The 114441-nt window shown below is 37.1% G+C and overlaps 2 protein-coding genes across 5 annotated transcripts; both read left to right on the top strand.

Annotated features, from left to right (window-relative positions):
• The first annotated feature begins 10138 nt into the window (after positions 1 to 10138).
• On the top strand, positions 10139 to 105594 carry RAD54B (RAD54 homolog B). 4 transcript variants are annotated; one of them, XM_033438284.2, is made up of 15 exons: positions 10139 to 10272; positions 16622 to 16772; positions 27247 to 27415; positions 68631 to 68825; positions 72181 to 72462; positions 75486 to 75648; positions 78827 to 79052; positions 79320 to 79527; positions 85322 to 85461; positions 89245 to 89535; positions 92494 to 92669; positions 99171 to 99432; positions 100952 to 101018; positions 101208 to 101405; positions 104567 to 105594. In XM_033438284.2, exons 2-15 carry the CDS (start codon positions 16638 to 16640, stop codon positions 104782 to 104784), a joined length of 2730 nt encoding a protein of 909 aa, XP_033294175.2. In that variant the 5' UTR covers positions 10139 to 10272; positions 16622 to 16637; the 3' UTR covers positions 104785 to 105594. The 4 variants fall into 4 exon arrangements, with proteins under 4 accessions (XP_033294175.2, XP_033294176.2, XP_049556192.1 ...); XM_049700235.1 differs by lacking the exons at positions 10139 to 10272; positions 16622 to 16772; positions 27247 to 27415 and adding exons at positions 48046 to 48139; positions 52108 to 52153; XM_033438285.2 differs by lacking the exons at positions 10139 to 10272; positions 16622 to 16772; positions 27247 to 27415 and adding an exon at positions 48000 to 48139.
• On the top strand, positions 47072 to 57990 carry FSBP (fibrinogen silencer binding protein). Its single transcript, XM_004275383.3, has 2 exons — positions 47072 to 48139; positions 52108 to 57990. Exons 1-2 carry the CDS (start codon positions 47766 to 47768, stop codon positions 52631 to 52633), a joined length of 900 nt encoding a protein of 299 aa, XP_004275431.1. The 5' UTR covers positions 47072 to 47765; the 3' UTR covers positions 52634 to 57990.
• Positions 105595 to 114441: the final 8847 nt, after the last annotated feature.

The raw sequence follows: 114441 nt of genomic DNA, 5'->3' as shown, positions 1-114441 counted from the left end.
CACTGAAAATGTAAACTACCTCAAGCTAGCATTTTGTGTTGTGTCCAACAGATGTGTTCTCAAAAATTTAAAATGTCATGTGGCACTCATGTTAATTTACTAGGGTGACCTAGTGCAATTTTGGGAACCTTTTAGCTGTTCAGAAAGAAACATGACACTCTTCTCCTTTACACTAGAAAGAAATACATACGTGCTTTGTGTTTTAGCTTTATACCTACTTACACTATTTTATTATGCAGTTTTTTAAAGCCTAAAATGAGGCATATCCTAATACTGTTATTTTGGAAATCAGAAACATCTAATAAAATCTGTACTTTATATACAGAAATGAAGTTTATACTTTGAGAAAATAGTCATATTTTCCTCAAGAGATATCACACTGAGCCTATATAATCTGGCATAAAATATAGAGTTCTCTGGGCTCCCCTGGTGGCGCAGTGGTTGAGAGTCCGCCTGCCAATGCAGGGGACACGGGTTCGTGCCCCGGTCCGGGAAGATCCCATATGCCGCAGAGCGGCTGGGCCCGTGAGCCATGGCCGCTGAGCCTGCGCATCTGGAGCCTGTGCTCCGCAACGGGAGAGGCCACAACAGTGAGAGGCCCGTGTACTGCAAAAAACAAACAAACAAACAAAGAAAATATAGACTTTTCTTAAACAACAAAGGAGTATATGAGTCTCATTCCATCCCTTTATAATGCTGTTTTGTCGAGCTATTTGTGAGTGAATGGAAAGTTTGTTTGCTAGGAAAACCTTGAAGAAAAGCTCAGTTCTAAAGATTCTGTTATTTAAGTGAAAGGTAATGGAAATTTTTTCATAACTAATGGCCTCAAAAACCCAAGGTAACCTAAACCCCTTTTAATCCTGAAACTAATAAGCTCATTTTCTCTAAATATGCATTTTTCACACTAGATAGAATTTGAAGTTTGTCCTTAATGTCTGACACAATATATGTAAAAATAATTGTTTAAATAATTATGTTTCTTAATAAGAATATATGGCCATATATAGATATGTTTCTTGAGTTTCTTTTTTAAGCTTTAGGTTGAATATAAACTCAGAAATATCAGAGAGCCGTTGCTGCTTGTTTATTAGGTTAGTACCCAGTAATTCAGGCCAGCCGAAGTAATAAATTATTAATGTAGAAGCAAATTAATACCAGGCATATATCACTCAGTCCAGCAAAGGAGGTATTATCCTAACTTCACAGATGGAGAAAGTTGAGGAACTTTACTCGAAAGCGATAGAAACAGGATTTAAAACCAGGTTGGCTGGCTCCTAATTCTTTACTTCTCCTTTGCGTCATGGAGAGCTAAGAAGCTACTTTTTAGGTTGAATGGTATTAGAGATCCTATTAATTTATTCCATGGAAGTGGAGTTCCAAAGACCTACCAGTCTGTTTTAGTCATTTCAGAAGTGAGCCAGATAGGTACTGGGGGATGTGTATGTAAGACCACGTACCTTCAAAAATAAACATCAGTTTTATGAGTACTTTGGTAGAATAGGTATATGTATTATTTGCAAAATTTTTTTACGTTAAGAGATTTCAGGAAAAGTTTCAAGTGGTGTTTAGAAATTAATGTAAAACTCAGAATACCTTTGCAAATAAAACATTTAATCTATAACACAAGGAGTTGATAGAATGATCTGTATTTGTTGTTTTCTTTTAAATGATTGCTTTTATTTATTTATTTATTTAATTTTTGGCTGTGTTGGGTCTTCCTTGCTGTGCACGGGCTTTCTCTAGTTGCATTGAGTGGGGGCTAGTCTTCGTTGCGGTGCATGGGCTTCTCATTGCGGTGGCTTCTCGTTGCGGAGTATGGGCTCTAGGCACACGGGCTACAGTAGTTGCGGCATGCGGGCTCTAGAGCACAGGCTCAGTAGTTGTGGCGCACGGGCTTAGTTGCTCCGCGGCATGTGGGATCTTCCCGGACCAGGGATTGAACCCGTGTCCCCTGCATTGGCAGACGGACTCTTAACCCCTGCGCCACCAGGGAAGTCCCAAAGAAAAAAATGCTCTGAAATATTGCTATGCTTCATTTAAGAGCAATGGTAGTAATCAGGGTGTGTGAAGCAGTACCAGTTCCAGTTTAGTTTTATTGCTTAGTGCAAAGAAATTGCAAAAACAGAGACAGAGAATGTAGGAACGAGAGTAAGTCTTCTAAGTATCGTGTTCCATATACCGTAGTACAGCCTTGGGAATATAAGGATGAATAAGATGCAATTTCTGCCCTCAAGAAGCTCATATCTAATAGAGAAAACAATCATGTAAACAAGTTTTTTTTTAAAGTAGGTGAGTGTATGAATACTGAACAACTTGGAGTTCTTGACTAATCCAACTAGTACCTTTCAAACTGATTTTATTGTGGAGTTTTTAAAGTAAGTGTATATTTAAAATAACCAAAGGAAAAAAAGAAAAGACTTGACATTACAATTATATTGTTAGACCATAAATAACATCTTTGAAATGGTTTTTGTATAAAGGGTAGTTAGGATGGAAAAAAATATGCATGTGATTTGTATTTTTAAATTCAAAGGACAGGTTGGGAAGTAATGAGCAAGATCTTATAAACATTCTGTAAATTCATGAGCCAGAGAAGAGGATGCAAACTCAAGTACTAGCAATGGTCTTGAAAGTAACAAATGAGAGAAGAGAACCAGGTGAAGAATAGGCAGTGAAAACTGTGGAAGAGTTGGCCGTTGACACTTTGGCCTTGGTATGAGGGAGAAAACTTGGAGAGTTGGAGCTGGTGGCCCTGGAGAGGGCTTACAGTGTTAAACTACTCTGCTTCAGCTGATTGATATGTTGGAAAACTGACAGATACAATGCTGATGCATCTTCTAAAAAAATTTGTTTTTAATGTTTTAAGTTTTAAAATTAAAAAAAATTTATTTGTGGTTAAAAAAACAAAATTTACCATCTTAACCGTTTTTTAGTCTACAGTTCAGTAGTGTTAAGTATATTTACATTGTTGTGCAACCAACCTCCAGAACCTTTTCATCTTGCACATCTGAAACTATACCCATTAAGCAACAACTTCCCCATCCCCTCTTCCTCCAGTCACTGGCACCCACCATTCTACTTTCTGTCTCTGAATTTGACTACATAACTTATTTAAGTGGCATTTGCCTTTTTGTCACTGGCTTATTTAATTTAGCATGATGTCCTCAAGATTCATCTATTCTGTAACATGTCAAAATTTCCTTCCTTATAAGGCTGAATAATATTCCATTGTATGTATATACCACATTTTGTTTGTTCATCTGTCAATAGACATTTGAGTTGCTTCTACTTTTTGGCTATTATGAATAGTGCTGTTATGAGCATGGATATACAAATATCTGCTCTTCGAATTCTTTGGGAATTCTTTGAATTCTTTTGGGAACATACACAGAAACAGGAATGCTGGATCATATGGTAGTTCCTGTTTTTTAGGAATGGCCATACTGTTTTCCATAGTGCCTGCACCATTTTGCATTTCTACCAGTAAGAATTCTAATTTCTCCGCATCCTCACCAACACTGATTTTCTTTTTATTTTAATAATATCCATCCTAATGGATGTGCTTTTGACTCTTAAAAAGAAGCAAAAAATCTGGATTGTTGATGTGTAATCAGTTTTCAAGTATGGCAATTGAAATTAAATAATTTAAAACATGATATGAGCAAGCAAATGTGCAGGGCAAAATGTGGCCAGAGGGTTCCAGCCCGAAGATAAGATCAGTTTTAGAAATTGGAACTTGATTACTATAAAAACTTACTTTCATTTGAGATGGTAAAATTTACCGAGTAAGTTTGTGATAGGACGTGATACTGTAGAGAAGTGCTTTGGAGCCAAATCTCTGCTATGCCTACCTCACTGAATTTTGGAGATTAAAGTCTATATTTGATTTTTAAAAAAATATGTAGAGCAATATTCGTTCAAACGTTTGCCTGGAAAAAAGTATACCATATATGACGTACTTGATAAATTATTTCTGAAGTCATTGGAATTAATGCCTGCTTGAGAAATAACATGTAAGTTAGTAGAATTATACTAATTTATAGCTCTACCAGACGAGTTAGATGTGTTTGTTTTAGGGAGGTTTTTAGTTTGGGGGCACTATTTTATAATGGTCTTAAAGACATAGATTGTAAGTGAAAATAGTCTACTTTCTAAGAATTTCCAGGATACTTTGGGGCATGTGGTAGTATTTTTAAAATATAGTATTTATACTTTAAAATATAAAAGGTTGTAGACGGTATGAAAATGCAGAGAACAGTGAGTAGTCTACTTTGGCCAGTGTAGAATGCAGGGGTGCAAGTAGAGGAAATGGAGGAAAGGTGTACTTGGAGATTAGGCCTAAATTATGAAAATTATTAAAGGTCTTATTATTTGCTATATAAGCCATAGGGAGTAACTAAAGTTTGGTTGTTGTTAATTTGAATGACTTTTTTTTTTTTGAAGTACGCGGGCCTCTCACTGCTGTGGCCTCTCCCGTTTTGGAGCACAGGCTCCAGACGTGCAGACTCAGCGGCCATGGCTCACGGGCTCAGCTGCTCCGTGGCATGTGGGATCTTCCCGGACCGGGGCATGAACCCGTGTCCCCTGCATCGGCAGGCGGACTCTCAACCACTGCGCCACCAGGAAAGCCCGACATTTTTAAATTTGGTACATTTTTATGAGTATCTACTATTAGCCAGTCACTATAAAAGGCGTTTTCCATAAATTAATTCGTAATCATCTGCTTTAGAAAGACTCTTCCTCTGGTGCAGCAGGGAGGACGGATTAGAGAGGGAAGAGACTGAGTCAGGAAGAGCAGTTAATCAATTACAGCAAAGATCTGTTGATAAATCAGTGATCCTCAAACAATGGTTCTCAGCCCAGCAGCCCAGCATCAGCTGGGAATCTATTAGATGTTCATATTCTTAAGCACCACCCCAGACGTAAGAAACTGGAGGTGGGGCCTAGCAATGTGTGCTTTGACAAGTCCTGCAAGTGATTGTGCTAAAGTTTGATGGCCCCCAAAGTTTGTATATCAATGGATTTCAAATTTAGGAATCATCTGGGGAGGTCATTAAAAATTCAGGTTCCAGACAGAGGAATGGATAAAGAAGATGTGATACATATATACAGTGGAATATTACTCAGCCGTTAAAAGAATGAAATAACGCCATTTTCAGCAACATGGATGGACCCTAGAGATTGTGATACTGAGTGAAGTAAGTCAGAGAGCAGTATCATATGATATTGCTTATATGCAAAAAAGAAATGATACAAATGAACTTATTTACAAAACAGAAAGAGGCATAGAGAATGAACTTATGGGGGTGGGGGTGGGGGTGGGAGGAATAGTTAGGGAGTTTGGGATTGATATGTACACACTGCTATATTTAAAATGGATAACCAACAAGGCTCACTGTATAACACAGGGAACTCTGCTCAAAATTACATAGCAACCTAAATGGGAAAAGATTTTGAAAAAGAATAGATACATGTGTATGTATAACTGAATCACTTTGCTGTACACCTGAAACTAACACAACATTGTTAATCAGCTATACTCCAATATAGAATAAAAAGTTTAAAAAAATCCAAGTTCCGGGGGCTACAAATCTATTTTTAAAAACTTCTCAGGAGATTCATCAGCCAGGTTTGGATCCAGTGACCTAGATGAAAAGTAATGTCCTCAGCTAAGATAGTGGTAATGGAAATGGAAGGATCACATAGAAAAGATATTTCTAAGATACTCTAATACCTCTAGAATTATATTAGGCCATGATGGCATAAAATTATACGAAGCAGTTACTGGTTTGAAAGTACTTTCTAGTGGGAAAAGAGACGGGCAGTTGCTTGAACAGGTTGAGGAATAAGTTAGCATGTCAGTAAAGCAGAACTGAAACAGCTGAAGAGACCTGAGGTTTAGGGGTGGTAAGTATGTGCCACATGCTCCAATGATCACAAAAGGTGAAGATGAAAAGATGGCCTAGATTTGGCAATTTGAAAGATTTTATAACTTTTGTCATGGCAATTATATTGGAGTGTGAATTTGTGGGAAGGTACGCAGAATTCATAATGCTATTTGTAGCATGATTGAGAAGTAAGAAAGTATATGTTCAATTTGTGGGGAACAAAGAAGAGATTGCTAAAAGCTATGTGCGCCAAAGCCCTCCTCTTTCCAATAGTTTACATATAAAGATTGCCTTTGGGTTTATTGTCCTAGATTGTAACTGCAGAATCTAGTTGTACTTTTTGTGATTACCGACTGCTTTGGAAATTCCATTTCTGATTGTTGTGTTCTAGGTTCTTATATCTGCTTCTTTCATATTTAAGATGTTCTTAAATATGCTGCATTGTTTCATGCTGCCTAAGTATCCTCGGAGTGTAGTTTTTTTTTGTTTGTTTGTTTTCTTAATTTTTGGCTGTGTTGGGTCTTACTTTCTGTGCGAGGGCTTTCTCTAGTCACGGCGAGCGGGGGCCACTCTTCATCGCAGTGCGCAGGCCTCTCACTGTGGCGGCCTCTCTTGTTGGGGAGCACAGGCTCCAGACGCGCAGGCTCAGTAGTTGCGGCTCACGGGCCTAGTTGCTCCGCGGCATGTGGGATCTTCCCAGACCAGGGCTCGAACCCGTGTCCCCTGCATTGGCAGGCAGATTCTCAACCACTGCACCACCAGGGAAGCCCCGAAGTGTAGTTTTTTAATGACCCTATTCTGGTTAGTATGTTTATCATATTATGTATTCTTGGGGTTTTGTTTTATTTTGTTTTGTTTTGTTTTTGGCCAAGCCACACGCGGGATCTTAGTTCCCTGACCAGAGAGATTGAACCCCATGCCACGGCAGTGAAAGCACCAAGTCCTAAACACTGGACCACCAGGGAATTCCCTAAGGGTTTTTTTTTTTTTTGGCGATATGCGGGCCTCTCACTGTTGGGGCCTCTCCCGTTGCGGGGCACAGGCTCCGGACGCGCAGGCTCAGCGGCCATGGCTCATGGGCCCAGTCGCTCTGCGGTATGTGGGATCTTCCTGAACTGGGGCACGAACCCGTGTCCCCTGCATCGGCAGGCGGACTCTCAACCACTGCGCCACCAGGGAAGCCCTCCCTAAGGGTTTTAAATGGAATAATGTTTGGAGGTGTTAATTTGGAAAAATATAATGCTGAATTGCAAGGTTTTCATTTTAAAGCAAAGGAGAAGACTAAAATAGCCAAAGAAAATTCTTAAAAAATTTTCAAGTTAGTAAATCTTTTTTTAATATTTATTTATTTATTCTTTTGGCTGTGCTGGGTCTTAGTTGTGGCACACAGGATCTTCAGTTGTGGCATGCAAATTCTTAGTTGTGGCATGTGAACTTTTAGTTGCAGCATGTGGGATCTAGTTCCCTGACCAGGGATTGAACCCGGGCCACCTGCATTGAGAGCATGGAGTCTTAGGCACTGGACCACCAGGGAAGTCCTTCAAGTTAATAAATCTTAAAAAATGATTTGTGTTGACAAACTGTATATTATTCCTCAGTGAAGTTCTCTTTGCTAAAGAGAGGCTTTGGGAGTATTTTGGTAAAGGTTTGAACTAAAGCAGGCCTAATGGACCCCCTTAAGTCTGCAGCTGCTTTAAGTTGTTTAGGGATGAAGCTTTTCAATGTTCTGGTAAACCTGGAACAGTACAATTGCTACTTACTCTGACTAAACATTTCACCTGGCTCTGCTAGAACAATTTAGGGTCCTCTGGAATCATTGTTTCCTTTAAGTTAAATAAGGAATCAGAAAGAATTCACTTGTAAGCCAAAGTCATGTAAAACAAATATCCAAAGCTGCTCCATAAACATGTGAAATTTTAAAAAGCTGTTCAATAACTGTATCTCCAAAACTCATTTTGATGAAAAAGCATAAAAATTAGGAATGAAAAAGGCTAGGCACTAGTCCTGACTTTCCTATTCGTTAACTTGCTGTGTGATATGAACAAATTAAATTACCAGTGGACCTCTTTTCTCATATATTCTTAAGTATAAAATAGGATTCAGGTGATAAACCATAATGGAAAATAATATGAAAAATTATTTTAAAAAATATAACTGAGTCACTTTGCTGTACAGCAGTAACTAACACATAGTTGTAATTCAACTATACTTCAGTAAAAAATAAATTAAAAAAATAGGATTCAGAATGTGTGTAGAGTATGAATCATAAGAGATGTTATTACAGATATTTATTGAACAGTTGAAGTAAAAAGTAGCAGTCCAAAATTGATGAAATGTAGTGGCTAAGAAATAAGTGGAATAAACACAACTGAAAAAAGAAGGGTAATCTCACGAAAAGGAGGAATTCAAATTCTTTTTCTCCTCTCCATTCCCCCTAGGAGAAACATTCAGCTCTGATGTTGGTGTTGGTTAATCAATTAGCCAACATTATCAAAACCCAATTAACAAATGTTAATTCAGAATTTAAAGTTACAGAAACTTTTACTTTCAGTAGTTCTAAAGTTAACTGAACCTGAGGACACAGTATAATGTCCTTATAAAAAGTATTTAATTGTGATAACACTTTAGTATTTAATTAATGATTAAAGAAGGAAAGGAACTAAAGTTTACCAAAATGTTTTTTTTCCAAAGATATCTGTATCCATAGAATTACCTGGATGAAGATTTTTTATTTATTTTTATTTATTTTTGGCTGCGCCTCACGGCTTGAGGTATCTTAGTTCCCCAGACAGGGTTTGAACCCAGGACACGGCAGTGAACGCGCTGAGTCCCAACCACTGGACCGCTAGGGAATTCCCCCGGATGAAGATTTTTTTTTTTTTTTTTTCTAAACTATATTCGCTATCTTGTCCTCATTCAGAGTCATGGCTTTATTTTATTTGTCTGTTTTTTAAATTTTTTGTTCTTGGGGTCACAGCTTTAAATAGCACCTATACATGCTGATTCCTCTAAATTTCCAACCTAGACTTCTCCTGTGATGCCCCAGATTTGCATCTTGACATCTCCACCATTGCCTAGTAAGCACCCAGCAGGAACCACCTCACGCCAAAGGGCCCACATCACAAAGGGGATGAGGAACCCATTCCCTCCATGGTAACTACTCCTCTGATATTTTCTTTTTCTCAATAAATGGAAACTCCATGTTTCTAGTTTCTCAGGCCAAAAACCTTAGTCATTCTTATCTACTCTTTTTCTCTCACACTCTACCTCTGATCTGGCTTCTACCTTCAAAACATATCTTGACTCCAAATGTTACCCTCTCTGCTGCAGCCACCTGGGCTAAGCCACCATTGTTTCTTGTCTCAATTATGTAAATAGTCTTCTAACTCAGCTCAAAACCCTCCCATTTCAGAATAAAAGCCAGAGTTCTTATAATGGTCCTCAAGTTTCTACATGATTTTCCCCCTCCTTGTTATCTCTTTGACCTCATCTACTACTCCCTGAACTCACTCTGCTTCAGCTACCACTTCCTGATTTTACCAAAATAAAGTCCAAAAAATTGTAACAATTTATTATATAAAAAAGATAGCTACTCTACTACAATTTGGTAAGATTTAATACTGTAATTCTTCACGTATTTTTAGAGTTAATGTCTTTTGAAAATCATGCTAAATAATGAAAATTATTGTATTCACATGTTTTAAAGTGTTTTGTTCAAACCGGAATATTTTTCTACATATTAACAGACGGTGACCTGGTTTGGGGATACTTTTACATTAAAGGGCCCACGACCTCTGTATTTCTAACTAGTCACCATATTAAAAGGTGTTGGACCAACTTTAAAACGTCAGTTCACTTATTTCAGCTGGGTACCTAAAAGGAACATATTAACAAAGTCGTTGAAATTCCCTCATTCCTAAAATGCGGCATAATTTAGGAGCTATATGGTAAAAATCTATTATATTTGTATATTTTTACAATGCAGACAGACCATCAAACTGCACGAACATATCCATGTAGATGTTCTCAGATTTAAGAAATATGCCTCATCTGTCCTGGGATGTGGTCTGTAGCCTCAGCATGAACATCATGTCTGACCGTAGGCAGCAAATAAATACTTTTCTAATTGAACCATAATCCCGAATCAAACTTGGCAGAGGTCAAGGAGAAAGGCAAAAACACTTGCTCAGTGATGCGAAAAGGTCGTCCAATCAGAGTCGAGCTGGACTGGGATCTGCGGAAGTAAGGTAGTGCGCACGCGCGATGGGCTCGTCCGCAATTGGCAGCGCCGAGGCGGGAACCTTGAGCCGCTCTGTCGTTGAGGGAGCGCTGTCTCCTCCGGTTCCTCCTGGCTGGTGGCGCAGCGTCCTTCGGATCCTCTCTGGTGCGTCCCTGGAGGGGAGGCTTGTGAGGCTGCGACAGCCTGTAGGCTTGTGTGGGACAAAGAGGGGAGAGGCGCCGGAGTAGGCCTCCGACGGAGGAGGGAAGGAAGGCGGCGGAGCGCCTGTGGCCGCCTCCTGCGGGTCTGGGAGCGCGGAGGGGTCTCAAGTGTGAGGGGCGCCTTCGCTGCTGGCCGTGGGGTGGCTGGTGGCGGAGGGCGCGCCGTGGGGGTGTGTTTGTGGTGGGGAGGCCGACGCTAGAGGCGACTCCGGACGGTGGTGCTTCCGCGCCCACACTGCGGTCAGCCCGCTCGGCTTCTGTGGCGCTTGGGTTTCTTTCCCCAGGACTAATCTCCACTCTCCTGCACGGTATTAATTAATAGTAAGTAACGGAAGATTTTTGTAGGCCGGTTTAGCGGGGCCACAAAATCAAAGGAGCGATTTAAGCCACGAAGTGAAATAACTACTACCTAATGTAGTTAGAAGGCGAAAAGCAGAAACAGCAGGGGAGGTGCGTTGCTGGTTCTTGACTGTTTTATTTGCATTCTTGCGTCCTAGAGGTTTTTTTTTTTCATCCTAGAGGTTTGATGGTTGCACCCCATCCCCCCTTCAAAGCCAAACCGAATCCACAGATTCTGGTCATAATCCCCTTTGTCGAACTTCATCCTTTGCTACCCCCCTCGCGGAAACTTTGTTATCTCTGCTCTTATAGGACCTTATGTATTAAACATCTAATAATGATTATCATAGATAGTAATATTACAGGTAACATTGAGTGCGTACTGTGTGTCAGACTTTGTACTTTAAGTATTTCATTTAATCCTCCCAACAATCTTATAAGTAATTATTGTTGTACCGCCTGTCATAGATAAGGAAAGGGAGACACAAAGAGGTTATGTAAACTGTGCAAGATCACATGCTTGGAAGTGTCAGTCCAGATTTATATTCAGGCATTTGCCTCCAAAACTGTATTCTTAATTATTACACAGTACAGTGTATTAAATTGCCAAGTACTGTAGGCCTTGTGATGTATCATCAGCCTGGATTTGCCATTTTACTTGGGAGAACAGAAGCAGTAGGTGTTAAGAGTGTAACAGATGTTGGAGCATCACAGTAGGGCTGCCAAATGGGCGTTATTTTTAGGGCCTGGGAAGAGGGCTCAAATAGCACTAATTTAAGAAGTAATAAGGATCCAGAAGCATTTAGGGGGAAATATACTGATGTCTGCAGTTTACTTTGAAATGCATCAACAAGTTAAATGGCTTGATGGATGCCTAAGGTCACATATAAATGGCAGAGCTAGAAATCAAGCCAGGGCAGGCTGACTCCAGAGTGTTTTCTTAACCACTGCCCTGTGCTGCTTCTCACATGCCTGCATACTCAAATTCATTATTATTTTCTTTAGTTTACTGGTTAAATGAAAAATTAGACATTGTGTATTAGGTGTAGAAAAGTTTAAGGGTTTAAGGTAGTGATTCTTAGGATTGAGTGTTGAAAGAAGTTTTAGCAGCTAGTCTGTTCTCTTTATTTTATAAATGAGGAAGTTGATATACAGAGCATTTAAATAGCTTGCCCAAAGTTTCTAGTTACTGTATTTTTCTAGTGTTCCTCTTAAAAAGGTGTCAGTCTGCAGGCGGGTCTGACTAAATGTAGAGAATGGAACCTATTAAATTTCATGATGTGGACATCATGTTTTTTTAAAATTTTAATTAAGTAATTAATATATTTTTATTTTTGGCTGTTTTGGGTCTTTGTTGCTGTGCGTGTTGCTAGGCACGCGGGCTTCAGTAGTTGTGACACGCAGACTCAGTAGTTGTGGCTCGCGGGCTCTAGAGCACAGGCTCAGTAGTTGTGGTGCACGGGCTTAGTTGCTCTGCAGCATGTGGGATCTTCCCGGACCAGGGCTTGAACCTGTGTACCCTGCATTGGCAGGCAGATTCTTAACCACTGCGCCACCAGGGAAGCCCTCTGGTCTGTATTTTAATTGAGGTTTCTGTTTATTAATTCTTACACCACTACTAATCCCTCAAACTATATAAAGCCTGGTTATTTATCGAATACTCATGTATGTCATCATTTTTAAGTTGCTGTAATTGGGAAATGTCTAACCATCAGTGATGGCATGTCACAGCTTAATTGGCTGCAGTTCTTTTTTTTTTTTTGTAGAAAATTGGAAATATGTAGGAAAGAACTCAGAAGAAAATAAAAAAATTACTGGTAATTCTAACATCTAGACATAGTGTTAATGTTGTGGCATGTGTTTTTCTAGTCTTTTAAAAATCTTTTTAGATGTGTAATTTACAGTTTATAATTCAATGCGTATACTTAGATGAGTTTTTTTTTTTTTTAAAGACTTTTTTGACGTCGACGATTTTTAAAGTCTTTATTGAATTTGTTACAGTATCGCTCCTGTTTTATGTTTTGGTTTTTTTGGCTGCGAGGCATGTGGGATCTTAGCTCCCCGACCAGGGATCGAACCCGCACCCCCTATATTGGAAGGCGAAGTCTTAACCACTGGACCTCCAGGGAGGTCCCCTTAGATGAGTTTTGACAAACTTGTAATCATACTACAATCTGATGCAGGTTATCTCAGTCACCCCGAAAAGTTCCTCATGCCCCTTTGCTTTCTAGTCTTTTAAAAAGTACAAACACACATACTATTTTTTTTTTTATAAAATTGGAATGATGCTGAACATGTTTGGTAGCCATTTGTGAAATTAAAACTTATTATTTTTAGAGCAGTTTTAGGTTTACAGCAAAGTTGAGAGGAAAGTGGAGATTTCCCATATATCCCTGCCTTCCCTCATTATCAGCATCCTTCACCAGAATGGTACATTTTTTACAGTTGACACACATAAGCACCCAAAGTCCATAGTTTACAATAGTATTCATTCTTGGCATTCTACATTCTGTGGATTTGGACAAATATATAATGACATGTATCCATCATTAGGGCATTATACAGAATATTTTCATTGCCTTAAAAAATTCTGTGCTCTGCCTTTGCATCCCTGCCCCTCCCCTAACCCTTGGCAACCACTGATCTTTTTAATGTCTCCATAGTTTTGCCTCCATAGTTTTTCAGGATGTCACATTGTTGGAATCATACAGTATGTAGCCTTTTCAGATTGCTTCTTTCATTTAGTAATATACATTTTTGGTTCCTCCATGTCTTTTCATGGCTTGACAGCTTTTTTTTTTTTAAAGTGTGGAATAACATTCCATGGTCTGGATACACCACAGTTTATTTATCCATTCACCTACTGAATGCTTGGTTGCTTTCAAGTTTGGCAATTACTATTCGTAATTGTAATTATAGTTGCTATAACTATTTGTATGCAAGTTTTTGTGTGGACATAAATTTTCAACTCTTTGTTGAAAGGAGTTATCTTATGTTAAAAGTATGTTCAGTTTTGCAAGAAAGTGCTAAAATGTGCTAAAATGTTTTCCAGAGTGGCTGCACCATTTTGCATTCCCACCAGCAATGAACAAAAATTCCTACTGCTCCACATCCTCACCAGCATTTGGTGTTGTCAGTGTTCTGGATTTTCTTCATTCTTGATGACATATGATGTGGAGCATCTTTCCATGTACTTATTTGTTATCTGTATATCTTTTGTGATATGTCTTTTAAGGTCTTTGGCCCACTTTTTAACTGGGTTTTCTTATTGTTGAGTTTTAAGATTTCTTTGTACGTTTTGGATAATAGTCCTTTATCAGATGCACCTTTTGCAAATATTTTTTCCCAGTCTGTGGCTTGTCTTTTCATTCCCTTGACATTGCCTTTTTTCAGAGCAGAAGTTTTTAATTTTAATCAGGTCCAGATTATCAATTATCGTCTTTCATGGATTGTGCCTTTGGTGTTGTAGTTAAAAAGTCATCACCATACCCAAGGTCATCTGGCTTTTCTTCTATATTATCTTCTAGGAGTTCTATAGCTTTGCGTTTTACATGTAAGCCTCTGATTCATTTTAAGTTAATTTTTGTGAAGGGTGTAAAGTCTGTTTCTAGATTCATTTTCTTTGATGTGAATGTCCAGTTGTCTTAGCACCATTTGTGGAAGACACTATCTTTGCTCCATTTTATTGCCTTTGCTCCTTTGTCAAAGACTGTCTTTATGTGGGTCTATTTCTGGCTCTCTATTCTATTCTGTTGATTCATTTGTCTATTTCACCAATACCACACTGTCTTGATTACTGTAGCTATATGTTAAGTCTTAAAGTCAGGTATTATCAGTTCTCTTTGTTCTCTTCTTTCCATATTGTGTTGGCTATTCTGGGTCATTTGTCTCTCCATATAAACTTTAGAATCAGTGTTTTGATATCCACAAAATAAATTGCTGGGATTTTAGTTGGGATGGTATTAATCTATAAAGTTGAGAAGAACTGACATCTTAACAATATTTAGTCTTTCTATCCATGAACATGGAATCTCTCCATTTATTTAGTTCTTTGATTTCACTCAGCAGAGTTTTATAGTTTTTCCCCACATAGATCTTATACATGTTTTGTTAGATTACACTTAAGTGTTTCATTTTTATGGGGTGCTGATGTAAATGGTATTGTGTTTTTAATTTCAAATTCCACTTATTCATTGCTGGTATGTTGGAAGACAATTGACTTTTGGGTATTAACCTGGTATCTTGCAGCCTTGCTAAAATTGCTTTCTATAGCCATTTTTTATTTGATATATAAAAAACATTTCACATCATTAAACATTCTTTTATTTTTTTAAATTTAAGGACTTATTTTTATTACTAACTTGGAAGTATTTTTGATACCAGTTTTTATTATTTTTTAAATATTTATTTATTTGGTTGCACTGGGTCTTAGTTGCGGCAGGTGGGCTCCTTAGTTGTGGCATGCAAACTCTTAGTTGCGGCATGATGTGGGATCTGGTTCCCTGACCATTGATCGAACCTGGGCCCCCTGCATTGGGACCGCAGAGTCTTATCCACTGCGCCACCAGGGAAGTCCCTAAACATTCTTTTAAAATGTGATTTTTTTTCCCCATTAATGGCTGTAGAATTATTTATATAACAAATACTGAATGCCTTCTTGTGTTGGTACTGGCAATATAGTGATGAATGGAATGTAAGACTTCATGCCTGATCCAGGAGTTTACAGCTTGGGTGAATTAATAGGTAGTTTCATTACAGTGTGAAAAGTGTTTGGGTAGTGCACATGTAGGAAGGGTCTCTAATCCAGTCTTTGAGCAGAGATGAAGAGGGCTCATAGTTAAGAGTCCTAAAGGATAAATTGGAATCAATCAGGCAAAGGAAAATGCTAAAGGCATTCCCAACACTGTATAGGGGAAAGTTTGTTCAAAGGCCTAGAGGAAAAGAGAACATGGCTTGCTTGGGAAACTGCAGTACTACTCACCACTTTAGTGGTGTATGAAGAGAGTGTGTTCCATTTTGTGGATGTGATGTAACTTATTTGTCTAGTACCTTGTTATGGATATTCAAATTTCCTTTTTTTTCTCTTACTATAAGTAATATTGGCATGATTACCCTTATACATAATTCTTTGAGTATATCTTTGGTAATTCCTTAGAGTAAATTCCCAGAAGTGGAATTTCTGGATTAAACAAATAATTTTGGTAGCCATGTACATCCTTGTTGATGCCATATCTTGTGTAGTGTTTTGTGAGATTACTTTGAATAAGAGTGCTTACTGCCGTCCATTGCAGAAGCATGATGTGTGCATGTAATGTTCTTGGCTTTTATCTGTCTCACCTGTCCTGTCCTGGTGGAAATAATATTGAGCAAAAGTTTGGAAACCTGGTTCTAGTCTCTTGATTTATATATTTAAAATATCCCATGGTTTTAAAAGGAAATTGAACTGTAAATGTGTTCTTTTAATTGCCAGGATTTTATTCATTCATTCAAAAATATTCTTCAGTGATTATAATGTATCTGGCTTTGTGGTCGAAGCTGCTTACAGAGTGGTGAAGAAAACAAGAATGATTGCTACCCTCATGCAGTTTATGGATTAATGGAATAGAAAAAAAGCAACATGTTGGATGTATGTCTGTGAATAATTATGTTTCTTTTGAAACTACTATGTAAATTGAGTTTAAGGCTATAGAATCATTATCTAATCTATAGTTTTATCAAAACTGATACAATATATGCTCAGGTTTACACCATGTAATTTAAATCTTAAATATTTTCAGAAGCCTTTTATGATGGAAAATAAAATGTTACCAGCTGTTGAATTTGTTTCCTAAGGCTTTTTACAGGTTTATTCTCTTATATTTTTTAAGATGTCATGATTGTAGTGATGATATATACTTGGAGGTGATTCTAATCTGACTTATGACTAGATCATTTTTGTTTTGGGTATTTTTCAGGTTAATACTGCTGAATATGAGACGATCGGCAGCACCAAGTCAGTTGCAAGGGAATCCCTTCAAAAAGCCAAAATTTATACCGCCAGCAAGAAGTAATCCAAGTCCTAATGAAGAGGTTACAAAGCTGAATTCAGATATAAAATTATCTGAGGTAAAAAGACAAAACAAAACAGTAAAGGAAGTATAATCTAGAGAAGCATGTATTTTTTAAAAAGTGCCATTTAAACAGGTAGTAATACTTAATGCCTATAGGAATTTTCAGTATCTCTGATAAATTCTTCTAAAAACCTTAGAAATAATGACTAAATATATATATTTTAAAGGAACGACATAAAATAAACTTGGGTTAGGTCTGTAAAATAAACTTTTCTTAACAGTGAAAAATACCTCTGCAAAGGAACGGGTGGAGATTCTTGTTAAAAAAAAAAAGTTGTTCTGATCAGTGTTCTTTTTAAAGGTAACACATAAATAAGTGAAAACTTTAAGGCAACTTAAAGAGAAAACATATAAATAATGCTTTATATCAGTGTTCTGGACACTTCCTTTCATTTATGCTTGTAAAAAGTAAGTGCTCGAAACAGTCTGTTTTTTTAAACAAATCTACATTATTTATTTATTTGTTTATTTATTTGGTTGCGTCAGGTCCTAGTTGCGGCATGCGGGATCTTCTTTGTGGCCTGTGGGGTTCTTTTGCTGCGGCAAGCGGGCGTCTCTCTAGTTGTGGCATGAGGGCTCCAGGGTGCGCAGGCCCAGTAGTTGCAGCATGTGGGATCCCAGTTCCCCAACCAGGGATCGAACCCACGCCCCCTGCATTGGAAGGCGGACTCCCAGCCACTGGACCACCAGGGAAGTCCCGAAGCAGTCTTTTTTGTTTTTTAGTTTTATTAATTTTTATAAATTTATTTGTTTATTTTTGACTGCGTTGGGTCTTCGTTGCTGCGCGCGGGCTTTCTCTAGTTGCGGTGAGCAGGGGCTACTCTTCATTGTGGTGTGCAGTCTTCTCATTGCGGTGGCTTGTTGTTGCGGAGCGTAGGCTCTAGCCACACAGGCTTCAGTAGTTGTGGCTCGTGGGCTCTAGAGTGCAGGCTCAGTAGTTGTGGCACATGGGCTTAGTTGCTCCACAGCATGTGGGATCTTCCCAGACCAGGGATCAAACCCGCGTCCTCTGCACTGGTAGGTGGATTCTTAACCACTGTGCCACCAGGGAAGCCCCCGAAACAGTCTTAATATATATTCTTTACTACTAATATGAAGGATTGTTTTAGTCTTAGGTATATAGAAGTTATATAAAGGTTATATAGAGCATATATAAAATGGGCAGTCCACACTTCTGCTACTCTACAGTTCTCTGATTCATTTATGTTATGGAGATTAAAGTCTACTAATATTTCTTCTATTTTTTTTATTATGGTAAGATATGTATAACATAAAATTTGCCATTTTACCATTTTTAAGCATGCAGGTAGGTGGCATTAATTTCGTTCACACTGTTGTGCAAAAATCACCACTGTCTGTGTTCAAAACTTTTTCATTACTCTAAACAGAAACTTTGTAACCATTAGGGAATAATTCCCTGCTCTCCCCTCCGGTCATCACTATTCTACTTTCTGTCTCCATGGATTTGATTACCCTAGGTACCTCATATAAATGGAATCATAAATATTTGCCCTGTTGTCTCTGGCTTATTTCATTTAGCCTGACGTTTTCAGGATCATTCATGTTGTAGCAGGTATCAGAACATCAGTGCTTTGTATGGTTAAGTAGTATTCAGTTGTATATGTATATACTGTATTTTGTTTATTCACTCATTTATTGATAGATACTTGAGTTGTTTCCAGTTTTTGGCTATTATGAATAATGCTGATGTGAACACTGGCATACAAGTTTCTGTTTGGGTACCTGTTTTCAGTTCTCTTGTGTATATACTTAGGAGTGGAATTGCTAGATCATATGGTGATTCTGTGTTTATTTTTTGAGGAACTACCAAATTGTTTCCATAGCTACTGAACCATTTTACATTCCCACCAGCCATGTATGAGGGTTCCAGTTTCTCCACATCCTCAGCAACACTGGTTATTTTCTGTTTCCATTGCTGTTGTTTTTTTTGTTTTGTTTTGATTATGGCCATTCTTGTTGGTGTGAAGTGGCATTTCATTGTGGTCTTGATTTGCATTTTCCTAATGACTAGTAATGCTGAGCATCTTTTCGTGTGCTTATTGACCATTTGCTTATCTTCTTTGGAGAAATATCTGTTCAAGTCCTTGGCTTTTAACTGGTGTTTTGTCTTTTTGTTGTTGAAAACATCTATTGATTTTTGACTCTGTTTTTTGGCCTGCCTCTGTTTGTTTTATCCTACACTCCTTTAGAATTCTGGCCACAATATAAGGAGAAAACTATGTAAGCATAGTTTTTAATTTTAAATAAGGTTTCTTTTTGTACAAGCAGCTTTATTTAAATACAATTCACATACCTGTAGTCTACCTACTACAATTCAGTTGTCTTTAGTATGTTCAGAGTTGTGCAATGCTCACCAAAAGAACATTTTTATCATTCCAGAAAGAGACCTCATACACATCAGCCCATCAAAATCCCCCAGCCCTTAGCAACCACTAATCTACTTTCTGTTTCTATATATTTACCTATTATGAACATTTCATATAAATGAAATCACACATGTGGCCTTTTGTGACTCAGTTTTTTCAGTTAGCGTAGTGTTTTTCAAAAGGCTCATCTACATTGTAGCATGTATCAGTAATTCATTTCTTTTTATTGCTGAATGTATTAGTTTTCTATTGCTGCTGTAACAGATTACCAGAAATTTAGTGACTTAATACAATGCAAATGTGGGACTTCCCTGGTGGTCCAGTGGTTAAGATTCTGCCTTCCAATGCAAGAGACGTGGATTCGATCCCTGGTCAGAGAACTAAGATCCCACATGCTTCAGGGCAACTAAGCTCACACACCACAACTACACAACTACTGAGTCCGCGCTCTCTTGAACCCACGCACCACAACTAGAGAGAAGCCCACGCGCTGCAACGAAGAGCCTGTGCACCGCAACGAAAGATTCCATGTGCCGCAACTAAGAACCGATGCAGCCAAATAAATAAATACTTTAAAAAAAGGAAAATAATGCAGATGTATTATCTTACAGATCTGTAGGTCAGAAGCCCAACGTGGGTCTCACTGGGCTAAGATCAAGGTGTTGGCAGGGTTGCATTTATTTCTGGAGGTTTTAAGAATGTTTCCTGGGCTTCCCTGGTGGTGCAGTGGTTGAGAGTCTGCCTGCCGATGCAGGGGACATAGGTTCGTGCCCCGGTCCGGGAAGATCCCACATGCCGCGGAGCGGCTGGGCCTGTGAGCCATGGCTGCTGAGCCTGCGCGTCCAGAGCCTGTGCTCCGCAACAGGAGAGGCCACAACAGTGAAAGGCCCACGTACCGCAAAAAAAAAAAGAATGTTTCCTTTGCCTTTTCTAGATTCTACAGACCACCTACATTCCTTTGCTCGTGGTCCCCTTCCTACGTTTTCAAAATTGGTAATGGCGGTTTGAGTTCTTATATTGCCATCTTTTTGGTTCTCTGAAACTGGAACTCATTTGGTTAGATTGGGCCTGCCTGGATAATTCAGGACAATCTCTCTATTTCAAGGTCCTTAACCTTAATTGCATCTGCAAAGAGTCTTCTGCCACATAAGGTAACATATCCACAGGTTCTGGGAATTAGGGTGTAGACACCTTCGGGAGGCATTATTCTGCTTGCCACACTGAATAATATTTCATTTTATTAATATACCGTATTTTATTTTTCCATCTGTCGGTTGATGGGTGTTTGGTTTGTTTCCATTTTTAAAATTTTTTAGGTATTATGAATAATGCTGATGAATATTAGTGTATAAATTGTTGTGTAGACGTATGTTTTTTTTGTTTCTGTTTTTGTTGTTTTTGCGGTATGCGGGCCTCTCACTGTTGTGGCCTCTCCCGTCGCGGAGCACAGGCTCCGGACGTGCAGGCCCAGCGGCCACGGCTCACAGGCCCAGCCGCTCCGCAGCATGTGGGATCCTCCCGGACCGGGGCATGAACCCGTGTCCCCTGCATCGGCAGGCGGACTCTCAACCACTGCGCCACCGGGGAAGCCCTGTCCTTTTTTTAAGTTGGATTATTTGCTTTTTATTATAGAGTTGTAAGGGTTCTTTGTATATTCTAAACATAGGTCGCTTATCAGATATATGATTTGCAAATATTTTCACCCATTCTGTTTTTGCCTTTCACTTTCTTGATGGTTTTATTTGTAGCACAAAATTTCTGTTACTCTAGGAGGTGGGTCAAAAAAGATCTTGCTGTGATTTATGTCAAAGAGTGGTTTTCCTTGTTTTCATCTAAAAGTTTTATAGTGCCTGGTCTTACATTTAGGTCTTTAATCCATTTTGAGTTTATTTTTGTTTATGGTGTTAGGTAGTGTTCTAATTTCATTCTTCTACATGTAGCTGTCCAGTTTTCCCAGCACCACTTATTGAAGAGGCTGTCTTTTCTCCATTGTAGGTTCTTGCCTCCTTTGCCGTAAATTAGGTGCCCATATGTACCTGGGTTTATCTCTGGGCATTCTATCCTGTACCATTGATCTATATTTCTTTTTTTGTGCCAGTACCATACTGACTTGATTACTGTAGCTTTGTGGTATAGTTTGAAGTTGGGGAGCCTGATTCCTCCAACTCCGTTTTTCTTTCTCAAGATTGCTTTGGCTATTTGGGGTCTTTTGTGTTTCCATACAAATTGTAAGATTTTTTGTTCTAATTCTGTGAAGAATGCCATTGGTAGTTTGATAGGAATTGCACTGAATCTGTAGCTTGCTTTGGGTAGGATAGTCATTTTCACAATATTGATTCTTCCAATCCAAGAACATGGTATATTTCTCCGCCTGTTTATGTAATCTTTGAGTTCTTTTCATCCGTGTTTTATAGTTTTCTGAGTACAAGTCTTTCACCTCCTTAGGGAGGTTTATTCCTAGGAATTTTATTCTTTTTGTTGCAGTGGTAAATGGGATTGTTTCCTTAATTTCTTTTTCTGATTTTTTGTTGTTGGTGTATAGGAATGCCAGAGATTTCTGTGCATTAATTTTGTATCCTGCAACCTTACCAAATTCATTGATTAGTTCTAGTAGTTTTCTGGTCGCATCTTTAGGATTTTCTATGTATGGGGTCATGTCATCTGCAAACAGTGACAGTTTCACTTTTTCCTTTCCAATTTGGATTCCTTGTATTTCTTTTTCTTCTTAGATTGCTGTGGCTAGGACTTCTAAACTATGTTGAATAATAGTGGCGAGAGTGAACATACTGTTCTTCTTCCTGATCTGAGAGGAAATGCTTTCAGTTTTTCACCATTGAGAATGATGTTAGCTGTGGGTTTGTTGCATATGGGCTTTATTATGTTGAGGTATGTTCCCTCTATGCCCACTTTCTGGAGAGTTTTTATCATACATGGGTGTTGAATTTTGTCAAATGCTTTCTCTGCATGTATTGAGATGATCATATGGTTTTTATTCTTCAGTTTGTTAATGTGGTGTGTCACATTGATTGATTTACGTATATTGAAGAATCTTTGCATCCCTGGGATAAATCCCACTTGATCATGGTGTATGATCCTTTTAATGTGCTGTTGGATTCTGTTTGCTAGTATTTTGTTCAGGATTTTTGCATCTATGTTCATCAGTGATATTGGCCTGTAGTTTTCTTTTTTTGTGGCGTCTTTGCCTGGTTTTGGTATCAGGGTGATGGTGGCTTCATAAAATGAATTTGGGAGTTTCTCCCTCTGCAGTTTTTTGGAAGAGTTTGAGGAGGATCGGTGTTAGCTCTTCTCTAAACGTTTGATAGAATTTGCCTGTGAAGCCATCTGGTCCTAGACTTCTGTTTGTTGGAAGATTTTTAATCACAGTTTCAATTTCATTACTTGTGATGGGTCTGTTTATATTTTCTAATTTTTCTTGGTTCAGTCTTGGAAAATTGTACCTTTCCAAGAATTTGTCCATTTCTTCTTGGTTGTCCATTTTATTGGCATATAATTGTTTGTAGTAGTCTCTTATAATCCTTTGTATTTCTGCAGTGTCAGTTGTGATTTCTCCTTTTTCATTTCTAATTTTATTGATTTGCATCCTCTCCCTTTTTTTCTTGATGAGTCTGGCTAAAGGTTTATCAATTTTATCTTCTCAAAGAATCAACTTTTAGTTTTATTGATCTTTGCTATTGTTTTCTTCGTTTCTATTTCATTTATTTCTGTTCTGATCTTTATAATTTCTTTCCTTCTACTGTCTTTGTGTTTTCTTTGTTCTTCCTTCTCTAGTTGCTTTAGGTGTAAGGTTACATTGTTTATTTGAGATTTTTCTTGTTTCTTGAGGTGAGATTAAATTTCTGTAATCTTCCCTCTTAGAACTGCTTTGGCTGCATCCCATAGCTTTTGGGTCATCGTGTTTTTGTTGTCATTTGTTTCTGTGTATTTTTTGATTTCCTCAGTGATCTCTTGGTTATTTAGTAGCGCACTGTTTAGCACCCATGTATTTGTGTTTTTTACAGTTTTTTTTCCTGTAATTGATTTCTAATCTCATAGCGTTGTGGTCAGAAAAGATGCTTGATACGATTTCAATTTTCTTAAATTTTCTGAGGCTTGATTTGTGACCCAAGATGTGATCTATCCTGGAGAATGTTCCATGTGCACTTGAGAAGAAAGTGTATTCTGCCACTTTTGGGTGGAATGTCCTATAAATATCAATTAGATCTATCTGGTCTATTGTGTCATTTAAAGCTTGTGTCTCCTTATTTATTTTCTGTTTGGATGATTTGTCCATTGGTGTAAGTGGGGTGTTAATGTCCCCTACTATTATGGTGTTATAGTAGATTTCTCCTTTCATGGTTGTTAGCATTTGCCTTATGTATTAGAGTGCACCTATGTTGGGTGCATAAACATTTATAATTGTTATATCTTCTTAGATTGATCCTTTGATCATTATGTAGGGTCCCTGCTTATCTCCTGTAATAGTCTTTATTTTAAAGTCTATTTTATCTGATGTGAGCATTGCTACTCCAGCTTGCTTTTGATTTCTATTTGCATGGAATATCATTTTCCATCCCTTCAGTTTCAGTCTGTATGTGTCCCTAGGTCTGAAGTGGGTCTCTTATAGACAGCATATATATGGGTCTTGTTTTTGTATCCATTCAGCCAGTCTGTGTCTTTTGGTTGGGGCATTTAATCCATTTACCTTCAGGGTTATTATTGATACATATGTTGCAATTACCATTTTCTTAATTGTTTTGGGTTTGTTTTTGTGGGTGTTTTTCTTCTCTTTTGTTTCCCACTTAGAAAAGTTTCTTTAGTGTTTGTTTTAAAGCTGGTTTGGTGGTGCCGAATTCTCTTTGCTTTTGTTTGTCTGAAAAGCTTTTGACTTCTCCATCGAATCTGAATGAGATCTTTGCTGGGGAGAGTAATCTTGGTTGTAGATTTTTTCTCTTTCATCACTTTAAGTATATCCTGCCATTTCCTTCTGGCCTGCAGAGTTTCCACTGAAAAATTAGCTGGTAACCTTATGGGGATTCCTTTGTATGTTATTTTTGTATTTTTCCTTGCTGCTTTTAATATTTTTTCTTTGAATTTAATTTTTGTTAGTTTGATTAATATGTCTCTTGGTGTGTTTTTCATAAGGTTTATCCTGTATGGGACTCTCTTTGCTTCCTGGACTCAGGTGACTATTTCCTTTCCCACATTAGGGAAGTTTTCGACTATAATCTCTTCAAATATTTTCTCAGACCTTTCTTTTTCTCTTCTTCTTCTGGGACCCCTATAATTCGAATGTTGGTGCGTTTAGTGTTGTCCGAGTGGTTTCTGAGATTGTCTTCAATTCTTTTCATTCTTTTTCTTTATTCTGCTCCTCGACAGTTATTTCCACCAGTTTGTCTTCCCACTCACTTATTCGTTCTTCTGCCTCCATTATTCTGTTATTGCTTCCTTCTAGTGTATTTTTCATTTCAGTTATTGTGTTGTTCATCTCTCTTTGTTTGTTCTTTAGTTCTTCTAGATCTTTGTTAAACATTTCTTGTATTTTCTCAATCTGTGCTTCCATTCTATTTCTGAGATTCTGGATCACCTTTGCTATCATTACTGTGAATTCTTTTTCAGGTAGACTGCCTATTTCCTCTTCATTTATTTGGTCTTGTAGGTTTTTACCTTGCTTCTTCATCTGTGACATTCTTTTTTGCCATCTCTCTCTCTCTCTCTCTTTTTTTTTTTTTTAATGAGTGGGATTGTGTTCCTGTTTTACTCGTTGTTCGGCCTGAGGCTTCCAACACTGGAGTTTGTAGACTCTTGGGTAGAGCTGGGTCTTGGTGCTGAGATGAGGAACGTTGTGAGACCTCACGCCAATGAATATGCCCTGGGGTCAGAGGTTCTCTGTTAGTCCAGTGGTTCGGACTCGGAGCTCCCACTGAAGGAGCTTCCCCCAGCCCCAGGCTCATGAATCAAGATCCTGCAAGCCGTGCGTGGTGGCAAAAAACTAAAAGAGAGAAAAATAACAAAGTAGAAAATAAAATTAGACTAGGAGACTAACAGATATGTTAGAAAGAACGTAAAAATAAAAATATAGATGAATCAACAACCAGAAGGTACATCAGTACCACAAGAGTAAAAAAGAGGAGGAGGGAAAGGAAGAAAAAAGGGTGGGCGAGGCCTTGGCTGTGGAGAGCAGGGCCTAAGCAAGGGCGAAGTTTGGGTGGTGGGCCTGGCCCATGATCCAGACTCACAGGGCTGGAAAAGGCCCTGGCAGTGCGGATTAGGCTCAAGGAACAGAAGGGGCCCAGTTGTGCTCCCAACCCCGGTCTCAGAGGGCAGGGAACCGCACCTGGGAGCCTAGCAGGCTTCCTGGGGTTGAGTGGGTGGGGCAAACACCCTCCTCTTCTCTCCTGGTCCTCCGGTCTGGGAGGGCCCTTCCTGCCTGCCTCTCCTGATCTCCCTAGTCTCCCTCCTATGCCCCAGGACCAATGCAGCCGGTGCTGGGGGGAGGACAGGAGAAGGGGGGGCCTTGGAGGGCAGGGGACCGGCCTGGGAGCTCAGCAGCCTCCCCTGCCCAAGAGGGCCATACAATTGCCCTCTGCTCCTCACCCGCTCTCCCGGAGAGTCCGTCCTACCTGCCTCTCCTGATCTCCCTGGCCTCAGAGGTGCTGATCTTGTCTGGCCTCCACTTCTCCCCCCTCGGTACCCCTCTGTCCTACTGGTTCACCTTGGGGTTCCTCCCGTCTCCTTGGGGGTCAAAATCCCCCACCAGCGGCCAGCAGGCACCCTAGTTGTGGGGAGACACTAACTCTGCATCTTCCCACACCGCCATCTTGACTCCTCCCTCACCTGACTTACTTTAAAATCTTATCAGATAGGTTTTTGAATGTCTCTGAAATTTATTATAATGAATATTTATAGAGATATGATGACTGTGTCTGTTACTGTGAGTTGTTATTTAAAAAACATTTCAAACATACTATGGTAAGCAGAAAAATGGCCTTGCAAAAATGTCCATGTCCTAATCCCTGGAACCTGTGAGTATGTTACCTCACGTGGCAAAAGGGACTTTGACTGGGTGATTAATGTTAAGGACCTTGAGATGGGGTGGGGGGTGGTCATCCTGGATTATCCAGATGGGCCCAGTATAATCACAGAGGTCCTTAAAAGTAGAAGAGGGAGACAGATGAGAGGGTTAGAGAAAGAGATGTGATTAAGGAAGCAGGGGCAGAGAGATGCAGAGGAACTGGCTTTGAAGTAGAGGAATGGGGCCACAAGCCAAGGAATGTGGGTAGCTTTTAGAAGTTTGAAAAGTCAAGGAAATGTTTTCTCCCTTAGAACCTCCTGAAAGAAATGCTGCCCTGCTGATTACCTTGATTTTAGTCCATTAAGAGCCAAGTGAGAGTTCAAACTTACAAAATTATAAAATAAATTTGTGTTGCTTTAAGCCACTAAGTTTCTTGTAATTTGTTACAGCAGCAACAGAAAGCTAATACATATACAAAAATAGAGAAAAGAGTATATGAAGGACCCCCATGTACCCATCATCCAGCTTCAACAATTGTCAGTTTATGACAATTGTTCTTGCTTCATTTTTTCCTCTCCAGCTCCCTCCCCCCTTCTTCCCCTCTCATTATTTTGATGCAGATTCCAGGAATATCTTTTCATTTGTAAATATTTTAGTATTTGCCTTTAAAACATAAGGTACTGTTAAAACAACAATACAGTGCAGGTATCATTATCACACTTAAATGAACAATATTTAAGTGTTTCTTTTAATATTGAGAAATTCAGCAAGAATAAAAGCAGTTGACTGAGAATGGCATATTGTGACTTGTTTAAAACCTCATTTGATATGTTGCTTAAAATACACTATAATTGTAAGCATAATTTTCATTCTGTGATGTCTTTCAGCTTTTATTATGTAATAAAAGTAGCTTAAAAAACAAACAATAAAAATTATAATTTTTATTTTTAAATATTCCCCATTTAGGTATGAGAAACTAGTAGCTCACATTTTAAATTAGGAATCTATTATGTAAAAATATGGGAAATTAAGTTTAATATCAGCATAAAATACATATTTTGTTCTTTTAGGTTGCTGCAAATAAGAATACTTTTTTGCAGTCACAAAATGATCCCAGAATAGGCAGTTTTAATCTGCCTACTGAAGAAAGTTCTAGAGGAATTAATCATGAGGATAATTACAGGGAAAAATATTGTTTGGAAGCATCTGCAAAGACAACATCAGACCCACATCATACAGGTAAGACTGTTCAGGTTTATACTTGACCAGGCTTATTACAGTATTATTTAAATTGATTATTTACAAGAATGAATATGTTATATTTGAAAATAGTTGATGTAATACCACTAGGTCGCTGGCAATTCAGATTTTTTGTTGTCGTAATTTATCTTTAATGATGGATTAATAACCACATCATTCAAATCTTGCATTTTGTAGTAGGCATATGTCTAAGGTTATTCATTGTAAACTTATTGGTCAAATAATGGTCTTTACCTCAAGTAGCAAAATAAATTGTGTTTAAAGATTTTCTTTTAAATTTACTTATTTTTACTTATTTATTTTTGGCTGCATTGGGTCTTCGTTGCTGCATGTGGGCTTTCTCTAGTTGCGGTGAGTGGGGGCTACTGTTTGTTGCAGTGCACGGGCATCTCATTACGGTGGCTTCTTGTTGCAGAGCACAGGCTCTAGGCGTGTGGGCTTCAGTAGTTGTGACACGTGGGCTCAGTAGTTGTGGCTTGCGGGTTCTAGTGCATGGGCTCAGTAATTGTGGCGCATAGGCTTAATTGCTCCGTGGCATGTGAGATCTTCCTGGACCAGGGCTTGAACCCATGTCCCCTATATTGGCAGGTGGATTCTTAACCACTGAGCCACCAGGGAAGTTCTAAAGATTTGATTTTTTAAAAAAGTTTTAAAATGCATTATCAGCACTAAAAGGAGTGGTGAACTTTAAATGAGTAAAACTGTTGATTCATTTTAGTCCATTGGAGTAAGTTAAAATCAGTTAGATTTGAATTATGAAAGTATATAATTGCAGGAAAACCAAGCATTTAACAAGTTGAATTGAGTTAAAATAATGGCTATGGTTCTTTTTGCATCTGTAAGAGATTAGTATTTTTCAGGTAATTAAAATTTATCTAGGATGTTCATGGATGTTTATTTGGCCTGTGAAAGGCACCATTAAGACTACATTTTTCTAAATAACATTTTATTTTTTGGTTGAATAAGGAGTGTCAGGGAGAGAGCCTCATTTGCTGGTCTATAGAATATAACTACTATTTTAAGATACCAGTGCAAATCAACGAAGTGCCTTAAACGCTTAACCCTTTTGAAGGAAGTTTTGGAGCTTTGTGATAATTAATACGTTTTACATATAAATGGGTTCATTTCTTGTGGGGCAGAAGGGACTTCTGATTTTTCCCAACTGGCCAGGATCCTTAGTACCATTTACGTGCTCTCAAATTTGTAACAAGTGTCAGGATGAAGTTGAGAAGGGCTTTTGGTGGTATCAATTTAGGGAGATCCCTAGAGACAGCTCTGGGTATGGCAGTTTAGCTTCTGCCCTGTTTCACGGATTTGCTCTCTCTTTATTACTTTCCTCCTTACCTCCCTCCTTTTCTCTTTTCTTCCTTCCATCTTCGTTAGGTGAATATCCTATTTTCCCAGACTTTTTTCTCTACTGTCAAGCCTGTGATGGATAATGATCCATCTATGCCTGTTTCTTTTCTATCTTGGTAGCTAATCTCTTCACCAGAGAATGATATTTAGCCTCTAGAATATAATACATTTCATGTTACTGATTTGGGGCTTTTTTTGCATTCTACTATAGTTTCTCATTCTGTTCCCTGTTAAATATGAGAAGGGAGTTAAGAGTTAAAATAAATTGAAGAGAGAGTTAATTTACTCAACCTTTAATCCCTTAATCCCTTCTCTTTTTTAGTACATTCACTGGACTGGGGAACCTGTGCCAACCTCCTGATACCCTCCTGCCTCTCATTTAGAAAGAGGTTAACTGGGGAAAAGAGCATTGTGAGAAACATCTTGCTTTCCATGGTGATTGCTGGAGAGGAATGTTGTATATAGAAAAGTATGGAGATGAAAGACCTGTATAGTAGATATTCACCTTTTGACATTCTTTCAATTCCAGGTCTAATCCACCTTGAAGTCAGGTCCAAGCCTGCATGTCCCAGTTAAAATATGTCCTCATTTCCGGTTACCTTTTTATTTTGAAAAATTTCCTACATATAGAGAGGTTGAAAGAATAATCCAGTTATCATCATAAATTCAATAGTTGTTAACATTCTGCCTCATTTGTCCCTCCCCACCCAGCCCCGCCCCGTGTATGCAATTTTTTTTTTTCTGGACCATTTGAAAATAAGTTGCAGATACCATGCCACTTCACCTCTAAATACTTCAGCATGTATATCTTAAAATAAATGTTTTCTCCTATATAACCACATTATTACACCAAACAAGATTAACAGTAATTCATAATATTTAATATCTAGTTCATCAGGAAAACCATTTTTACTTAAGCTAGTTTAAGTTTGGTTTCTTAACAACCAAAAGAGCCCTAATAAGTACATTTTCACTCTATTGAATTTTACTGCGCACTTCAAGTCTCATCAAGTCTGTTGAGGTCATACTGGATTAGGGTGGACCCTAAATCTGTTGCAGGAAGGGGGACCGCTTCCAAGGGCCCGAGAGTGGGCTTCTGTCTAACACTTGGAAATGAAATGTCCGAGGAGACACACGTGCTGACAAAGCAAGAGACTTTAGTGTGAAGGAGCACCTGCGTGGAGAGCAGGAGGGAAAGGGAACCCAGGAGGACTGCTGTGCCACGTGGCTCACAGTCCCGGGTTTTATGCTGATGGGATTAGTTTCTGGATTAGTCTCTGGCCAATCATTCTGACTCAGGGTCCTTCCTGGTGGTGCACGCATGGCTCAGCCAAGAAGGAGTCCAGCGAGGAGGATTCTGGGAGGTTGGTAGGACATATGGGCTGGCGTCTCCTTTTGACCTTTCCCGAATTCTTTTGGTTGGTGGTGGCTTGTTAGTTCCATGTTCCTTACCAGGACCTCCTTTTGGAAAACAGCTCATGCAGATGGTTACTGTGGTGCCTGGCCAGGGTGGGCAGTTTTTGGTCAGTGGTTCCCCTAACAAATCCAATGGCTGGTTATGAGGAGAGAGACATAGAAATACAGAGGGAAAAAGGCCTTGTGACAGTGGAGACAGAGATCAGAGTAATCCAGCTGCAAGCCTAGGAGCACCAAGGATTGCTGGCAACCACCAGAAGCTAGAAAGGGGCACGGAATAATTCTCCCACAGATCCTTCAGAGAGAGCATGGCCCTGCTGACGTCTTGATTTTGAACTTCTGGTCTCCAGGTTGTGAGACAATAAATTCTGTTGTTTTAAGTGTTTGTGGTACTTTGTTATAGCAGTCCTTGGAAATTAATAAAGGGAGCCCTAGACCTTCTGACCGGCTATACTTACATTCTTTAGAAAAACAAAGAAATTTTTTCATTCTTTCTGCTTCCTTTTCATTGTGATGAAGTGTAAGATGAGACCATTAATTCTCCCTCAGGCTGTTCAGCTATACTCTTTATATTTTATCTATTTACCTGAGTCTCCTTCACTAAACTGTGGCATACAAAGGCAGGAACTTTCTCTTGTTTGGGTTTTAAGTCAAACAGTATGAATTCAAAAACATTTTATGACTGATGGAAGGGATCTTGAAAAACTTGTAGTTGAGTCCCTTGGCTAAGCCCTTTGGCCCTGAAGTACTTCAGATAAGTCAGGAAGTCAAGAAGAAGCTGCTGGAACATTATAGTTTGCAAGTATTGGTAATACTTAAAAGAGAATAGTTTCAGAAAGTGTTTGGAACAAAAGCCATATTGTAATGGATATGTGATGAGTGGAGACAGGCAAATGGAGGCAGTGAATGTAAATAAATAATGTATGTAAATCAATAAAGAAATTTGGTTTTGAAGGGAAGGAGTAGTATCTTGAGGGATAGCAGGAAACCATAGAAGTTTTTTGGTTGTTGTTTTTAAAGGTAGTATGTTGTCGGTTGAGAGGAAAGAGATATTGAAGAGGGGAAGATTAAAGGTATAAAAAGGGAGTGATAAAACCTCTGTTGGAGAGATAAGTGTTTTTCTAATGATTTTTAGGTCCCTGGAGATGTTCGGACATATTTTCAGGGGTTTATAAATTCTCAGAGAAGCTTAGAATTCTGTGTTTTCTTTTAAATAATATGAATAAAAGTATATAAGCCTATGTTGGATCTTTCGGTTGGCCACCATATAATTGAGTTTTTTTTTTAAGTGCTGCTTGATTTTTTTTTTTTTTAAAATAAATTTATTTATTTATTTTTGGCTATGTTGGGTCTTCGTTGCTGCACGCGGGCTTTCTTTAGTTGCGGTAAGCGGGGGCTACTCGTTGTGGTGTGCACGCTTCTCATTGTGGTTTCTCTTGTTGCGGAGCACGGGCTCTAGGCGTGTGGGCTTCAGTAGTTGTGGCACATGGGCTCAGTAGTTGTGGCTTGTGGGCTCGAGAGCGCAGGCTCAGTAGTTGTGGCACAAGGGCATAGCTGCTCTGTGGCACATGGGATCTTCGTGGACCAGGGCTTGAACCCGTGTCCCCTGCATTGGCAGGTGGATTGTTAACCACAATTGAGTATTATTACAAGATTTCATGTCAGCAGATGAGAACAGAGGTAGACAGAATGGGGTATACTCCTACCAAATGAGGTTTCGTATATTCAGATTAAGGACAGTCAAAGAATTGAGCCTTCATATGCTGTATTGGAGAAGAGGCTTGTTGGACACAAAAGGACTTGTATGTGCCAAATCTTTTGGTACCATACTTATATTGTGATTAGCAGTTTAATTTCAGTAAAATAACATTGTCATTAAATTAATGTGATTTTTGAATTTTATTGGTTTATAATTAATTTATAAATGTTTGATTTATCTTTGAAATCTTTTTTCAGTACATTTAGAACTCCTACATTCTTTTTTTTTCCTTTTTCTTTCTTTTTTTTTTTGGCCCTGCCACATGGCTTGCGGGATCTCACAGTTCTGTGACCAAGGATTGAACCCAGGCCATGGCAGTGAAAGCCCGAAATCCTAACACTAGGCCACCAGGGAACTCCCCTACCTCATTCTTTTTAAAAACTACATAATATTCCATTGTGTGGATTTGCCAGATGTACCTAACCAGTGCCATATTAATGGATATTTAGGTTGCTTGGTATCTTTTCTTATTACAAACAAAGCTACAATGAATAGCTGTATGTTATAATCATATGTGAGAATGTATTCATAGGATACCTTTGAGTATCAAAGGTCTCAAGGTATGTGCATTTACCTAAGTGTCCATTGACAGATGAATGGGTAAAGACGATGTGGCGCATATATACAATGGAATATTACTCAGCCATAAAAAGAAACGAAATTGAGTTATTTGTAGTGAGGTGGATGGACCTAGAGTCTGTCATACAGAGTGAAGTAAGTCAGAAAGAGAAAAACAAATACTGTATGCTAACACATATATATGGAATCTAAAAAAAAAATGGTTCTGATGAACCTAGGGGTAGGACAGGAATAAAGACGCAGATGTAGAGAATGGACTTGAGGACACGGGGAGAGGAAAGTGTAAGCTGGGATGAAGTGAAAGAGCAGCCTTGACATATATACACTACCAAATGTAAAATAGATAGCTAGTGGGAAGCAACTGCATAGCACAGGGAGATCAGCTCTGTGCTTTGTGACCACCTAGAGGGGTGGGGTAGAGAGGGTGGGAGGGAGACGCAAGAGGGAGGGGATATGGGCATATATGTATACATATAGCGAATTCACTTTGTTATACAGCAGAAACTAACACAACATTGTAAACCAATTATGCTTCAATAAAGATGTTAAAAAATAAAATAAAAACAAAGTGTGAAGTTGTGATTTAAGCAGGATAAAATAGGCAAACAGGATAAGCACAATGGAAAGAAAGGAAACAATTTTTTAAATATCAGTTAATATGCTTTTGGTTCAAGTATTGTTAAAAATACTGGATTATAAAATTGAATTTTATTAGCATGTATATTTGGAAATTGCAGGCTTTAGGATTGACTGATGTAGCAGTTTAAAGGATGTCATTATGATCCCAATTTCTGTCTACTCCTGTCATCCACAAGATTGGCTTCATTCTTAGACTGGTTCTCTCATGTTAAATTATAGATACCAGCAACCACTGGGACCACATACTTCCTTTTTCTCGTCAATCTGATGATATGTAGATGGTCCCTACTCATAATCGTTAAATAAGGTTTCTTAACTTTGTGCTGATATAGAGTTACTTTCCTGTGTCCAGAGGGATTCCTAACTTTAGACCTATGGTACCTCAGTGAAGAAGAAGCCTAAGTGGCTTCTGAGAATCATCAGATACACACTCTCCATCCCTTCCTTGGACGTGGGAGCTATCTCACCAAAATTTCCTTGCCGCTACCTGCAGGGGGAACACCCATGTTAACTATACTGAAAAATGATTAAGTGAAAAATGTTAAGTTAAAATAAAGATGAAAGGCTTTAGCAACATTTTTAGTATACAAAATTTAACAAAAGGCTAGTTCCCTTTAGCTTACAATGTTTTTACCCCAAAGATAAGACTTGGTCAAATTGAGTTCCTTAATAGGTGGCTGGGAGCTATTTAAAGAAAATGTATGTAAATTTAGATTGTATAGAGTAGGTCTGTGATTCACATAGCATGGCTGGATTAAGTTTACATAATTTGACTCTGTGGGATAATAGAAAATGTCTGTATTGGTCTCTACCCCCAGTTCCTGGCACAGAGGTCCTAAAACCCTTGTAATTTCCTCAGTGATAAGAGCTTTAGGAGCATCTTTTTTTCTTCTAATACTTGGTCTTTGACCTTAGTTCCTGACACAGAGTTCCTAAATCCCTTGGAATTTCCTGGGTGATAGAAATGTCTTTTGTTCTAATGAGGTGACTCTGGGTGGGCTCCTGGTTGAGGGCTGGTCACCAGAAAGACTAAGCCACGATTAGAAGCTTGGAATTTTCAGCCCCATTCCCATTCTCCAGAGAGGGGAGATGAGTTGGAAATGGAGTTGATGGTTGATCATGCCAATGTGATGAAACCTCTGTAAAAATCCCCAAAGTACGGGGTTTGGAGACCTTCCGCGTTGGTGAACATATGGAGGTGCTGAGAGAGTGGTGGTGCCCAGAGAGGGCATAGACACTCCGAGCCTTTTACCTGTGCCTTGCCTATGCATCTCTTCTGTCTGAATGTTCATCTTTTATCATATACTTTTTGTTTTTTAATTTAATTTTATTTATTTTTTTATACAGCAGGTTCTTATTAGTTATCTGTTTTATACATATTAGTGTATATATGTCAATCCCAATCTCCCAATTTTATCATATACTTTTATAATTAACTCGTAAAAGTAAGTAAACTGTTTTCCTGAGTTTTGTGAGCTGCTCTAGCAAATTAATTGATCCTGAGGAGGGGGTCCTAGGAACCTCTGATTTATAGCCGATTGGTCAGAAGCACAGCTGACAACCTGGACTTGTGATTGGCATCTGAAGTGGTGTGGGAGCAGTCTGTGGGACTGAGCCCTTAACCTGTGGGATGTGATGCTATCTCCAGATAGATGGTGTCAGAATTGAGTTGAATTGTAGAACACCCAGCTGGTGTCGGAGTGGTATGAAAGTAAAGGAGAAACATGGCAGGAGCACTGAGTTTTTCCTTCTTAGACTTCTTTCAGTTCTGTAAGGGTTTTCAAGATCCCTGTTAACCTAGGTTTTGATTGTCTTTTTTTGGCTGCACTGCGTGGCTTGCAGGATCTTAGTTCCCTGACCAGGGAATTGAACCCAGTCCCGTGGCAGTGAAAGTGCTGAGTTCTAACCACTGGACCGCCAGGGAATTCATGGTTTTGATTGTCTTGAGTGCTTAACATTACAGGGTATCATCACCAAAGCACAGTGCTGAAGTGTGAGATATAAATGCTATAACTCAGAATGATTCTTAGGGTTTGGATTCACCCTGGCTTTTAACCCTGTTTTTATGTGGCAGATTTTTAAAGTGTCATCTTCCTCACATATTGCAGTGTGATATATGCCTTCTCAGATTCTCTTGCCACTGTGTGCTTCCTAGACTGACTGCTTCACTGTACCGCACTGTGCTGCCTCACTTGAGCCACCACCTCACGGTGGCCACCACCCCACCGGGCCGATGAACCACACTCTGAGAGGGTCTGGTGGATGACACACCACACCAGGGCTTGGGGGTAGCACCCTGTGCCCCTGTGGAGGCTGGATGACACAGGCTGAAAGTGCGGTAGAGTTTACTCCTAGTGGGGTGAGCTTGGCCACTGGGAAATGGGAGACAGGAGGGAACCTGCCTGATAAATTCCACATTTTCCTCCATGAACTACTCTGAGGAATGGTTTCTTTTTGTAGTCTATCAGGAGATGTTCCAAAGAGTACCAAGTGGATGCATTTGCCAAGTGACCTACTCTGTGTTTTCATAGCTTGTTGTAAAGACGTAGCCAGCACTTTTAAAAATAGTATTTATTTATTTACTTATATTTTGACCTCGTGGCCTTCCCGACCAGAGATCGAACCCATGCCCCCTGCAGTGGAAGCACGGAGTCTTAACCACTGGACTGCCAGAGAAGTCCCCCAGCCACCATTTCACATAGTTCCTTGCTTCAGTTTATTTTTTTTTCACTCTTGATACCCTGTATATGCAACGCCCAAGTAAAGCCTCAGCGTTCTAGTCATTGCTTCAGGCCCTGTTTGCCAGAGAACCTGGGCTAAGACAAAGATTAATAAGGCGTAATATCCTTACCTTCGTGTTGTTTTTTTTTTTTTATCTCCTAAAATATAGAAATAATCTCAGTAGTCATGGTGAGCTTTTTGCCTAACAAGTAATTCATAGGAAAAAAAAAATCACTCCTACCCACAGTTATTCCTTATTTATTAAATTTAATAGATCTAATTATCAAAATTCTATTTTAGAAATTTAGCTTTGTTCAAACTTCTCACATTTTTAATAGCTAAAGAGTTAAAATATATTAGCTGCTATTATTTTATTTTTAAGGATACTTTTTTGAACATATTAGAATTTTCAGACGTTAAGAAAAGTTGATCATTTTACATTGACTACCCATATACCAACGACCTAGATTCCAGAATTAAAATTTTACTGTATTTGCTTTATTGCATATCTATTCATCCATCAGTCTATCTCACTTTTATTTTTTATTTATTTATTTTAAAATATTTACTTATTTACCTTGGCTGCACCAGGTCTTAGTTGCGGCATGCGGGATCTTTAGTTGTGGCATGTGGGCTTCTTAGTTGCAGCATGCATGTGGGATCCAGTTCCCCGACCAGGGATCGAACCTGGGCCCCTTGGATTAGGAGCGCGGAGTGTTACCCACTGGACTACCAGGGAAGTCCCTATCTTACTTTTAAAAAATGAATTTTAAAGTTGCAGACATCAGTACATTTTCCTCAGAATACTTAATGCATTCATTAAGATTAATGTACCTAGGGGTGTCCCTGGTGGCACAGTGGTTGAGAGAGTCCGCCTGCCGATGCAGGGGACACGGGTTCGTGCCCCGGTCCGGGAGGATTCCACATGCCGCGGAGCGGCTGGGCCCGTGAGCCATGGCCGCTGAGCCTGCGCGTCTGGAGCCTGTGCTCCGCAACGGGAGAGGCCACAGCAGCGAGAGGCCCGCGTACGAAAAAAAAAAAAAAAAAAAAAAAAAGATTAATGTACCTAAATACGTTTCTCCCCATAAAATTATCTAAAATACTACAGGTAAAGCTAGGCTCTTATATATTTTACCTGTAGAAATTGGTATTATTATTATTATTATTTTTTATTTTTTTCATTTTAACATCTTTATTGGAGTATAATTGCTTTACAATGGTATGTTAGTTTCAGCTTCACAACAAAATGAATCAGTTATATATATACATATGTTCCCATATCTCTTCCCGCTTGCGTCTCCTTCCCTCCCACCCTCCCTATCCCACCCCTCCAGGCGGTCACAAAGCACCGAGCTGATTTCCCTGTGCTATGCGGCTGCTTCCCACTAGCTATCTACCTTACGTTTGGTAGTGTATATATGTCCATGCCTCTCTCTCGCTTTGTCACCGTTTACCCTTCCCCCTCCCCATAGCCTGAAGTCCATTCTCTAGTAAGTCTGTGTCTTTATTCCTGTTTCACCCCTAGGTTTTCCATGACATTTTTTTTTTCTTAAATTCCATATATATGTGTTAGCATACGGTATTTGTCTCTCTCTTTCTGACTTACTTCACTCTGTATGACAGACTCTAGGTCTATCTGCCTCATTACAAATAGCTCAATTTTGTTTCTTTTTATGGCTGAGTAATATTCCATTGTATATATGTGCCACATCTTCTTTATCCATTCATCCGATGATGGGCACTTAGGTTGTTTCCATCTCTGGGCTATTGTAAATAGAGCTGCAATGAACATTTTGGTACATGACTCTTTTTGAATTATGGTTTTCTCAGGGTGTATGCCCAGTAGTGGGATTGCTGGGTCATATGGTAGTTCTATTTGTAGTTTTTTAAGGAACCTCCATACTGTTCTCCACAGTGGCTGTATCAATTTACATTCCCACCAACAGTGTAAGAGGGTTCCCTTTTCTCCACACCCTCTCCAGCATTTATTGTTTGTAGATTTTTTGATGATGGCCATTCTGACTGGTGTGAGATGATATCTCATTGTAGTTTTGATTTGCATTTCTCTAATGATTAGTGATGTTGAGCATTCTTTCATGTGTTTGTTGGCACTCTGTATATCTTCTTTGGAGAAATGTCTATTTAGGTCTTCTGCCCATTTTTGGATTGGGTTGTTTGTTTTTTTGTTATTAAGCTGCATGAGCTGCTTATAAATTTTGGAGATTAATCCTTTGTCAGTTGCTTCATTTGCAAATATTTTCTCCCATTCTGAGGGTTGTCTTTTGGTCTTCTTTATGGTTTCCGTTGCTGCGCAAAAGCTTTTAAGTTTCATTAGGTCCCATTTGTTTACTTTTGTTTTTATTTCCATTTCTCTAGGAGGTGGGTCAAAAAGGACCTTGCTGTGATTTATGTCATAGAATGTCCTGCCTATGTTTTCCTGTAAGAGTTTGATAGTTTCTGGCCTTACATTTAGGTCTTTAATCCATTTTGAGCTTATTTTTGTGTATGGTGTTAGGGAGTGATCTAATCTCATACTTTTACATGTAGCTGTCCAGTTTTCCCAGCAGCACTTATTGAAGAGGCTGTCCTTTCTCCACTGTACATTCCTGCCTCCTTTATCAAAGATAAGGTGACCATATGTGCGTGGGTTTATCTCTGGGCTTTCTATCCTGTTCCATTGATCTATATTTTTGTTTTTGTGCCAGTACCATTCTGTCTTGATTACTGTAGCTTTGTAGTATAGTCTGAAGTCAGGAAGCCTGATTCCTCCAGCTCCGTTTTTCGTTTTCAAGATTGCTTTGGCTATTCGGGGTCTTTTGTGTTTCCATACAAATTGTGAAATTTTTTGTTCTAGTTCTGTGAAAAATGCCAGTGGTAGTTTGATAGGGATTGCATTGAATCTGTAGATGGCTTTGGGTAGTAGAGTCATTTTCACAATGTTGATTCTTCCAATCCAAGAACATGGTATATCTCTCCATCTATTTGTATCATCTTTAATTTCTTTCATCAGTGTCTTATAATTTTCTGCATACAGGTCTTTTGTCTCCTTAGGTAGGTTTATTCCTAGATATTTTATTCTTTTTGTTGCAATGGTAAATGGGAGTGTTTTCTTGATTTCACTTTCAGATTTTTCATCCTTAGTGTATAGGAATGCCAGAGATTTCTGTGCATTAATTTTGTATCCTGCTACTTTACCAGATTCATTGATTAGCTCTAGTAGTTTTCTGGTAGCATCTTTAGGATTCTCTATGTATAGTATCATGTCATCTGCAAAGAGTGACAGCTTTACTTCTTCTTTTCCGATTTGGATTCCTTTTATTTCCTTTTCTTCTCTGATTGCTGTGGCTAAAACTTTCAAAACTATGTTGAATAAGAGTGGTGAGAGTGGGCAACCTTGTCTTGTTCCTGATCTTAGTGGAAATGCTTTCAGTTTTTCACCATTGAGGACGATGTTGGCTGTGGGTTTGTCATATATGACCTGTATTATGTTGAGGAAAGTTCCCTCTATGCCTACTTTCTGCAGGGTTTTTATCATAAATGGGTGTTGAATTTTGTCAAAAGCTTTTTCTGCATCTATTGAGATGATCATATGGTTTTTCTCCTTCAATTTGTTAATATGGTGTATCTAAATTACTACAGGTAATTATCTACAGGTAAATTATGTAAAATACTACAGGTAAAGCTAGGCTCTTATATATTTTACCTGTAGAAATTGGTATTATTATTTTTTGCGATAATAATAATTATTGCCCCAGGGAAGCCCCTAGAAATTGGTATTATTGATGTGGATGGTGTGTTTCAAATAAATGATACCATACAGTATACATATATCTACCTACAACTTGATTTTTTCATTTGCTAATGTCAAAGATAAACAAAGCCAGACATTAGTTAAAGCAGTGGAAGCAGATTTTATTCATTAACTCCTGACAGTGGGGTAAAGACCTGAGCTCCATTCTGATTTGTGCAGCTTTTGAAGGGAGGATGAGGGAGTCAAAGAGGGAGCTCAAGTAGAGTCAGGGAAGTGAAAAATTACAAAAGGTAGGTCTGTGTAAATGAGATTAGGGCAGCTCTGTCTGCTAGCTAGCAGTTATCAAAGTTAGGATTCTACCTTCTCACTAAGACTGGGAGGCCTTGGCTCTGTTCTTCCTGATAATTACATTTCAAAGGAATGACTTTCAGGTCCTTGAGACACTCCTGAGTTGTGGGAGATTTAGTAAATGCCCTACCAAAGGGAGGTCAGGGGCCTAGGGTCAGGTGTTAGCTAGAACAAACAGTAAATTCTTTTGATAGCTCTGAGCTTTTCCAGAATGGAGCTCACGAGGAGGCTAGGTTGGGGCCTTTAGGCTGCTAGAGGCCATCCTAGGGTTGGTCAAGTCTCTTAGTGCAGGGGTTTGGATGGAGTTGTTCCATGCTGAGAGTACTTTGCAGCTCTCACTAGTATGCTTTGGAGACTTGTTTTCATTTTAGAACATATAGATGAACCTATTCTTTTAATTGCTGCAGGATATACCATGGTATGAATATAACATGATTTATTTAGGGTTTTTATTAAAAACAATCCTGCAGAGAACATCCTTGTACATGTGGTCTTATGAACTTATGCAAATATTTCTCAGTTGTCAGATCATAATGTGTTTATATTATATTTTAATATGGTTTGCTAATTGCCTTCTGAAGTGGCTCTGCCATCATTACTGTATGAGAGAATTTATTCCCCCAAATTCCTTAACACATGCTATTAAACTTTTTAACTTTTGCCAGTTGAATGGGTAAAAACAACTATGGTCTTTTACTTTCCATCTCCCTGATTACTTGTTGAGCTCTTTATATATTGGACGTTTATATTTTATTCTTTAAATTCTGTTTGTATTCTATATTTGTTTTTCTGTTGCATTGTTTTTCTTAGTTTGTAAGAATTATTTATAATTTAATTTTGATTAAGTAATATGAATATATTTTTATAAATTTCATAATAATACAGTTAAGTTAAAGGTTCTTAACTGTCCCTGTCAATCTTAGTCTCCTTCCAGTAATAGCTGCTGTCATTAGTTTGGTGCCTATCCTTCTATACCAAAGCTGTCGAATAGAAATATAATATAAATCATATATAAATATTAAAAAATTTTCTAGTAACCATGTTACAAAAGTAAAAAGAAGCAGGTGAAATTAATTTTAATTATACATTTTAATTAACTCAATATGTATATCATCTCAGCATGTGATTAAAAGTTATTAATTATTATTATTCATAGTAAGTCTTTGAAAGCTGGTGTATATTATACATTTACGGCATATCTCAATTTGGATGCTGTATTTTTATTTTGAATTCTTGATTAGTATTTAGATTTCATAATATTTATGAAATAAATAAGTTCTAAACATACATAAAAGTTGTCCATTAGCTGAATTGAGTTTTAAAAAATTTCTGTTTATATTTGTATCTACATCAACAAAACTAGTTCATCTTTTTTAGAAGAATTGATATGACTTGGAAACAAAAGCATGTCAGTTTCAAAAAAAAATGTCTGTCCAAATTTACTAATTTACTAATTCTTGTGTCAACTCAGTATTATTAACATTGAATTCAAAAGAGCAGTGTATAAATTTAAAAGCAGCTCTAAATTTATCAGTATCAACAAAGTGTTTTTCAAATTCTTCTTGTAGTTTTTTCATGCAATTTACATAAAACTTAATTATAATTAAAATTTTCTGTCGATTCATGTTAGAGGGATATATACGGTTAGTTACTGAGTTGTATGTTTATGGAAATTTTTACATTAAACATGTATTCTTCTACCTATCTAACCAGGTCACAAATATGCCTTTTCCTTGGATTTTCAAATTTAGCTCACTCATATACAGTGTGATATTGATGAGAAAACGTAAATCACATTGCCACTGTTTTGTCTTTGATTATTGAATGTTTAGCAAGTATTCTTTTTGTTTTAAAAAAAATCTTGAGTTGGAGTTAACAGTACAATAATTATAAACAATAATAATTATAAATTTTATAGACAGTACAATAATTTATAAAACTCTCCATGACTCAACCAATGAGCACTGGCAAAGAACAAAAAGAATCATTAGTGTTCTTTTTTTTTTTTTTTTGCGGTACGTGGGCCCCTCACTGCCGCGGCCTTTCCCATTGCGGAGCACAGGCTCTGGACGCGCAGGCCCAGCGGCCACGGCTCACGGGCCCAGCCGCTCCACGGCATGCGGGATCCTCCCAGACCGGGGCACGAACCTGCGTCCCCTGCACTGGCAGGCGGACTCCCAACCACTGTGCCACCAGGGAAGCCCTATTTTTTTCTTTTTTAACCAGTTCCATAAACTGGTATTTGCATATGTATTCCAAATGGTTTTAACAACTATATTCTTGACATTTTTTTAAAAAATTAATTTATTTTTTGTCTGTGTTGGGTCTTCGTTTCTGTGCGAGGGCTTTCTCTAGTTGCGGCAAGCAGGGGCCACTCTTCATTGCGGTGTGCGGGCCTCTCACTGTTGCGGCCTCTCGTTGCGGAGCATGTGCAGGCTCAGTAGTTGTGGCTCACGGGCCTAGTTGCTCCGTGGCATGTGGGATCTTCCCAGACCAGGGCTCGAACCCGTGTCCCCTGCATCGGCAGGCAGATTCTCAACCACTGCGCCACTAGGGAAGCCCCTATTCTTGACACTTTTCATAGAGTCTGCTCTAGAAAGTTGAGCACAATATTTTCATAATGTGTGTGGAACAGAGTAATAAATGAAATATTAATTTCTTGTTTTAAAATTGCAATAAATCCAGATTTTTGAACTTAACCTAACAGAGCATCATCTATTGCAGTAGAACTATTATTTTTCCATGTCTAGCTAAAATTCTTTGACAGATATAGATTAAAAAATATCTGTGTTATGAGTTCATATATCTATTTGGTCATGAATTGATAACATTCCTTTCTAAATTTTGAAGTCCTTTGAGATAAAATGTGACCCATGTGTTAATAGGGCAGTATCTCTTTTATTGTATAACTTTTATTATATAACTTTTATTGTATAACTCATTTAAATCTAAAGAGAAGTACTTGCAATTTAAAAAATATTGAATCAATTGATGTTTGATATGTTAGGTCTTGTGTTCTACAGGCAATTATTGGCTGCTTAATTGAAGCTCTTTCGTTTTTAAAATATCGTTTAAAATCCTTTCCCAATAATTTTCTGACAAAATTTCCATAACTGAAATAGTATATATGTATTTTTACCATCTCTTTACTAACAATGGTTTTCTTTTTTTGTGTGTGCAAGAAACCAAACCATTTTATAGCTGGCCAAAGTTACAAGGTCAGACGTTGTTACATATTATTTAAAAATATTTCTGGATATTTAATTCTGATTTGAGGTGCCTAAACTTCATCAGTTCTTGTTTGTTGAGAGGAAACTGCTTGTCAAATTTACTGTGTGTCTGTTGACAGTGTCTCTTAACGTTGTCTATTTTATTTTCTTTACCTTTTTAAAATGCATTAAACAGCTTATTCCTGTTGTTCTGCTTTAGCAAATTGCATTTGGTATTCAGTATGAAATATGTAATATGCTTTAGTTCGGTCTCTCATTTTTTTCTTTATTATTCCAGTAAGAGTACTAGCTTCTGCATCTGCACTTGATTCTGCATCAGTAGTATACTTTTTTATATTAAAAAGTTTGCCCATTATTTTTTTAGCTAGAAAAATAATTTAATTATAATTAAGACAGAATAAGTAATTCAGATTAATAATCAATTACAGTTTATACAGGGTATCACTATAATTTGTGCTGTCTGCATAAAATATTCAAACAAATCCATTAAATGTTATATCAGTGCATAGAAAAAATTCATTCAAGCAGAATTTATGTACACTAACACAATGTACCTAGCATTTTCATGAAATGAGGTTTCCACAAAAGTAAATTTCCAGATAACTAAAGCTTAGTCAAGTGCTTTGTAAAATAGATTTCAGAAGTTAACAATAAACATTCTTCTTGTATGTATTATGTACTTATTAGACAGAATATTTGAATAATGAATTAAATAATGAATTAATTAATTCTTTCAAAAAAAAAACAGAATCAATTTAAGATTGACTACACTGCTGATGTGATTATGTGTAATGTCAAGAAAAATTCTACCGGACAAGTTAAACAGGCAAGAAGACTTTATTCAAGACTACTGTGGACTTCCCTGGTGGCACAGTAGTTGAGAATCCGCCTGCCAATGCAGGGGAGCCCTGGTCTGGGAAGATCCCACATGCCATGGAGCAACTAAGCCCATGCGCCACAACTACTGAGCCTACACTCTAGAGCCCGTGAGCCACAACTACTGAAGTGCGTGTGCTCTAGGGCCCGTGTGCTGCAACTACTGAGCCCATGTGCTGCAACTACTACTGAAGCCCATGCGCCTAGAGCCTGTGCTCTGCAACAAGAGAAACCACTGCAATGAGATGCCCATGCACCGCAATGAAGACCCAATGCAGCCAAAAATAAATAAATTAAATAAATAAATTAAAAGAATCCGCCTGCCAGTGCAGGGTACATGGGTTCGATCGCTGCTCCAGGAAGATCCCACATGTTGTGGAGCAACTAAGCTTGTGCGCCACAACTCCTGAGCCTGTGCTCTAGAGCCTGCGAGCCACAGCTACTGAGGCTGCATGCCACAAATACTGAAGCCCGCGTGCCTAGAGCCCTTGCTCCGCAACAAGAGAAGCCACCGCAATGAGAAGCCCACGCACCACAGCAAAGAGTAGCCCCTGTTCACTGCAAGTAAAAAAAGCCCATGTGCAGCAACAAAGACCCAATGCAGCCAAAATAAATAAATAAATAATTTATTAAAAAAAAAAAAGACTGTTGCAACAGGGGAGAGAGACTGAACTCAACTGCTACTACAACAGGGATTTACAGCCAATAGGCAGGGTAAGGGGGTCAGTGGGTGGAAAATTACTGAGAGGAACTTGGTTAGGTATTAACGGTGGGAGTATGAAGAATTTGGTTAGGTATCAAGGGTAGGGGGATTCTCTATAAACTGGTTTAGCAGGATCCTTGCTAAAGTCCTAGTTGAGAAGAAGGCTCAGAGGAGCCTTACTAACGTTTGGTCCAGGAGGGAGTTCTTGTCCGTAATACTAGAAACAATAGTATCATTTGTGACAAAAGGGTTAAGTAAAATGTAATCCTACCCAAACAATAAAGTTGTGTTTAATGGAAAAATATGCTGCCTCAGGTAAAAAATTTTGTTTAATTAAAATTCAATAAAGTAAAAAATTCAGTCCCATTAACCACATTTAAAATGCTCAATAGCTGGACTTCCCTGGTGGTCCAGTGGGGCCAAAAAAAGAAAAAAGAAAAATGCTCCATAGCTACCTGCCAGTCATGGCTCCTGTAATTAGGCAGAAGAGTTCCAGACCTTCTTGGAGTACATTTTCATACCTATGTATGGACCTGCATTCTATACCTACACATATATTTTCTGTACCTACAGAAATATTTAGCTTTGGGTGTTTTGGGTAAGCATAATGGGATTATAATTGTCTGTATTTTTGTTTTACTTGCTTTTTTCGCTTACCATATATTTTGGATCTTGTTCTGTGTCAATACACAGAAATCTAACTTTTGCATTTTAGTGCTGCCCAGAGTAGACCATAGTATGGATATACTTTAGTGACTTTAACTTGTCCCCAACTGATGTGCTCTTAGATTGCTTCCAATACTATGCAACTACTAAGAAGGCTCTGCTGCTCCTTGTGTGTTTGAGTATTTTTCAAGGTAGATTCTGAGAAGTAAAATTACTGCAAGTTTAGAAGTTTTTACACATGTAAACTATTAATACGTACTCTGAGATTGCCATCACAAATGCCATTTCACACTCTCATGAACGGTACAGAAGAGTACTCTGCCCTGCACCCTCATCCACTCCTGACATTTTCATTCTTTAAGAATTTTGCCAGTCTTGTGGATGAAAATCATTTTTCGTATACATTTCCTTGATAGTGAGATTGAACGTTTTTTCACATTTCCTCATGGATGTCTTATGGATGAAAATCGTTTTTGGTATACATTTCCTTTATGGTGAGATTGAACGTTTTTTCACATCCTTATGGATGTCTTATGGATGAAAATCATTTTTGGTATACATTTCCTTGATAGTGAGATTGAACGTTTTTTCACATTTCCATTAGCACATCATTTCTTAACACAATGCCTGTATTTCTTCCAAAAATAATAATATTGTTTAAAGACAGTGTATATCCTGTGTTCTTGCTTTCCAGTAACTGTGGTCAGGTTGTTGGAGCAGGTCAATTTTCAGTTTGCATCTCTAGGGGCAAGAATCATTTGCATTACTATTTTCTACAACTTTACTCAGCAATAAAACTGCTCAAAGACGGTGAAAGGCTAGGACTGCTAAAAATCAGATTACCCAGTAGAGTATGCCAGAAAACACCTAGCATCCTATAGTGTACCCAGCAATCTTTCACTTTTTTTCCTGACAAATAACACATTTCCTGACAAATAACACAGTCTAGCACACTGTCTGGTTCAAAGTGAGAACTTAACAAATTTAATTTAATTCTCTTCTATTGAAAGAATGAAAAACAAAGTAATTGAAAATTGATGGCATTTCTGTAGAGCTATAGTTCTTTGGATAGGGGCTGTATATAGATTTACCTTTGTTTTCTTTGGGCCTTTCTCAGTGCTTGGGAACATTTTTACAGGTGTTCAGCAATTGATTGAATGGAACTGTGTTCAAGTATGTTCTAATTCATTCTCCTATCTGGAGAAACATGTATATCAGGAGAAAATAGGCTTATTTGTTTACATTGTTATTTATCATGTTTCAGACAGAGATTAGAAAATATATCCTAAACACGCAAATTGGTGGCCTTGCAAATGACTAGACTAGCTGTTTCCTTTCATAGCTCAAATTGTGTGAAAATGGCTAAATAAAGATCGTACTCTAATAATAGCAAATGCGATTTTGTTGTGTGCAGTCTTAAGGTGTTATTATGCTGTTCTTACTGTGAATGGTGTGTTTTACACATGCTAAAGCGGGCTAGCATATTCATGTACGTTACAGCTGGAATAATGCATTGCTTTAAAAACATAATTTTTATCTGCTTTTTAGATTTCGTGTTCAACAAAAATTTCTTCTTAAGTAACTGAAAAAAAAAAAAAACACGGTGTTTACTGTAGACTGTAAAATGAAGGAGAAGCTTAGCTTTACCGTGGAGTCTGAGCTGGGTGTAACCTAACTAGCTAGAGGATATGCAATTCCTGATTGACAGCAGGACCAGCATTATGCAGATTTTGTAAGAGAGAACAGCAGCTCAGAAACAGTGATTAGGGGCTCTGTTAGGAATCACTACATTCACCACTCATATCTTTAGTTTTTCATTTTTCTGTCTACTGGATTTGTAAACAAATAGTACAAAACAGTTCCTCTTTTGTTTTTATTAAAGTGATACTGCAGTGCATTTTCAATCTATCAGTTAGGCAAACGTGTTGGAATTCGATATTCTCCCTAAATTAGCTAATTTTTAGCTGTGTTCCATGCTTATCTCTAGACCTTTGTGTATTAAATCCTACCTCGAGCTGTTCTCTTTATACACAAGTGTGTTTTGCTTGTGCCTTCCTGTCTTCTTCAGTGAGAAGCTTTATGTAGGTCAGGCTTGGCTTAAGCAGATTTCCTGAACCTGCGTCAGCTTAAGCTGGAGGAATTTTAATAAACCCTCCCCTGTAGGCGTGGGCCTAAATGAGGCTAGCCTAGTTAAGCCTGATCTTTTTCTGTTTGTGAAAAGAGCTGAGCAGAGCTGAAGGCTGCATGGTGGTTTCAGAAACTGCCTACTTAATTTGAAAAGAACAATGGTAGGAAAAGCTAGATCTTCCAATTTTACCTTATCTGAAAAGCTTGATTTGTTAAAGCTTGTGAAGCCATATGTTAAAATTCTGGAAGAACACACTAACAAACATTCAGTAATAGTGGAAAAGAATAGATGTTGGGATATCATAGCAGTTAACTATAATGCAAGTGGAGTAGACCGCCCTCCTCGAACAGCGCAGGGCCTACGCACTCTTTACAAAAGGCTCAAAGAATATGCCAAACAGGAGCTATTGCAGCAAAAAGAGACCCAATCAGATTTTAAAAGCAATATTTCTGAGCCAACCAAGAAAGTTATGGAGATGATTCCCCAGATTTCCAGTTTTTGCCTGATAAGAGACAGGAACCACATACAAAGGTAAGCTTTATTTTATTTTGTTGTGAAAATTATGGCGCCTCCTATCTATTGGGCTCTGGCTTAGTTGTGATAAAGATATGCATAGTAAGCATCCCCACTACGGGAGCAGTGAATAGTGTCTTTGTTTTGTATTCTTAAAAAAGAAAAGTGAGGCTATAAGGAATTTTTCTGCTGCACTGGATTTAAGCCACTTTTTATTGTCTTCCCCTCCCCCTTCCCTCCTTCTGTAGTTTCTAAAAAGTAAAGGTTAGGGAGGAATAAATGGGATGTAATTTGTGACATTACCTCATAAACTTTTAAAGCTTTAAAATTAAATTGTTTAATTAGCTTCTGAGAGATACCTTTTTCTTATTTCATTTAAGATTACATTTCATTAGAATTTTCAATTTTGTATAAAGTTAGCAGTTTCAGGAAAAATGGAACCCTTGCTTTTTTTTAATGAATTATCAGTGTCTACACTTACTGAATATTAATTGAGCTAAAAGCCTAAAATGAACAATTAAGTAAACTTGTTAATGGCATCATAGTATATATTAAAGTTTAAAGTATTTTTAAATGTACAGTTTAAAGTATTTTTCTAACTTAACATTCAAAATAAAAAAGACAAGAACACAAGAAAAGGAGTTAATGCCTAATTAGGGATTCAGATTACTTAATAAAACTAAAAACTTTTGTTGTTTTTACACAATAATGGTCTAGTTTCACTTTGATTTGGGGTCATACAGGAAAGGGTAAGCTCTCCCATACTATTCTGCAAGGGTATCAAATTATGAATTTTAATATATCAATAAGAGCAGCTGGATTAGAAACAGTTTTTTTGGTTGAATTTGTGCTCTACATAAGTACTTGCCTGGAAATCTTCAAAAACTATTATCCTGCTGCTGATTCAGATTTTAACCTCTGGCAAAAGATAAAAATGGCAGCTACAGGCTTCTTCTGAATCATTTAGGGTAATTTAAGCAAACTGTAAACTCCTTGTTAGTTGAGGAACCTTCAAACAAAACTTTACAAGGTACTTTCCTATTGATGGAAGAGTCATTATATAAGCAAAATTATTAATTACCTATGAAATCCCTTTGAAGTTAGGGAAGAAATGGAAAAACCTTTTTAGCCAAACATATTTGTTATTTTGATAATTTACTAGGATAATATTTTTGAGCCCAGCTTCTTACCATATACTTCTTATTTCTAGTTGATAGCATAGTAAAAAAAATAGCACCAGTGGGAATCCAAGCTGTGGATACACAGTATATTAATTCATGGGGTCACTGCTTAAACTGTTCACTGTGATGACAGATGATTAAATCCTAGTATGCTGAATGTCCAAAAAAAAAAAAACTCCACAGTAAGACTGTTTTATACTCATTAAAATTTTTTCCCTCTTTGAATCATAAAGAACAGTGGCTTTGTATTATAGGTATAAAACTACCTTTGGGGTATAGGTTTTTATAATTTGAAAACTACACGTAGAAACTGTAGTTTTATCAAGTTGTGTATTTTAAAAATACACTGATATAGAAGAAAAATAATATATAAGATACAAAGATATATTTACATTTTGACCGCTTGTGTGTGTGTGTATGTATGTATGGTATATATACACGTACATACATAGAATATATATACCTACACAGTCAATCTTTGGGACACCAACATTTCTCTGATTAAATGCATTGATTTACACATTTCTATACCTACCGTTTAAACAGTCAGTTTTTCAGATTTTAAAGGTAAGAATATCAGAAATATGCCAATTAAATGCTTATTTTTGTTAGTGTGTCTGCTCTGCCACTTTCTCTATACTAGCATTTTAATTTATAATATATTTATGTACTTAATATACTTATACTTGTTTGACATCATCTTGAATCTTAATTATCTCAGAAGTTTATAATTCACTATCTTAATTATACTTCTATATAAATATGACAGTTAATCTCATCAAACTCTCTATACTTAATAAGGAAAATATTACTGCTTATATAATTTAACGTATTTAAGTATATACAGGTATTTTGTAAGGCTATTTATTTCTACAACTGACATTGATTTATGTCTTTATATTTACCTCTCTTTAACATCAGATTATATTTTGTGTTTTTATAACCAATTTTATCCTCAGAGTTCATATTCATACATTTTAGAAGTTCTTTTCTGTTTTATCATTTTTTTTGTGACCTCTAAATCATTTTTAGGCTTTGTTATGCCTTATTTGTAATGTTTTAACTAAAGTGGAATGGAATATTCCAGATATAAGGTGTATTTTTAATTTACATGGGAGTATATTGTCTATGTTTAATTGTGAGTCTTATAGTCTATTATACATACTAATTTGGAAAAGTAATTATGTGGATTTAAAAAATTTAATTTATATCTGTTGTTTTAACTTTTTCCCAATCTAGGATTTAGAGATGTTAATAAAAGCAAATCTTACTAATTTGAATTACATTTATATTCCATTGTTTTGCTTTTGAAAATCATAAAATGACAAAAAAAGACAAGAATGAAAATGAAGGAATTTACATAATCTACAAATAGGTTTTTTATAACATACTAAATATCTTATTATTTCATTTGTGCCTCTTAGACAAATATCTGATATTTCTGGCAATTTAATGTTATTAGTAAGTGACATATGGGGAGTTTAAATTCTTTTCCTTATGTTCTACTTAAACTTGTTCCAGCATTTTAATCATCCATGTAGAATGTATTCTAACCTATATTACTTATTTATAATTTATAAAATGTTATTTAAATAATGTGAAGTGTAGCATTTCCATTAATGTTCCAATAATCTCTTTCACCTCGATAACTTTTATTTTTAAGTTAAGCAGAAACATAAATTAAAAAAAAAAACCCTCAAGAAACATTATGTATTCTTAATTCACAACTTCATGTTATACATGAAATTATTTAAAAACCAACAGAATTTTCAGGAACATTGTGTTTATGTCATAACAAATATTGTAATGTCAAAGTTTAAATTATGCTAAAACTGTAGTCGCCTCTAATAGGAATGCATATTTTATGGAAATTTCATGTAAATTTAATAAATTTTCAATATATCATATATAGGCCATTAAAAAAACATTGCATTGAAAAAACCCATTTCATTTATTCAATCATTCAACATATGATGAGCACCTGTGAGGTTCCAAGTATAGTATTATACTGGGTACTGATGATCCAGTGGTAGATCTAAACCCTTGCCCTTGTACACTTCACCTGACCACTGGTTAAAAGACTTAAAGATCACCTGAGTCATGTAGTTTAGGATAGGTAAAGGGGAAACACCATTGCATCTGAAATTGGATAGTTAGGAGAACCCCCTGATAGTTGGGCATACCCAAAATCATACACAATCTTGTTTTTCCTCTGTGTGTGTGTGTGTGTGTGTGTGTGTGTGTGTGTGTGTGTGTGTGTGAGTGACTACTGAGAAATCAATACGTCTCAGAGATTGCCTTCCACTGTCCTGCTGGAAGTCATAGACTCTGGTGATTTTTAGATCAGGACAGGAGAGGAGAAGCAGGAGGTCTAGGACTAAGGTGTCGGGATAGCAAGGCCCAGAATGAATTAAATGACACTTTACACCATTTAAGAACCTCAGGCTTATAGGGACAATTGGTATCTCTTTGAGAGTATCAAAAATGCCTTTTCTTTTGTATTTACCTTGATAGCCTTGTGTAGTATTTGTAAGTTCCTGTTCTTTTAAGAGGCCAATTTTAAAGTTAAGGATGGAGATATATATATGTGTGTATATATATATATATATATATATATATATATATAAAATTAAAATCCCAACCATAGTCACTTTAATTTATTATTGCAAGGGTTAAAAATATTTTTTGTTTCATAATTTTCTTTATAGCTTGATAATTTAATGTATATTAAATATGAAATTATGCTTTAAAATGCTCTTATATTCATTTGATTTACATTTTATAATGCTTTTTTGTGTGCTGTAGTGCAAACTTGGATGAGGAAGCACAGGCTGGTACAAGTTCACTACAGGTAATGTTGGACCACCATCCAGTTGCTATTACAGTGGAGGTGAAGCAAGAAGAAGACATTAAGCCCCCTCCTCCACTGGTTTTAAATTCTCAACAGAGTGATACTTTAGAGCAAAGAGAAGAACATGAATTAGTACATGTTATGGAAAGATCTTTGTCACCGTCACTTTCCTCTGTTGATATGAGAATGACATCGTCTCCATCTTCTATCCCAAGGAGAGATGATTTTTTCCGGCATGAAAGTGGAGAAAATTTTAGGTCACAGTTAGGGTATGATCCTCAGATTCTGCAAATGCTGAAAGAGGAGCATCAGATAATTTTAGAAAATCAAAAAAATTTTGGATTATATGTTCAGGAGAAGAGGGATGGATTGAAAAGAAGGCAGCAGCTAGAGGAAGAGCTGCTAAGAGCAAAAATTGAAGTGGAGAAGCTGAAAGCAATTCGCTTACGGCATGATCTATCTGAATATAATAGTCTCTAAGATTTTTTTTGCAGTCTTGCAATTTGATAATTTTAATTTTGGCCAAATTACTTTCATTTGGGAATATCCTGAAGCAGAGTACATATTCTTTTTTTTTTTTTGTGGCCACGCCGCATGGCATGTTATGATCTTAGTTCCCTGACCAGGGATCGAACCCACACCCCCTGCAGTGGAAGCACAGAGTCTTAACCACTGGACCACCGGGGAAGTCCCAGAGTACATATTCTTAAAAAATATTGTTAATCTCTATTATGAAAAAGGCTTTTTTGACAGGATTTTCTAATTAATTAATTTTCCTTTGATATATATTAAAACGCTGATTGGTATGGTTATAAATTTTTTTGTCTTCCTCTAATTTTTTTCCTAAGATGTTTTAATTGTTGGCCTTACAAAAGATGTTTTATTTTGGTTATTAACATATATATAAATAACATATATAAATACATAAGTATTCTTTCAAAGTTCTGAATCTTCAGCATTTTTAATTAGCACTTTGAAAGCTGTATGTAGTTCAAAGTTTTTAAGTCAATCTAATTTAGAAGCAATACTAGCCTAATAGAAGCTTGTCTGTATGACATTGATTTTTATGCTTTCATTCTTTGACAGAGTAAGTCCTAGGATTTTAGGGATGGAAGGTATTTGGAGAACACTTTTTCCCACCTCAGTTTTGAGGTAATGAAACCGAAGTCCAGGGAGAACTCAATGATTTACTTGATGTAACAAAGCTCTTTATGGCAGAGCAATGACCAGCACTCAGTTTTTGTTTCTCTGTAATTTTTTTCCCCCTGCCATTCCACAGAAGTAAAAATCCACAAAAATATCCTACATGTTAAAAAATTAGAAACATTTATTTCATTAAAATTGCTTTTAAAAATTGGTGGGTTATGAAATCAGGGGAATTGTGTCAATTACCCCCTTCCTCCTCCTCCTTTTTTTGTCCAGCAAAATAAGATATTCTATTGGAGCTGTTATATATTTTGACTACAGGATTTAATACGTCAATTCATTTGCAATGTCTTAGTCTGAAAAAGATTTCTTTCACAGTAAAATCACAGTAAAAACTTTAATGAACAAAATTAAAATTTTATTTAGAATAAAAATAGCAAAAATTATATGTTTATAATTTATGATATCTATAGTCCTTTATGTTTTTGTAAATATTGCTATTTTAGTATTTGTGGAAATAAAACCTTGATTCTTAAAGCACACATAGACATTTATGTTAAATCTTTAATATGTTTATTACTTAAGGATTTCTATTTTTGCTGGGACTGTGTTGAGGAAGGATATTCAAGCCAAGCTTTAGAATGGGGTAGGTAGGATTTCAGCCGTATTGGGGAGAAAGGATGTTTATGCCAGAGTGAGCAGCATGAAAAAGGCATAGAGAATGAGAAAAAGTGGGTCAGAGTGTATAAGCACAAATACAGTGCTAAGCCAGGTGATTTTTAAGTGATTTTAAGTGAGCATAGGGCCAATTAGGGCTGTGATAATCTGGACAAGGACATATACCTTGACTAACTGGTGTAGCTACCCTTGAGCTCCAGCAGAATTTTTACATGCAGAAATGAGCCAGAAATCTGCATTTTTATGAGAAATTTTTATTTGTAAAACATTTGCAAATAATTAAAATTATTTAAAATAATAAATAGACGAAACATGTGAATGGGCCTCATTCAGCCAGTGGGCTTTCGGCTCATGGCCTGTGGTGTAGAGCAGTGGTTCACCAAGAGTAGACCCTGACCAGCAGCATCAACATCTCTTGAGAACTTGTGAGATATGTAAATCCATTCCTTTCGGATCAGCAACTTGAGGGGTAGAGTACAGCAATCTGTTTTAATAAGTTCTCTAGAGATTCTGATGCAAACTAAAAAACCACTCAAAGAACCACTGGAATAGAGTATTTTGAAACCTAACATGGTGCCTAAATCATATTAGATTTTCAGAAATTTTTGTTGAAGAGTGGGTGAAGGTAAATTGAGGGATATCAATTTGGAAGTTGGAAGCTGGTTGGTGCCACATTATGGATTACATTAAATGCTGTTTTTAAGGAATCGAAAGTGAATATATAATGGCAAGCCATGGAAGGCTTTTGACTAGGGACATATGACTAGAGCTCTGACTTAATGTCATAATAGCAGCATTTCAGGGTGGGCATTGTAGTGAGGGGAAATTAAATCTGAAATTTAGGTTATGGCTATAGGAATAGAAAGAATAAAAATAAAACGGACTCTTACAGTACTGTTTTAGCTTGTTGACTGCTTAATTTCATTGGTGTTTTGTATCTGCTGTTAGAGTTAAGTATTTTATTATAAAAATGCCTTGAATGTATGATATATCCTTTTGACAATTTCATCTTTAATCTGTGCTTTGACTTTTCTTTCAGTCTAATGAATCTTATAATTCTTATTTGAGGTAATGTTTTTACAATATTATTCCAGTAAATCTTTAAGGTAGTAAGCTTTAACTTTTTGAAATGATTGAAAGCAAATTACCATACAAAATGTAATTCATGTTATAATCTTAGCATGGTACTACTCAGAATTGTTAATGAATGTTCAATTTGAATGCTGACTTTGTACAGCTAAATCAGTTTTCCAGGTGTGTTCTGTGGAACATTAATTCTGTGAAATGTTTTTAGCCAAGTTATGTGTTCAGAAAAGTGCAATATACATCTTTTTTGGTGGTTAGATTCTAATATAAGTGTGGAAGCTAAAAATGTATACTATATAAAATTGCCCTTGAAAATTTTTTTGCTGCCCAGAAAATAGTGTAAACATAGTCTGCTACAGTCTATTTTTCTCCAGCAGTGTTCAAGATTGTTGTTTCGTTGCTTATGTCATGTGACAGACTTGTTAGCATGTAGGGACCGAGTAGAATAAAAACCTTATTTTACATATTTTTAAACAACAGAATTACACTCATTGCAGTGAGTTTACTGCAGCAGTTTTTCTGAGTCAATCTTGTTTAATTTTAATCTGCAAAAATTAAAGTGAATGTGGTTCTGCTCCATTTTCATTGCTCCATCTCCCCACCTATGCAATTATAATTAGCATAGTATAGTTTATGGGAATTTCTGTGTAAAGAAGACTTGTTTGATGACTGAACTCTTTTTAGAGGCTGTTTATTATTATCTTGCAGAGTATCTTAGGGAAATTATGAGCTAAAGCTTTTTTCTTTTTCTTTCTATATTGAGACTTTTTTGAGTTTTTGACTACTTACCAACTTACATTAGCAGTTTTTGCTGAGGACAAGTTTCACTAAGGGGAATATATAAGGGCAAATTCTATTAGTACCAATGGAATACAATTGAAGCCACCAGACATCCTACTATAGAGAACTGTTTGGGGCTGTGAGTTTACTTACGAAATGTAATGCTGGAAAAACATAGGAAAGAGTGTTTTTATTTTTAAAATGTAGACTTGGTTCTGTAGAAATACTATTTCATCCAATATATTAGAAATTTAGATAGTGCCTAGTTATTCTTGCCACCTTCTTGTCTTTTCTTATCCATTTGAACTTAAATGGATGTTTGTTTTTTTACAAGTTATGATTTTATAAACCTAGGTATGATTTATAGTGACATTCTGAAAAAGTTAATGAAGCTCTTTCATTTCTAACAAATGCCAGATTTCTTAAAATATTCAAATTAAATATTTTCCTTTTTTGTATAATGCGACATCAACTTGGTGTTATTTTATTTTTGAAAGATTCACTCTACCCTATTGCCTCTTTACTTACATGAAAATGTTTGAAATATGAATTATTTTCCATGTGCCTTCTTTTAGAGTAATGTCAAGTTTTAAATAGATATGTTTAAATAATTAAGTGTGGTAAATTGTAATTAATATATACTGTAGATGATAGTGGTTAAATGTGTTGTTAATACATGTTCTTTTAAATACATGGTAATACATTGTACTACTCTGTGTGTGTGCCATGAAACAAAGAATTCAGTACTATAGAGGTAAATTTTTTTGATGAGGCATAATTGAAATATATTTCTTTAGGTGATATAATAGATGCCAAATGTACCATGTCTAAATTTCATAATATATTTATTTTTTTCAAATGTTAAGATTCACAAATTCTCAAAATCAATTAAATATTTGATGGTGACTTTGATTGTAAATAGTTAAAAATAATTAGATGAAATATGGTTGCAGTACTTAACAAATACAAAAGAGTAAATTCTTAAAATATGCAACCTAATTAAACATTAGCAGTCATGCTAGATCTTGTATATAATTTTGAGAAATTGGTTCCGTATTTTTTAATGTATCTTCTTAAAGTTGTTTCATTAAAAGTAGCAGCTATAATGTGAATTTATATAATTTATTTTTAGTTTTCAATTCCTTTGTAAATAGTAGAAAGCAAAGTAAATAAATAAATAAAAATACCACCCAAGTTAGCCCAAACAATTTAAACTAAAATGGATGTATCATTAGACTTACACTTTGTTAGTAGATCTTTTCATGAGTGTAAATTCACCTCTGTTACAAAGATTAAGAAATCCTTCAAATGTATAGAAACGAAAAAATTTATAGTAAACATTCATATGCCTACCACCTACATTCTACAATTAATGTTTTGCTGTATTTGCTTTATCACATGTTTATCTGTCTATCCATCCATACATTTTTTATTTTTTAAGAAAACTTATTTTAAAACAAGTTGCAGAATTAGAATACTTTACCCATAAACACTTCAGCATGAGTATTATGAACTGGAGTTCAATATTTATTTGTGTGTTTATGATTTTTTAGGTAAGATTTACAAACAGTGAAATGCACAAATCTTAAATGCACCATTTGATGAGTTTTGACAAATGACTACATCTGTGTAGCTTAAACCCCCATCAAGATTTTAAAAGTTATCACCCCAGAAAGTTCTCTCCTGCCCTTTCCTAACCAGTACCCTGGTACCTCAGGCAACCACTGTTTTTAAAAAAACAGATAAGTTTTGCTTGTTCTATGACACAGTATAATTGAGATCATATACAGTATAGATCCTTTGTTTCTGTTTTTTTCACCCGTCTTAATGTTTTTAATATTCATCCATCCTCTAATCAGTAGTTCATTGTTTTTTGTGGCTGAGTAGTATCCATTTTATAAATATACCACAGTTTGTTTATCCATTATCTTTTGACGGACTTCTGGGCTATTTCCGGATTTTGGCTGTTATGTATATTATTGTATAAATGTGTTATGGACTTAATGCTGGATTAAGGAAGATATATGTTTAACTTTTTAAGAAACTGCCAGACCTTTTCTCAAAGTGATTGTACCATTTTACACTTCCCTCCATAGTGTATGGATTACTATTTTTTTAAATAAAGCTTTGCGTGTTCATTGATTGGACTGTCAGAATTGAAATTGATGAATAACTTTTTTTGATATTTAAATGAATTTAAAATGCTGGGCAGATAGTTTAGATATCTGGGAATATTATAGTTTTACTGATTTTTTTTCTATTTTAGCACTTTTTGCCACTTATTGCATATATGCTTTGACATGAAGTACTGAGAAATATGATAAAATGTATATATAGTCCCTGCCATGCTCATGAAGTATCATTCTGAAAATGATCTTTAATGCAAAGAAATAACTTCTAGGTTTATTTTGTACGTAATGATACTTGTACTTAGTTGACCTTCATTCTGTTTTGTTAAAGAAAACTGGATGATTAGCAGTTTGAAGTAATTTGTATATTAATGTTTGTATATTTTTTAGTGTAATAAAAACTATGTTTTAAATCTTATATTTATATTGCAGTTATATGTTAATGCATATTAAAAGTTCTGGTAGCTTTTGGTAATTTTGAAACTCAAAAAATACAGTCTGCAAGAGTATTTACATTTTTTATTGAATTTGATGGTATATGAGATTTTAAATTTTATTTGCTCCGTTGAAAACAGTGTGTGTATTTAGAATTGTTAAAAAAAAAGAATATTAAAGGCTTGGGTTTATGGAATGCATAATTAAACCATGCAACCCTAGAGTTACTATGCTTAGGACTCATTCATTAAGATGATAATGTCCGGGCTTCCCTGGTGGCACAGTGGTTGAGGGTCCGCCTGCCGATGCAGGGGACACGGGTTCGTGCCCCGGTCCGGGAGGATCCCACATGCTGCGGAGCGGCTGAGCCTGTGAGCCATGGCCGCTGAGCCTGCCTGTCTGGAGCCTGTGCTCCACAACGGGAGAGGCCACAGCAGTGAGAGGCCTGTGTACCGCAAAAAAAAAAAAAAAAAAAAAAAAAAAGATGATAATGTCCACTATTAATATTAAAATGACAGTGTCTCCCCCTTCCTCTTTTATCAAAGCATGGTTTTAAGCACTCTTACCTTGTGAATCTTGCTGTAGGCATTCAAGCCTCTTGTTTATGAAGACCATTTTTGGTGTTTATTTGGGAAGTAAATTACAGGGTCAAGGGGGAAATAGATCAGAACCAAGTTCAGAAACAAAAATTACAGGTAGAGTGGAATTGTTAGTGATGGTTAGTCTGGGGTATAGCAAATTAGTCATTATTTTATACATTACAAATAGTCTAGATGAAGGCAGTTATGTTCCATATATGTTTAATTCCCAGTTATCTTCATTCGACTTTTTTGCAGTCATTCACCCTCTCCCTTCCCTGCCCTATAGCCTACATTTAAAATGGGGCTAAATGGGAAGGGACTAGTGCAAGATGATGATGATAATGGTAGTTAACATTTAGAGAGCACTTACTGCATGGCAAGTACTGTTCTAAGTATCTTATATATATTAGCTAATTAGATGAAATATGGTTGCAGCAAGTCTGTGAGGTAGGTATTAGTATTACATTCATTTGGCAATTCATAAACTGGCAGAGGGGTGAGTAACTTGTCCAGGGTCACATAGCTAGTAAGGGACAGACTCAAGATTCATACTCAACCAGTCTTGGCTTCCGAGTTCATGCTTTTATCTTTCTTCTGTTCTGCAAAAGAAAGGATATATCTAATTCTGAGAATCTTATGGTATTTCAAAGTGATTATAAGAAATTCTGGATTCTTAGAATTTAACTACTGTCTTTTGTTCTAGTCAGCTTTTTTTTTTCTTTTGCAGGGGAAAGTTTGGACATAACAGCATAACAGTCAGCTCCTGAGAATATAACAGGATATTTGACTCTAGGAATGTTTTTCCCAGCCATTTTTGATGAAGACACGCTTTTTATCCCCTCTTTAACAGCAATCCTGAAGAATTTCACTTTTCTGTTAGATAACCAAGTAAAAAATGGGAACAAATTTGAAAAACGCAGAAAGATATTGTCAGTTTTTTTTTGTTTTGTTTTTGTTTTTGCCGTACGCGGGCCTCTCACTGTTGGGGCCTCTCCCGTTGCAGAGCACAGGCTCCGGATGCGCAGGCTCAGCGGCCATGGCTCACGGGCCCAGCCGCTCCGCAGCATGTGGGATCTTCCCGGACCGGGGCACGAACCCGTGTCCCCTGCATCGGCAAGGTGGACTCTCAACCACTGCGCCACCAGGGAAGCCCTGTCAGTCTTTTATTTAGTGTACAGAGACTGCTACTGGTAGAAATAGTGTAAAAAGGAAACTAATTGAAATTGTCCAAAATTGCACATCACAGATTTTTTTAGAATTAAAAAACTGATCAAAGCATCTCATCTTTTTCGTTAATGCTAAAACCCTCAAAACTTTATCTGGAAAAATCAAGGTTCGTGAAACAACAAAACTAACACATGACAACTAACTTACCTAAAAACTGGTGACTTTTTTTTGACTAAAAACTAATGGAGTAATACAGTCTTCATAATATTTAGGCAAAATATGATTTAGCAAAACTGTATTTGGTAGAAATTATAGTTAGAAAAGAAAATTCATGTTGGCAAAAGCTATAATCAGGAAAATACTATATATAAAGAAGTGACCGATGAATCAAATCTTTGTAATAACATTTACTTGGAAAATAATCCTGACTGTACAGTATGTACAATAATGCAGCTGGGTTCAAAGTTAATTTCTCAGGCTACTTTCTCAATGAAGATTAATTTTAAAATTAATTAAGTAAAAAAATTAATTTTTTACCATCTTTATTGGAGTATAATTGCTTTACAATGTTGTGTTAGTTTCTGCTGTATAACAAAGTGAATCAGCTATATGCATACATATATCCCCATATCCCCTTCCCTCTTGCATCTCCCTCCCACCCTCACTATCTCACCCCTCTAGGTGGTCACAAAGCACTGAGCTGATCTCCCTGTGCTATGCAGCTGCTTCCCACTAGCTAGCTATTTTTTTTTTTTTTTTAGCTATCTATTTTACATTTGGTAGTGTGTGTGTCAATGCTACTCTCTCACTTCGTCCCAGCTTACCCTTCCCCCTCCCCGTGTCCTCAAGTCCATTTTCTACGTCTGCATCTTTATTCCTGTCCTGCCCCTAGGTTCATCAGAACCACTTTTATTTTTTAGATTCCATATGTATGTGTTAGCATATAGTATTTATTTTTCTCTTTCTGACTTACTTCAATCTGTATGACAGACTCTCGGTCCATCCACCTCACTACAAATAACTCAATTTCTTTTTATGGCTGAGTAATATTCCATTATATATATGTGCCATATCTTCTTCATCCATTCATCTGTCAGTGGACACTTAGGTTGCTTCCATGTCCTGGCTGTCGTAAATAGAGCTGCAGTAAATATTCTGATACATGACTCTTTTTGAATTATGGTTTTCTCAGGATATATGCCCAGTAGTGGGATTGCTGGATCGTATGGTAGTTCTATTTTTAGTTTTTTAAGGAACCTCCATACTGTTCTCCATAGTGGCTGTATCAATTTACATTCCCACCAACAGTGCAAGAGGGTTCCCTTTTCTCCACACCCTCTCCAGCATTTATTGTTTGTAGATTTTTTGATGCTGGCCATTCTGATCGGTGTGAGTTTTGATTTGTAATTTTGATTTGCATTTCTCTAATGAGGTAATTCTGCTTTCATTTAATATTTTTATAATCATGAAGGAAAAATGTGCCTAGAATCAAAATGGCAGTTTTGAAAACTACCTGTTGTTATGGGAATATGATGATGCCCAAGATCAAAAGAGACCCTCCTCTCAACACTTTATAGTTTAGTGGGGAAGGTTTACATTAAATCATTTGTCACATAATTAATTGCTGAGTTAATGATGAGATAATAACGCAACTTGACGTAGTTTGGCAGTCAGGGAAATTTAAACTATGGAAAGCTGAGTAGAAGTTAATTTAGATCAGTGTGTTGGAGGAAGAGAGGTAGAAGGCCCTTTGGCTGGAAGTAGTGTTTTCTTCAATACCTTTAAGACAAATGCATGATCAGATTTACATTTAAAAATAGATATAGTAAGTATGGAAAATGGCTTTAGGGAGTAGAGGTGGCAAGAGAAGACTTCAACAGAACTGTTTGGAAGACCCAACAGTAATGGTACAGTAGTCCAGACCAGAGATGATGACTTGGAAAGAGTAGAGATAATGCAGAAGGCAAACAGTACACAGCTTTGAGAACCATGGAGGGGATAGAATCATCTGGGTTTTGTGGTTGATTGGCTCTGGAACTGAGAAAATGAAGAATGTCGTGGATGATTTCCAATTTTTGGCTTGAATAAGGGTGGTAGTACTTTCACTGAGAAATGGGAAAACTGAAGGAGGAGCAGTTTTTGGAGAGAAGAGAGGTGGACCTGGTGAGTTGGAGATGTTTATGAGACATTCATGTGGATCCAATGGATATACTGGTATACTTACAGATCTAGAATCATGATCTGGGCTAGAGAAAAAATTTTAAGTTAGTACAGGGAAGGTATTGAACCCATGGGAGTAGATGAGCTAATTTTAAGGAGAAGTGGTGCACAGTGAGGGGAGGAGGGCCTAGAACTCAGGAAGAACTCCAATAAACAAAGGTTAGACAAAAAAGTAAGAACTGGCAAAGATGTTTAAGACACAGCAACCAAAGGAGGAGGAAAATTTGAAGTGTGTTAGAAGCTATAAAAATGGAGTTCAGTATTTCAAGGTAGAAGTGGTCAACATTGTCCAATGCTTTTTGAGAACTGTGGTCAGGACTAAAAAGTAACCTGTGGATTTATTGACAAAGAGCTCCTTAGTGGCTTTTAACCAGGCAGCTTTGGGGGAGGATCAGACTGGAAGCCAGATTGGAGAAGTTGAGGAGTGACTGGGAATTTGAAGAAACGGAGGGAGTTAAGTGGGTGTTTGGGTGCTTGAAGTGGAAACATGGGGGCAGGCAGCTTTTTCAGGCAGTATAAGTTCCCTTTTTATGCATGTGTTCTAGTTTATCCCTGAACATAACGCATCACAGAATAACTTTATTTTTCCATGCTGTGGCCTTTTTCTGTGATTTATTGTGGGGAAAGGAGTTTAGCAAGTGGGAAGTCAAGAGTGATCTTTTTAAGAGCTCTTTATTACCCCTAAAATAATGCACTAATTATCCCTCATTGTTTCTCTCATTAAGTTTCTCTTAATGAGAAACTAATTCTCATTAAGAAATAAAAAGAATCAACCTTTGGACCTGTTGCTAAAACATAATCATTTATTGAGTTACAGAATGATGTTTAATAATTTCTAGTGAGTGGGCTTATTTCAACCTGGCACATTTTAATCTGTTAAATGCTACATGTTGCCAAAACATAATAGTTTTCTTTTTTTAGGGGGGAGGGATAGAGAGGAGTGTTTAAATGACGTGGACTTATTTAAAATTCCACAAGTTATGTAAAATTTTATTACAATAGAAGGTATAGTGAATTCCTTATATTAAAGAAGATGTAAATGGATTCTTGATTCTTCCAGCAACAGTCAACACTTTTTAAGTGTTAGCCTTTTACATACTAAAATTTAATAGTGTTTTATATTTTAATTTTGACATAATTTCTTATAATTCAGGTTCTCTTTAATGCCTGTTTTCTGCTCATAGACTTCACTGAAATTTTGTAATAAGATAAGAGTTTGGGTTTAGAGTACATTTTGGGCAATCTATAAGTTGTTGGATGAATGAATGTTGAGGGTTTTCAGATCAGATTGAAAATTCAGTTTAAAGAAATGAAACTTATTTTAGGTGCATCCTTTATAGTGTGAAATTAGAGGAGTCAAGCAAAGAAGAGATGTATATATATATAAAAACCACTAATAATGAAATTCAAATTATAATGTTAAGTAAATGCCATTTCTGTCTATTAAATTGGTAAAGATGAATGTTTACACAAAAATCTGTACATAAATGTTCATAGCAGCTTGATTTGTGATAGTTAAGAGCTAGAAACACTTCAACTGTCTGTCAGTATTCCGTACAATAATAAGGAACAAACTTGATACAGGCAGCAACTTGGGATGAATCTCAGAGACATTATGCTGAGTGGGAGAAACCAGCTTGAAAGGTTGTATACTGTATGATTTCCATTTATTCGACATTCTCAAAAAGACAAAACTATGTTGGTAGAAAACAGATTAGTAACTGATTAGGGTTAGGGTCTGACTAAAAAGGAATAGCCTGAGGGAGACTTTTGGAGTGATAGAACTCTTCTATATCCTGATTGTGGTAGTGGGTAAATAAATTTATACCTGTGTTAAAATTTGTAAAACTGTACACCAAGAGAAAAAGTCAGTTTTACTGTATGATAATTGTAACAAAAAATAACTACAGTTAGAGAAAAATTGGTAAGGTAATATATTATGCTGATATATAGTAGTGAAGTGGATCCTCTCCGTTGGTGGGAATATCATTGGTAATATCATTATGCAGATATTAAACACCATTTTACTTTTTAATTTAATGATATGGGAAATGTATTCACAATAATATATCAAAAGAGGAGGCTAAAAAACTCTACATCATAATTCCTGGTATATTAGAAGCATGTTTTCCCCCAAAGAAGTATATAAAATTACCCTTTGTTCAAACACCCTCATTATGAGAGGAAAGCCGGAAACTGGGGCCACTGCACTTAAGTCCTTTGCCTGCTTGACTGTTCTGTTCAGGATTATAGCAGCCAGAGTCCTTTCAGGGACTGATAAAAGGTCATTGGGCCAAGCATTCTGAACACAGCTGTTTCAGCTGCATATCAATCATTTGTTTTCTTAGAAAAAAGCTTTGATGGTTCTGAGGATAATTTATTGTTTGGAGAGAGTCAAGATTCACTTTCTAAATCCATGAATACCAATGATGAACATATGCATTAACTGAATTCTAGTAGTGACTGGTTTTTCAGGCTTTCAGGAGATTGGTTTACCTGGCTTGAAGTTGTACAAGTTTTTTTTTTTTTGTCATATGTTTTCTCTTTGGTAAATACCTTCCAGTGGAATGATTGGTTATAGGAGGTGTATGTTTAACTTTCTAGGAGTCTGCCAAACTGTTTTCCAAAGTGATTGTACTACTTTACATTCCTTCCAGTAGTGTGTGATATTTCTAGGTGCTCAACATCTTTTTTTTTTTTTAAGTTATTATTGACTCTACATCTTTGTTAACACTTAATATAGTCAGTTTAAAAAATTTTAGTCAATTTAGTGAGTGTGTGGTGTTATGTCATGTTTTGAAACAACTTTATTGATTTATAATTCACATACCATATAATTCACCCACATAAAACATATAATTAATAATTTTTAGTAGTATATTCACAGTTATGTGCAACTATCACTACTATTGTAAGATGTTTTCAACACTTCAAAAAGAAATCCTGGGGACTTCCCTGGTGGCACAGTGGTTAAGAATCCACCTGCCAGGGCTTCCCTGGTGGCGCAGTGGTTGAGAGTCCGCCTGCCGATGCAGGGGACACGGGTTCATGCCCCGGTCCGGGAAGATCCCACATGCCGCGGAGCGGCTGGGCCTGTGAGCCATGGCCGCTGAGCCTGCGCGTCCGGAGCCTGTGCTCCGCAACGGGAGAAGCCACAACAGTGAGAGGCCTGTGTACCGCAAAAAACAAAACCAAAACAAACAAACAAACAAAAAAAGAATCCACCTGCTAATGCAGGGGACACGGGTTCGAGCCCTGGTCCAGGAAGATCCCACATGCTGCAGAGCAGCTAAGTCCATGCACCACAACTACTGAGCCTGCGCTCTAGAGCCTGTGAGCCACAACTGCTGAGCCCACGAGCCACAACTACTGAAGACCTTGCGCCTAGAGCCTGTGGTCCGTAACAAGAGAAACCACTGCAATGAGAAGCCTGTGCACCATAACGAAGAGTAACCCCCGCTCGCCGCAACTAGAAAAAGCCTGCGCACAACAAGACCCAACACAGCCATAAATAAACAAACAAACAAATAAATAAATTTATTAAAAAAAAAAGAAATCCTGTACTCTTTAGCTTTCAACCCGCCCCCACCATGTGCCCCACCCCCACCCCAACTCACCCTCACCTCCCAGCCCTAAGTAACCACTAAACTAAACTACTTTCTGTCTGTATAGATTTACCTGTTCTGGACATTTCATATAAATGGAATCATGTAATGTGTAGTCCTTTGGTGACTGGCTTCTCTCACTTAGCATAATGTTTTCAAGGTTTATACATGTTGTAGCATGTATCGGTATTTTAATCCTTTTAATGGCTGAATAATATTACATTGTAGTGATGTACCACAATTTGTTTATTCATTTGTCAGTTGAATGGATATTTGGGATGTTTCTACCTTTGGGCTATTATGAATAATCCTGGTATAAACATTCATGTACAAGTTTTTTGTGTGGATGTGTTTTTCTCTCTCTTGAGCATATACCTAGGAGTGGAATTGCTGGGTCATATGGTAACTCTAACCTTTTGAAGAACTGCAAATCTGTTTTCTAAAGTGGCGGTACTATTTTACATTGCACCAGCAGTGTGTGAGGATTCCAATTTCTCCACGTCTGCACCACACTTTTTATTATCTATTTGATACTTATCATCCTAGTGGATGTGAAGTGTATCTTGTAAATTCATTTATTTATTTATTTTTGGCTGCATTGGATCTTTGCTACACACAGGCTTTCTCTAGTTGTGGCGAGTGGGGACTACTCTTCATTGCAGTGCACGGGCTTCTCGTTGCGGAGCATTGGCTCTAGGCGCGTGAGCTTCAGTAGTTGTGGCACGTGGGCTCAGTAGTTGTGGCTTGCGGGCTCTAGAGTGCAGGCTCAGTAGTTGTGGCACACTGGCTTAGTTGCTCCGTGGCATGTGAGATCTTCCTGGACCAGAGATCAAACCGGTGTCCCCTGCATTGGGAGGTGGATTCTTAACCAGTGTGCCATCAGGGAAGTCCCATTAAGTAGGTGGTGTATTTTAAAAGATAAAGTAATCATTTGGTTTTTGTTTTGTAAATTATATTGTTTTGATAGCTTCCTGGGGTCAAGTGTGTATTTGGTAAAAGACATAATGAATAGCTCTTCAGTGATGGGGGAATGAGATTTCCCTCTCTTCAGCTGGAATAACTTTTATCTAGCCATTGAAAATATAGTGTACAAGTTAGGTGAGAAGTAAGAGCTAGGGCTCGGTATGAGGGTGGTCTGTATTCCTCAAGGAGTGCTCATGTTTTAACTATAACTGCCAAGGGGAAAAGAGAAAATAAGACAGAAATAAGGGGAGATTTTGTCTCTAGTGTCAAGTGTACTTTGAATTAATAGATAACTTTTAGTGTTTTTGCTTCAAAACACTAAAAGATATCATTATATAGAATATCATATACATACCTTTCAACCTATTCTGCTGTTATTCTTTGTCTTATTTTATTATGTTTTATCTATTTTAAGTTGAACTATAATTTACATGCAATAAAATGTATAGCTCTTAAATGATCAGTGATGATTTTTGTTAAATGTATATACACGTGTACCTGTCACTCAGAACAAATTCTTGTATTTATTTTTTTAAAATTTGTATTGGAGTATAGTTGATTTACAATGTTGTGTTAGTTTCAGGTGTACAGCAAAGTGAATCAGTTATACATATACATATATCCACTCTTTTTTAGATTCTTTTCCCATATAGGTCATTACAGAGTATTGAGTAGAGTTCCCTGTGCTATACAGTAAGTGCTTATTAGTTATCTGTCTTATATATAGTAGTGTGTATGTGTTGATCCAATCTCCCAATTTATCCCTCCCCCTCTCCACCCCCGCCTTACCCCTGGTAACGGTAAGTTTGTTTTCTACATCTGTAACTCTGTTTCTGTTTTGTAGATAAGTTCATTTGTACCCCTTTTTTAGATTCCACATATAAGTGATATCATATGATATTTGTCTTTCTCTGACTTACTTCACTCAGTATGACAATAGAACAAATTCTTCTCTCCTGCCTCTTTCCAGTCAATTTCCCAACTGTAGAGGCAGCGACCACTTTCTGGTTTCTATCACCATAAATTAGTTTCCCCATTGCTGGAGAATTTTCTGTGTTAGACTGTTTGGATATGTTTTTGTAAGGTGATATTGGAAATGTTTTCAAGAGGAGTATAGACTTTTGTAAGAAACTTTTGATTTCCTGATTATATACTACTGAATTCTCAGAATCAGTGGTCCAACCTGATTGCTCCCTAACTAGGAGACAAGAGTATATTAATGAAATTTAGTCTGATTGCTACTTTACTGTTTTACTTTGTTCTTATTTGAAAAAACTACTGGTGTTTCTTTGAGAGAGAACTCTGTGATCTTATATTACTTTTCCTTGATTTTGTCATGTCACTGTTAATTAAATCAGTTGTTTATTCAGAATGTGATGATAGATCTTTTTCCATGGATGCTGAAATTTTATCTTTAATTAGTAGAGTTTAAAATGTTGCCAGTGATTATTATGTTATTTTATTTCAACATAGTTTGTATGATGATAAGAAATTTACATTCATTGTACTCATGGTAATGTTAACATGTGACATTTGCAATTTCCCAGTTTATAAAATGCTAACATGTGCATGAAATAATACTTAATACAATCTAATTCACCTGTGCTTTTATTTGTTGAATGATCTTACTATTTAAATATTAAAGTCGTCTTTAATAATGTGGTTTTTATTTTATTTTTTATTCTAGTTCATTTAGCCCCTAAAGAAATAACAGTGTCTAAGGGACAAGAAGAGGAGCCTGATAGCCTAGTTAAATATTTCAGTGTTGTTTGGTGTAAGCCTTCAAAGAAAAAACACAAAAAGTGGGAAGGCGATGCTATTCTTATTGTAAAAGGAAAGTCATTCACATTAAAGGATTTGGAAGGCAAAGACATTGGAAGAGGTATTGTGATATTACCTGATGTTTATGATTTGGTCTAAAATTAATATATATCTCTGGCTACAAAATTGAAATGTAATTGGGTTTTACAAAGTTGTTCCTTAATTGACTTTCATGTCTAAATTATCTCATAAACATAAAATTATCTCTTAATCGTGAGTCGGACAGTCTTATGTATACTCAGTGAGATGAATCTCATCCCATGGTTTCATTTTCTCCAAAAATAAAATGGCCATCCAGGTATATACAGTTACATTGGCATTTTTGTGAGATTAAGCAGTTTGTCTTGGTGTGTTTTACATCTTTTTTTTTTTTTCCCAGAATGCTGAGTGATTAAAAGTTAAAAAAATGTTGGTATTAGGAGTGGAATGATATTTAACTTCAATGATACCTAAAAAAATTTGAAAAATAGCAAGGAGATAATGACTAGACATGACCTAGATTAATACATACAAATTGGAGGTTACCATTATTTCCATTATAAAATGTTGCCAGCATGATTTGTACAAATTAGCCCACAAATTCAGAATACCTAAAACCATTATGGTTGTTTTGCATTGTCTCTTACTGTTCAGTTCTGAGCGTGGCCCATAATTATAAAATCTGTTCTACAAGTTCACTCATTCATTTGAAAACACCATAGTTTATAGCTTTCAGTAACTGTTATGTGCTAAGCAGTATGCTAGGAGTAAGCATTCAAAGATGGATATAGTTTACAGTTTAGTGGGGACAGGGCAATGTAATTAATAATTAGGAAGCACTAAGGTAATTGTTTCAATGAGAATTTTTGCTAAGCACAATACGAGCATATATAGAAGGACCATTTAAGTTGACCTTCGAGGCTAACGGAAAGCTTCATAGGAGTTATTGTTTAAGGTAATATTTGAAGGATGGATAATTTTGTAGGGGATGAGAAAGGGGCAAGGCATATGTACAGTTTCAAAGGCAAAACTACTTCAGTGTTTCAGGAATATAGTATATGAAGGGCAGTGGAAAAGAGGCAAGAGTTGAGGCTGTATGGAATTATCTGCAATAGAATTTTTTATTATAAAAATATTGAACAAATGCTATATATTCACTATTATTCTTAGTGTTTAGAGAAATTTAAAAAGAAAAATTGCAGTACACATTCCACGTTGTTGGTTAGGGTAGATTGAGGCAAAATTTTTGGAGAACTTGTTTATAACTATTTAGTGAAATTATATTCTAAAGCCACGTAGAGAGGTAAAAATTATCAAAATTACTCTGGAACATGTTACCCATAAGGTATAGTATATATGGTTTTGAGTATGTATAGTTTGTAATAAAATGCTCTTTCAGTTGCAAGTAGTGATAAATGCAGATTAGTTTATAAACAGTGGGTTTTTGCTCTGACTACCCAAGTACAATCACCTGTGGTGCTTTTAAAAAATGCCAGTGCTTAGGCCTTGACCTCTGAGGCTCTGATTATTTGGTCTGGATGGTGGGGAGAGGGGCTGGACATCCGTATGTTTTAGATTTCCAGATGATTCTCATATCCAGCAGGAGTTGAATCCACTGGTTTAAACATTAATGGAGGTTTTAATTGGCTTTCAAAGTGAAAACATGCAAACATAAGACTTGGTTGCTTAATTATAACATTAATAAATATATCAACCTGGAGTTAATCTTGCAAGTTATTGCCTATAATGCAAGCGGTTTTTCTTTTAAATAAATTGGATATACAGCATTTAAATATTGTTAATGTAGGAATAAACACTCTTAAGAAAACTGAAGGCTGTAATGCTGAAGTTGCTAATAGCTTGTGATAATGTAGTCAGATTCATTTGACTGTCATTACACAATACCCAGAAAAGAACAGGTGTGGGAAACAGAGTTCAAGAGTTTAAAGAAAGTCTTCTGGAGACTTAGAGATGTTTGAGACAGTCATCACTATGGATCAAAGTGAAATGAGAGATCTTGGAATTAGAGACTTTTGAAGATGCCTCAAAATTATGTTTATTCTTATCTCCCATTTTCATGTGATTAACAGGAATTGGATTAATAGTGTTGGATTCTATATGAAGATAAAACTATTCTCTTCCTTAGTGTGGAGAGATCAAGACTGTTGTTGAATTGAGATAGTCTGGGAAATGGAGGGATGGGTCTTTAGCATTGAGGAGCTCCAGCCAAATAACTTCTTCCTATGTCAGACCTCTGTCATAAATAATTGAAGAATGTATATTATGTAGTTACCAATTGGCATGGATTATAATGATTAGCCCAGTTTTAATAGGGAATTGTAGCAATTTCCAGCTAGTTTTAAAAGGGTCATGTCATGTTTTCTGAAATGTGATGATCTTTTATTTTTTGTTTTTAGAGACTTTAAAAAGTTTTTGTTGTACACAGTTTTTGCCCCTCCTAGTGGCACAAAAACCATGCATTTAATGTAGACAAGCATAGGAATCTAAAATTCCCTCACTCTATCTGGTTAATGAGTTCATTTTAAACAGACTCTGGCTAACTTACTCATATTTATATTGCATCAGCACCTTACACCTGGCAGCACTTAATAAATGTCTGTTGAATTAATAATAACTCAAGTTTGTTATTATAAAATATGCCACTTTTTTTTTTTTTTTTTGCGGTACGCGGGCCTCTCACTGTTGTGGCCTCTCCTGTTGCGGAGCAGAGGCTCCGGACGCACAGGCCCAGTGGCCATGGCCCACGGGCCCAGCCGCTCCGCGGCATGTGGGATCCTCCCGGACCGGGGCATGAACCCGTGTCCCCTGCATCGGCAGGCGGACTCTCAACCACTGCGCCACCAGGGAAGCCCTATGCCACTTTTTATTCAGGAGCTAGAACTTGGTCTATCAGTGGCCTCTATGACAAATATATTTTTACTATGCTATCTCAGGTGGAACAGTAGAGTACTAGTTGTGGTAGAAATTGTTTTTATTGCTAGTTCTGCACATTTACAGCTGTTTCCAAGTGGAAATAGAGCTGCCCTGGTATTTCTCTAGTTTGTTCACAAGAAAGGAGGGTCCATATAGTCTATCAAACTCTTTTCTTGGCTTGATTTTCTACAGACAGCAGGTGGCAAAACTATGAATACAATAGGCTGTATTTTCAGTAATTAAGAAAAGCCTTGCCTCTCTAAAACTTGCCTAATTTTTATAACTATATAATTATTTATGCCTTCTGATTTTGCATGTATGTGTGTGTGTTTTTACTAAAATGATAAATTATATTTTTGGTCTGGCTAATGGTTATATGAGGCTATTTGCATTCCAAGTAGTTTTTATTCTGTACAGTTATAGGAAGAAGACTCTGGTTACACTAATCAAGTCATTTTAGAGTGTCAATAAATTAAATTAATTTTTTTCTTCTCAATTTAAAGGCATTGGATATAAATTCAAAGAGCTTGAAAAGATTGAAGAGGGCCAAACAATGACGATTGGTGGAAAAGAAATAGAAGTCATGGGTATAATCTCTCCAGATGATTTCAACAGTGGCAGATGTTTTCAGCTTGGAGGAGGAAGTTCTGCTGCCTTATGTTCTTTTCAGGCTGTCAAGAAGTGTTTCTCTAACCCTTTCAAAAGTGTCTGTAAACTAAGTTCAAAGGAAAATAGACAGAAAAGTTTCCAAAATTGTAAACCACGCCATGACCCATATGCACCAAGTAAGATTTCAAAATTAATTTGATTATTACGTTTTTACTGTCTAAAGATGTTTTGGTATGTGAATTTAAAGTTTAAATTTTGTATTAAAGCTTTCAGGTAAAAGTAAATATTATTTTTCAGACATACAGTCTGATGTAAGGGATAATGTTGAAGTTGAGTAACAATATAGTGTGAGAATTATTTCATAAGTATATGTACAATTGCAAGAATAATCAAAATACTATACATGTGTTAAAGGAAAGTTGTGTAAATTGTAGATGTATACACACATACATACATGTATATGATTTTGAGTAAAATCTGATATCTTTAATTGGGAGAAAAATTAGTAAATTCATGAGTTAGGAATATTTTTGAGCTTCCGTTTTGAATCCCATATGCTTTGATCACGTATATTAGTGATTTAATTCAGTATTAAAATATTGAAAGGTCAGATGTCATGTAAAGAATTCAAATTTTATTCATGAGAATTCAATTCATCAAGTTAATTTTCACATTAATGAATTTAATTTAAAAATTACATAAAAAATAAAACCATGTCTGTTTATGACTTTTTAAAATTTAATGGTTCAGTCAACAAGTATTTTTTGTGTGCCTTTTATACATTGGGCCCAGAGGTGAAACTGTCATGACAGAGCTTCTCATTTGGTGAGGAGACAGACAAGAAATTTGAATTATAGTGTAGTAGATGTAGAAGTTGGAGAATAGGCTTTTTTCGTAACAGTAGTAAAATAAAAGTATTAAAATAACTATTAAAATAATCATAAATAAAAGTATTAAAATAACTATTTTCCCCTCTTGCAAGTATTATGGAAACAGAATTTTTGAAATAAAGGGACCTTTTAGGTAATTTAGACCAATCCCTTCACTATGCATTTGAGGAAACTGAGTCCCAGAAGGATGAACTGACTTGCTTGAATTAAAATAACTGTTGGCATAATTGAGATTAAAACCCCCAAATTAAAAATTCCTAGCTCTATTCTAGCTTGTTTGAGACTTAATTGAAATTTAGAGAGTGGAAGCTTATGCTTCTGATTTTTCTCTTTATCTAAATATTTTGTCTGTCCCACTAGCTCTTTTAACAAGCCTCCTTCTCTCCTTTATTCTTATTTCTCTTTGCCTTCCTGTCATGTAATAATAGAGGGCTGTGAGGAACTGAAAAGAATACTGTACTTAGTGAAAGACCTGAGTTAGAGTCTTGGTTTTACCACTGAACTAACTGGTCCTTCAACCTGTTGGGGGAGTCACTTCATTAATATTTTTGCCTCCTCATGTGTAAAATGTGGGTTCTAATAACTACCATAGAGACTTAGAGTGCCTGGTATATGTTGTGTATGATAAATATTTGTTGACTGAATGAATGAAAAATTTTATTGTGATAATTTATATATATGTGTATATGAGCATGTGTGGGTGTGTGTAAGCAAGCCCTTTTTGTAAATGGTAAATAGTTGATTATTCTCTCTTTTTTTTTATCTTGCTAAGGTTAGGACTAAGTTGTACACTTAAAACTAAAGCATGACAGATTTTGTTAGCATTGAACAATGCCTCATCATTGTGAAGGTAGAGGAGCATCTTAAGATTTGAATTGGTGTCCTATTGCTGTGGTGCTTTAGGTTTTATTTTTCTTGAAGCTGGGTACTTTGTTAGATGACTTATGATTCTGTGGTCCTTCTTGCTTGAGCTGTGTATCATCTTTACCTCTATCTTCTTTTTTTCCCTTTGTCCTTTTTAAAAGATAGAAAAAAATGGGGCTATTTCTTGGTTGGAAATCCACAAGGCATACACTCTTGCTTTGTTACTGGGATATAGAGGAAACCCAAGGGCCACATTTTCCATTTTCACTCCCTAGTCCCCTACCTGCCAGGAATTCACCTCAAAAATGAGAGGTGAATTCCTGGTTGCTCAGAAACATGGGAAGATCACAGAAAATTTTCTTCTGGGTAATTGCTATCAGTAAACACAACCAGACTCTCATTCCTGTGACTATGTATTTCCACATTGATGGTTATTTATTTAATCTTCTTTTTTTTTTGGCCACACCATGCAGCTTGTGGGATTTTAATTCCCCGATCAGGATTTGAACCCGTGTCCTCGGTAGTGAAAGCTCAGAGTCTTAAGCACTGGACTACCAGGGAATTCCCCATATTTGATCTCCTGGAACCCATTTTTAAAAAATCTCCTTTTCTCATCTTTGTTCTTCTCTTTTTTCCTTTTTGTTTATTTTTTAAAATTTATTTCTTTTAACCATGATGTAGACATACAAATATATCCAAAAAATTATTTTGATGAGTTTATTTTCTGATTTCAGATTTATCAGTTGAGACCAGCTTTCTAGTTAAGTTTGATTTTGTTTTTTTGGGTGACTTTTAATAAATCTTTTAAATTGTATTAGCGTGTTTCTAAAGAATTACATTGTTATTTGATGGTTACTTCATGCTGCTTTGCAAAGATTTATGAATGAAGTAATTAACTTTAAGCAAATAATGGTGGTGAAGTCAATGGAAAATTTGTCATTCTTTCTCAGTTCTTCTGAATAATACGAGTAATGGTCATTGTTAGTGGGTACAAGAATGAAAAAAGGGAGCCTTTATATTAAATTTAGAAAGCCTTTCCAGAATAAGAAGTTGTGAGTATTAGCAAGAGCATCTTGGCAAAATTCCAACCTGTGCTTTCAGTTGGAAATAGTTCTCTTTGCTCTGAATACTGAACTATTAAGTGTTGTGACTGAATTCTTTATGAGACAACAGTGAATTTCAGTGGTTTCAAAGCACTTTTGGGCATGAAGTTTGGAAAGCTCTTTGCAATTCTTTGCATGAAATCTTACATCAATAAGGCAAGAGATTTTATTTTTTTAATTTTGTACCTTTGCTTAGCATTGATGTTACTGAATTTCAAAGTTTTTTTGCCACAAATGATGGCAAATAGTTCTACCTTCTGAGTAATTAGAGCAAGATAATGTAGTTACTGACAGAGTGAAATTGGAATACATTTATAATTATGCTTTTCTCTTTTTCTTAAGATTCACTTGTTATGCCACGACCAGATAATAATCACCAGCGGATGTTCAGTAAGAACTGTTTTCCTGTTGTGGATGTAGTGATAGATCCTCACCTTGTATTTCACCTTCGACCACATCAGAAAGAAGGGATCATATTCCTTTATGAATGTGTGATGGGAATGAGGTAAGAAAATAATCTGTTTAATCTGAGCTTTGATTTAACCTGTAACATAATGGTTTTCTAGGACAAGCCTGATATATAATGCATCTCAGTGGGTACAGCATATATTTTAGTTAGTAGGAATGGCAAATGGTACTTAATGTGTATGTTTATTCCGCAGGTAGTTCTTTTTTTTTTTTTGCAGTACGTGGGCCTCTCACTGTTGTGGCCTCTCCCGTTGCGGAGCACAGGCTCTGGACGCACAGGCCCAGTGGCCATGGGTCACGGGCCCAGCCGCTCCGCAGCATGTGGGATCCTCCTGGACCGGGGCACGAACCCGCGTCCCCTGAATCGGCAGGCGGATTCCCAACCATTGCGCCACCAGGGAAGCCGCCCCCCAGCTTTTTTTAAGCAGATTTTTTTTTAAATTTATTTTTAAAATTTATTTTTGGTTGCGTTGGGTCTTCGTTGCAGTGCACAGGCTTTTTCTAGTTGCGGCAAGTGGGGGCTACTCTTCATTATGGTGCGCAGGCTTCTCATTGCAGTGGCCTCTCTTGTTGTGGAGCACGGGCTCTAGGCACGTGGGCTTCAGTAGTTGTGGCATGTGGGCTCAGTAGTTGTGGCTTGCAGGCTCGAGAGTGCAGGCTCAGTAGTTGTGGCTCACTGACTTAGTTGTTCCATGGCATGTGGGATCTTCCTGGACCAGGGATCGAACCCGTGTCCCCTGCATTGGCAGGGGGATTCCTAAGCACTGCACCGCCAGGGAAGTCCCCCTCCTCCCCTTTTAAAATTGAGTTTTCTTAAAGAATTGTAGTCGAAGTACAGTTGAAGTATCAATAGAAGACACACACATACATACAAACCAGACAAAGGGAGTAAAAAAGAAATCAAAGGTGTCTGCTAACATGTTAGTACCTTTCCTTCCAGTCCTTTTTTGTTTTATTTTTAATGCATAGGACCTTGACTTTTATACTGGTCATTTACTAGGGAGTTGGGAATGTAAATTTCCCCAAACTCTAAGAACCCGTTGAATGATGACAAGTTAAGGGAAAACTATTTCCTAGAAACTTTCTAGATTCATGTTCTTTCTCAAATCTGTTCTTCCTTTTGGAGATCTTATCTCACTTGGCCTGAGAATCATCTTTGATTTCTTCTCTCTCACCTTCTCTATCTAATCAAACCTAAACTTTTGATTATTTTGACCTCCCAAATATCATTTGGGTCCTAATTGTTTCTGGCACCTCACTGTAGCAGCTCTAGTAACTGGTGTCATAAAATTATATTTTATCTGGACTATTGCAGTGGTTTCTAACTTGTGTATCTGCTTCTGATACTTGTCAGATTCATTCTCCTTATCACCACCAGCTTGATTTTTCTGAAAACAATTCTGAACATGGCATTTCCTTGCTTAAAATTATTACAATTCTCAGAACTTAGAGCAGTGTTTCCTAATCTGTGATATGCACTTTACTGGGTTGTGTATGGGATCATTTTAGGTATACATGGACAAACTTTATTTTTAACTTTTAATAGTAGCATATTGAGTTAATGAATAATTAGAAAGAAATAGCACATTAAACTTTTTGTTTCACAGATAAATTATGCTTAGAAAGAGTTTTCAAATAAATCTAAGTAAAAAAGTGAGTTGATTTAGAGAAAAATAATAAATAATAACATATAGTATCACATGTATGGCAAAAAATTGTAATGGTAGTCATGAAAGACTGATGTTTGGGAGATGCTGACCTACAGGATACAGTCTGAGCTTTCAAGGATAAGTATCCTCATCTTCTGTCTTCTTCCTATTTTGCCAGCTTCCTAGCTTTTATTTTCTTGCTTGGAATTCAGTTCAAGCTCCAACTGTACTGATCTACCTGATTAATGTAGTGAATTCCTATTTACCTTTAAAACTCTGTTCAAGTTTCATCTTCTTCAAGAGAAGTCTTCCTGTTCTCTTCCCTATACCATGATGGTGGATGATGGATGGTGGATCACTATTTTCTCTCTGCCACTCACTATGTCTCAGTTAGCTGGCATCTTGCAGTGGCAAATTGTTGATCTAAAATAATAATAGTGGCTATGATGCATGTTTGTAATTTTTTCTCTACACTTTGAAATGGAGAACATATATAAAATTGTGTGGTTTTTTTTTTTGGCTGCATCGGGTCTTAGTTGAGGCCTGCGGGATCTTTCATTGCAGCGTGCGGGCTCTTCGTTGCAGTGCGCAGGCTTCTCTCTAGTTGTGGTGTGCAGGTTCCAGAGCTTGTGGGCTCAGTAGTTGCGGCGTGCAGGCTTAGTTGCCCCGTGGCATGTGGAATCTTAGTTCCCCGACCAGGGATCGAACCTGTGTCCCCTGCATTGGAAGGCACATTCTTAACCACAGGACCACCAGGGAAGTCCCCTATAAAATTGTTTTTGGTTATTATTTCTACTAGTAAGAAATACAATAGATTAACAAACTACACTTATATTTTTGGTAATATCCTTAATTCCTTTGGATTTTGTAACTTTAAAAATGTATATCTAATACGTTCAAAGAGCTTTAAAAACTATGAATGTTATAAAATGCCACTTACTTATATTATTATATTCCTTATAATATTTAATTTTAAATTACATTAACCAAGTAGGTTTGTTGGATGAGAGTTTTACTAAATTACATGTATTAGATCAAATAGTTAGTGTTTATTTTTTCTTACAGCTTAAGTAGCTGTTTTGGTTGAGGACTTCATTTACTGCCAGAGAATCATAAATACAGACCAATAGATCTTTCTGGTTTACATTTCAATGTATTTTAAACTGTTTTGATATCTAATACTGAAACTGATAAAAACTGCTCAACTGTTGGTGATGAGAAGCATGGTTATAGTTAAATTATTCAAAGGTAGATATAAAATTGGGATTCATTTCTAATCTCTAAATATAGATACATGATAGTAACAGATGATTTAGATTCAACTCTAATTTCAAGTTGTTTTAGTAATTTAGTTCACAAATATGTAATGAATATAATTAGCAAAGATGCAAAAGAGAGATATGTCATAAATCAGCTGATTGAAGAGCTAGAAAAAGTGTTTAGTGGGGGCTAGGATCATCCTACGTACAAAATATCAGCTTCTGGTTCTTGACTAATAGGTGATGATATTAGGGACATAAAATATTTTCCTTTTGTAATTGAAGGAAGTATAATTGTTTCTAACAGGGTGAATGGCAGATGTGGAGCTATTCTTGCTGATGAAATGGGTTTAGGGAAAACATTGCAATGTATTTCGCTCATCTGGACTCTACAGTGTCAGGGACCCTACGGTGGCAAGCCAGTAATAAAGAAGACACTTATTGTCTCACCTGGAAGCTTGGTGAATAATTGGAGGAAAGAATTTCAAAAATGGCTAGGAATTGAAAGGATCAAGATATTTACTGTTGATCAGGTAAGAGACTTTTAAAAGTTTAGCCCTGGTCATTTACTAAATCTCTAGATTTTCAAATCAATACTGCAGTTTTCACTGTCTGCGTAGCAGTTTTTCAGGTGTAAGTAGCTCTGACCCTTTGCAGATAAATGGAATCTTGCCCTACAATTTGGTCATGAGTTAACATATTCTAATACCTAGTTAATGGTTGTCAGGAATACACTGCTTAAATTTGATTTCACACAGTTTTTGCCCATGATTTGTTAAATATTATCTTTTTTTTCTTAGGACCACAAAGTAGAAGAATTCACCAAATCTCCATTTTATTCTGTTCTTATCATCAGTTATGAAATGTTACTTCGTTCCCTGGATCAAATTAAGAATATAAAATTTGATCTTCTAATTTGTGATGAAGGGCATCGTTTGAAGAACAGTACCATTAAGACAGCTACAGCCCTCATTAGCCTCGCCTGTGAGAAAAGGATAATTCTAACTGGTCCGTATTTACTTTTGGGGAGATATGATGGTATTTTTGCCTAGTGAATATGCAAAACTTGTAATATGATGTTTGGCATCCAAAGAATTGATGGTATTGAGTGGAATTCATAGTAATAAACCTATGTTAGTTGAGTCTTGGTAGGATTCTGAATTATTTAAATCCTATGTAATGTTCTGCAGTCCAGATTTTGGATTCTTTGAGGAATAAACACAATGGTATCATGGTAAAGAAGGTAGGAGATGGGACTAGACTGCTTGTGCTTGGTTTCCAAGTCTATTTACAGCTGTGCAACTTTGGGCAAGTTATACTTCTCTGTACCTCAGTTTCCTTATGTGTGAAATAGGGATAGTAAGACCATCTACTTCATAGAGTTGTTGTGAGGGTCAAATGAGTTAATCCATGTAAAGGTCTTGGAAGACTACCCTATACATGGTAAGTGTTTAACATAAATATCCTCTATTTTTATATGTTTGTGCTGTATGCATATGGTTTTTTTGCTGGCCAAAGCTTCTGGCCCAGACTGTCTGGAAGGATGAGATAGACTGTGTGTAAATACAAGAATCTGTTTCTACCAAATCCTTTTTAGCTTAAGGCCTAGACTAGAATTAGGCCTGAATAACTCAGTGTAGCTTTTCTCCCACACCTCACTTTGGTCTTATGTGGTAGCAGAGGAAAGAAGAGAGTTATATTCATTACTAAGGTTTGCGACCCTTCCATTTTCTACTTAAGGCTCTATTTCCCTATCATCTTTAATCCTTTTGGAAGGGATGGGCAGGGCATGATTATCCTTATTACATCATATCTCATGGTGTCCTTCATGTGTCCTATATGCATGTCAGAGCTCTCCTCTGAAGTTTGAGGAGGGAGAAAGGGTGTGACCAACAGCTTATTCCTCCATTCCACATCTTTAGGGTAGAAGTATGCCCTGGAGCAACAGAGAAAACTCCCCCTGTTGTGCTCTCATTGAGTTGGGGTGTGGAGGGTACCCATCTTTAAGTAATTTATGATCATTTGACCTCCAGTTTGTGAAGAAGGATTGTATTAACCATTACCAAATGTGATTTTTAAAACTATATGTGCTTTCTAGAAATGATTTTGGGAACTGTTAAATGACCTTTACATTCTTCACATTTAGTCACTTAAAGATAATAAAGATAAAAAGGACAGGGATCAAATCTTACAGTTATATCTGCCCCCCAAATTTAGTAGATGTTCAACAAATGTTTGTCAGTAATACTGGTGATATGGAAACCAGAGAATAGAAAAACGGACTTTGAACATTTAGTAGAGGCTGTTTTTAAAGAAAAAAATGAGTTGGGGAAATGGAAAACTTAATCTAGGTAATTTCTGTATCTTTGGCTATTTGAGAAACTAAGTGGATTCCTTATACTTCTTGACTAGCTTTTGATTTTGAGATCCTTGGGGTCAGAAAAGCAATGGAAAAAAAGATTTAGCTGAATTTAGTTACACTGTGTTGGAAGAAAAAAGCAGAGACTGTTTCTTTTTACTGCTCAATGTGGGGTCAATATTGCTTATGGAGTTAACAGCTATGGAGTTAAAAAGATTGGCGTTCGAAGGGGAAAGAAAAATGGGAGAGTGAGAAACTAAGATTACTTTTAGGTAATAATAATAGATAATAAAAAAATAATAGATTCTCCTCTATTTGAAAAACAGATAATGTCCTTTAGCAAAAACGGACAGTTTTACTAATATTCTCAATTATAAGCAAATACCAATTCAACTAGCGTTACAAATTAAATTTAATATTTTCAGTAGAAAATGATTCTGGGACTTCATTTAGAAGGACTGTCCTGATGATGACCAGTGAGTTGTTTCCTTTGAGGAATTAACATTGCCCCCTTTATTCGTACTTTGTCTTCTTTATCTTGTTTCTGTTTTCCAGTCCTTGTTTCTGTTGCTCCTGAGCTGTGAAGGTAGGTGAAAACTAGCACTAACTAACCTCTTACATTTAGAATTACTTACAATTGGTTTTTATCTCCTTAGAATTGCCTGAATAAATTCTTCTTTTTTATAGTGGCAGCATATCTTACTCCCAATGTGATTTGTGTCTTATTAGGAAGTAACATTTATATATGAGTATGTACAGTGCTCATATATAATAGGTGCTCAGAAGCTATCTAAGAATCAAATGAAAGTAATTTTGATTTTGTTTCCCTCTGCTATCTAGCCCAGTGCTGTGAAGAATATTTAGTTAATATTTACTGGAAATTTTAATATTAAAATTAAATTAAAATTTAATAGAGGTGTATTAGACTTCTAGGGCTGCTGTAACAAAATACCACAGACTGGGTGGTAAATTTCTTCAATGACAGAAATGTATTTTCTCACAGTTCTGGAAGCTGGAAGTCCAGTGTCAAGATGTCAGCAGGTTTGGTTTCTCCTGAGGCCTCTCTCCTCGCCTTGCAGATGACCATCTGCTCGCTGGGTCCTCTCATGGCCTGTTCTCTGAGTGTGTGCATCTCTATGTCTTTCTCTCTTCTTGAAAGGATACATATTGGATTAGGGCTCCACCCTTATGAGCTTCTTTAACCTTAATTACCTCCTAAAAGGCCCTGTTTCCAAATATATTCACATTGGGAATTAGGACTTCAACATAAGAATTTTGAGGGGACACAGTTCAATCCACAACATCTTATGTTAGATATCCTTCATTAGATGTTAGATATCCTTTCTTTATATTATAAAAAAGAAAAATCTGAGATTTGAAAAAATTCTCATTAAAAAGTGAGAGTTAAAAATATATATCACACACAGACACAGACACACAGAGATACATACACATATTGCTATATTATAGCATGCTTAGAAGCTAGAGAATGGAAATAAATCATCCTTCAATCTCAATTTCTTAATGAGCCATTAACATTTTGTCATGTTTCATTATTCTCTCACACACACATGCACACATGCACACAGAGAACATACATACATATTTCTTTTTTATATATACATACAAAATCCATCTTTATTCATAGACACACATGCACAGCAAAATACACTTAATGTAAACATTTTCCTATGATAGTGCATAATTTTGAAATGTGGTGATGGATATCTACAAGCACATACTTTTCTGTATAGATTCCTAGAAGTGGAATTATAGGACCTGAAGGAAAGATACATGTATGAATATGTATAAAGAGCTCTTAGAGCTTTTTATGGAGATAATAGATGTGGATATAGCTGTAGGTTATTAGCAACGTTCCAGTACTTTGGTTGGGTGGTAGATTTATGTCTCCTTAAAAAGTAAACAATAAAACAAAGAAAAAGCTTTTATTGCTGGGATAGAGGTAGGGAAAGAGAAAGAGTTCTCTCAGTTTCCCTAGAAGTTTCACTTCCATAGCCCTGAAAATAGTTTTAGTAAACATACAAACTTTACTTGAAAATCTTTAGTGTTTCCTTTTTTCTTGTCACAGGACTTTGCTGCTCGACTTTTATTAATGTTATATTATTTAGCTTCTTCTACAGGTTCTGCATAGTCTAGAATTAGAAAAGAATACTAAAAGCAGCGAACTGGGGACTAAACTACTTCTAGACAATATTTGTGACAACTCAGAATGATACTATACTAGTGTATTGGCTATCTTGTAGGCCCTTCTTTTCTTTTCTTTTCTTTTTCTTCTTTACTCTTTTTCCTTATTATTTTCTGCCCTAAATCCTTTTCCTGATCCCCTTCTTATTGTCTGCCTTTCTTTTTTCCAGTTTTGCTTTTGCCTCTTTCCCTTGTGTATCAGTTGGTGTGATTTCAGGTGTAAGTAACAGATATGTGGAACAAGTGTGCTTATTCTCCCACATAACTGCAGGTCTAGAGCTAGGGCATGTTCCAGGGGTGGGGTTACATCAGCTCAACAGTGTTGTTAAGGATTCTGATTCTTTTTGTTCTCTGCTGTGCCATGTTTGGTGTTGACTTCATATTCATGCTTGTAACAAGTGGCCAGAGCAGTTGCAGACATCACATCTAGATGTGGTGATATTTAAAGGAGAACAGGGGCTGGCTCTGCCTTTATCTCCATCTTTAAGAGTGAGGAGACCATCCCAGGCTCCTCCCTGACTTCCTTTTATATCTCATTGGGCAGGATGGGTCACATGCTGTTGGTGGAAACTGTCGGTGCCCCACGAGCTCCCCTTTTCTGGGCTGTTGGACCCACCCCATAGCTGCTGGAACTGTTGATTAAATAACCCATGTCTCCTGCCTTTTCTGGAGAATTATCATTGGTTGAGTGAGAGGTCCTTCTCTCCCCTGCAGCTTGGGCAGTGATTGACTCGTATAGAGGAGCAAGTAAAATGCCAGCTCCTTTGCCTCAGGATAATTTCAGGAGGACCTTTATAATGTAGTTTATGCTCTAAGGCTCCCTGTAATTTTGCTCAAGCTAAATTGTTAGTTTCTTCCCCTGCATTTTCTGATTCCATTATTCCCTTTCTCTTGAGAATAATTTCTCCATTAATCATGTGTAGCCTAATCCTTATCTCAGGCTCTGCTTCTGAGAACCCAGTCTAAGACAAACCCTTTCTTACATAAGTCATTGGCGAAGGGGTAGAACTACCATGATTAGCTTGGATTCATCATTTGGCTGGCTGGCTGGAAGCCAACCACAATGATCCTTGTACCTTTTGTTCCCTTCTTTCCTTCTTGTTTTTCCCATTCCCCCTATTTTTATTAATCATTGTCATGGATATTCTTTTAAAGGTTTAACAAAATGCATACCAACATAAATATATTTTCTCTAATTCTGTGATGTGTCTAAAAAAATTTAGAACTAACTAGGTGTATTAAAAAAAATTAGTAAGCATTGGTCCAACCTCGAGTCTATGCATTGACTTTCAAAGGAAGTGATCATGAAACTCCTTAACATTGTAAAAATTTGTGTTGTCTGTTATTGAAATAAGTGCATTTTTATTTACTTCTATTATTTATATTTTTGGACAACTTTTTATAGTCTGTTATTTGAAACTCATCTGGAATTATGCTGTTTTACTATGCTGATATATATGTTCACTTGATATTATTATAATTATTGAAACATGCTAGTGTCTCTTTGAAAATTAGTTAGCCAAATATTATTGAGTATGTAGTATGTGCAGGGTATATCAATCTATTACAGTCCGTGTCAGTCTTTAGGATCAGTGAAGATCCCAATTTTATCTGATAACTTTGTAAGGTATTAATAATAGGTACCATTCACTGTGTCTACTAAATGTCAGGCACTTCACATCCATTGTCTTTACTTTTCATTGTAATACCACTGGGAAATTATTATCTTCCCACTTTTATAAGGAAAAAAATCCCAAGTTTAACTTAAAAGAGCTTAAGTAACTTTGTCCAGAGTCACACAATTATAATAATAACAACTAACAGTTATGGAACGATTATTGTGCTGCAGGCACAATAGTATATGAATTAACTCATTTGATCCTTACAACCCTAGGAACTGCTATTATTATCCTAATTTTACAGCAAATAAAATTGGGGTAAGTAGCTTTTCAGGGTAACTCAGAGAATAAGTGATGCAGGTAGGATTTGAACCCAAGCAGTCAGACTCTGGAGCCTATACGCAGCCAAAATGCTGTACTAAATAGACTTCAGTTCACAGTTAAAACCAGAGTTAAAATTTTGTACGATTATTAATTTTTTAAAACTTGATTTAGCTGGTCTTTCTTAGTTTGAGACTTTGCTTGTATTTAGTGATCTTAGGGAAGAGAGTACAAATTTCTATAAAGACCTGATACTGTAAAACACAAACTTGACCTCTCATCACTTTTCTCTCTTTAGGTACTCCAGTTCAGAATGATCTCCAAGAATTTTTTGCATTAATTGATTTTGTAAATCCAGGAATATTAGGCTCTTTGCCGTCTTATAGAAAAATATATGAAGAACCCATTATTAAATCGAGACAACCTTCTGCTTCTGAGGTATAATTTACTTCAATAAGTAGGATAAAAATGAGCAGTTTGGGAAAATCATTCATAACTTGGGTATTATTTTAATTTAGGAAAAAGTAAATTAGTAGAGTGATTTTTAAAATTTTACCCACAATCGTTCAACTCCTTTTGCATATCTTACTTAAGAAAATGACCCTATCACTTGAAAAAGATTCATAAATAGGCACTTCACAGAGAATTATAAATGACAGTAAAACACATAAAAATGTTCATCTTTACTGGTATTGAAAAAGGTAAACCAAATAACCATGAAGTAACTTTCGTACTTTTCTACGTTTTAGTTGGTTTAGATGTTTTAGTTGGTTAGATTTACATTGTAATAGCAAGTGTACATAGGAGTACTATTCTCTACTGATTGGAATATAAATTGGTACGACTGGAGGATAGTTTGGCAATATGTATCAAAAGCCTTAAAATTGGGTATAAATATTTACTGAGCATTTTCCATGAACTAGGAACTATATAAAAAATAATGATTGGGCTTCCCTGGTGGCACAGTGGTTAAGAATCCACCTGCCAATGCAGGGGACATGGGTTCGAGTCCTGGTCCAGGAAGATCCCAATGCCGCAGAGCAACTAAGCCCGTGCACCACAACTACTGAGCCTGCGCTCTAGAGCCTGCGAGCCACAACTACTGAAGCCCACGCGCTTAGAGCCCGTGCTCTGCAACAAGAGAAGCCACTGCAGTGAGAAGCCTGCGCACCTTGCACACCACAATGAAGAGTAGCCCGCGCTCGCCGCAACTAGAGGAAGCCCGCGTGCAGCAATGAAAACCCAACGCAGCCAAAAATAAATAAAATTAAATTAAAGGAAAAATAATGATTTAAGCATATATTTAATAGAATGGGAAATGTTTATGATACATTATTTAAAAATAAAATCACATTCATTTATTTACCCAACACTTACATATTAAATACCTAAAGTGGGCCAAATGCTAAGTGCCAGACACTGGGGAATATGGTGATAAGCCAAACTGGTTGGTTGTTCCCATGAAGCTTTGTGGTTTGAGATACTGTTTTTGTTACAAATAAAAATAAAATATCTAATATATTTACATATTTATGCAAACAAAATGGTTTTGAAGATATACATAAAAAGTCTTGGCAGCATTGGCTGTTTCTGGTTGATGAAAGTTAGCTTTAATTTTCTTATTTTTGCATAACTATATTTTCTGACCTTTCTCCAGTGAACCAATTATTTTGTAATAAAAATTGAGAATAGTTTTAAAATATAAGGGAAATTTTCTGTGATTTATATAGAAACAAATATGTACCTATGGGATTTATTTTAAGCTTCCCTGTGAAGTTCTATACACTTAAAAGATTCTATGTAGAGAATTTATTTTTTTATTTATTTATATTTTTTGGCTGCGTTGGGTCTTCACTGCTGTGCCGGGCTTTCTCTAGTTGCGGCGAGTGGGGGGCTACTCTTCGTTGTGGTGTGTGGGCTTTTCATTGCGGTGGCTTCTCTTGTTGCAGAGCATAGGCTCTAGGTGCGCAGTCTCAGTAGTTGTGGCGCACAGGCTTAGTTGCTCCTTGGCATGTGGGATCTTACCGGACCAGGGATCGAACCCGTGTCCCCTGCATTGAAAGGCAGATTCTTAACCACTGCACTACCAGGGAAGTCCCCTATGTAGAGAACGTAAACATAAATTTCATTCATACTGTATTTTGACTTTAAAAATGTACTATTATTTTATGAACAATGTGTAATGATTTTGAAAGAGTCAGCAGTACCTTGTGCCAATAATTTCTTGTAAGCTTAGTTTTAGGATCAATTACTTGTCAAAATATTTTCTTCCAAGAATTTGCTCTATTAGTGCTTTGATAATGATTTTAAGACCACGTACTGTTACAGTCTTCTCATAAAAGCTTACTTTCAGACAATTCAGTTTGTGGATTATTGATTTCCAGTGGTTCTCAATGGTGGCAATAGCCAAACAAACAAGGATTCGGAGACTGGGGCTTCACTTAATTAAATAATTATGCTAAACATTTAAAGAAATGATTGTTGATTTTTCTATTCTAAACTGTATTTCATTTCTTTTATTTAAAAAAAAATCTGATGGGCTTCCCTGGTGGCGCAGTGGTTAAGAGTCCACCTACCGATGCAGGGGACACGGGTTCGTGCCCTGGTCCAAGAAGATCTCACATGCCGCAGAGCAGCTAGGCTCGTGAGCCATGGCCTCTGAGCCTGCGCGTCCGGAGCCTGTGCTCCGCAACGAGAGAGGCCACAACAGTGAGAAGCCCGCGTACCGCAAAAAAAAAATAAAAAAAAAAAAAATAAATAAAAAATAAAAAAATAAAATAAAAAAAATCTGAGGGGAAGCAATTAGTAAATGGTTAATCATTATAAAATGTTTAATGTTCATTTAACTGCATGTTCTGGGTTGGCCAAAAGGTTCGTTTGATTTTTTTCTGTAAGATTTGGCTCTAATAGCGCTTAGTTGTCTTTAACTTCATTCGAAACAATTTTGTCAGATTGTATTGTGACAGCTGTCATATCAGCATGCATTTAAAAAAAAACTTATCAGAATTGGTGATTTTTTGTGTAGCCATTTTAATATTGAGGATGAAAGAAAAAAAGCAACATTTTTGGCATATTATGCTTTCTTATTTCAAGAAAGGTAAAAACACAACTGAAATGCAAAAAAAGATTTGTGCAGTATATGGAGAAGGTGCTGTGACTGACTGAATGTGTCAAAAGTGGTTTGTGAAGTTTCGTGCTGGAGATTTCTTGCTGGACGATGCTCCATGGTCGGGTAGACCAGTTGAAGTTGATAGCGATCAAATCAAGACATTAATTGAGAACAATTAATCAACATTAAACCACATGGGAGATAGCCAACATACTCAAAATATCCATATTAAGCATTGAAAATCATTTGCACCAGCTTGGTTTTGTTAATCACTTTGATGTTTGGGTTCCACATAAGTTAAGCAAAACAAACAAACAAACAAACAAAAACCTTCTTGACTGTATTTCCACATGCAATTATCTACTTAAATGTAATGAAAACGTTCCAGTTTTAAAACAAATTGTCTCGGGCGATGAAAAGTGGATACTGTACAATAATGTAGAAGGGCAGAGATCGTGGGGCAAGTGAAATGAACCACCACCAACCACACCAAAGGCCGGTCTTCATCCAAAGAAGGTGATGTGTGTATACGGTGGGATTGGGAGTCCTCTATTATGAGCTCCTTCCAGAAAACCAAACGATTAATTCCAACAGTACTGCTACCAATTAGACCAACCGAAAGCAGCACTTGACGAAAAGCATACGGAATTAGTCAACAGAAAACGCATAATCTTCCATCAGGATAATGCAAGAACATATGTTTTTTGATAACCAGGCAAAAACTGTTACAGCTTGGCTGGGAAGTTCTGATTCATCTGCCGTATTCACCAGACATTGCACCTTAGTATTTCCATTTATTTCAGTCTTTACAAAATTCTCTTAGTGGGAAAAAATTTCACTTCCCTAGAAGACTGTAAAAGGTACCTGGAACAGTTCTTTGCTCAAAAAGACAGAAAGTTTTGGGAAGATGGAATTATGAAGTTGCCTGAAAAATGACAGAAGGTAGTGGAACAAAACAGTGAATATGTTGTTCAATATGGATCTTGGTGAGAATGAAAAATGTGTCTTTTATTTTTACTTAAAAACTGAAGGAACTTTTTGGCCAGCCCAGTGGTTTTTTTTTTTTTTTTTTTTTTTTCTAAAACACTTTTAAGTCTGCTGTTTTTCCATAGGAAGAAAAGGAGTTAGGAGAGAGAAGAGCAGCTGAACTTACTTGCCTCACTGGGCTCTTTGTCCTTAGAAGAACCCAAGAAGTCATAAATAAATATCTCCCACCTAAGATAGAGAATGTAGTCTTTTGCCGACCAGGAGCCCTACAGATTGAACTTTATCGAAAACTGTTGAATTCTCAGGCTGTCAGATTCTGTCTTCAAGGATTGTTGGAAAATAGTTCTCATCTAATATGTATTGGAGCTCTTAAAAAACTGTGCAATCACCCCTGCCTTTTGTTCAGCTCAGTAAAGGTAAGTAGTGTATGAGCCTACGTCAGGAATATGAGCTGAGGGTTCTATGTCATGTGAACCTAAGATGGCAGATTGGACTAATCCCTGGGGTTGCATTTGTGGGTTTTCCAAAAGCTGTGCAGCCTCTTCAGTGTGATTCTTCTTTAGAGTTTATCCAGCCTTCTACTTGTTCTTCAGAGCATGACCATATTCATAGAGCTGAACGAGGGATGAAATGGGCTTGAGGCTCTGCCTTCTAGAGTTTGTGCCCCCTGCCCTTTGGCACCTCATCTAATGCTCGGTCCTGGTTTCCCTTCCTATTTTATATTAGTACAGCCAGTCAGTTTGTTTGGAGCTAACAAATACAAAATTTACCATTAAGAAATAATTTATTTTTTCCTCATGAAAGTAATACATGATTGTTGTATGAAATCTATAAAATTCAAAAAATCACAAAGAAGAAAATAAAGATCATCTACTGGTTACAATGTAAATTGGTACAACTGGGAGACAGTTTGGCAATATGTATCAAAAGCCTTAAAATTTAATGTATCTTGTGACCTGGTAATACCACTTTGAATAATTTGTCATAAAGAGATAAAGCTCTCCAGCCACAGAAAACCACATTTGGTATTAATAATCTTAGTTAATACTTATTAAACACCATGTACCAAACACTAAGTACTTTTCTAGTATTTTTTTTTTATTCTTCACAAAATTCTATGGAGTAAGTACTATTGTTACCATCCGCATTTTTGGGTGAGGAAACGGACTCAAAGATACCCATAAGTAGTCTTTTCTAGAGGAACTTAATTCTAATGATGCTATGCTTATTATTTTAAAATCTATTATTATTATTATTACTAAATAAATTGTGGACATTTCCCCAAATTAGATGCCTTCTACAAGTATGATTTTTAATGGCTACATAGTTGACCTGACCATTTGGATATTAATGAACATAAGGCAGTTTGGGGTATAGTGAGAGTTTTCTGTTTTGGTGTTGGAACTAGGTATCAGTCCCTACTCTACTACTTGTTTAATTACAGACAAGTTTAACCATGGCCAGGTTGTGTCTGTGAGCCTCAGTTTGTCTTAACTGAAACACAGAGACAATAATAACTTCCTGATGATGTTATTGTGGCTATCTGATGAATTTTTATTACAACTATAACTGAATATTACAACTCATAACTGAAGAGTATTGGGTTGCAGAGAGTCAGAGAAGAGATTGCCCTGTCTAGTTGATGTGAGGAATCTAACTGGTAAATCTCTGTGATGCACCTCCACGCATCAGGCTGTCTCAGCATAAAGATATTGTCTGTTAGTTGATTCTTAATTAGGATTATACATTACAGTCTTCAGGGAAGCTTTTAAGACTACATTTGTCCAGCCTAGACACATATGAGCCGATTCAGATTCTCTGAGAGTAGGACCCAGTCATGAAGATTTTAAAAAAGCTCTCCCAAGTGATTCTGATTATGTGTTCCTGGCTAAGAACTTGTGCATTAAGATCATTCATCTCCCTTGTATTTTGATTTAATATTCACCAGACAACTTTCTGCTAATGATTTGCTTCCCCATGCACCTTTCATAGGACAGAATGCATAGACCAGTTGGTTTAAACAGGCAGGTCTCATTTATAGGTCAATAAATATATATTCTGATTTATTCAGTCTCTTAATTTGGTTAGTATGGCTCATTTCCCTAGAGCTTAACTTATGTAAGTTTCTGAACATGAAAAGCTGTGGATTAGACCCTGGGTCTGTGGTCCTTTGATAACCTCGCCAAGGTGTAGGCATTTTAGGAAACCTAACCCAAAGCAGCCAGCAACCATCTCTCCTCTCATGTGTATCCCAGTTATGTAAATACCTTAGGGTTCCAAGTATTTTTAATCAAGTGACTTTACCCAAATATTGCTATGTTTTGGGAATAAGCCAGATTAAAATTAGTACTTTGTGCCCAGCATTTTATACTACTTGATTCACTGCCCTTAAGATGTTTCTAGTATTATTAAAGGATTACAACACACATTAAAACATTAGGGAATTATTTTTAAAAAAGTATATAGTTAATTGAATAATTAAATAAATTCGAAGTTGAAATGTACTGTGTAACCATAAAGGTTAAAAGTCAATGCCCCCCAAAAGGGGGCATGTGAGTAATCAGGTGGAATTTGCATTGGACCCTCAAGTATTTATAGGATTGGGATAATTGGGCAAAAAAAAGATGGCATATTCCAGGCAGGGGTAGTAGGTTGAACAAAGTTTCAAGAACAATGATAAATCTGGTAAATGTGGGAGAGAGTGAGGAGAACTGCCAATCCCAGAAATTTTATCTGAAAAAGTGATGCAGTCATTAACAAATGTAATCTCCAGGGGGAATTTCAGAGGTGGTGATAATCTCTTTGGAATAAAATTATATAAAAACTATTGGTAAAATAAAATATTATAAATAACAATAGATTTCTCTGTTAACTTCTTGGCAGAATTGTTCCTTCTTGTAGAAGAAATTGATAAGATTGAGTGGACTGTTGTGCTTGATTTTGAGTATCACCTGGGAGGTGCTGTGTGAGCCTGCAAACTGGGAGAGAAAAGTAATAGCAGGGAGGGAAGTGGGGAAGAAGAGAGAAAAAGGTAGCAATGATGAGGTCTCAGGGTTTTGGAGAGGATAGATTTCCTAGAACTGTTTGCCCTCTATTTTCCTCCTGTTTATTTCTCTGCTACCCACCTCCCCATCAATCACACATTGGCAATGATACTGCGCTTGTGGGGTTCAGGGAACAGGCATTTGGAGACAGCATTAGAACTGCTCTGTAATCAAAAATGACCAAATTGTGACCTATGAAGATTAACATAGCAATTAGATTGGGCTTTTCAGGTAGCTATTAATCTTCAGTTTTTTCCCCATAATTTTAGCATTTTTTCCCTTCCGATTAAAAAAACATGAACCAGTGTTGACAGTCATCCTTTTGAACAGGAAAAAGAATGCAGCTCAACTTGGGATGAGAATGAAGAAAGGAATCTATATGAAGGCTTGATAAATGTGTTTCCCGCTGATTACAACCCACTCATGTTTGCTGAGGAAGAGTCAGGAAAACTACAGGTGCTGTCAAAGCTCTTAGCTGTTATCCACGAACTTTGTCCTGATGAAAAGTAAGAAGTCAATTTAATAAACCACTTGTAAGTGCTTATGGAATTTCAGCTTAGACTCTGTCCTTATTCCCTCCCCTCACTGCCTCTTTTTGAAAAGAAGAAAACATTAAAAATAAGTTGTTTTCTTCTTTGGGGGCATGGTTAGCTCCCAGTCTTTTGTAAACTTATCATTAACAATGTGTCTGTAAGCTTTTATTTAAGAAAAACTAAATGTAAATACATATATTTTAAAAACCCGAGAGATGTCTTTTGATATTATAACACCTAACTCGTTTCTTTATCACTTTCAGAATCCTTTGTTCTTTTTCTGTCCTGAAACGTTGATACCCTGAGGGCTTTGTCTTCAGCCTCCTTGTCACTCTAAACACCCTTCCTGGTTTAGCTCTACTCGTAGTTTCAGCTATCATCCACATGGTGTTGATTCAAAATCTGTATCTCTAGTCCAAGCCTCTCTTCTAGTTTCCACATCCTTCTTTCTATTTAATGGACATCTAAATCTGTCTGGACCTCAACTTCTCGTGTACTAAACCAGCTTTATCATTTTGCCATTGCAAGACTGATCCTTTTTCATTATTCCTTGGCTTGATGAATGGTACCATAATGCAAGCAAAAAACACTCGTCATTCTAGACTTACTTTTCTCCTTCACTTTCCCAGTGTCATCAGTCACTACATTCTATTCTATTGATTTTATTTCTTAATTTCAGGAATCCATTTCCTTTCAGGTACCAAGATTTTTTTTTTAGTAACTATTTTAAATTTTATTTAAAAAATTTAATTTTTAAACTTTTTAAAATTTATCTTCTATTGACGTAGAGTTGAATTATAATGTTGTGTTAATTACTGCTGTACAGCACCAAGATATTTGTTTTGATTCTTGTAATTACTGATTGGCTTGTGGTGGTCTCTTATAAATTATGTCCCTCTTACTTTCAATCCCATTGCATATCAATATTGCCCTAAATTATATTAAATACAAATGTGAACATGTTACTCCTTTTCTTAAAATCATTCAAAGATTCTAGTTGCCTTCCAGAAATTTCTAAACTATAGCACATTGAGCAAGACTCTTCATGACCTGGGTGGTGCCTCCTTTTCCAGCCTCATACCTCTTGACTCCTTCACACTTATCATGTGGTCCAATCATACCAGACTATTTGCAAAACCGGCAATTTGCTCTACTTCTCACCTCTCTTCTTACCTGTTTCAGGTTCCTATGCCTGGTGTACCTCCACTTCTCATTCTTCTGACCAACTTTCTCTTCTTTAAGACTCAGCTCGGATGCTTTCTCCTCTTAGAAGCCACTGGCCTCATAGTGAGTTAGATGCCCCTCTTCTGTACTCCCTTAGCATCCTGTACCTCCCTCTAATGGAGCTCTTCTCACGTTATATTGTAATCATTAGTTCTCTTCTGTGTCAGCACCTATAGTGCAGGGACTATGTCTTAATTATTCTTGTAGGAGGTATTCAAACTGTTTTTGAATTAAGGCAAAAATACAGAGAAAAGATTGCAAAATAATAATTATATTTAATTGTCAAGGAATCTACTTAACCTCTTTCGAGCATTAATAGTATTTGACTTGTGAAAATTTTTAGATTTATTTTTCATAATAATGAAGTGACTAAAATAAGGAAACTTTCTATGAACTCTTTAATACAGTTTGATTAAAATGTTTTATTAGATAATATTTTATATATACAAGAGTGTGTAATGTATGTATGTGTGTGTGTGTGTATATATATATATATATATATATATATGCAGATTGTGACCCAGTTTGAACTTAGAGTGTAAACTTTTAGTTAGACTTTTATTTGCATCTTGTCTTCACTGGATTCTGTTTTTCCTTTTTTTCTGAACATGGGATAGGTGGTTATTGTTGGACAAGGAATATGAGTGAACAGAATTTTAGAGGAAATGGGAAGAGATCAAGTGTGACTGTAGGTGTGAGAATTTATCCTTGAAGATGTTCTAGAGGAAAGTTCCCCTCTTGTGGTGGGAAGGAAGGAACGAGGAAGAAAAATATAATTTGGGGGTAGGGGTTGGGTTGGAGTCATTTTGACTGCTTGTGTATCCTAAGAAAACTGAATCCTGCCTTGTCCGATGAAAGAAGAAATAGCACTTCCATCAGTGGCACAGACTGTTCTGGTGCTTCACATTATCTGAAGAGATGGACCTTTCTTTTTAAATTGTGGTAAAATACACATAACATGAATTTACTATCTTAATTATTTCTAAGTATTGTTCATTAGTGTTAGGTATACCTACACTGTTGTGCAACCAATCTCCAGTACTCTTTTCATCTTGCAAAACTGAGCTATACCCATTAAACAACAACTCCCCATTCCTGCTTTTTCCCAGCCCCTGGCAACCACCCGTCTACTTTCTGTCTCCATGAATCTGACTACTGTAGGCACCTTATATAAGTGAAATCATACGATGTTTTGTCTTTTTATGACCAGCTTATTCTACTTAGCATAGTGTCCTCAAAGTTCATCAATGTTGTAGCATGTCAGAATTTCTTTCCTTTTTAAGGCTGAGTAGTGTTCCACTGCATATATATAACATTTTGTCTACCCATTCGTCTGTCGATGGATAGTTGGGTTGCTTCTGCCTTTTGACTATTATGAATAATGTTGCTGTGAACATGGGTGTACCAACACCTTTTTGAGACCCTGTTTTCAGTTCCTTTGAAAATATGTCCAGAAGTAGGATTGTTGGATCATATGATAATTCTCTCTTTAATTTTTTGTGGAACCTCCATAATCTTTTTCGTAGCGGCCGCACCATTTTACATTCTCACTAACAGTGGACAAAGGTTCCAACTTCTCAACAACCTAGCCAGCTTTGCTATTTTCTGGTCTGTTTTGTTTTGTTTTTGACAGTAGCCATCCTAACGGGTGTGAGATGATATCTCATTGTGGTTTTGATTTGCATTTCCCTAGTAATTAGTAATGTTGGGCATCTTTTGATGTACTTGTAGCCCCCTCCCCCTTTTTTTTTAATGGCCAATTGGGTATAGAGGCCAGGTTTTCCACATCTGAGCTGCCTATGCACAAACATCTCCTAAACCTTTAAAATACGTAGCTAAAAGTTGCTCACAGTGTTTGACTTCAGGGATAGTATTACTGTCTACACCTGATCTACTGTGTTATTGTTAACTAGAACTGGACAGTTCTATTTTCGGTCTACAGGCAGAACTCTTCTACAGTGCTTTTGTGCATATTGAGATGAATTAGAATTGGGTGGAGGCATATCTGAGAACTCCTGGCTTGTCTGGCTGGTGGCCCTTTTATGGAATTTTTTAAAAGAATACTTCAAAATTTAAAAAGTTCCTCTTCCCTCCTGGTTGTTGCATTCACGCACTAGGCTTCATGGCTTGGAGAGTAGAGTTCATGCCGAATCCCACCCCCCTGCATCTCTTGGTTGGACACTCTCGTGCTGGGTGCAGCTTGCACTGTACCTGACATGGCAGCCTTGCCTACAGATTTCAACTGCTTTCAGGGACAGTATAGTGACCATAAAAATAATAGCCTTGTTTGAAAGTGGTATGTATGTGTGGCGGGGCTCTAGACCTCTGGAAGGGGATTGTTCAAGGCTCTTTACCAAGATAGTCACCTATCCCATCAATCTACATCTAGCCTTGTAAGAACTTGTTGGGGGAAAATATTCTAAAGCCAGATTTCCTCCAGTCCAGTAAAGTTGTATCAGCAAAACTATGTTTAGATAATGTTATTCATCCCCGTAATAGTATAGAAAAGGAAGGGAAAAATGACTGAATTATTAGTATAGGAATTTTGGCAGATTGCATAAATGGTCTTAAGTTCTCCCTCCCTATATCCATGTTCCTTTGCTGGGTAACTTTGAGTGGTCTACCATTCTGACTCTGAGCTCAGCCACGTGATCTGAATTGGTCCATGAGGTGCTGGCACACATGGCACAAGAAGAGGCTTGAAAAGATCTTGTGCAGTGGGGCTTGTCCTCCTTTGTGCTTCCTGGAAACTTTTTGTCACCATGTGAATAAGCCTGGGCTAGCCTGCTAGAGGGTAAGAGACCTGAGAAACTCAGATGAGGCTTCCCAGCCGAGGCCCCTCACCAGTCAGCCAGTTCCCAGTCTACTTGGCAGCTGACTGCAGATGCTTGAGTCAGCACAGCCACAACCAGCAGAGGAACCTCTTAGCTGAGCCCAGCCCAAATTGCCAACCTACGGAATTGTGAGCTAAATATAAAATACATAGTTGTTGTTTTAAGCCACTGAGTTTTGGTTTGGTTTGTTATGTAGCCAAAGGTAACTGATACAGGAATACAAATATAAATGATCTTTACCTTGTTAGCATAGATAATTAAGATAATTCTAACTGTTAAACATTTGCTTTATTTTAAAAATTTCTAGTGCTAATAATTATCCCACTAGTTATAAAACTTGTAGGAAATATTCTTGATCTGTTTTTTATTTTTGGCTTAATTTATCAAACTTTAGCTATTAGATAAATTCTGGTTTTACTTTTTACCATATTTTATTGTTTAAAATTTTTATTTTATCAAAATGTTAAAAGGGCTTATCATTTAAAAAGACAGGAGTTCATAGTTCCATCTCTCCCCCTTTGCATCCTGTTTCTCAGAGTCAATCACCAGCTCCCATAGTATGTTGCCTGACCATGTACTTATACGGCTATCTCTTGTCTTTTCCATATTTTATTCATGAAAAACTCTAGCAATTTTTCTTCATTCTTTATACATTGAGTTATAATCTTTTTTTTAATATGACAATGCTTTTTGATAGTTTCCCATGGCTTTTATTTTATTTTATTTATTTAGTTTTTGGTGGCATGCAGAACTTCCCTGACCAGGGATTGAACCCTTGCCCCCTGCAGGGGAAGCGCAGAGTCTTAAACACTGGACCACTAGGGAAGTCCTGAGTTATAATCTTGATGTGCCTTAATATGGATCATGTTTTCATTTATTGAACTAAAAACTCTATAGTAAGTCATTTTAATCTGAAGATCCCATGTCTGGGAAGCAGCCTCTTTCACAAAACAATTCTCTTTTGTTTTATTTGGAATTTCTGTCAGTCATATATTGAACCTCATGGATTGATTCTATAATTATTTTTTCTTTCCTCTCCTATTGGTCATCACTTTTCCTTTTTAATCTATTTCCGGGAAGATTCTCTTTCTTTCTTCTAAATCTCCTATTAAATTTTTATTTGGGCTGTCATTTTAAATTTCCAAGATAATTTTCTTATTCTTGATTGTTCTTTTTTATTGCCACCTCTTCTTGTGAATGCTATCTCTTATATGAGGGTATTAATTATTTCCTTAAAATTGTCTTCTGTTTCCTCCATTGCTCTGTTTTATTCATGTTTCTTTTTTTCTGTTTATTTGTTTTGATTTCTATTTTTCGTGTTGGAGGCTGGCTTCAAGTAGCTGGTGTTCCTTGGTGTCCATTTATATTTAAGAGTAAGGCAGTAAAACACTAACTGAATGCTCTGTGTGCATGGGCAGAGCTTGTGGACTGCTGACCTGTGTTAGGTAACAGGTAGCGAGCTGGCTTTTTTATTTGGGGATTCCCTATCTGTGGACCTTTTCTCTGGGGTCATTCAAATGAGTCATTCCAGAGGTGAATCTTCCAATAATATCTTTCTTGGGGTGTGGAATGTGAGAGGAATGCTTTGCTGCTGGTGTTCTGGGAGTTGGCAGAAAAGGGGGACTGGGATCTTACCATCCATTATGCAGACTTTCATTTTGGTTTGTCACTATATCCCTGCCTTCTAGAGTTCCCTGGTCTAAGTTTCTTTGGTTTACTTTCTCCAGAGAATAAACATTCTAGTTGAGAAAGAAAAGCCAACTAGTTACATGGGATGAGGGCCTGAGTTCTACTTACCAGTGCTCTTGTAATAGCCCCAGTCTAAACTCCTTTCTTCTGAGCTGCCTTTATGAGATTCTATGGTGTGAATGAACTTGTACCTGTTTCTTATTAGAATCTCTCTCTTTAGGCACTTAAGTTTCACTTTCTCTGTACTCCTAAGCAGGTCACCATTCCACTATTCTCTGTTTTCATATATAAATGTCTCCTGTTTCATTAAAGATAGAGTTTGTCTTTCTGTTTCTTATTCTCCTGCTGTTCTTAGGGTGACTTAAGAGCGGTAAAGAAAGCAGAAAGTTCTTTACTCCACTATCTTGATGCTGGAAGTCTCCTAGATATTGACTTTTTTTTTTTGGCCACGTGGCTTGTGGGAATCCCAGCTCCCCAACCAGGGATTGAACCTGTGCCCTCAGCAGTGAGAGTGCAGAGTCCTAACCACTGGATGGCCAGGGAATTCCCTCTTAGATACTGATTTTAAAATTGAATTTGAAGGAGAATCTGTTTTAATTGTACAAGGTCATTGTTGGATGTTCTATAAATATCAGAGATAGTATTATCATGGTATTTTCCTTCAATTAAAAAGAATCTAATATTGCTTTTAAATTGTGTATAAAGATTCTTTCTTTTTGATTGACAGGGTGGTGTTGGTATCCAACTATACACAAACCTTGAATATTTTACAAGAAGTATGCAAGCGTCATGGATATGCTTATACAAGACTTGATGGACAAACACAGATCTCTCAAAGGCAACAAATTGTTGATGGCTTTAATAGTAAATACTCTTCTGATTTCATTTTTTTGTTAAGTTCAAAAGCTGGTGGTGTGGGACTTAACCTTATTGGAGGATCTCACTTAATTCTCTATGACATTGATTGGAATCCAGCCACTGATATCCAGGTAGGACTGTTTATGCATTAAACAAACATTATGGAATGCCTATGTGGGATACAGTGCCTGCTGGGGATACGAGGATGATGATGATGTATAATAACTGCTGCATATTGAACCCTTATTTTGTATCAGGCACTCTGCTAAGTGCTTTACATCTGTTTAATCTTCACAATAATCCTACAAGTGTGGATATTCTAAGCCCTGTTTTACAGATGAAGATATGGAAGTTTGTTCTCAGTCACATAGCTTATAAGAGGCAGAGCCAGGATTCACACCCAAACCTGTTATGTCTCCAGGTTCTAATATACTGTGTAGTTGGGCCTTCAGGATCCTCATGACCATCAGGGGAAGACAGTAAAGTGTTACAGGTGCTATGATCAGTGTTTGTGCAGGGTATGGTAACGATATAAAATTAGCTTATTTAGGGAAATATTTCAGAAGCAGCCTTTGGTTTTCTTCAGAATACAGTCCATTTTCATGTATTTTGAGATTTCTACCTATGGATTTGCATCTCATATGGTATATGTGTTAGGAGACCTGGAGACCACCCTCAGGTTCAATGATTCACTAGAAAGACTCACAGAATCAAGAAAAACAGCTATATTCATAGTTCAGTTTTATTACAGTGAAAGAATACAGACTAAAATCAACACAGGTAGAAGGTGCATAGGGTAGAGTCCAGGAGAGACCAGGCACAGCTTCCAGTTGTCCTTTTCCACTAGATTTGTGTGGAACAACACTTAATTTTCCCAACATTAATGAGTGACAACACATGGAATATGGTCAACCAGAGAAATTCACTTGAGCCTTGGTGTCCAGAGTTTTTGTTGGAGGTCAGTCATGTAGGCATGGATACCTGTGTGACTGACCTTAGTTGCTCAGTCTTCAATCCCTGCAGAGGTCAACTGGCCCAAGTCCCCACCTAAATCACACTGTTAGCATAAACTACTTGGTGTGGCCCAAGGCCCCAGGTAAACTAAGAAGCTCTTATCGGGCAGGATACTCCAGGGCTTCCAGGAGCTGGTTGAAGGCCAGACTTTTCTTTGGAATGTGCAAGGTTTGAACATCAACCTTTTACTGTACAGTATCATTGATAAATCCTAACACCACAGAGATCTACGTAGAGCCTGAGCTGATTGCAGGTATCCTAGGGATTCCTTAGGGGTGAATCATTAGCCTCTTGGACTGAGAATAAACCCTCCATGCTACGCTATACTTGATTCTTTGCATTCTTACTGCCCAAACTCGCTGTCCCATTTTTTGATGCAGATAGACCCTCTCACTGTTGCATGGCACCCTGTAATTATTTTACAGTACCACAGTGAGTGTTCATTCATCCCTTTCTTTATCCCAGGAAAAAAATTTGAAGTGGAGAATGCTTAGGTATGCCTGGGCTTTGTTTTTTGAAGCTGTAAGTGTAATCTAGAATTCCTAATCTTAATTGTATTAATGCAAGTTGCTTATGTGGGAAGGGTTATCATTAGTTTCTGCTTGTACTCTCAGAATTGTCATTAATTTTCTATAGGCAATGTCTAGAGTGTGGAGGGATGGTCAGAAACATCCTGTACATATTTACAGACTCCTAACCACAGGTAATAACCCTTCAGTGTGACAAAAATGTATTCCCTTTGAATAATTAAAGATTTTTTTTTTGTTAATCTGTGCTTCAGTATCAGGAATACTGTTATTTTGTTAGCTAGTATACTAAGAAACATGCTTTACCCTACAAAAATAACAGATGTAAAGATCTGAAGGAAATCTAATGAATGTTTTCTCTTCAGGTACGATAGAAGAAAAGATCTATCAAAGGCAGATCAGTAAGCAAGGTCTTTCTGGGGCAGTTGTAGACCTAACCAAGACATGTGATCATATTCAGTTTTCAGTAGAAGAACTTAAAAATTTGTTCACATTACATGAAAGTTCACATTGTGTTACTCATGACCTGCTTGAGTGTGAATGTACAGGAGAAAATCATACAGGTTAGTTGTATTTTAATTGTTATGATGGTAAAGTTAATTGGTCTCCCTTTAGTAGCTGAAAATATTTAAATACAGAATAACTAAAATATTTACCCCTTGCATATGTTAGTTTTCTTTTTTCCTCAGGTCACAGGGCAGCTGCCACATGGGTATTTGAGAAAATTTTAGTTAGAACCTTATTCTCTCAATTTAGCTTCTTATTTCCGAATCAGTTGTGAAAAATTTGGCCTATTGGTAAAATCTTTCAAATCCTGATAATAATGACTTCAGAATTAGGGAAATGTTTTTAATTCTTATTTCTATTTCACAAAAAACATAACACTTGACAGAATAATCCTACTGTTTATTTTGTGTAGAACTTACTCCTAATGAGGTCATATTTTATGGGGCAGCAAGCATGGGCTGCCATACTTCTCAGTGCTTCATGCACTGCTCGTGCTGCTTAAATGAGGCTGAAAGCGTCAACCCTCCAGAATTAATACCATTCAAATAGGTACTGGATCAGGAGTAGCACTTGAGCAACCAATGTCCAGTAGTTGGAAATCACTTGATAAATTGTGTTGAGATGGGTTTAAGAAGTAAAACTGTATAAGACTAACATGGAAGAATTTACATTTTATATAATCCACACTGATCTTCTCTATAGTATGATTTTTCCATCTTAGTAATTTCTTCTCTTACTATTTCTCTTTTCCCCTGTATTTATCTAAATTTTTTTTTTTTCTTATTTTCTAAAGCTGAATCCTTAGCTTAATGGCTTTCAGTCCTCTTTTCTGAAATGGGAATTTAAGGCTGTAAATTTTCGTCTAAGCTGAATCTCATAATTTTGATATGCAGTCTTTTTATTATTCAGTTCTAAATATTTTTTTTTCCATTATAATTTATTCTTTGGCTCAGAGGTGTTTAAAAGTATGTTTTATGATGTATTTTAGTTTTTGTTATTGAATTTTAGCTACTGCACTGTAGTCACAAATATGGTCTGCATGATATTGATTCTTTGGAAACTATAGAGACTTGGTGTGTGGCCTGGTGTGTTTAATTTGTAAATATTTTTGTACATGAAAAGAATGTGTATTCTCTTAATTACTTAGTTTAGAGTTCGCCATATTAGTCAAATTTTCTGTTACCGAATTAGTTTTTTCTTGTTTTACAGATTTAAAAGTTTACTAATTTAACTGAAAAATTGATAATATATTTACCTGTCTCAACTATTTAAAAATATAAAATGTATATGGTGAAAACTCTTCCTCCCATAATGCCGTCATCTGCCTAGTTTCTAGTCTGCTACCCTATGCAAAACCAGTATTATTAGTTTTATGTGTATCCTTCTAGATATATTTTTATGCATATGCAAGGAACTCTTGCCCAGTTTTCCCCCCAATAAAGGGTAGTGTAATATGTGTATAGTTCTGTACCTGTTTCATTGAATAGTATCTTGAGATCTCCCCGTATCATTAAAGAGTTTCCTCATTCTTTTTTTCTCTCAGCTATATAATCCTCCCTTGTATGAATAGACCATAATTTATTCATCTGACCTTACAGCTGTATAATTAGGTTCTTTCCAGTCAGTATATATCTTTATTCGTACATCTTTTTCTATATCTTCAAATATCTCTATAAGGTAAATTATCAGTGTTGCTGTGTCAGAGAATATGTGCATTTGTAATTCTGATAGATCTTGCTAAGGTGCCCTCCACTGGGGGTTGTATCATTTATACCCCACCAACAATATATTATTTCCCCACAGCTTTACCAGTTTAGGATTATCAATTGTTTGGATTTTTGCCAATCTGATAGTAAAAAAAATGGTATATTGGTCTAGTTTTAATTTAATTTAACTTTATTATGAGTGAAGTTGGGTATATTTTCCTATGGTTAAGAGCTGTATTTCCTTTATGTGAACCACCTGCTCATATCATTTGCCCATTTTTCTATTAATGACCTAATTCTGTGTTAGGCATATCTGTTATTGAAAGAGATATGTTAAAATCTTACAGTATGACAGTGGATTTGTCAGTTTCTTGTTATTGTGTCAATTTCTGCTTTATATATTTTGCATCTTCTTTGTAAAAATTTTTTCATTATTATTTATTTATTTTATTATTATGTAGTGATTGCTTTATCCCTGATGTCTTTTGCTTTCATTTTGTCTTTAGTTAACATATTACACTGACTTTTTAAAATTTTTATTGGAGTATAGTGGATTTACGATGTGTTAGTTTCAGGTGTACAGCAAATACACTGACTTTCTTATTGTTAGTATTTGTCTGGTATATCTTTTTCTGTTCTTTTATCTTGAATCTTTCTGTGTGCTTACGTTTTAGGTATCTTTCATGTAAATAATATGAGGCTGGATTTTCTTTTTTATCCAGTCTGATATTCTCTTTTTTAAAGATTTAATTTTATTTATTTTTGGCTGCATTGGGTCTTCGTTGATGCACGTGGGCTTTCTCTAGTCGCGGCGAGCAGGGCTACTCTTTGTTGCGGTGCGTGGGCTTCTCATTGCGGTGGCTTCTCTTGTTGCGGAGCACGGGCTCTAGGCACGTGGGCTTCAGTAGTTGTGGCACGAGGGCTCAGTAGTTGTGGCTCACGGGCTCTATAGTGCTGCCTCAGTAGTTGTGGCACATGGGCTTAGTTGCTCTGCAACTATGTGGGATCTTCCTGGACCAGGGCTCGAACCCACGTCCCCTGCATTGGCAGGCGGATTCTTAATCACTACGCCACCAGGGAAGCCCTTGCTGCAGAATATTAATGAGTTTGATTATGGAGTGTTAACCCACATTGTTACAGTTATGTTCTGAATTTGGAAACGTATCTGGCCCCACAGGCTTTTAGGTAAGAAACTGTGGACCTGTAATACATCTCTTTGGATGATTAATTTGTTTAATGTGTATTTCTCCTGCTAGACCATAAAGTCCTTGAAAACAGAGACCATGTCTATTTTTGTTCACCATTTTGGCCCCCATTGCTCAAATCAGCACATTGTAAACAATTTATAAATATTTGTAGAAGGAATGAATTAATTGAATTTGCTTATTTTAACATAAACCATGGTGATCAAATGTAACAAATCATATAAACTCATTATATATTTAAAAAGTATTGTATGTAATAGGATATTGATTGGCCTAAGGATTTCCTCATTGTTTTACTTATTTCAGGTGATTCATTGGAAAAATTCCCTGTCTTTAGAAATTGTCAGCTTGGTACACATCAACAGAAGTCTGACTCCCTGAAACCTGTCTCCATGTCACAGCTGAAGCAATGGAAACATTTTTCTGGAGATCATTTAAATCTTACAGATCCTTTTCTTGAAAGAATAAGAGAAAATGTGTCATTCTTTTTTCAGAATATAACCAATCAAACTACTGCTATATAACCCCCTTTAAAAAATTAATCTAGTAAGTAAATGTAATTTTGGAAAACAAATAGAATTATTTTAATTATAATAATATATTTTATTGCAAAATGTATTATAGTTTTGATCTAATAATCAAAACTGAGTTGTTTAATTTTTTGTATATATTCTTAAATATTGAAACATTAAAGACATACTTGTTTCATCCTATAATTGTTTATTAGTAATTCCGTAATTCATGCAGTTTCATTAAGTAATTTCTAAGGAATTTTCATAAGGAATATTAAAAGGTAAAACGCCCTGTTTCTATCTTTGGGGAATCTAAACTGATTAGGAATATTAGACATAGATGTGGGAGACAACTGAAAAATTTGATAAGTTTAAACTACAGCTCAAAGGAGAAAGAGAATCAGAGACTAGAATTGCTAATGCTGAAGATTCAGTTGGACATGACAGTTGCTGCAGGGCGGTTTGGGTGAGAGTGGTCTGTGGGTTGTGGCAGGACGGGGAGGAGTACTGGACACTTCAAAGCACCGGTTTCTAATCTGGGACTTCAGACTGTAAAGCCATGTCCAGCAAGCATTGTTTGTACTCTGGTTAATTGTTCAGCTACCATCGTGTCAAGGGGTTTCTGTAGTAATTTTTGACGTTAAATAGAAAGTTTTAATGTACAAAGCAAGCTTTAGAAGACTGAAGTCTGCAAGGAGAAAGGAGTTACTCATTTAATCTCCAATTGGGGTTTCTGCAATCAGCTTTTGCTTCCTTTTAGGGAAATTTCTTTTAGACTGAATATTGTCTTGAGGTGTTGAATAAAGACTCAGTTGTGTATCATCAAGTCTGAGTTCTTTGGATCTGTGGTGCCATGCCTGGGCACTTGTACATCTAGGATTCATGAACTGGCAGTTTGGGGATCAAGTTTGTCGGTAAGGAAGCAGTCAACTAATAAAAAGCAAAAATGGTGTTTCTTGGCCCTTTGTATATGCCTCTTATATGAGGCTTTGCATATAAAACGTCTTCCAATATGTATCTTGCATCACATATTCTCAGGTGTAAAATCTTAAAAAAAAATGATAAGAGACTAGCAACTTTATTGTCTATCTTAACTGTCGTGGATACTAGGGTGTATTGCCCAGATTGCCCCCTTCAGGACCAATGTGCTCATTTACCCATCTGTTGGGGGTGCTGCCTCTGACCACTCATAGCCAGATCTCTCCCTAAGAATATCCCACAGCTGAAAGGAGCTGCCTCGCTCAAGGTTACCCTCCCTCCCCTGGGTGGCTGGCATCCAGTGATTTGTTGTTGCAGGGTAGAAAGGCCCAGCCTCCTTGCCTCAATTTGGGACAACCCTTCAGGATCATTCCAGCTTCAGAGCTCCTCAGTTGAGGCCGGTGTTGCAGCTTCATTGCAGTCCAGCTTCTCTGTCTTTCCAGGCCTGCTTCCTTCAGTGCTTTACAGATAATCATGTATTATAAGTTTTGCTTTATACCACATTTGAAAAATAGACCATGACAAAATGAATTACTATTTGTACATTCACAGTGTTGTGTACAATCATCACTACTATCCATTTTCAGAAGAGAGTTCTCTTCTTAATGTGTCCCTTCCCAGCACTCAAGGCCTCTATCCCAGCAACTCCCTAGTTGACAAATGCAGTGAACTCTTTGCAGTCTTTATCTTGACTTCTGTTCACATTAGGTATTGGTAAACTTCTTGAAATTCCTGCCTTTCTTAATTTTGATTAAATGATTAAACTCATTTGTCATTCCACAGATATTTATTGAGTACCTAGTACATGCTGGACATTGTCTTAGGGGTTATGCCTATAACAATTAAATAGGCAAAGTCTCTGCCCTCATTGTGCTTTCGTTCTAGCACTGTGAGAATAATACACATATATAATATTGTACATGGTGATAATTGCTATGAAAAGAAATAAGCAGAATAAGGGAGATACTAAACAAGGTGGGGATGGGGGTTGCTATTTATATAGGGTGGATTTATGCAGAGACCTGAAATACTGAGGGATTGAGAACCATGACATTCTCTGGAAAAAAGTGTTCCAGACAGAAGGAACCACAAGTGCAGAGGTCCTGAGACAGGTGAAGGAGTGTTCGACATATCTGAGAAACAGCCAGAGGCTGTGTGGAGAAAGTAAGAAGCAAGTTAGAGCTGAGGTGAAAGAGGTAATTGCAATGGGGGATCAAATGTTACAGGGCATTGAAAACCACTTTGAGGGCTTTAGTTTTACTCTGAGGGAGATGGAAAACCTCTGGAAATTGAGCCAAGGAAAGTCATGATCTGAGTTGCTCTGTGATGAGAACAGACTGTGGTGGAAACAATGAGATGAGTTAGGAGGCTCTTGCCATAATCCAGTCAAGAGGTGTTGGTCATTTAGACCAAGTAGCAGCAGGGCAGTGTTGAATTCTGCATATTTTTGAAGGCAGGGCCAACAAGATACCTGAATGGATTGAATGAAAGGTATAAGAAAAAGAGAAAAATCATGAGTGATCTTGGAGTCATTTGGAATGATCCGAGGTTTCTGGTCTGAGCCAAAGGAGAAGTGGAGTTGCCAGTTACTGGGATAAGAAGACTGGGAGAAGAGAGGTTTGTGGGGGAAAAGCACAAGTTCACATTTGATTATGTCAAGTTTGATATGCCTATTAGATATCCAGTGGAGATGTCAGATAAGCAGTTTGGTACATGAGTTGAATTCAGAAGCATTGGTCAAGGCTGGAGATAAATTTAGGATTTGTCAGCATGTAGATGGTATTTAATAAAGTCATGAGATTGGAGGATATTACCTAGGTAGTAAGTGTAGCTACAAAAGAGATAGAACAAATATTATAGTGATAAAAATAATAATGGCTAACATTTATTAAGTGTTTATTACTGTGTTCTAAATGCTAAGTGCTTTTAGCTCCGCAACGGGAGAGGCCACAGCAGTGAGAGGCCCGCGTACCGAAAAAAAAAAAAAAAGAGTACGTGTTAACATCTGGGTTACACATACAAAGCACCTCTTCTGTGGTAGATACTCAATTTATAAAAAATTCTCCTCTTTTGTCCATCATCTACTCCTAGTCCTTATTACATCTGCTATGTAGTGTTTAACATAGTTTGTAACTTTATTTACCTTCCTCCCTCTCATGCTAAGCTGAATTCTTTGAGGACAGGGATTTTATCTTATTCATCCTAGTATCTCAGTACCTTGTATAGTCCCTGGTACAAGACAGCTACTTTTTTTTTTTTTTTTTTTTTTTGCAGTACGCGGGCTTCTCACTGTTGTGGCCTCTCCCGTTGTGGAGCACAGGCTCCGGACGCGCAGGCTCAGCGGCCATGGCTCACGGACCCAGCCGCTCCGTGGCATGTGGGATCTTCCCGGACCGGGGCACGAACCCGTGTCCCCTGCATCGGCAGGCGGACTCTCAACCACTGCACCACCAGGGAAGCCCAAGACAGCTACTTTTAAGTAAGAAATGAATGAATGAATGAATGAATGAATGAATACTTCATTGTTTTTCCCCCTTAGCTGCCATGATTGGGTTCCTTGCTCAGAGATCTCAGTTCCAGGGTATTTTTTAAGCCAATTTCTGAGCATGGAGCTATGCTTGACACTGAAGAAGGCAGAGCCAGCGATTTTTTTTTCCCTTCTGGCAGCATAGAGATTTCCCTTTTTGATTCCATGATTTCCATCAATCTGCTGCACGAGCTGACAAAAGCTGTCAGCGCAATGGGTATTATTTGAGTTACATACATGATTCATTTCTAATTACACAAATACACCTTTGACGCATTCATGTGAAAATCTTGCTCTAAATGACAATATAAATACATTTTAATCACATTCAAATACATCTTAATCACATTCTCATTAGGACTGAATCACTAATGATGAATTAAAATGTGAGCAGCTCTGATCTGTAGAATTCAACTTCCCGACAGCCTATCCATCCATTGAACAGGGTGTATGATAAAGGAACAAGTCAAAAAACCCTGCTGTCGTTTTGTTTCTGAGTATTGCAACCTAGGCGTACATCACATTGCCTGGCAACTTTATTTATTTATGTTAAAAAAATATTACCCACATCGGGCTTCCCTGGTGGCGCAGTGGTTGAGAGTCCACTTGCTGATGCAGGGGACACGGGTTCGTGTCCCGGTCCGGGAAGATCCCACATGCTGCAGAGTGGCTGGGCCCATGAGCCGTGGCTGCTGAGCCTGCGTGCCCGGAGCCTGTGCTCCGCAACGGGAGAGGCCACAGCAGTGAGAGGCCCGCATACCGAAAAAAAAAAAAATTACCCACTGATAATACAGTATAATTCTATTTCCAGTATCGCTGTTCATTTTATTTATTTATTTATTTACTTATTTATTTACTTACTTAGGCTGCGCCGGGTCTTAGTTGTGGCATGCGGGATCTTTGTTGTGGCATGCAGAATCTTTAGTTGCTACCTGCGGGCTTCTTAGCTGTGGCACGCGTGCAGGATCTAGTTCCCAATGCAGGGGTCCCGGGATCGAACCCAGGACCCCTGCGTTGGGAGTGGGGAGTCTTACCCACTGGACCCCTAGGGAAGTCCCTTTCCTGGCAACTTTAGTGTTTGTCATATTAATGTTGGCAAGGTTGAAATTCTGTGACTTGCAGCAAACAGCATGTATAACCAGCAGATGGCACTGTTTCTCTGAGTTGGTTCCGAATTAGTATATTGGGCCTTAGAGGGGTTTGTGGACATGCTATTTTTGTTGTTGGAGGAAGGACGCAATTAAGGGGTATTATTTTCTCTTACCTTGTGTGGCACAGAGTTGGTTTTTTTTTTTGGTTTAGAATAGCTTCCTGTGGCACTCTTCTATAGCTGGTCTGTGTTCTTTGCTTCAAGCCATTACAAACTTTCATCCCCTGAGAGCCCTTGTTGTCCACAAAATCAAAACCAGTTCAGCATACAGCTTTTATGGTAAAAAAAAAAAAAAAACTGGGAAAAAAATCTTTATTGACGCAGACAGAATGGTTTGTTGGAGTTTGTTACACTTATTTGAAAACCTAAAGTGTTAAATGTAATTTAATCTTTATTAAAAAAATTATAAATCTCTTTGAGTAAGAGATAATGAAAATCCAACAAAGCAGACCAAACAATTCCTTTATTTTTATTTTTTGCGGAAATATCAGCAAATACTAGACATTTTTGAGTAGTTTTAAATATGTTTAATGTCATAGGTAGGGACGTAGCATGGGGTGGGAGAGAGGCTCACTTCAACGTCTTATCCCTCATCTTTGCTGTTATCTTTATTTTTATCTTGATGGAAATATTTGGTCCACATAGATGTTCGTACTGTCACAGAACAGTGTAGAAATGATATTTTACCATCGATGCAGTTGATTTGATTGTACCACCTATTCTGCTCAGATCGTTCAGATTGACAAACTCACAAGACACAGTAGGCTGCATCCAGCTCTAGGATTACTTATATTCAGGATGGGGAAAAAGAAAGCATGTATTGTAAAAGCAGAGCAGAAGTTTCCTGACTCCAGGTAAGGCTTCCAAATGTCGCAGCCACTCTGTACTTGGGGTACACGTGGTCATGGGAGATAAGACTGAGTTGGTGTGGACAACCTCAGTTACTGGGAGCCATCAGCCCTGGCGTCCTTCAGCCTTTATGCCCTGTTGAGGTTGGGGAATAAAGAGTCAATATGGAGGCCAAGCTATCCCTTTCATTATCGACAGTAGCTTAGTTGCTGGACTTGGCTTGAGGTCTGTTACCAAGTGAGTGTGATACTGAACTCTATGCTGCCCATGAGGAAATGCTTCCCTGGGAAAGCTATGACATGGAGGCACTAGGAGAGCTTGGGCTTTCTCTGTCTCGTCAAGCAGGAAGGAGGTGGAAATTTTTTTATTGAGGTAAAATTCGCATCACATAAAATTCATCATTGAAAATTTATTGGGGACGTCCCTGGTGGTCCAGTGGTTAAGACTCTGTGCTTCCACTGCTGGGGTCACGGGTTTGATCCCTGGTCAGGGAACTAAGATCCCTCATGCTGCAAGGCACGGCCAAAAAAAAAAAGAATTTATTGAGGTGAGGTTCACATAACAAAATCAATCATTTTAAAATGAATAATTCACTTCCATTTATTATATTCGAAATGTTGCTTAGCCATCACCACTCTCTTATTCTAGAACATTTTCATCACCCCAAAAAGAAACACTGTGCCTATAAAGCTTTACTCCCAGTGCTGGGGTAGACTGTTACCATTATGGGCCCTCTCATCTTCTGCTCTAAATCAGTGGCAAGGAAAGGAGTGTGACTGAACATTTGGGGTCCTTGGAGAGGTTATTCCTCAGGGCGGCTGTGAGAGGAGAGGAGGTATGGGGAGTGATAGATGGTGTGTTGAACAAGGCTTCTAGTCTGACTACTCTGGTCCCTCAACCCACCTCCCAGCTGTCAACATACAAATTCCAGTGGCTTCTAGTACAGGTTTATATTAACTTTCCATTTGTATTAGCGTTCTCTAGAGAAACAGAATCAGTACAGGGTCAGTCTACTTTACTTATAGTCATCTGATTGTAATCTTTAATCATATCTAAAATATACCTTCACCACAGACTTTAGACCAGTGCTTTACTAAACAACTGGGCACCATAGCCTAGCCAACTTGACACAAAATTAACCACCACACCATTCTTTCTTATTTATTTATTTTTAGTTAGTAGCACCTTTATAATATTTACTGTGTGCTAGGGGTTTTTCTAAGTGCTTTATAAATATTAACTCATTTAGTGTATTTATGCTTATTAATGAGAATCCATTATATGTGCACGTGAATACAAATCTTGTGTATGAATATAGATCATGACTTATTAGATTGTTCCCCAGATATGTTCCCCCCCACCACCATTCATCTACTTTCTGTTCACGCTTCATCACTTTACTCTTTCATTTGGACTTATTGACTGAGTTTCCTTTTCCTGGGCTGCATCTCCCCCTGCCCCTGCATTCCTAGACTCTCTGCTGCCATTCTGTGGCTATAATTGTCAGAGAATCCAAAATAACAGGAGCTAAAATGAGGCAGAAGTTTATTTCTTAAGTTAAAAGTCTGGGTTGGTAGTCCAGGCTGGTGTGATAATTTCAGTCATCAGGGACCCAGGCTCCCAGCTTGCTGCTACCCCTCTGTTCTTATTATGCAGCTTCTGCCTTGCGGTCCAGACTGGCTCTAGCAATAGTCTCTGTATTACAGCAGACAGGAAGGAGGAGGACAAGCTCTTCACTTGAGGGCCCATTCTTGAAATTGCATGCCCCACTTTCACTTATATTGGCCAGAACCCATCACATGCCAAGGTGGCATTATTCTTGACAAATGTGCCAGAGAAGTCAGCCCTTCTCCCAGGGGGTATGGAATAAAGGAGCAAAGAGAGGCAGGGGTTATATTAATCGAGCCCTCTTTACTGGAATGTTGGGAAAGAAGCACATCCCCCTAATAATGCTCAGTCTGCACAATGTTAATGAACATCAACATACGGAAAACCATTCACTAGACAACTGGGGTGATGGGGAGTGTGGTATCCAATAAGATTTGAAAAAGTAGCTTGTAAGAGGGCTTTGTAAAGAAGACTGACGTACATATAGGCTACGATTATTTTAGACATTGTTGAATTTATTTTCAAGTTTTGGACAGAGTGTGATTATTTATATGATTGCTATTTAATCTGTCATAATGAGAACAGCAGTAATGCTAATAGCCTGTGGCTTATATCAGCACTTGGAAATGTTAACACAGTAATGACTATTTTCTACTGTTAGCAATAACCATCACAATAGGGTGTCACATTAACCTTTATTCTCTGAATCCTGTTTATATTTTAAAATTCAATCGCTGGAATAGCAGACACTGCCAGCTTTATTATAGGAAATCAGTTGCTGTTATCTGTCTCCCTTTATTCATTCACACCTTCTCAACCATAGGAGGAAACCATCAAGGAGAAACTTCTTGTTTTCTTCATGAGGCCTCATTAAACATGGTCAGGATGGAAATGTAGCCGTAATTTCCCTCAGGGTTGGCTTTGAAAATCAGTTTCTAATTAGGGGCCAGCAAAAAAATGTAGCACTAAGGCCGTTGTGGGTGACACTTTTTTCTTTCTTCCTGACGTTTATGCTCCCTTTGCTCAGGGGCAAAGCTAAGTTAAGACAGCTCACGGTACACCAGAGTCCATAAGCTGTGAGGAGGGGCCCACGGCTCTGTCATCTCAGCTAGAACAAGGGACTTTGCTCATCCCACAGAACAGCCACTAACGTGCTCACTCTTATAGTTGATGAGGAATTCCTGGAGAGGAGATTAGGGAAAGTAGGAAGGATAGGCAAGTGTTAGAGAGCAAGAGGGAGGTGACTGATGTGGAACCAAAGCCCCTGTTCAGGTCCCAGTCCATGGGCTACTTTGTAAGACCGAGCAATAGTCTACTCTGAACATTTGGTTCAATCCTGCAGTGCCTGGGGGTGTCTGTGGAAGCCCCTGTGACAATGCCCAGGGTGTTGAGGACATGGTACCTAATACTAGGGCATCCATTTTTAATAATTTGGTAATTTTGCTCTTACCAACAAAGGAAAAAAAAATGCTGCTTTTTCCCTCCAAACCTCATTCTTCTCACAGTGAGAGTCTAAGTCCTAGCAATGGCCTCAGGCAGACATGATCTGGCTGCATTACCTTTATGACCTCATCTTCCCTCAGTAACTCCACTCCATGTCCACCATCCTCCTCGCTGTTCCTTGAATGTCAAGCAGGCTCTCGTCCAGGTGCCCTGCGGCCTGACCCATAGTGAGTAGATTCTCAGCAACTGATTGGGAACTTGAATTGAAGGAAAGAGTGTCCAATAGTATCTAACCTTTTCTGTGGAAACAAGAAGGAATGGGAGACAGGAAAAAGCCATCAGATGAGTACCAAGACTTTCCTTGTAGTGAAGGCACTTTTAAAAATGGGTTTTACGGGGCTTCCCTGGTGGCGCAGTGATTGAGAGTCTGCCTGCCGATGCAGGGGACACGGGTTCGTGCCCTGGTCTGGGAAGATCCCACATGCCGTGGAGGGGCTGGGCCCGTGAGCCATGGCCGCTGAGCCTGCGCGTCCGGAGCCTGTGCTCCGCAATGGGAGAGGCCACAGCAGTTAGAGGCCCGCGTACCGCAAAAAAAAAAAAAAAAAAACCCAAAAATGGGTTTTACGGTCCGTTGCACATATTGACGTACTGTTGCCGGAGACAAAACTCTTAGGTGTCGCTGCACCCTTGAAAGGTAATTAAGAAAGAACTGCATAATTGAGAAGGTCGACAGGATGCCAAAGAGCATTGATGTTTACTTTTCTTATACACTAAGACCCACTCTCAGTCGTGGAGAGCTAGAGCCTTAAGAAAACACAGTAAGTGGCAGGGGTGTGAGTGGGTGGGGAGTCAGGATGGTGGAATAGGAGGTTGCAGAATTCGTCGCTCCTCACAAGTACATCAAGAATTCATCTACAGATGGAACAGTTCCCACAGAGCATCCACTGAGCGTTAGCGGAAGACTTCGGACACCTAAAAGAATGAAAGAAAGAAAAAAAAAGAAAAGAGGAATCAAAAAAGGGACCAGCTAGGAGATGAAAACATCATAGGGATTTGTAGATGTGTTCATGCTTTGTGTAGGTTCTTTAAAAAACATTTTTAATAGTAAAAAATG

This window comes from Orcinus orca, chromosome 17, assembly GCF_937001465.1.
Source record: "Orcinus orca chromosome 17, mOrcOrc1.1, whole genome shotgun sequence".
Lineage (NCBI taxonomy): Eukaryota > Metazoa > Chordata > Mammalia > Artiodactyla > Delphinidae > Orcinus > Orcinus orca.
Note: the sequence above shows the minus strand (reverse complement) of the source record. Positions and strands in the feature narration are given on the sequence as shown.

What these genes read in the sequence shown, in the direction of transcription:
- RAD54B (XM_033438284.2), top strand. Translation starts at nt 16,638, where the DNA reads ATGAGACGATCGGCAGCACCAAGTCAGTTGCAAGGGAATCCCTTCAAA. An exon ending in CAGATATAAAATTATCTGAG is followed by an intron (nt 16,773 to 27,246) that starts GTAAAAAGACAA and finishes TTGTTCTTTTAG; the next exon opens with GTTGCTGCAAATAAGAATAC. An exon ending in GAAAAGGATAATTCTAACTG is followed by an intron (nt 79,528 to 85,321) that starts GTCCGTATTTAC and finishes TTCTCTCTTTAG; the next exon opens with GTACTCCAGTTCAGAATGAT.
- FSBP (XM_004275383.3), top strand. Translation starts at nt 47,766, where the DNA reads ATGGTAGGAAAAGCTAGATCTTCCAATTTTACCTTATCTGAAAAGCTT. An exon ending in GACAGGAACCACATACAAAG is followed by an intron (nt 48,140 to 52,107) that starts GTAAGCTTTATT and finishes TGTGTGCTGTAG; the next exon opens with TGCAAACTTGGATGAGGAAG.